This window comes from Miscanthus floridulus, chromosome 19 (assembly GCF_019320115.1).
Source record: "Miscanthus floridulus cultivar M001 chromosome 19, ASM1932011v1, whole genome shotgun sequence".
NCBI lineage: Eukaryota > Viridiplantae > Streptophyta > Magnoliopsida > Poales > Poaceae > Miscanthus > Miscanthus floridulus.
Genome location: NC_089598.1, coordinates 2,421,758 through 2,565,936, shown reverse-complemented (window position 1 = coordinate 2,565,936; position 144,179 = coordinate 2,421,758). Strand labels below are relative to the sequence as shown.

The 144,179-nt window shown below is 45.4% G+C and overlaps 5 protein-coding genes, 1 long non-coding RNA gene, 1 other non-coding gene and 4 pseudogenes across 8 annotated transcripts; 5 read left to right on the top strand and 6 right to left on the bottom strand.

Annotated features, from left to right (window-relative positions):
• Positions 1–37,198: 37,198 nt before the first annotated feature.
• LOC136528805 (carboxypeptidase SOL1-like) lies at positions 37,199–49,644 on the bottom strand (annotated as a pseudogene).
• Positions 49,645–57,288: 7,644 nt separating this feature from the next.
• LOC136528800 (uncharacterized) lies at positions 57,289–58,500 on the top strand (annotated as a pseudogene).
• An 8,125-nt stretch (positions 58,501–66,625) lies between these two features.
• Positions 66,626–66,696, top strand: TRNAG-GCC (transfer RNA glycine (anticodon GCC)). Its single transcript has one exon. It is a non-coding gene; the product is annotated as a tRNA-Gly (tRNA).
• A 171-nt stretch (positions 66,697–66,867) lies between these two features.
• Positions 66,868–73,550, bottom strand: LOC136527603 (translation factor GUF1 homolog, mitochondrial-like). Of its 2 annotated transcripts, none has more exons than XM_066520385.1 (12): positions 73,155–73,550; positions 71,371–72,109; positions 71,038–71,194; positions 70,869–70,923; positions 70,358–70,425; positions 70,179–70,283; positions 70,006–70,077; positions 69,805–69,918; positions 69,211–69,351; positions 68,876–68,935; positions 67,386–67,646; positions 66,868–67,298 (listed from the first exon to the last, which is right to left on the bottom strand). In XM_066520385.1, exons 1-11 carry the CDS (start codon positions 73,464–73,466, stop codon positions 67,472–67,474), a joined length of 1,998 nt encoding a protein of 665 aa, XP_066376482.1. In that variant the 5' UTR covers positions 73,467–73,550; the 3' UTR covers positions 66,868–67,298; positions 67,386–67,471. The 2 variants fall into 2 exon arrangements, with proteins under 2 accessions (XP_066376482.1, XP_066376481.1); XM_066520384.1 differs by having other exon boundaries at positions 66,868–67,235.
• A 27,822-nt stretch (positions 73,551–101,372) lies between these two features.
• Positions 101,373–102,757, top strand: LOC136529059 (pectate lyase-like; annotated as a pseudogene).
• Positions 102,758–103,524: 767 nt separating this feature from the next.
• On the bottom strand, positions 103,525–108,766 carry LOC136528939 (nucleolar complex protein 2 homolog). Its single transcript, XM_066521948.1, has 12 exons — positions 108,630–108,766; positions 108,363–108,511; positions 107,049–107,120; positions 106,461–106,973; positions 106,039–106,353; positions 105,891–105,947; positions 105,305–105,634; positions 105,011–105,217; positions 104,849–104,935; positions 104,585–104,679; positions 104,239–104,373; positions 103,525–104,160 (listed from the first exon to the last, which is right to left on the bottom strand). Exons 1-12 carry the CDS (start codon positions 108,643–108,645, stop codon positions 103,863–103,865), a joined length of 2,274 nt encoding a protein of 757 aa, XP_066378045.1. The 5' UTR covers positions 108,646–108,766; the 3' UTR covers positions 103,525–103,862.
• A 4,637-nt stretch (positions 108,767–113,403) lies between these two features.
• LOC136528758 (pectate lyase-like) lies at positions 113,404–115,107 on the bottom strand. Its single transcript, XM_066521740.1, has one exon. It carries the CDS (start codon positions 114,828–114,830, stop codon positions 113,511–113,513), a length of 1,320 nt encoding a protein of 439 aa, XP_066377837.1. The 5' UTR covers positions 114,831–115,107; the 3' UTR covers positions 113,404–113,510.
• Positions 115,108–115,360: 253 nt separating this feature from the next.
• On the top strand, positions 115,361–117,983 carry LOC136529239 (BTB/POZ and MATH domain-containing protein 2-like). The gene is made up of 2 exons (XM_066522328.1): positions 115,361–116,723; positions 117,091–117,983. The coding sequence occupies exons 1-2, from the start codon at positions 116,549–116,551 to the stop codon at positions 117,981–117,983; spliced, it is 1,068 nt and encodes a 355-aa protein (XP_066378425.1). The 5' UTR covers positions 115,361–116,548.
• A 7,840-nt stretch (positions 117,984–125,823) lies between these two features.
• LOC136529238 (BTB/POZ and MATH domain-containing protein 2-like) lies at positions 125,824–127,896 on the top strand (annotated as a pseudogene).
• A 1,236-nt stretch (positions 127,897–129,132) lies between these two features.
• Positions 129,133–132,481, bottom strand: LOC136528894 (uncharacterized). The gene is made up of 3 exons (XR_010777158.1): positions 132,206–132,481; positions 130,030–132,050; positions 129,133–129,925 (listed from the first exon to the last, which is right to left on the bottom strand). It is a non-coding gene; the product is annotated as an uncharacterized lncRNA (long non-coding RNA).
• A 2,143-nt stretch (positions 132,482–134,624) lies between these two features.
• On the bottom strand, positions 134,625–135,303 carry LOC136528893 (eukaryotic translation initiation factor 1A). The gene has a single exon (XM_066521889.1). The coding sequence runs from the start codon at positions 135,194–135,196 to the stop codon at positions 134,762–134,764; it is 435 nt and encodes a 144-aa protein (XP_066377986.1). The 5' UTR covers positions 135,197–135,303; the 3' UTR covers positions 134,625–134,761.
• Positions 135,304–144,179: the final 8,876 nt, after the last annotated feature.

Genomic DNA, 144,179 nt, shown 5'->3' with positions numbered 1-144,179 from the left:
TGATTCGTCAAAAAAAACCATGATTAACTTTTTTTCTGTGACTGTGACCATGAGTAGCTATGAGCGCAGCTTTTTGTTTAGTGAGAAAGCATGCAGTAGGGGAATGATAGATTCTAGGGCGGCGTGTCCGTGTGCCACGTGTGGATTGGTGGGCCCACATTTGTGGCGACTGGCGAGGCAAGTAACATGTGTAGGCTTTAGGAGTTAGGAATAGGAATGATGTTTGGAGCACACCCATGCTTGACCCATACATGATTACTTTGGGAAAGGGTTGTGCTATTTTAACTAAAAAGAAGCAAATGAAGGCATTCATTCCTTATCTCCAAATATGATGCTAAAATATTGGCAGATGGATTATATTTACTCAAGATAGCTTGATATCTACTCGTTGTGCTGATTAATCAGGAGATCATTTGTTTAGTAATCTATTATCAATCGATCCATTTAACTTATTTGGCAGTGGAAAAAAATCCTCAAACCTGGATATGACATTGATGTGTCCATGACATGAGTGAAATTGCAGTGACGACGTGTTAAGGATTATGGTTGCTAGCATTATTATTGGAGTCGAAGGTATATATGGCACAAATGTTTTTATATACCGTAACGAGTAAGATTATCTTAAGTAGAATCTATGGCAGCGGAATGCAAAGCTATCACTATAAACTTAAGCTGAACATGCCACACCACACCAGTGGAGAGTCGTAATTGTTTGTTACTTTGTTCGGTGCAATGCTACTTACTACACTTTCACATTTTTGGAGAAATGTTGAGCTAGCTAGTACCTTCTGAACCGTCAGTTGTGACATGAGCACCAAGAGCCATGATACCAACTGCTAACATTTCAATGACAAGGCACATCTATAGCACTTCCACTTACCGCATGGAGTGGAACTTCCAATTATCCATCCTTGGAGTCAATAGCCTATATACCTTCAATTCCTTTCAAAGGTGACCCCCTATGTACCTACTGTCCTACATTTTCTTGCAAACGTTTGAGGAACATTTTGAATGAAGGTAAGGAAAGATGCATGACCACCTTAGTGGATGACCATGTGAAATGCATACACATATATAGCGCCTATCGTTGGGTTGGCAGCCCTAATCGTGGTGATCGAGGATGTGAGATTAGAGGCCAATTTGGCAACATGAAACTGTCGGCCAGCAAATGTATTGACCCGGGTTGTAGACTTGCTGCATCCGGACACGGGGAGATGGGATGAAGACCTGGTGCGTGATGTATTCTGGGAGGAGGACGTGCGATATATATTAGCAACACCAACCAATCCAGACCATGAGGATGTTTTAGCTTGGCATTTTGACAATAAAGGGCAGTTTTCGGTGAAGTCTGCCTATCATGTCTTGGATGATGAGAAGAACCGGGAGAAAACTCGACAACGAGGAGACACTACAGGAAACCGGGACTTTGCCCAGTGCTCAAATCTTTGCCGAGTGCCAAATATCGGGCACTCGGCAAAGGCCACCTTTGCCGAGTGCCGCACTCGACGAAACTTGGCACTCGGCAAATAGGGCTTTGCCGAGTGTCTGGCACTCGGCAAAGCCAAACTTTGCCCAGTGCCAGACACTCGGCAAAGTTGGGCACTCGGCAAAGAGACGCCCGGGGATAACGGTACTCAACGCCGTCCTCTTTGCCAAGTGCCTTCTGTTTGGCACTCGGCAAAATATTGGCTTTGCCGAGTGCCTAGGGTTAGCACTCGGCAAAATATTTTTTTTGCCGAGTGCGGGCTTGGCACTCGGCAAAGACTTTGCCGAGTGTCGATTTTTGACACTCGGCAAAGAAATTTTTGCCGATAAAATCTTTGCCAAGAGACCTTTGCCGAGTGCTTGGCTGGCTTTGCCGAGTGCTCCCAGCACTCGGCAAAGAGGGCGTCTGCAGTGGTGAGAGGGGAGTAGCAGCGGCAATTCTAGGAACCAGAGAAATGCCATTTGGCACAAAATTTGGAAACTTCCATGCCAGCCCAAAGTGCGACATTTCCTTTGGAGACTAGCGCGGAATAGCCTTGCACTAAAGATGAATATCCAAAGAAGGGGTGTGAAACTCGACACAAGATGTCCAGTGTGCCATCGATTGGATGAAGATGGAGGGCACTGTTTTCTAACATGCAAGCTGGTGAGACGATGTTGGTCTTGCCTTTCACTTGAGCCGGCTCGTCAATAGCTTCTACTCAAGCAATCGGCATGGGAGGTGGTGACTGAAATATTGGCTCTGAATGAAGAAGTACGAATCAAAACTGTGCTACTTCTCTGGAAGTGGTGGAGTGTGAGAAATAAAATTAACAAAGGAGAGAAGGGCCAGACTGGGGAGGAAGTTGCTGCTGATGTGCTAAACCTGATGTGCGATCAGAGGAAGTCGGAGATGAAGAAGCCGGCCCAGGAGGTGACAGGGAGTGCTGGTTGGAAAGCTCCACCGCCTGGACAGCTCAAGATCAATTCGGATGGATCATTTATCCAGGAGACGATGCAAGGGAGCTGGGGCTTCATTGTCCGTGACCATGAGGGCGACGGGGTGCTTGCAGGAGCTGGTCGCCTAGGATCAATCCCGGACGCGATGACAACTGAGGCAGCAGCATGTGCTCAGGCATTGCAAGCGGCTGTAGATTATGGTATATCGCACGTACAAGTGGAGGTGGACTCAGTAGCTCTTCAACAAGCTCTCCAATCATCCTCCATGGATCTTGCCACTTGTGGAATGTTGCTCAGTGACACTCGTTCTTTGCTTTGTGAGCATTTTGTATGCAGTAAAATTCTCTCTATTCCTAGAGCTTGTAATGGATTAGCGCATAACCTAGCCAAGCTTGCTATGAGTTGGGACCCGGGCAATTGCCATGTTTGGGCAAGCCCCCTCCCAGAATTTGTAAAGACTTTGATTGCTCGCGATGGTGTCGAACTTATGTTTTCAATGACAGGGCCATAGAGCCAAGTTATGAATAAAAAAAAAGATACAAGCTAAGAGTGGAGCACCAAAACTAGCAAATTAATGCTAATAGACTGGTAGGCATTCTCCATGCATGATGTGTTCTTTGCTTGCTCAAATTCATCTTGTGCATTATATCACCGATCATGTTCTAGACAGCTTGTGGTTGCCTTCTCAATTTGGGCCGGGGTTCTAGCTAGATAGGTGTATGAGAAATAAGGTGTAGGAAAAAGGAGCTGTCGAGTCACCCACAATGAGGTTGATAGCCACGTACATGTTCCGGCCAATAATTAACCAAAACAAACTAGATAGGTACATACAAGGTGAAACGCATACATGTATCTTTGCTATGTACGGTTGATGTCGTCCGTGGATGTGTGTGATTGCGTCTCGACTTAATTGATAGCATGTGCTGATGTAGCTAAACATCCCTCGCCAAACTAAATAGCACTAACCTGCTCGGCTTTGCCATGACTCACGTGCATCCTTGAGGCCCCTAGTACGTACCTCGACATCGGTGTGTGTCACCATCATCATCTCTCAATCTATCCCTTGATGATGAAGAAGCGCCATATATTCCCTTTATTATGTTGGAGTCATATATTTGAAAGTTATGAATTCCTATCCAAATCAGGGCTATTTGTTTCTCTTTATTTGTTCTTTCAATGCTAAAAACTCAGGTTGGATGCCTGGAGCTGTCAAACCGAAATTTCAAGTTCCAACTCGGTATTTCGTTCTCAAGATGAAATAAAATAAACTCTAAAGGTGGTACATAGGAACCAAAGAGGGGTAGAAGCAGCCCCTAGATTTTGGGATTCAATCTAAATTTAAGCCTAGCTTCTAGATTGAATTTAGGACTACGAATAGGGTTTTAAATAGACTTGAGCAAATTGAGTCTGGTCCCGCATGGCCCGTGGGCCTGGCTTGATCCTATCGGGTTTTGGCCCATCCACGGAACTTAGTGGATAGGGCTTGGGCATATATTTTGCTGGCGAGAAATTTTTTTTCTCAGGATGAGCCTGGCCCAAAATATTTATTTTTAGCTATTTTACACTGTAAATTGTGCGGACAGCCCGCCCAAATCTGGTCCCGGCCAAACTGGCCTAGTGGGATGGTCTTGGGTGGTGGTTTTTGGCCCAAAATAACTAGGATTTTTTTCAGTCCGGCCACAAAATGCTCAGGTCTAATTTTAGATTAACTAACCATTGGGATTTTGTGATGTTATATACCATAAATGACTGATGTAGATAGGAAGATTCTTTTTAACATGTTTGTTTTCTGAGCTCTAATGAAACATCTTTGTTTCTTTTTTGCTACACAGCACAAATGCAAATACTCATGTAGACATAACACTAGTAAAAAAATGGCTTCTATTCCCGGCTGCCAACCTCCTTTATTCCCGGTTATGCAGCCGGGAATAGGAGTTCGGAAATAAAGGGTTAGTAGACGGGAATAGAAGTGGACCTTTAGTCCCGGTTGGTGATACCAACCGGGACTAAAAAGATAGCCACGCCAGCACCTGGGCTGGCCCCTTTATTCCCGGTTGGTATTACCAACCGGGACTAAAGGGTCTTTTTTTTCTTTTCCTGCTTATTTCAATTGATGATTCTTTTTTGTTTTAATTTGATTTTCGAATACGCATTATTCGCTGCAAAGTAATATACGTATACACGCGCGTACTGTAAAGTTTTCGCTCGATCAATGCACGCAAGCAACACAAGTAAAAGTAAACTAAAACATAATATTACATTTCATCGTCACATGTAAAGTTTGCATTAATTGTACATTTCATCATCACATGTTCTTTGGATCAATATGAAATTTGGCTTTCATCATCACATATTTGGGTCATAGTAAAACTCGCCGCCGGGAGTTAAGACCTGATCATTTAGAAATCCACCTATTGTCTCTTGGATTGCTTTGAGATAGTGTGTGTCCAAGGTTTTTTTCTTCAACCAACGAGTCTTCAATTTGAGATATGAGATAAAGAAAAAGTATATTAGTATGTATATATATATATATGTGTGTATCAAGAATAATGATAAATAAATTGTATCTATCACGAATATATATATATATATATAAATATATGTATAAAGAATATATATATATATATATATATATATGTGTGTGTGTGTGTGTGTGTGTGTGTGTGTGTGTACACTTACCCTTTTTTCCTCTAGACTAGTTCTTTTTAGCACACTCTCATGAACTCGTAAACATAGTATCCACAGAGATTGGTCCCCTGGGGCTGCAGTAGAACCCACTTTATGAAAAAAAGATTCGTCATCATCCGAGCATAGGGAAATTGAACTAAGGTAGGTATATAGTACTTACTTTGTATAGCACTACTTTCAGTGGCACTTTGCGTTTCATATGGTGTTCCTGACAGACCTTTTCCCAACAGCTACCAAATAACATAAAAAATATTTGGACCATTAATTTGCATTCAGAGAGACTAGAATAGTTTTGCTAGTGAGACTGCAATTACCTCTGAATAATATCTATCATCTCTTGGAACTCTTTTTGCTCTTTTCTCATCGAGTCCCAGATGCCTAGATGACCTTTCTCCAGATCGAGTTCCATCAATATCCAGTGTTCACTGCCATGTCCATTAACACTCATTAATTAGCTAACAGGTACAGTGAACATATATATATGGATACACGATCGTCGACATTATGAACACTTACCTGAAGTTGTAGGGGAAGAGTATACATTTCTTGTCATGTTGCTTCTCTAAGAACATCTTGATATTGGCCTCCGTTTCTGCTTTCCATGTTGGATGGGGTTTAGGGTTTTTGAATACGATATGTGGATCAATGAAACCAATATTAGTACACCCTCTCTTTTTGCACTCTCCCATCTCAAACCTGCATCATATATATAGAGTGAGGATAATAAACACAGACATGTACGTACGTAGCGACTTATTATTAATTAGTAGAAAGAATCACTTACAGACAATAGCAGCTGATGAGAGTCTTATCGAGAGAGTTCCAGTGAACTAGTTGGTGTAATTCAGCAAACTCAATGTACATAACGTCATCGCCACGGAACCAATGGTTGTCTTTGATTCTGACAGAAATATAGAACTCTTTCCGGTGACACGCGTCGAGGTACAAGGTGTTTAGCTTGAACAATTGTGTACCCAGTTCATTGATGGTCTTAGGATTCCATAGACTCCTGCCATGCTCATATTTCTGCCATTCATCCGCTACCGGCGCACTTTCGAAGAGGAAATCGCCAAGATCGATACCTCTCATAGCATAAAAGTTAGCAAGTTCCGTCATATCCACTTCTTTATCAGCAGGTATTTCCATCATATCTAGCATATCTATGTTTGAACCATATTCATTAGCAATAACTAGAGGAGGGACTGATTGCAATTCTTGTTCTCCGAGTTGTGCAACAGTTTTCCCTGCTTTAGCAGCTTTCTTGATTATCTTGCTAAGAGTGCGGTCAAAGTCTGATGGTGGTGAGGGCTTACGAGCTTGCCGCCTCTTTTTCTGCTCAGCTTCCACCATCCGCCTTAGTTTAGCTAGAGGTAGGTGGAAGTGCTTCTGCTCCTGCTGCTTCCTCTTCCCTGTGCCTGAGAAGAATGCTTCGACGGTTTTTTTAACCTCATCATCTAACTCCTCTTTACTCATTTCACCAGGCAATTTCTGTGGAATTGGCCTTGGTTTCACGGGGGCCTTCTTGGTCGTCTTCGCCGGCGGGGCAGATGGCTTATTTGTTTGCAGCCATCTTCCCTGGTTCATGGAAGGAGGTGGGGGAACAGGCGTTGGAGACCTTCGAGGCGGCGTTGGGGAATGCCTTGGAGGTGGGGGAACAGGCGTTGGAGACCTTCGAGGTGGCGTTGGGGAACGCCTTGTAGGTGGTGGCGGCGGCGGTGGAGACCATCTTGGAGATGGTGGGGATGCAGCCATGTCTTCTACCCCATCGTAACCGCCGCTCGGAGCACTATGCTTGTTTGGTGATTGTACTATTGGACTTAGGTTAGGGGAGGCCCTGCTGTGTGCGTACAGAAGACAATGAGTCAATTGTTATTTAAGAGGCAATATAAAATTAATAAAAAAATTGTTTCGTTCACTTTCATCCGTACCTATTGTGCAGCAATGGCTTCTCGGGAATATTGATGTAGCGCTTGCGCCATGCAACGAATGACTTCTCTGCTTCTCCCACGGTCTTCTCCCCGTCACCTCCATGAATGTCAAGAAGCACATCGCTAAAACCTTCAATAGCTTTATCCACCGAGATGGTAGCATATCTAGCTAGTACTACTGCCTCATGGATTCTTGGTGTCTTGGTACGGTCGATAGGGTTTACAACACCAATAGCCACCTTCACTGTGCCATTATCTTTTGGAATGTGCAGCTCACATGATGTAAAAGGTTCAGTGACGTCATCCACGGGGAAGCGCAGCTCTGTATCTTTTATGGCATCAGGCAGCTTCGTAGAAGCACAACTGCTTCTCAACTGATCGGGGGGGCTAATGTTGGTTCCTAGAGCTGTTGTAATCCTGTGGGCACTCAATTGTATTTGCACTTGCCTTGCGACTTCCTCTTGCATTTTTGCTTGCATTTCTTTTTCTCGTCTTTGTGATTCAAGCACCGCTTCCCGTGACTCAATAACATATTGCTGCAAGATGCGGATCCTCTCTACCTCCTCATCCTTTCGTCTTTGGCGGCTTCTGTATGAATCGATCCATTCAGGGAAACCTTGCACCCACGGAATGGCCCCTTTGCCTCTAGTTCATCCAGAATGCTCAGCGGTCCCGATGGAATATGTCAGTTCATCTTTCTCTCTGTTGGGCCAGAATAGTCCACTATCTCTAGCTTTTAGAATTTGAATCAACCTTTCTGTTGCTCTTTCAAGTTTTGTGCCATGGACGAGCTTCCCGGTGACTGGGTCCAATCCTCCCCCATGACCTAAAAACCAACACTTTGTGCGTTCAGGCCATGGTGCTGATTCAGGTATGACCCCCTTAGCAATAAGGTCTGCTTCTATTTTTTGCCACTTGGGAACGGAAGTCGCGTAGCCACCTGATCCCATATTATGGTGGTATTGCTTTTGTCTGGAATTCTCTTGGTTCCTTCTCGTCCGTTCCGCACTCTCTTCTGATGTCTTGTACTATACAAATTCCTCCCAGTAGGGCCTTGCCTTCGCGATTGGGCCCTTATCGTTCCAATTTGGAGTCTTGTTCTTCTTGACGTATGATTTGTACAGCTGCTTCTTCCAAGATTGGAATTGGGTGGCCATCTTCTTCATTGTCCAGTGCCTAACTCGCTTTGTCAACCTTTCATGGGTGATGTCTTCATGATAATCATCTGTTTGGAGCGTGAAATGTGCAAGAACATCTTGCCAAATCAGCTCCTTGTCCTTATCAGAGACATAACTAATATGATGATCATTGTTATTTTTTTCCATTCACGGGCATTGATCGGGAGCTTGTCCTTTACAAGGTACCCACAGTGGTACACGAATTTCTGTGCATATCGTCCTTGTGGTTCGCCTGTAGCCACGTTGAATTCTGAGATGATGTAGCGTCCTTCCAATGGCTTTTTGGCCCCTCGAACATTCTTTGTGTTCCCCATCGTCGTCATCGATCCAGACGGCTATGTAAGCATAGAAACACAAAAAGTATTATAAAATGAAGGTTGATCCAGTGGGCTACATGTATGCATAATAAATAAATGAGAGCTAGATATTGAGAAATATATACCTCGCCGGAATTATCTTCATGATCGAGATTCAAGTATTGACTCCCGTCGTCTTCCTGCTGGTCATTATCAACATCGGCACAATGTTTAGTGCCGGCGTTGATAATATCCATCATTTCCGCCTCCAGGTCATCGTCTCTCGGGTCGGCCATAGAGAGCCTAAACAATTATAAAACAATAATTATGCAATTAGGGTTTCATAGACATTTCATACACATTTCGGGGCGGTAGTGCCTGCGTGGGGCGGTCGGCCAACGTCGGTGGCCGGGGAGGGTTTAGGGTGGTTTAGGGTTTAGGGTGGTTTAGGGTTTAGGGTGGTTTAGGGTTTAGGGTATAGGCCACATGGTATCAGAATATAACACAATTGATTTTATCTTCTTTCTTTCTTTGGCCAGTATGCCATCTTTGATTGTATCGAAACTTTTACTTTGAAAGCCTACCATAAAGCATACTAAGCAATTCTACGTCTTCGTAAATGAAATCATCTTCAAGGATGGTAAACAATTAACAAGATAGGCAATGCATCAAGTAGGTAACATTTGAATTAATCAACTTAATGCAATAGGTAACATAGGTGATAAATTTTTTAAAGTAAATAAGGTAATGGTTTAATGCATAAACCGGAGCTTGCCTTCGTTGATGATCTCGGGTTCTGGATCAGTCCCACAATTATCGAATCCCGAGACAACCGGGGATTCTTCCACAACTTGCTCAACTAGAATCGGTTCACTCTCGGATTCTACATGAAATAATAACATATGCTTCAATATGATGATAATATAAACATGATGCTTTCATGGTGCATGAAATATGACCAAAACAAGATCAAACCCTAAACCTAACACTTAGGGTTTGCTTTTATCCATTTTTTAATTAATTTGGAAATAAGCTCAAAATGAACTTATTCCAAATGACCTCAAACTTTTATGTAAGCTTCCTCATGACAAATTAGTATACCAAAACAAATTTCATAATTTTTGGAGTTATACAGTGGCCTACAAAAATCATGGAAATTACATTTATCAATTAATTGGTAGAATTTTTGAACATTAAAAAATTATTCAAATTTCAAGTTTCATATTTTTAAACCATAATACAACATGTACAAAAGCTACACACAAATTTTTAGAATTTTTGGAGCTGTAATTATTTTCCTATGAATTTCCAAAGTTGCTGCACTATTCAAAATCCAGAAAATAAGAAATCTCCCTGTTCTCTCTCCCTCTCTCTCACTGACGACCCGGCCCCGCATGTCAGCAACCCAAACAGAGCGCACGACGGTGCTGCCGACTCTGGCTGACCAAACTCGTCAGCGGCGAGGCGGACCGCACCAGCATGACCAACACCACTCCGCGAACTTACCCCGACACCCAGAACAGCAGTAGACGCACCGGAGGAAGCTCTACGTCAGCCATGGCGGCCACGGTGGCGAGACACACTCCGACATGACTGGGCTACGACTGGGAAAACGATCGAGCTTACGAGCAATAGGATGTCACGGGGAAGGCGCGGCGTCGGGGGCGTCGGGACGATGCCCTCCGGTGAGGAAGAAGGCACAGCGTCGGGGGCGGCGTGGCGCGCGCGCGGCGTCTGGGGCGGCCGGGGGCTCCTCGGTGACAGGTGCGGCGTCGGGGCTACTCCGGCGAGGTGGGCGAGCCTCGGGGTGCCCTTCGGTGAGGAAGGCGGCGTCGGGGGTGGCTGGGGAGGCGAATCGGCGGCGGCGGAGCTCTAGGGACGCGCTGAAGACGAAGACGATCGATGAGGAGGAAGAGAGAAGGGAGACGGCGGTTTATATGAGAGGGGCCTTTAGTCCCGGCTCCATCCACCGCCCGGGACTAAAGCACCTTTAGTCCCAGCTCTTGCCACCAGCCAGGACTAAAGGGGGGACATTTAGTCCCGGCTCCATCCACCGCCCGGGACTAAAGCACCTTTAGTCCCGGCTCCATCCACCGCCCGGGACTAAAGGGGGACCTTTAGTTTCGGCTGTTGGAAGGAGCCGGGACTAAAGGATTTTTTGGTGGACCGCCAAATGCAGCCCACCTTTAGTCCCAGCTGGTGGCAGGAGCCAGGACTAAAGGTGGGCTACATTTTTATTTCCCGCCAATTTTAAGCAGATCAGTTTATTTTATATATGTTTTGTATTTAAATATTTAAGTCTTATTATTTGCGCAGTAAATTCAATACTAGGCATAATTTTTTTTAGAAAAAGTAATAAACTTTATTTTCATTTACTGCATGCAAAAAAAATATGTGACCTAAACTATTGTGTTTTTTATTATAAATGTTGAACATAATGCAACTAATACTCACTATTTTCGTTAATGCAAAAATATAGACTTTAATTGAAATTATTAAATTTATTGGTTTTCGACAGGAAATTAGTTTTCATGTAATTGTAACGTAAATCTTTAGGTTCTTCATTAATCATTGTATAATTAATCGGTGAGTTCGGGCGCAAATTCAATGAAAGTTAAAAAAGTACCAAACCACCTCAGAAAAATCTCAAACTTGGTGGTGGCTACACACAGGGCATTTGTAGTCTTGAGAAAAAGTTTGAGACCAATCCGGCACTAGAAAGCAAATGGACTTCAGAGTCCCAGAGAACCTAGATGTATAGATAGGGTTCGACGAAAGGTTCTATATACCTCTGTGAAGCACGTCGACTCTGCCTATGTCGAAATGGCTTGAAATTTTTTTGGCAGTCATTTACACCCAAAATATGGCCCCACACAAGATCTTAGATTTTTCTGATAATTATTTTTATTATTACATTTTTCTTTGTGTCGCGTGAGACGAAATACGGTGAATTACATATTGAAAACAATATAATTTTGCATCACCCTCTACAAATATTTGTCTCCTAGGGCACAATAGACCATTTGGCAAAGTTTGGCACCATTTCGGATCATTTAGGGGTGGACTCAATTCAACGTATAATTAATCGGTGAATTCGCGCGGAAATTCAATTAAAGTGCAAAAAGCACCAAACCAGCTCAGAAAAATCTCGAACTTGGTGGTGGCTATACATAAGGCATTTGAAGTCTTGAGAAAAAGTTTCAGCCCAATCCGACACTAGAAAGCATATGGACCTCAGAATCCCAGAGAACCTAGGTGTATAGATAGGGTTCGACGAAAGGTTCTATATACCTCTATGAAGCACGTCGACTCCGCCTATGTCAAAATGGCTTGAAATTTTTTTGGCAGTCATTTACACCCAAAATATGGCCCCACATAAGATCTTAGGTTTTTCTGATAATTATTTTTTTTATTACATTTTTCTTTGTGCCGCGTTAGACGAAATACGGCGAATTACATATTCAAAACAATATAATTTTGCATCAACCTCCATAAATATTTGTCTCCTAGGGCACAAGAAACCATTTGGCAAAGTTTGGCACTATTCTGGATCTTTTCGGGGGTGGACTCAGTTCAACGTATAATTAATCGGTGAATTCGCACGGAAATTCAATTAAAGTGCAAAAAGCACCAAACCAGCTCAGAAAAATCTCGAACTTGGTGGTGGCTTCACACAGGGCATTTGTAGTCTCGAGAAAAAGTTTGAGAGCAATCCGGCACTAGAAAGCACATGGACCTCAGAATCCCAGAGAACTTAGGTGTATAGATAGGGTTCGACGAAAGGTTCTATATATCTCTGTGAAGCACGTCGACTCCGCCTATGTCGAAATGGCTTGAAATTTTTTTTGGCAGTCATTTACCCCCAAAATATGGGCCCACACAAGATGTTAGGTTTTTCTGATAATTATTTTTATTATTACATTTTTCTTTGTGCCGCGTGAGACGAAATACGGTGAATTATAGATTGAAAACACTAGAATTTTGCGTCGAAATACAGTAAAATAAAACTTAAAAACTTATGTGTGAAAATTATATTTTTCCCCTAAAATCTAAAACTATTTTTTCAACAAAAGACTCTAAAAATCAAAGTATACTTAAGAAAAGAATATAAATGAAACTAATAAACTAAAACTATTTGTTTTTTTTAATGACTACTAGCGGAAGCTTTATTCCCGGTTAGAGGTTATAACCAGGAACAAAGAGCAATATTTATTCCCGTCTAAAGCCTCCAGCCGGGACTAAATATTTAGTCCTGGTTAGTGGCTCTAGCCGGGACTAAATGTCGATCTTTAGTCCCGGTTATAACCTCTAACCGAGACTAAAGGTTTGCCTGCCTAGCCAGCAGCGTTCGGCAGCGACCTTTACTCCTGGCTCAAGGGTATAGCTGGGATTAAATCTCCTTCACTCCCGGGTTCAAAAAATGCCGGGAGTAACTCCGAAAATGGTGCCGAGACAAAAGGTATGTTTTCTACTAGTGTAACTCACCCTAATGAACACATTTGCACACATTTGTGTGAATACATTTAAGAGGCTGAGTCAGCACCATGTCAGATTAGGACATGGAATTGGGTGCACCACAAGAAACATAACCAACTTAGCTAAATTTCGTATGTAGCATGGAATAATATTTTTATCATATGCTTCTTATGAAAACTAAAGTACTATACATCTTTTTAGGTAGCCAATAGTAGTGTTGCAGTTGGCGAATGCAAATGAAGCAATTACCTTTAAAATTTTCTTGATGCGATTATGGAGAACAAAGACCTCTGGTCCTCTCCATATCTTATTGTTACTAATTTGATAGTCATTTTGGAGCTGCCATATTAATCCCAACAAGACAAGCCAAAAAAAGAAAGATAAATCCTATAAATTTCGATAAAAGAACATCTAATCTTCGATTTTGTAGACTTGATTATTTTTTTGGAACAATAGTCATTTGATGTATTTCCTTAACCCCAAAATATAAGAACTTAGAAATTTGAACACAAACTAAGCAGTGAGGGAAAAGTCCATCATGCCCCTCATAAAGATCTGATTTGCCCTTTGATTGTATTATAATTCCGACCATCTCTTCGGCTAAACCATGCCATAAACGGCTGGTTTTAATGTGATTGCACAATTTATAACCAAATACTCCTATATATATTGGTGCCAACTGATCCTTGCTTATAAAGGTTAGTCTTAATATGATTGCACAATTTATGACAAATACTTCTTAATTAGCAATCATGAAAAGCGTATAAAATAGTTCTAAACCAGAGTTTATCACAACTAGATAAACTTACATAGTATCTTATGGGTATTTATCCAGAAAATAAGAACAAAAGTAGGCAAACATAACCTTGAGTAGATGTAGGCTCTAAATTTATCCACAAGCTTATAATACCTTTTTTAAGATGTGGGCTCTAAATTTATCCACAAACTAAAAATACTTTTTTTTGTTAAAATTTCTAGACCGTGCAGGAGAGCATGCATGGGTTTCGTTGGACTAGTATGGAATACTAGTTAGAAACTTCTGTGGTGGAAGTCAACGTGTTATCAAAGTAACACGTCCGTTCAAGGGCGCCTAACTAGCTATCTTAATGGTTCATCCACTTATCAAGTCTAAACTCATCTAACAGTGATATTATGTGTACTTAATTTGTTTCCTTTCTGCTCAACTCATCTCCTTGAGCAGAAAAACGCGCTATCTCACTTTGTTGAAGGTAATTACAAGTTAACACGGTGCTTACGTTAACCTTTTAGGATGATCCAACCTTTTGCTTTCTCAGGGCCAACTAAAATGTATGGTATGGTACAGTTGGAGCAAGTGGATTGTTTGTTTGGCATCAGCTGTAGTGCTTTACTAGGCGTGCCAACAGGAACAATTGTTAACTAGGTGTGCACAGCAGAAATGCGAGACTGAAAATTAACGCGCGTGCCAAGACAAAGACCTGCAGCCTCAAAGGGTTTGGATTAGATGCGATAAAGTGCACGGATTTGCGGCGCGAAATGCATGCAAATAGGGGGTCAAAAGCCCAGATTGAAAATAATATAAATGTAAAGGCAGAGAATAACCACTATAGCACCTTAAGTTTTCCATAAATTTTTGTGTGTGTTTCGATGGAACCTCTGAGAAAAAAGTGCCTCGCTTGTAACCTCTGAGAAAAAAGTGCCTTGCCTGTAGCCTGCCTGGGAGTTGACTGCACCTTGTTTGGTTGCAGCCCTGGTGGGTGGTGGGTTGTCGCCTGGCTGCTACTTCTTTGCCTGAACTAATACTATTCCAATCACAGGTTTGATTGCCTTAGCTATTTAACTACATGTGCATTAGCTAATTAATTAAGGTAAACACGCATTGGCTATTTAATTAAGGCAAACATGTACCATTATTGATTTAATTTAATATTAGTTAATATTTTATTTCTGTTTTTATTAACTTACTCATCTAAAATAAATCTAATTATTTATTAAATATAGTTAAATATGTTTGATTAGAAACAATTCTCTATTTTATTTAACTGGAAAAATCCATTGATATTATGAATCTTTCTCGCATTAACATTCTTAGGCACATGCCTCCAACCAAATACATCATCTTCATACTTGCCTAGCTAGACAAAAACCATCAACTTCTCAGGCATTTCTCAGGCATCACTTTCTATTAGGCAAGTTCTTCAGGCTTTCAACCAAACAGGCCCTAGTCCCTCAAGTTTAGTTGATGTCGTTAATCACTAAAACAACAGTGTCATTTCAGTTGACTATTGGCAATACTATCACCTATATCACTATTATCGTATCGTCCGATGACACTGTTCACCAAGATTAACTTCACTATCACCCTTACTAATGTGCATGAGATGATCCCTTGTTGCTTCTTCTCTGCTTAGCTTATAGTCATGTTACCCTATTCATGGTGGCCTTCTTTATTGCAACCCTTATTGATGTCTGGTCTTTGTTACCTTTGCTTTCTTTACTGTTCCATGTTGGATGACATGAAACCTTTAGATATGAAAATGCAAATTGAAATAAGGTGAGCTTTAGTGAAATAAGTAAGGACATGTCACTGCCTAATATTGGTCAGACAATTATGCTTAGGAAATAATTTGAGGATGTGATAAACACTAAAGAGACACCTTCCATGGCCTCTACAACCAATGGGATGTGGATGCACCATGTGCAAGACCCATCTTAGAGTGCAAGCCCATCGAAGACACACATTCAATTCTTCAGCAGCCCAATAGTACTATATTATGGAGATTACAACTCTTTCATTCGGAGTCCGACGGAGAGCCATGAGTACTTGATGAAAACCCTACTTGATAAGCTTTCAAAAGGATCTAGTCACACCTAAATATCATGTCTGCATGACCTCCAAATCATCACAACATTATTATTGATGTTCTTGTCGTGTCTTGTTACTTTTTATTAGGCCTAAGGAGAAACTCTAGCGGGGCTCTCAAATAGTCCCCTATACCAAAATTTGAGGTGTGACTGTGTGAGGTAAAAAAAACCGTAGGTCCAACAATGCCCCTACTTAGCCCCCCCCCCCCCCCCCCCAAAAAAAAAGTAGGAGACCCTCACATTCCCCCCTCGAGCCCTTCTTCCTAGGGACCCTAGAAGAGGCACCTACTTTTAAGTTCCACCCATTTATCTCCTCGCACTCGTCCAGAACTATGCACGCTCGAGCGCTAGCGACGCCACCTGATGCTCTGTCCACCCGACACTCAGCATGGCTCCCATCTCGGCACACCACCATCGAGAAACCTCCTTTGGCAGCTACCTCTTTCTCTAACGAGCCCTAGGGCAGATCCACCTCTCCTGATGTCCTCCTCCCCTGGTGGATCCACTAACAGCATGCCTCCATCCGGCCTCCTCCCCTGGTGTCCTCCTCTCTCGGCGCGGCTTCTCAGCTACCTCACGCAACGTAGAGATCCCCGATGGATCCACCTCCCCTGCCCCCATAGAGACCTCTGGCGGATCCACCTCCCCGCCATCCTCCTCCCTAGGCATGGCTCATCATCTACCTCGGCGTCCTCAACCACTGTTCTCCTCCCCCAAGGCAGTTCCTCTGCCTCGGTACCCAGCATGCATGCGTAGCTCAGTTGAGCGAGGAAGAAGGAAGAATAACGAATGATGAGTGGGTCCCATATGCAAGTGGATATGAGAGTCCTCAACCCCCGGTTGAGTGTGCCCTCAGCAGGTGGAGAATGCCCCAAGGGTTCGCTAGGTCGTCCTTCCCCTTGGAAATCTCCTCCTCCTCCTCCTTGGCCACCAGATGTTGCAGCGCCGGTCCTAACCGGTTTGTTTTAGATGAATCATTTAATAGCTAGTCTAAAACACCGGTGTTTTCACTCATCATCACTTAAATTTTGCTTAGCAATAGCTTCTCCTCGAAGTCATTTCTGGCTCGGCCCCTGATTACATTTCACCAAAATATGCAAATCAACTAAGGGGCCATTCGGTTAGCCTGTTCCGGGCGTGGAACGGCCAGGAATCATTCCGACGCTATTGTAAATTAACGAAGGAACGGTGTGGCTGGGAATCATTCCCACGTAACCGAACGAAGCCTAAAGTGATAACCTGGAACTGCCCATCGTGTACCCATTCGTATCTACCGGCCAGGTGCAACTTGAGTTGTCACACTCTCCAGGCTCCAGCTGTGTAAATCACACAGACAGACCGAATGCAGGACCATGCATGGTGCACCACTCCACTCGTGGTGAATGCAACAGGCCTTGCTTTTTTCACCATCTGCCTACCTAGCTAGCTCTGCACCACCCCTTTTACCCTGCTCCTGGACCACTGTACCGGCCCGCATCTATCATTCTATCTTGGTCCATTCCTGAACTCACGGGCGGCACGTCAACCACGAGACGTGACATGCGTGCCCACACCTCCCGTTGCTCCAGGATGAAATGACTGAAACGACTGAAGTTTTCTGCTGGCCTGGTACGGTGCGCTAGCTAGCTAATTAATCTTCCCGGCCAGGCCACTACGGACGGATGAGGTCAACGACGGCGCTCACTTAGCTTGTTGTGTGATGATGGATGGACGTTGGACGCAACGGCAACGCAGCAGCTAATAAAGCCTGAACCGGCTGGTGCCTGTGGTCGTGTGCTTTTTGGTAGTAGGTTAGGATTTGGCCACTGTACAGCTCGCAGGCATGATTGGAGCCACTTCAGACGCATGCACATCACCATCACCATCACCACCAATATAATGGTGAGTGATCGATGCGTACGTTTCTCAGCTATGACGATCATATCATCATCATATATTCAGGCTCGCCAGCTGTTGTATTCATCGACCGTGCATGATGGCACGCGTTGGAGATATTTGGAGACAGACTGCTCGTGCTGCATTGCATTGCATGCATGTGCTAGCTGCTCGTCCGGATCGGATCCATCTCTATCTCTCAACAACAACAAATATGCTGCCAAAAAGAATGTGATCGATGTGTGTGCGAGAGCTAGTCGTCGTACGCTTCGATCGATGCTTGAGCTTGACCGCGAAGTGTCACGGGTGTTGCATCGTTTTCCTTCGTTCAGAGAATACGGTTCGATCTCGTGTGCCAGCCTAGGTTAACTGACCAAGCAAGGACGTATAGCGCACAAGCAACTCTCCCCCACAGAACAAATGCATGCGTACGACGCAAACGGCCCGCGTCGTCGTCGTAGCTGTCATGATCTGTGCGATCGAGATTGCACGCATTTCTGGCGCTTTGTTTTTCCTGATTCCCTGGATCACGCCCACGCACCACCACCACTCAATCAACATAAGTAAGTATACGATTCCTTTCGTTGAGAACATGTATGTATGTACTTGTACTACCAATCATCACCGGAAAAAAAAGTCTTGATTGCTTTGTACCAAAAAGAATCCATCAACTGAGGTGTAACGGAATTGATGACTGTGTTTGCCGTCAAAAAAACGGAATTGATGACTGTGTTAGGCACCTAGGCATGAGCATTAACTCTGATCTGCAACTGCAAGCATCGATCAACATCCATCTCCTGCCTTGACTTGTTCGATTTATTATATATACGTACTCCCTCTGTTCCAGAAAGAATAGCCCTGTTCGTTTGGGCTGGTTTGACTTATAAGCTATGGCTAAAAGTATTGTTGGCCGATTTGGTGTGAGAGAAAAATACTGTTCGTTGGCTGATAAGCTATGTCTTATAAGCCAAATACAACCAAACGAACATGCTGAATAATGGAAGTATCTTTGTATAGTTATATTTGAGATTGTTTGACCTTGGGAAGCCAGATTTCTGTTCTTTTTGGAAGGTAGAGAGTACTCCTATGCATGTATGGCAGAGAAAAGATGGATGGTACGGTGGAGCTAGTAGCTGCTGCTAGGAGAAAAGGAGCTCTACTGCCCGAGGCCAAACGCGTTGACACATGGGCGACCAAAGCAGACCGGCCACTGAGAAGAGAGATGGCCGGAGAGCTCCATTCTCCATTGGATGTGACAGTGCATGCGTCCCTGTTCGTTTGGCTGTGGCTTGTCGTAAACGATCGTAAATTTTTAACCGGAACAGTATTTTTCTCTCACACAGACCAGCCAGTGATACTTCTTCACGAACCAGCAACGATACGAACCAGCCAACCACACAGGCGATACCAATGGCCGCCGAATGGAGAATCTCCTTTACTATTGCAGTGCAAAATCATATCGATCGGCTTCTTTTTCGGGGGAAGCGGCGAGTGGTAGGCGTAGGAGACGCGAGCGGCCGGCCTTTGACGTGCCTTCGCAAATTTTATTCCCTCGGTCTCCCTCGCCGGCTGGCCTCCCTTTCTTTCTCATCTCAGATCATGTTGTTCCTTGGTCCTCGATCGCGACACCTCATTGGAGGCATCTATAACCTAGCTAGCTAAGCATATCGTAAAGCTAGCTACCTCCCTCGTTTTGAAAGAAGGGGACAACTCTTATACTACTATCATTGCCGATCGGTATGCTGAATTTGTTCCCTCTGCTGCAGTGCGTACGTACGTGCGCGATTCCTTTGCGAATTTCTCGTTGCCCATCGTTTTGAAAAATCTATATATTTATCCTTGCTTTTGGAGAGAGAGTACGTCTCAATTGGTTCTGTGCTACAGGAAAGGAGTAGCTAACTACTACACCACCTTGTCTATCTAGATTGAAAATTCCTTATCCCGAATGGTTAGCGCCCGGACGTCCGGATGCCCGCGCCTACCTCGCCTTATGCACAAGCTACTGCACCTGCTGTGTCTGCCCGCCCGCCCCACGCTTGTTGTTGCGCCTACTGGACGTCCGCAACTCCGCACGCTCGTCGACCGAGCCTGCCCCCGCACCTGCTGCTGCGCCTACCCGACGTCCGCGACTCCGCGCGCTCGTCGACCGAGCTCGAACTTGCAACCGGAGATGGAGGGAAGGGAAGGGAAGGGAGAGGAGAGGACAGGATGAGGCGCACTGTGCGAGGAACGCGCAAGTTAGGAGGCGAAGCCCTGTGACAGACCGTTGTCCGCCAGCCACCAGCGCCATTGTAGTATGTGCAACACCCGATCCACTTTTGAAACATTCACATAAAACATCTGCAACATACATATGAAGACAGATGAAATACTTGAAACATGCGATTGAAATATGCGTGTATAGATATTTGTAACATGTGCAACACAAGATCTACTTTTAAAACATCCAGATAAAACATTTGCAACATACGTCTCAAACACCTAAAACACTTGAAACACAGGCTTGCAACATGCATATTTTATCATTGCAACATCTAGATCTACTTTTGCAACATCCTGATGAAACACTTAAAATAAAAGTCTGAAAACGTCTAAAACACTTGAAAACATACGCATGAAACAGACATAAATTGTCATTGCAACATATGCAATATCACAAATGTACTTTTGCAACATCCAGACCAGACCATAGTTATTAGGACCGGACCGGAGATTGAACCGGCAAGGCTATCGGTTCACTGGTTCACTGATCCAACCGTTAAGAACCGGTTGAACCGCTGATTCGATAGTTTTGGACCAGATGAATTGAACCGCCCACAAATATTTTAAACCGGTGTAATATAATAATATACAATAAATAATCAATAACATATAATTGAATAATTGATTACATATGCAAATTAGATGATAAAGAAACATAAAATGCGCATGAAAAGATAATATATGAAGTATTTATAAATTGGTAAAAAAAACTAAATAGTAATTTAAATATTCATCATTGTAAAACAATCTCAAATACTGAAATGGAGTGCACTATTGTGAAGAGGTCATTCAGATAATCAAAATGGATATATTATTTCTCTAATTTGAAGCTCCCACGAAAAAGTTTTGAATTTTTAAAATTTAAAAGACACGTGAAGGTCCGGTACTCCGAAAGTCCAATCAACGAACCACCAGCGTCAGCGCGTGCACAACAGGTGGGGCCCTGTGGGGACCATCGCAGCAGGTGCACAGCGGATGCACGCCACCAGCCAGAGCATACTGCACGCACAGCAGTACAGCACCATTCCAGACCGGCCGGTTCAATGCACAGTTTTTCACGGGTTCAAAAAAAACGGCCGGTTCAACGGCTTTTACCAGTCCGATTGTATAGATGGTTTTTAAGTGAACCGACCCATTATCGGCGGCCGCAGCCTACCTGATGCGCGGTGGCAGCAAGCTTGGGTCAGCGAGACATCGGCGTAGCGTACGTCTCAGGATGTCAACAATAATCGTTTAGGCTAAACCAATACCGCAAGTAACCGAATCAATTTTTATATAAAAGACTACAAGTAACCGAATCCCTTTTTATATAAAAGAAGCAGTTCATCATCATTTAACTATTTAATAAAGACAAATCTAATGAACATATTAGATCTCATCTATCGTTATGACCAGTGGGGCATGCGGCAAAATCATGCAGGCCGTAGAAACAACGATAAATTCGACGACCCTAACTTATTACTAATATCAGTGGAGCATAGGTAGAATCATGCAGGCCGTAATACAATAATAAGATCATGAAGCTAACGCATCTTTCAACATATCTTTACTTCAACGGTCTCGTGACGCGATCTGCATATGTGAAAGCACTCGATATCGGCTAAAACAACCGATTCAGGCATAGCGCACAGTTAAGGTCACATCCTATCAAGAACAGATCTACCAAATAACGCTCCCCACTCCACGGTGCTAACAGTGGGGTGTGAGGCAGAATCACACAGGCTGTGATAACGGGCCATGGAACGATTTTCGTTAGTCGATAGATCTATTTGAGACCAAACATGCCTTAACCGCACACTATGCACAATCAAGATTGATATAAAACAGCCAATAAAACATAACTCATCGTTCAAGAGGCAGATTAGATCAGTTTACATTAACAAACGATAGGTTAAACAGGATATAAGGACGATCTAGATCAATCCCAATCGAGCGAAGTGATATTGATGTAATTAAATAAATAATAAAAGCAATAAGCAATAGCAATAACTTGATAAATCTATCCGAAGGACGTCACCCTTAGATAGAGCCGATAACTTGACCTTAATCTAGTTCGAGCAGTGGAGGTCGACCGGATCGATGCAGCCGTACTTGAAATAAACAAGAGTCGATATCTAGCTTATACCAGAGTCGTAGTGGAGGTCGACCGGATCGATGCAGCCGTACGAACAGAAGTATAAGCCATGACGGTACTTACAGACAAGCCGGAGGTCGGCCGCACCGATGCAGCCCTGCTCGCTGAAGAACTCGCTGAGATCTACTCTACTCTTACTTCTAAGGGGTGGCCGGAGCCGAAAAAAGTAAGGAACTTGTATTTGATTGATTGTGTGTCATTTACAATAGCCGGGGTCCAATATTTATATCCGGAACCTATGCATGAATCATACTTAAGCACAACTCATCACAATTTTGACCTAAGAGAAAACATTCCTAATTTAAGATAACTTGGACCCTAATCTTTTTTTTGTAGAGTCCAACATGTTTTTTCCGGCGCCGATCGTAGCTTTTGTCATTATCTGCTGGCGCTATCTGAAGAAAGCCGATTCCAGTGTTGCATTCGAATCAGCTGATACCGATCTTCATGCAATCGATTCCTTGACGGCATGATCTTGGGGGTTTTCGAGTCCCTGCAATTCTTCTTCCAAATTTTGGTGTAAACAGAGAGTTAATTGGTCTAATTCTAAATTTCTTTAAATAATTGAGCCTACACTTAGCCCATTTCACCCCATTGTACCTAGAAGTGTTTCTATTGTTCTACCGCACAAAAGTTTTGCACCATAGGTTTCAATCATACTCTAGCATGACAATTCTAAGAATGTAAAGACATGAATTGAATTGATCAAATGTAAATGTTCAAAGTAAAGAGAATGAGAGAAACGCGGTGATATTTTTTTGAGGTATCGAAGAGTCGCTACTCTCCACTAGTCCTCGTTGAAGCACCCTCTCTCTCCGCGTAAGGATAAGTGCTTTCTACGAGCTGATTCCGTCACGATGAATCACCTACAACCGCTCACACCATGCCTCGATGCCCCCTCCATGATTCATCTTCACCAGGACCGTGGGAGCCGCCACGGTGGTCGCGTAGGATCTTGCCGACGAGCCTCTCCAAATATGACCAACTAATTTTCTCAAAGTAGGTTTCACCGTGTGAGGATTAGGGTTGGGGATAGAGGACGAAGTGGATCTGAAGCTGGCTGTTGAGACCATGGGGAAAGGTGGGGAAGAGGGTTTGCGGTGATCCGACTTAAGTCATTTTGGGTCGAATATGGGTAAATCTCCTGCTACCCGATGGATTAAGGGTAGGGTACGGATATCCCCGTTACCCATAATCCCATCTCCTTCCTTGCGCCCTTCGCCCCTTCCGTCCGCCAACACTGCGGCGACTGCTTGCTCCGTCCGCCAACACTGCGGCGACTGCTTGCGCCGTCCGCCAACACTGCGGCGACTGCTTGCGCCCTTCCGTCCGCGGACACCGCGGCAGCTTCTGGCACCAGCAGTAGGTGGAAGGTGGCCCGGCCGTGGAGCAGGCTGGAGGTTCGTCGGCGGCGCCGCGGCGAATACCGCGTCAGCTAGCAGCATGCGCTCCTCGTCTCCTGGCCGGCGTTGTCGCCGCTTCCCCCACACTGCTCCGTCCGTCCTCTGCTGCTGCAAGGAAGACTCCTCCCGGCACGCCGGCATGGGCCTCACTCTGCGTATTGATTTTGGTTTCCATCGCTTATTCAGTTGATTCAAGCACGAGAATGTAAACAGTCGAAGCGCATGTTCCTGGTTTAGATGTATCAGGTTATTACCCAATGGGTATGGGGAATTACAGGGAGGATAAGAATGGATAATTTCACAAATTAATTTGGGGATGGGTAAGCCCGGGTATGTCCATACCCTCCCCCAACGACAGGTTTACTTTTTCCCCCATCCAATAGCCTGTTCGATTGGCTGGTTCGTTTCGTTGCTGATTTGTGAAAAAATACTGCTGGCTGATTTGTGTGAGAAAAAAATACTATTTTGACTGGAAATTTACGATCGTTTATGACATGCCACAGCCAAATCGATGGTGCGGTGCAGACTGCAGGGACGGTGCGGTGCGGCAGCAGTGCAGTGCAGGTTGCAGAAGCGAGCAGCGGTGGTGGCCCGCGCGCGATGCCGTCCATCCGTCCGCCATGCACAGCGCCAGCACGGAGTACGTAGCGACGGCCGAGGGGGCCGGCCGGCAGCGCGGCCTAATTCCACGTGATCGAGGAGGATCTCGATCATCTCGCATCGATCGGAACCTGGCGGCCGGCCACAGGCCACTCTCCCACGCGCTGGCCGGCCGGCCGGCCGGCCTGCCGCGTCGATGTACGTACGTGCAGGCACTAGTGCAGGCAGGTCAAAAGGTTGCTACGGCCGCCAGCGAGTGACACGGCCGAACCCGGCTGCGCGCCATCCGGCCCATGCAACCGGCCTGTCAGAACAGCGAGAGAGATGGAGGAGCGCGTGGCACCGGCCATGAGAGCGCACTTGCACAGCACCATGCGTCCATGCCGATTGCCGTCGTTGCCGCATCGTCAGTGTCTGTGCTCGCCTTCCACTAGCTACTAGGCCATTTCGGCGGCCGGACGGACGGGCCGGGCGCTTCTGGATATGCGGCGGATAACAAGAGTCAAAGGCAGGCAGGTTCAGTTCCCGGGCGATATGTAGCGCGTATGACACCAGCAAGGAAGGCAGGCAGGAACCCGTGGGTTAATGCTAATTACATGCGGAAATAGTATAATAATGATGCTACGATTAGTGGGAGGATGAGCGGGTTATATAGCGCGTACGTGAGCACATGCACCGAGCGAATGGAGGCGTGTGGCAGCGTCGCCGCGGGACTGTGGACTGGACTGGGACATGCCATCTCGGTGGTGGTCGTTCCGGCCGGCCGGCCCCGTCTGCGCCGCGTGCAAATTAAGGTGGCATGTTCCGCTCACCTGGTTGGCTCGCCGAGACGCCGCCGCCGTCGCCGTCGCCGACGTAGGAGAGCCTCATGCGCGTTGCTCCCTGAGCGCTTTCCCTGGGCACAAAGATCACTAGTATAGACTGACAGGCAGGCTAATACACAAAATTGATTAAAACCGGCCGTCCTTTACAATTATTCCTCGTTGATATACGTACAATTACCATCAGGCCGGCGTACGCGCCAGCTATTAGCTGCACGTGCACACCTAAAATGCATGGTCGTTTGGAGCTAGCGTTTTGCAACAAGTTAACAAATTCAGGATCCTTGATGTTTTGGACGACGTACTCCTGACTGATGTCGACTTATCAGAACCTGACGTTGCTGATGACGTCATCGATCACCTGTGTGGTGCTCACGTGGCCCCTCATCGTGCATGGAGTTCACAGTTCTGTGTCATCATCCAACAGCATGCAAGTTCTTCACCAACGGTTTTAGATGAGTTCTGTGAGACGCTCCAACAGTGTCCTACTCATCATCGTACCTTCTGTTGCTCAGCAGCTGCTGTAATGTCGTTTAGGCGATCGATCTTACGTACGTACCCTGAGTTTTATATGTACTCTGGTTTCACTGATGGGATAGATGTGAACGAGTAATATATATACTGTAATAACGAGTTACAAAAAGAAAATAAAAAGAAAACAAAACACCCCTAGTAGTCTGAAGAAATGCTCCCCCCGGCCCATTTCAGTACAACATGTAGATTTCTACCGCGATTCCCCACGATCATGCATGGCCAAAGTAGCTAGTAGAGCATCAGGTAGCAGCCATGTGGTCCAGGCCGCAGCTACACTCTGTGGGTTTGGCTACAAACGCCGGAACACAGCTTAGCATATCTCCAATTGCCCCGACACTGCACACCGAGAGAGATCTGAATTCTGATGGAGTGTGCATGGACCAAATTAAGCAGCTGGCCAGACTGGACAATGCCCGTCGTCATCAGATACCTGGCATTGTTACATCACACATATGTACCAAGTCTCTTTATGTTACGTATATAGCAGGCAGGCAGCAGGAAGCAGCTGCGCTCCGCATATGCTGAAGCGGCGTGTCGACAAAGGCGTCGTGCGCGGGAGGTGGATGCAAACGGCGCGGTCGGTCGGTGAACAACCACGGGTCGGTGCCTCGCTCAATCGGTGGGTGTGCATCATCAATGGCGTTGGCAATTGGCTTGCATTGCATGCATATCATATCGCCGTCGGCGCCGGGGATCTCTAGCTTCCTCCTGTGCCCTTCCTTTCCTTCCCCGGCCGGCCAGCCAGCATGCTGATCCGTCAAGTCCAAGTGTGCAACGCAAGCCGGCCGCCGATCGAGGCGAGCGGATATTCGCGGCATAATCCCCGGCGCACTTCCTCCGACATTGCATCATGCACCATCGTCGTCCCTCCGACGATTGCCCCTCCTCCTCTTTCTTTCCCGTCCGTTTCGTCCCCGCTGCCTTTGCCTTTTCTTTTGCCGCTTGGTCTCGCCGTTCAGTCAGTCACTCTGGCCGATCCACCACGAGCCATCCACTCCATGACGATGGCCTGCTAGGCTGCTACGTACATTAATAAATAAATAAACTAGCATTATTTAGCAACGCTAAACTAGCTTCTCCTTCGTCTCGCCTCTATATATGCTTTGACTGCCATTATATATACTATGGCCCAGTTTAGATTCCAAAAATTTTTACCCCAAAGTGTCACATCGAATCTTGCGGCACATGTGTGGAGTACTAAATGTAGACGAAAAACAAAACTAATTGCACAGTTGAGTGACAAATCACGAGACGAAACTTTTGAACCTAATTAGTCCATAATTAGACACTAATTGTCAAATACAAACGAAAGTGCTACAATAGCCAAAACCAAAAAATTTTGCCAACTAAACGCGCCCTATATGTTGCAACAAGAAGAAGAATCCAGTTTGCCTTTTGACGACCTCTGTTACACAGCAATATATATAACTAGCAGGCAACCCCGCGCTTTGCGCGGGCAACAGTGGGGGAAAAAAAGGCCGTAAAAAAAAGTCTGGTACTGTTCCTTAACGGGTCGAATACTGTTCATCGTAACCGGTTACTGTTCATGAAAACCCGGTACTGTACACCTCGCGTTTACTGTGCCCGGAACAGTGTTTTGTGAGAGAGGTCGGAGATTTCCGATCGCACGCCTTTTATACTATTGTATAGATGAAGTGGTGGTAAAAGATGGTGATTAATTAACTCTGCTAATGGCCGTTGGTTTATTTCTACTGCGAGTAGTCGTAGTATGAACGCATGCGCGTGACAACATCACTCTCGATGGATGGGATCAACTGGTGGTACTGCTCTGTTGCGATTACCACCTGGTTGACTGATCATCTAGTTATTAATAAGCGTGTTCTAGACGATCGGCCTGTTCGCTGGTTTGTTGTGAGAGAAAAATACTGTTGACTGGCTGAAACCAATAAGCGAACAAGGTGGATGGCCTTGTTTAGATTGTTTTCACTCTCTCTTCATCACATCAAATCTTTAGACACATGCATGGAGTATTAAATGTAGATAAAAAAAATAACTAGTTACACAGTTTGATTGTAAATTACGAGACGGATCTTTTGAGCCTAGTTAGGCCATGATTAGATAATAATTATCAAATACAAATGAAAATGCTACAGTATCAAATACTGATTTCTAACCCCAATCTAAACAAGGCCGATAACAACAAAGTGCATGTGGCTACCTAGGCCCAGCAGGGGCTGCACACTTTTGTGACGTGTCGCTGCCTCCTCAGTGGGTAAAGCACTCCCTAGCTAGCACATATAGCTGCACAACTCTCTCGTGCTTCTCTCACTGCGAAAGAGATCGGTCGATATGATCCGCCCTGCCCTGATAATGCAGGTCGTTTTTGGATGTCCTGTTGCTAATGGCTGCAGGCTCTGCAGTCGATCTGCATGCCCTGGATGGTGGACGACCCATACAGCTAGCCGTTCTACCTATTTTGGAGGCACTTCATTGGGACACGGTTATGAGTCGCGGAGGACAGGGACCGCAGCAGCAATAAAAGCTAACGATTAACAAATTTTATGAGTGATGTGCAGCAAGAGAAGATGAAAGCCTCCGCTCGATCGGCCGATCAGGGAGAAGGACCAGAGGATGCGGCGAAGGCACCCGAACGCGGTCCAAGGCAGAGGCTCCAGCGACTAGAGCGAAGGCGCCCGGATGCAGCCAACGGCGAAGGCTCGGGCGGCACCTGCGAAGGCTACAGAGAGTCGGCGCGCAAGTATGGGTGAAGGTCGCTCCGGACGAAGGCCCCGAGAGTCGAGGGACTTTTTGAAGGACGGCGGTGCCGAGCCGCGAGCCGCAGACGGACTCACAGTTGCAGCCCATCAAGCAAAGGTGGTTGAAGAAGAAGGCACCCAAATTACCCTTAACAGTTTGTATTAGCAAAGGAATATTCCAAGGATGTACTGTAGCCGTCAAAGGGTAAAATTATAAAAGAGTAGCCTTAGCAAGCAACGCCCTATAAAAGAGGAACATAGACTCTGTACAAGGGGGAGGTAGTTGAATGCATTTATGAAACCCTAGTTTGGTCTCCACCCACTTTCCACCTGACACGCCTTCGCCGAGGCACCTGTCCGGGCGAAGGCTTCGGCTGCCTCCTTCTAGTCCCACCAGCTGGAAACCACCGTTTTTCAACATTGGGGCCCACCGCATGGTTGCCAAGCAAGACCCACGATGGCAAGAAAGAGAGCAGCCTCCACTAGGATTCCCACAGAGCCCTCGACGAGAGGACGACCCAGGCGTAGTGCCCGCAGCTCTTCTGCTACAGCCCCAGAAGATCAAGTTGGAGAAGAACCCACGGTCGAAGACCAGCCTCCGGCATCCGAGGAGCAGCAAGCCCCAAGTCCCACTCCAGAACAAGAGCTTCAACAGCTACATGCCCAGTTGCAGAGCATGCAACAAGAAAGGGATAAGGTCGCAGCAGCCTTTGCCGACAATCAACGGGCAGCCCAAGCATCAGCTCAGGCAGCGGAGATCAGGCAGCAGCTAGTCATCTTACAGGCCGAAATACAAAGTATGCAGCCTTCACAATCCAACTTCAACACGTCCAACCAACTCCACTCAGCAAACCAAAGCCAACCCAATCCTCGGCCACGTTCCATAGCACAACCAACCTTCGGCACATCCTACACTTCACCACAAACCCACAGAACCATCGATTCTAAATCACCACTATCCAAAGGCATCCAGAGCTCACCCTGGCCCCCTCCTACAAACCTATCACGTTGCCCAAATTCAATGGAAGATCAGACCCATGACAATTCATCATGAGCTTTGATGCAGCAGTAGCTTCCGCTGGTGGAAATGAAGCGGTGCTAGCCAAGTCCTTCATCATCGCAGCTGAAGACGATGCGCTAGCCTAGTATTCAATGCTAAGGCCAAGTTCTGTCTATTCAGGGAAGACCTTCGCGATAAGATCTGAGCAAATTTCAAGGGGTTCACAAGTGAATCCATGACTTCCATGGATTTGTTTCAATGCAAGCAGAATCAAGGAGAAGCCCTAAAGGACCACTTCTAGAAATTCGTGCAAATGAAAGCAAAAGCACCCAATGTCCCAGAGGACGTCCCTATCGAAGCAGCAATCAAAGGCCTTCGCATAGGTCCATTCGTAGCTCACCTAGCGAGGGAAAAGCCTCGGACTATCAAAGACCTTTACAATGAATTTGAGAAGTATTACAGATCTGACAATGACCTCCGCAGAAGACTAGAAAAACAAAACCAAAGCAAGCAGTTCTAGGGCAATAGCAGAAACGCCCAGAAGGGCAACAGAAGCTAAGGTCATCTGCAGCCACAGCATGAGCAAAACTGGCAAATCTTCAACATAGAACAGCGAGGAAATAGCCAACAGGGGCAGCAACTGGCGAAGGCAGGCCCAAATGACATGTCCAAAAACAACCTGAAGGCAAGGGAAATAGACAAGGTAGGAACTAGAACATAAACCAAAATCAAAGGCAGTATTGTTTCTTTCATAGAGAAAACAAATGGCACACAACCAAGGACTGCCCAGACGCCAGGGAGACCCAAGCAAGGATCAAAAGTAGAGCAAATCCGCCACCTCCGCCACAACAACTCGCGAGAGAGGTGAACAATACTTTCACAGCATCTCAGCAGCAATACTGCCCAATTTACCCAAGCCTAAACTCCACTCAAATTCAACCGTCCACTTTAGCTGCTGCCTACTACCCAAACTTCCTACCCACATGGAGACCAAGTACTCAGCAGTAGGGGCTGTCTAACAACTAACAGGCGGAGGCCAACCTCACTTACATAAACCCGAGGCCTCCGCACATAACATTCATTGAGACCAACCAGCCATCCCAAATACATAATGACAACTAGCGGCATTACCTCCACCTCCAACAACATAGCTTGCAACACCTAAAAACGAACTTAACCCAGAGAACCAACTCAACCCTCACGCACAGCTTTCAACCATCGGCATGATACTGCCTATAGCCGGGGGCTCCTCGATGGAATTCTAGACTAAAAAGCAGAAGAAGGATCACCTTAGGTTGGTCAACAACATAGCAGTTCAAGGCCCAGTGCATTACACAGATTGGTTGAAGACACCAATCACCTTTTTAGAATAAGATAGGAAATCAATAGGGTTCTCATAGATTCTGGAAGCTATGCAGATGTTATCTCTGTAAATGTCTCCGACCAGATGAAGCTAAGCAGGAGTCAGTTGCGGCCTTCGGACTCACCACTAATTGGTTTTGGAGGGAAAAGGATAGATGCATTAGGAAAATATCCCTCCTAGTCTCCTTCGGAGGTCAAAAAAACGCAAGAACAGAATATGTAACCTTCGACGTAGTAGATCTCTACTACCCCTACAATGCCATCTTCAGAAGAGGGTTCGCAAATAAATTCAATGCAGCCATTCATATGGGTTATCTATGTATGAAAATGATGGCCTTGCACAGAATCATCACAGTTCATGGCTGTCAGAAGGAAGCAAGAAATATAGAAAGAGACATCTACAAGTCGCAGCGCAACATCAACTCTGTCGAAGCAGCTAAAACTAATTCAACGGAGCCTCCGGACATGCCGAAGGAAAAAACAGATCTTAAGGATCAGGAAGAAACAAAGACAGTCCTATTGGAAGAAACAGTCCCAAATAGGAAGGTCACGATCGGAGGCAACCTATCAAAAGAAGAGGAAGCAGAGCTCATAAAAACCTTAGCCAAAAACAAAGAAGTCTTTGCCTGGTCAGCCTCTGACCTGAAAGGGGTCAGCAGGGACATTATACAACACTCCCTTGAGATCAACCCCAGAATAAAACCAAAAAAGCAGCGACAAAGAAAAATATCGGAGGAGAGAATTTTAGCAGCAAAAGCCAAAGTTCAAAGGTTGTTAAATCCAAACATCATCAGAGAGGTCAAGTACTCAGATTGGCTGGCGAATATAGTACTGGTGCCAAAGAAAAATGGAAAGACGAGAATGTGCATAGACTTCATAGATCTAAACAAAGCATGCAAGAAAGATCCATTTTCACTACCAAGAATAGACACCTCCGTTGATAAGGCAGCAGGATGCAAGTGTTTCTCTCTCCTAGATTGCTTCTCAGGATATCACCAGATCTAGCTCAAAAAAGAAGATGAGGAGAAGACAAGTTTCACTACCCCTTCGGAACTTATTGTTACACAAGAATTCCCAAAGGATTGAAAAACATTGGATCAACCTTCGCTAGAATGACGAAGGTAGTCCTCGACCCCCAGCTGCAGAAAAATATCATAGCTTATGTTGATGATATTGTGGTGATGAGTAAGGATGAGGGAGACCACATAGCATATTTAAAGGAAACCTTCACTGATCTAAGATAGGATGGGCTAAAACTCAACCCAGAAAAGTGTGTCTTCGACGTAAGCAGAGATAAAATGTTCGGGTATATCATAGGACCCGAAGGCATAAGAGCCAACCCAGACAAAACAAAGGCCATAATTTCAATGGTGGAACCATAAACCAAAAATGAAGTCCAAAAACTCACTGAAGAATAGCAACGCTGAATAGATTCATCTCAAAGTCAGCAGAACATAGCCTCCCATTCTTCAAAGCTTTAAGAGGCAGAGATAAAGTGGAATAGGGGCTAGAACAATCAAAGGCCTTCCGGCAACTCAAAAATTATTTGGCTATCAAACTCATGGTAACAGTGCCGGATCCAAAGGCACCATTGCTATTATGTGTTGCAGCCTCCGACCATGCGGTCAGTGGGGTGCTTGTCCAAGAGAAAGAAGAAGAGTTAAAGGTCATTCAGTAGCCGGTCTACTACATCTTAGAAGCCCTATCATGAGCAAAGTTGAACTATACAGAGATAGAAAAAATAGCGTATGCGGTGTTGATCTCCTCAAGGAAATTGAAGCACTATTTCCAAGCACATGAAATCACAGTACCATCTTCGCAACCGTTAGGGGACATACTCTACAACAAAGAAGCATCCGGAAGAATAGGGAAATGGGCAACAGTTGTACGTTTTAATAACTCTTGGTGGTTGGCCGGTGTTTATTGCTTGGATATGTTTTCAAGTTGGGATTTCCCTATACCTGGCATATCTTTTGGCCTTTACTACTATTGTACTTTAGCTATTAATTTTGGCAGTTAACTGAAACTTGTTAACGATAAGCCTCTCCCTGATGCCTACGCCAAAGGTAGGTCTTTGTCAGGTTAGCTTTGGCCTTTTGGCCGTTTTGATAAATCCTTGAAGCCTGAATATGGACAGGTCTTTCTCAAGGTTGCAGGCTACTTTAGCCGAGGGGGTCATTCCATGCTTTAGAGCCTTCATCAAAAGCATTGGAGGCTCCTCTATTGTAATGCTATCGTCGAATATTGTGGCTGCATTGCTAGTCACTTTCGACCTTCGCCTTTTATGGTATTTTTGGGGGATTCCTCTTTATATTTTTAGAGGTTTTTACATGGAACTTGCCTCATTAAAAACCTCACCTCCGTTAGGAGCCCCCTTTGTGAGGAAAAGAGTGCAAGCCCTTTTGCATGAAATGTAAAAATGTGACAACTAGAAACTTGGTGACCTTCGCTTATAGTTCTGCGGAGGCCACCTTTTTACATTTAGATGTAAAACCTACACAAACTGTCGATGTTCCAATTATGCGTTGTTGTTCCGCCTTCGCCGTCGGTCAGGTAGAATGACCCGGGTCTTCCGGCGGCCTTCGCCAAATAAGGGCCTTCCCATTTTGGTTGGAGCTTTCCAACATTTTCAGCATTAGGTCTCCTTCTGAGGACTAGGTCTCCATCTTGTATGTTTTCTTGATCACTTTGTTGTCTCTCCATTTTTTGGTTTGGTCTTGGTATTTTGTAATGTTTTCAACTGCTTCTAGTCTTGTGCCCTCAATTGTTTCTTTAGAGTATTCTTCATCTTTTGCCAATGCCTGTTTTATGACATGGAGGCTCTGATGCTTGGCTTCTTCGGGCAGCATTGCTTCTTCGTCGTACAAGAGTTTGAACTGTGTAAAGCCTGTTGTTCTAGAGGCTATAGTGTTATGGGACCATACTACCTTCGGTAGTTCCTCTACCCATTTGCCTTTGCGAAGGTTGAATAGAGTCTTTGCTATTGCTGAGAATATCACTCTGTTAGCTCTTTCAACTGCTCCGTTTGATTCTAGGTGGTAGACTGAGGCGAAGGCAACCTTGGTACCTATACTCTTGCAGAATTCTTTGAAGTTGTCTGAGTCAAATTGTTTTCCATTGTCAACTGTTAGGGTTCTTGGTACTCCGAATCTGCAAATTACGTTCTGCCAAAAGAACTTTTTACTGTCTCTGATGTGATTTTGGCGAGTGGTTTGGCCTTAATCCACCTTTTAAAATATTCTATGGCTACTACTGCAAACTTGCTCCCCCCTTGCGATAGTGGTAGCGGTTGAACCAGGTCCATCCCCCATCTTTGGAGGGGCCAAGTGGGTGGGATGAGTGGTACAGTGCCCGAAGGTTTTGACTGGTGTGGGGAGGTGCTCTGGCATGCTTGACATGTCTTGATAATCTCTTATGCGTCATTAATGTGGGTAGGCCAATAGAACCCTTGCCTGATAGCCTTCGTAGATAGTGTCCTTGGACCGATGTGTGAGCCGCATGAACCTGAATGAATTTCTTGTAGAAGGTTTTTGCCTTCGCTTTGAGATATGCACTTGAGTAGCGGTTGGACAACCCCTTTTTTGTACAGTATTCCCTCTATCAGTGTATAGTTTCTTGCTCTCACTGCCATTCTAGCTGTACTCGCCTCATCCTCTGTGTGATGCACGCTGTTGAGGCAATCTATGATCAGTTGCCTCTAGTCTTTAGACTCAGTGACTAGGATTGTTTTGAATGCCTTCATTGTGGCCTACGTTGCGGGTGCTTGCAATACTTGATAAAAGACTCCATTTGGTATGGGCAAGTTGTTTGCTGCTGCCTTCACCAATTTGTCCGCTTCTGCATTTACTACTCTTGGTATGTACTGCAGGGTGAATCCCTAGAACCTCCGCTCAAGATCCCTTACTGTGGCCAGGTATTTGGCCAGTTCTGGTTTCTGTGCCATGTATTCTTTTTCAACTTGTCTAGCTATGACTTGGGAGTCTGTTTTTACCAGTAGTGTTCTTGCTCCAAGTGCCTTTGCCTTGTTGAGGCCTAGTATAAGGCTTTCGTATTCTGCTATATTGTTTGTTGCTTTGAATTCCAACCTTGCTGCATACTTTGTGCGGAGGCCAGATGGTGTTACCAAAATGGTAGAGGCCCTAGGGCCTAGATGCCCCAAGCCCTGTCTGTGTAAAGTGTCTAGATTTGGGGCTAAGGCAACGGGCTTGTTGTGACGAAGGTGTCTAATCTGCCATAAAATGGCGGCGTAGAGCCTTTGAACTGCTCAAGCGCCACCACGTAAAGCTCAGCCGCCGCTAGCCTGATGGACTTGGCATCCTCAAGGCGCTTAGATAACATATCTACTTGTGCCTTTAAGGCAGCGCCAGACTCCCTCTTGGCATCCACCTTCTTTCGAAGGCTGACGGCTACCTCAATGGCCTTCAGGGCACGCTCAGCAACCAGTTGCTCGACAACCTTCTTGCCATCAACCTCCTTATTTAGCAAGTCAACCTTCTTCTGGAACTCCTCCAGTTCAGCACAGACAGTGCAAAGGCCACCAACCTCCCCTACAAGCCGAGTATTTTCAGCCTCTAGAGTCTCTATCTCCTTCTTTAAGGCCTCGATGGCCAAATTGCGGTCGACCACCTCCCGCGTGCCACGCTCTTCAATGGCCTCCGAAAGATAGTGACTCTACCAAAATGAGCGTCAGCCATAAGCAAAGTAGAGTAACAGCCGAGAAAACAAAAAAAGAAACATACCATACATTGCTGCTCCAAGTTCATCCGCAGCAACTTGAAGTAGTCTATGTTTTTTAGGTGGTGGCGAAGGTGGCCTAGCAGCAAATTAAGCGTAAGAAATGTAAGACAAAAAGTAAGAAAATAAAAGATATAGGAATAACAACCTCCTATATAATTATAAACAGCTTCAAGCAAATCTACCCACCCACTTATTGTGTTGTCAGAGCCACCTGGAATAGCAAACAAAATCAGCAAGACAGAAAACAAAAAATAATGTAGAAACGAAAAACAAGAAATAAAAAGTAACCTTCACCACCATCCAAGCCAGCGCCGGATGGACGAGGAGTCGGACCCCCAAGCGAAGGCCTTGGAGGGGCTCCCAAGCCAATCCGAGTGAGTTCCACACCCAAAGGGTCATTAGGGTTTTCATCAGTCCTCCCAAGGGCCTCCATCAAGACCCCTACAGAAATAAAATACAAGTCCGGATAAAATAAGAAAGCTTAAGAACTAAAGGAAAAGCAAAGCTAAAAAGCAACTCACCAAGATGCAAAGGACTCAGGACACTGCCTGGGCCTCCGACATCCTTGATGTGGTGACCGGTGGCCTGAAACCCTACGCCCCGAGACGGAGCAACTGGAGAGCTTGCCTTCGCCACGTCCTCGAACACCTCATCGAGACCTACCGTAGGTCGATGAAGGCCAATACCAGCGGCCTCCCCCTCTCTAGGTGGAGAAGCATCACCACCACCAGCACCATCGCCCTCGGAGCCAGAAGTTTCGTCATCCAAAACGCCGGGCATAGGCACCACGGCGAAGGGTTCAGCAGCAAGGCCATCGCCCGCACCTTGGAGGGTTGTATCCACCAAATCATCGTAGCCAAGATCCCAAGAGGTAGCAAAGTGCTTGCCTCCTGTTCCGGCAGCAGCGGAGCCAGAGCCTTCGCCAACGTTCTCGGCAACCTCATCATCATCATTAGCAGAGGCAGCGCGGACACATCGGTGGAGGCAGCAACAGAAGCAGCCCTAGTCTTTCGCCTCTTGGTAATGACCTTGGGCGCAGTAGCCCCCTTCCTCTTCCTCGCCTCTGCCATAGTAGTTACATTCTTGGAAGTGGTCTTCCGTGCCTTGTCCTCTATGGAATTGTGCACCTTCGCAGGAACATCATGTTCCTCATGGTAAATCCCCAATTCCTCAAAAACTCTATTAAGCTGGGGCATCGTACCAGCGATGCCCCGACATGCTATATACTCCCTGTCGGACATCTCACCAAGTATCTCATGTGCCCCCGCCTCAATGGACTTCACCAACTTCTCCACAGCCCGGCCCTCCTTCTTCGCAAATCCAAAGCGCGGGAAAGGAACCCCGACACTTTCACCAAACATAGGCAGACTAACCATCTCAATGGTCATGGCGGGCCTATTCCTACCGAGGGGCTAGCAGTTAGCCGCCACCATCTCCTCGACCAAGTCGCGACCTCTGGAGTACTATCAGGCCAGAGCGAAGGCCCTGTCGCATGCTTCGTGACCCTCCTTAGTCCCCAGACCTAGGGTTCCCTGAGTCAAAGGCCTCATTGGAGTCATCACTGAGGCTAGCGGATAGCGGGTATTCTTCTTCCCGTCTGAGCCGATAGATGTCATGCCTCCGGTCCTCACGTAGAACCAATACTACATCCAATCCTTCGACAACTTGTTCTTCTGGGCGAAGGAGATCTCCAACTTCTCGCCCTTTTGGGCCCTCCGTGGCATAAAAGCGCAGCTCACATACTGTGCCACCAGTTGATCTTCGCCAACTCGCTTAGGCTTGCGCTAGAGCTCGTAGTACTCACAGAAAGTACCAGCGTTGGGCTCCGCGCCATAAGACAAGTAGGGCCAACAAAACTTACTCAGGGTAACTATTCCATTGGGAATTAGATGAAGTTGTACCTCAAACACCTCCAACACCTAGCGAAGGAAGCGTGCCACCGGGATGCGAAGGCCGCAGAGAAAGAAATCCCTAAAAACAACGGCATCAACGGCCTTCGGCTTAGGAATTGTCTCCCCCTCCGGAGGCTTCACCTTAGCATCCCCAAAGCAGCCCAGCTGTCGTAACTCCTCAATCATGTCCTTAGTCATGAGCGAAGGCCCAAAATCCCATGTCTTGGATGTGCCAGCCATGTCTCCTGCCTCTTCAGCGGTGATTAAGTCTGCGACAGAGGCCTCAACTCCAGAAAGATCCTCTTCAAGCCCCAATGCCTCCACGCTAACAACCATGCACTCCTCAAACTGCGCGGACCACCCACTAGACCTAACACAAAGAAGGCGACGGTATGGCCCAAAGAAGGAAGTCTGGCGCGGAGGAGGACTGACAGGACTAGCCACTTCTAAAACTCATAAACAACCCAAGAGGGGAGCGAAGGCAAAAGCCAACTAGGCGAAAAGGGACAGCGCAGGAAGCGGTAGTAGCGAAAGCGATGGCTAGGTAGGGACGGGGGGCCTTCACCTACCATCCCTTATATAGCCCCGCTGCAACGCTTCAATTTCTGGGGCCAACGGTCACATCAGCTCAAAAACACGTCGGTTCCGCAGCCACCGCGGCGAATCAAATAACGACATGTCACCAACGTAGCGGTCTGATCTAGGTGTCCCAAGGGGGAAAGGGGGGAAAGCCTCCGCGTGCGCAAGAGCCTCCGCACCTTAGAGCCTGAGGGCTAGGTTTCAAGGGCAAGGCTCGCATGGGGGGAAGCCTCCACGCCTTAGAGCCTGAGGACAGTGTTTTGAGGACAATGCCCGCCAGCATCGGACCAAGCCCTCAAGGGGGGAACTGTTGGGACACGGTTATGAGTCGCGGAGGCCAGGGACCGCAACAGCAATGAAAGCTAACGATTAATGAATTTTATGAGTGATGTTCAGGAAGAGAAGATCAAAGCCTCCGCCCGATCGGCTGATCAGGGTGAAGGACCAGAGGATGCGGTGAAGACACCCGAACGCGGTCCGAGGCGGAGGCTCCGACGCCCTGAGCGGAGGCTCCGGTGACCGGAGCGAAGGTACTCGGATGCAACGAACGGCGAAGGCTCAGGCGGCACCTGCGGAGGCTACGGAGAGTCGGTGCGTAGGTACGGGCGAAGGTCGCCCCGGACGAAGGCCTCGAGAGTCGAGGGACTTTCTGAAGGACAGCGGTGCCGGGCCATGGGCCGCAGACAGACTCATGGGTGCGGCCCATCAAGCAAAGGTGGTTGAAGAAGAAGGCACCCAAATTACCCTTAGCAGATTGTATTAGCATAGGAATATTCCGAGGATATGCTGTAACCGTCAAGGGGTAAAATTATAAAAGAGTAACCTTAGCCAGCAGTGCCCTATAAAAGAGGAACACAGACTCTGTAAAGGGAGGAGGTAGTTGAATGCATTTATGAAACCCTGGTTTGATCTGGACCCACTTTCCACCTGACACGTCTTCGCACGAGGCACCTATCCGGACGAAGGCTTCAGCTACCTCCGTCTAGTCCCACCTGCTGGAAACCACCGTTTTCCAACATTCTATCCACGTACATATATACCCACTGTTGCAGGGTGCAGGCTAGCCAATGCATGACCGTGGTGCGTGCATATACGTGCCTACATCGACAGTAACAGTGCATGCCATGCATGCACGGCCAGCTCAGAGAGTCAGGGATCAGCTGTTGCTCTACTTCATCATCTAGAACTGCAGATATTTTTTTCCCTCTCTGCAGGGTCGATATCGTCGTTGCAAACTTTTATTTATCTGTGCTGCTTTTTTCCTTGTTATCGATGATCAGGGAGAACAAATTGATGCTGTGGGGCTGACTTGTAGTTGTAGTGGTAGTAGTAGTGTCGTGACCATTGAAGGCCCGGTCTAGTTCTTCTATTGCCGAGGAGAACTGGGCTCGTTCGTGCCCGGCTAGAGCTACCTGGGGAATATGAGAAAAGGAGGCTGCGATAAGGACATGGCGTTGCTTCGCGTGGTAGTGGTACCACCCAATCAAATTAGATTCCAAGCAAAATCTCTCTTCAAGCAATGAAGATTTCAGATTTCAGGTATTGGCATATTGTAGACAAATTTCTCTTTGTATATTCCAAGCAAAATATCTCTTCAAACTTCAAAGCCATGAAGATTTTAGACTTGAGGCATTGACATAGTGTAGATAGATTTCTCTTTTTATATTGTCTGTCGAGTATTTATGCAACCGATAAATATCTATCTCTTCAGGACATGAAAATTTGATGCCTCCAGTTTCACTTGTAGATAGATTGATCTTTGTGTATTGTTATTTGTAGAGGCTGCATTTTCTTCTTGGGTTAAAAAATGAATGCGGCTCCATCCATGCTATGCTACAAGCTTTGCAGATCCTACTAAGGACCAAACGCGATGTTAATTTTCAATAGGAGAAAAGAAGAAAAGGTCAAATACTAGGCTAGTAACATGGTCACTCGACCCCCGAGCAGAAAAGCTATGCAGATCCTCGAGGACCAAATCGGAGACCAGCATGTTTTTTGTTCATGTTAGCAGCCCAATAAAGTCAGTAGTATGTGGTACAATAATGTAAGGCAGAGACTGCTTACACCAACCCAATCACATATACCTTCTGTAGTTGGCATCATGTTACGCATAAGCATGTTTGACTTGGTAACTCCTATAGGTGCGTGGCAAAGTGGGTATTGACGTGTATTTCTTGTTGCTCATGATACCTCATTGTTGCCAACATAAGGAAACTACCTGCTAGAGTGCTAGCTGTACTTTCACTGAAGATCAACAATGGCCAATGAAATAGCAGCTTCCTAGAAGGTAGAGCATCGTCACACAACAACGCCCCGTCCCCACCCCGATCCTCACCCCAAAAGAAAAACTACAGCATCCTCCCTCATCTGTACCACACAATATACCTTGAGATTGTGATATTTTCCATTGATGCAAACCTTCCATTTCCATGGTACATTGCTCATCCTTCAACTTATACAACAACTGGGCTGTTTTAGTAAGAGCCTATGTGAGTTACAAAACTGTCCTACCTGCTCTGAGTGATGAGTATCTATATGTCAGAAACCTTGATGCCAACCTAGATGCCATTTTTCTCTTGAAGACTAAATAGAGGGTCAGGATAACGGATACGATAAGAAGATACAACCAGAGGTGAGCTTCTTGAACATGGAACAGCTTGGCATTGTCGCAGTGGCAGCCCTGGTCGTTACGGGGTAGCTTCATCTGCACATCAGTTCCGTCCGGGTCCAAGATGAAATCCAGGTTGACAGCTTCCTGCTCCAGCATGATGCGTGTAGATTTTTGCCGGAAGCCTTCCATTGATGCCACGACTGCCACGAATGATGGCAGAAATGTCACTGATTTTATAGAGGGACAGTACAGTAGCAATGGTATGCATTTCAGGCTATTGATTTCCTTTGTTTATCAAATGGGTGGTCAACTTGGTCTTACTACCAAAAAAAAAAAGGATTTACCTTCACTCTGTTGCATATGGGATGGTAAACTAATGAATAGAATTTACATAAATGCTGTGTTGCATATGGGATGATAAACTAATGAAAAAAATTTACCTTCATATGTCTCACCAGGTGCAACAATTCGATGGTAATCTCCGAAAGTACTGCTCGCGCTTACCTATAGAAAAAAAGAAGTTATGTAAGTCTGCAAACTCATATCAACAATCTATATTCATTTTTCAGTTCATCCATTCTAACATAACATAATTAATGCAGCCAAAATGAACTAACCTTGGAATCAATGCCCTTTATCATCACTGAGCCAGTTATAGGCCTGCCAGTATCTGCTGCAAATATCCTTCCATGAACTCCTGACTAAAACTAGAGTCAATATGATGGGACAGCCAGATACACTCTGGTAACTCTTGCAAATAGAACAAAAAAAGGGTAACTCCCAGAAGCAGATAGAGGAACCACATGGTTTCTCCGATTAATACAGGGCACAAAGTAAATTTGTGGGACTAAGAATGGATGGTGGCATCAGGGATTCAGGGGGCACACTTAAGAATGATCACACATATCACAATATGAGATGCCAGTGGGCTAGCACCTTGGTGATGAGCGATTGACAACACGGTGTGCGTGTGACGTGTCTCTTGGCAGGTTGTGGTTGCAGGTGACAGGTGGAGACAAGGTACATGCGGCGACGAGTGAAGAACGAAGATAGGATGCCGCGTCGAAAAACCGCGGGGGCGGAGAAGGGCGGATCGAGGCTTGCGTTCGAGGGACAGGCGATCGTGCGGTGTACGTCTACTGTACCTGGCTACATGGCGGGAGGACGTCGAGGGAGGTTTCCGGATTATGCCACAAAATCCGGGGTTCGCTGGTTGAGCCACAAAGCCATGCATCGTACCGGGACGCCCGTGCGGCAGGCGTTGGCCGAAGATGGAAAATTCTGGCGATCGTGATACGATTTCGGATGGTCGTGCGGCGACATCGTGAGGATCACATCGCGGAGATGGAGGGATCGCGGACATCGCGGAATTTGCCATGGAGGACGTAATTGGAATTTACGCCCCTACGTTGGATTTATTTAGCGTAGAGGTTATGTGAAAATAGGTTGTGCCACCCTTTGGAGATATAAATATGTGGCACCTAGGGTTGAGAAGGGAGGAGACGTTTTGGACTCCCGGCGAGTACTATTCACGCGTGAACAGTACCCATGAACAGTACTCATGCCCCGGGGTTCCACGGTTCAGTTTTCCTCTCTCCGGTCTAGTCTAGGGTTTGAATTCTAGTGAGAGGTTTTTGTTGATCTCTCAGATTAAGAGAGGGAGGATGTTCGGGCGGAGGCTAGATGCACTTTTGTAAGTTCAATTACTCAATTTAATCTTTCATCTATAATGATTGATCTTGTAAATCTCGATTTGTTCTTTACAATTCTCGTTAGCATCTGACATAGTCTGCTTGTTTTATTTTTATCTCAAGATCCGTAAGTCAGATTGACGTGATTCCAGTTAGGTTAGTTTCGTAATTTCATCTAGTTTAATCTGACAAATTTTTAGGTCGATCGGAGTTATGGATTTTCGTCCACATCAGGTTTACTAGGTACATAGAGTTCTGTCCAGATTTAAAAACGTGATTTAATCAGGTCTTATGTTTAGGGTAAGGGTTATAAATTTTTGGCTTCCGCGACCATTCACCCCCCCTCTGGTCGCCCGTTTCGATCCTTCAATTGGTACCAGAGCCGGTTTAAGTTTTCTATACCTTAATCGGTGCTGAAAGCTATGGCGACCAATGAAAAGTTTGATGTTCGCGCTCCGTTTTTTGATGGGACTGATTATGATTACTGGAAGGCACGTATGACCAACTATCTCAAAGGCAAGTCGCTGAAGCTATGGAAAATCACACAAAATGCCACATATGTGATTCCAGCTGAGGAACCGACTGACGCCGCTGAGATCGGGCTTCTTGAAACAAATCATCGCGCTGTTGCTATTTTACAGGCTTCTATTTGTAAAACTGAATATGATCGGGTTTCTAGTGAAGATCTCGCTTATTAGATCTGGGAGAAACTTAGAAAATATCATGAAGGCTCAAACACTGTGAAAAACCGAAAATTTGAGATTCACCGAAAAGAGTTTGATGCTTTTTGCCAATTGCCTAGTGAGTCTATTGATGACATGTTTGCACGTTTTCAAGTGATTGTTAATAAGATGAAGGCCATGAATAGCAATATGCCTTATGATGATCATGCTAGGGCTCTCAGATTATTACATTCACTTAATGATGAATGGGATATGAAAGTTGAGGCGATCGTTGAATCTGTAGGTTATGAGACTCTCACCATTGATGAGCTTTACAGTAAGCTCAAATCAAAAGAGATCGAAATTGTTTCTAAGCGTAAATTGAAAAATCCCACAGCTGCTTCTTCTTCTGACGTTCCAATGGCTTTGGTTTCTGGAAATAAGATTAACACTAATGCTAATCCAAATGTTTCCAGTTTTGCTTTGTCTTCTTTGTGTCATGTTGCAGATGAGGAGTTGGAGGTGCTAGATGATGATCAACTTGTACTGCTCTCCAACAAGTTTAAGCGTGTGTATGACAACAGGCGTAATAGAAGACGTTCAGATGGCTGCTTCAACTGTGGTGAGCGAGGACACTTTGCTGCTGATTGCCCAAACAAGCAGAGATCTTTTGAGCAGGGCAATAACTCCTTCAGGCGCCAGGAGAAGTTCAGAGAGAGGAAGAAGAAGGATAAGCAATGTAAGAAAGGCGGACAAAAATACTCTGACAAGCAAGTCGCTAAGGCTGCAAATGTTTTGTTATCTTCTCTTGGACAGTATGTTTCAGGTGGCTCGTCAGACTCCAGCGATTCAGATTCCGAGGATGAGACACCCAAGAAGAAGACAGACGGGCTTTGCTTCATCACTGACGCCGGCATCAATGGTGGGATATGTACTATGGCCTTGGAGGGTGATGCATCAACCGACAGCGACGATGAAACTTCTGATGATGAGGTAGATACTTCTGCAGAACAAAGAATAGCTGATTTAACTAAAATTGTTCATAAGCAAAATAAAGTATTGGCTAAACTTAAAACTGATTATGATAAAACTTGTGCTGAACTAGCTACTCTCAAAAATGCTGCATCTAATCCTGCTGAACCTGATGAATGTGAAGAATGCTCAATTCATATTATTTCGCTTTCTAAATTGCAAACCAAGTATTCTTCCATTGTTGATGATCGAGATAAACTTTATGCTGAACTAAATGAACTTCGTTCTCGGTCGAATTTGCTTGGTACTTGTGTTTCTTGCCCGCTTCTGAAAGTTGACTTGGATAATGCTTTATGTCGGATAAAAAATTTTGAAGAACACACTTGTCCTGATTTGCCGGATTGTTTGATTTGTCCAACTTTACGATCTGAATTAAATGTTGCTAAATCACATATTGTTGAGTTGGAAAAACACACTTGTCCGGTTCTTCCTTCATGCCTAACTTGTCCTAATTTTGTTGTTGAAAATAATGATTTAAGGGCCAAACTTGCTGATTTGGAAGAAGAAAATAAGTATTTGAGAACTATTCTTGGTTGGTGTTCTATTCGTGAGCCTCAAATTGGTATGGCTATTGCTCAAATTAAACGGGGTGAGCGTTTTGGTCCCTGTTATGACTTGAAACATGTTTTTGGTGAAAAAAGTGGACCGCCTGTTGATGAGAAGAATCCACCGTTGGCTAAATATACTGGACCACCTCCTAGGAAGGGTTCAGGTGTCACCTCTGATGGGTTGCTGGTTGAGACATCTAGATCTGCTCCTAAAAAGCAGGTTTGGGTGCCTAAGGCAAAACACTTCAAGGGTGTACAAAATACTAAGCCAAATGGTTCTTCTTGTGATCATTTTGCTAAGCCTGTTTTTGTTGCTTCTAGTTCTAATGCTTAGGCTTCTTTCGCTCCTGCACGCAAGCTTTATCATTGTGATTTTTGCAGTCATGATGGTTATCTTTATGAGTTCTGTTATCGGAGGATGCGTGCTGAACGACGTGAGCAGTACCCCACACGTTTTTGAGAAAAAGGGAATTCTTTTTTCGTTTAAAGACAATGATAAGGATATCTTGTACTGCAATTGAAATAACTGCAATATTACTTGATAAACTCTGTTCTTACCAAATAAGAAGAAACACATCCCACAAAATCCTGGCTTAACAGACAAACATACTGATCAGAACTAGAGACAGTAGTGGCAAAAACATCATCCCAATGACCCAATTAGAAGAACAGTTATCCATCACGAACAGTGAAAGGTTTGTTGAAAAAGGAAAGCAGGATAAGCTTCCTAGTGCTCATGACATTGCAGTGACAGTTAATGCAATGAGAAATTCTAAGAAAAATTGGTTGGGCTTGTTCAGAACTCAGAGCAACTTAGCCAAAATGGGGTACCCTGAACCAGCTGCTTTCTAAAAATTTGGTTGCCCTGCATTTTTAGTTATAGAAAATAAATGGATAGCTACAAACATTACTATGAACCAGTTACCAGTACATGATCCAAACCCTGGTCTAAACATGAGCAACCATGTGCCTCAATTCACTAACCAACACCATTTCATTTCAATTAGTGCAAAAATCACCCTTTGCAGTGCATAAAGAGACTACTGTGGAAACATATTACCTTTATTAGGGTTGCAAGAAGATTGAGCATACTCATCCTATTGTGTTCCCAGATGACAGGAAGCTGTAGCAAAATGATAGAATAAACAACAGAACAGAAAAATAATTATCAAATGCTCTGGGTCTGCAACAGTAGAAGTGCAAAGGTACCTCATCTGCTTTTGGCCACTTTGTGTCACTAATCTCCAGAGTTAACTCAAAGCAGCCTCCATGTATATAGTTCCAGTCCTGCATACCACCATATATTGGATACCTGAACCACCAGCAACGATGTTGTTTGATTCAAAGCCCATACATACACAACCTAGATAAAGAAAATCTCATATGCAGTATGAACTTGCTATTGTTTGTTTACCACAATGCTCCATTTGTTATCCCTCCTTCAAATTATTTGCTCAAAGACATGTTGTAGTGGGACCAACTATACACATATGCCATGTGCCGGAACGTCTTATCATCAGGACATCCGTAGTAGTGTTTGCTGTAAGAAGTCAAATCTTTGTTGAGAATGTTACAATATGAAACCAAGGAAGTCACATTGGGCCCTAAAAACCATTGGTGACAATCAGCAAATTAAAGAAAGCTATAGAATTCAGAAAATAGGCTTATCATCACATCGTTGGATATTTTGAGAGAGGGAGACTTGATAGAGGAGTAGGCGAGATACCCTGTGTGTGTGTGTAAATCCGGTTGTTTGTGGCAACACAGAATCACTCATAAACTCTGCATTAATGGTTCACTTCACAGTACTTTATTAATCAGCTGCTACAGACGGTCAGGCGTGAAGTTGATGGCAATATGTCCCGACACTTGACAGCCCTTGCCTTGAAACACCCCACCCCCGGCCGCAAAATTTCGACTGCTCAACCAAACTCTTTAAATAAGTCAAACAGCCCCCACCTAATGAAACTTGAACGTTGTAATTTCGTTGCTGTCGTAATGAAATTCAGTGCTACCATGGTGGCAAAAAAATCACCACCTAATGATTTTTCTTCGCCATGTACACATTGTGTTGCTGGTGTAAATTTGCAAATTGATAGATGCCAACATACCTTATGATACAAAAGTATATAAGTATTTGAACAGGGAGAAACAAATAGAATATTTTCCTTAGTGGGTGAACTGGCCCAGTTTAAATAGTTTGGCAGAGCAAAATGAGTCAAAAATTTGTTTAGGTGTCAAGAGGACAAAGTGATAGTAAAACAGACCATTTTCATACAAAGAATGAAAATGCAACCAACAGCAGCAACATCTTATTAGAATAGATTAAGGCACCTACTTGCAATCCAAACCTCAAATAACCATTAGCACCATGGGAAGATAGTTAGAGAATTAAAAGAAGGCAAACACAACAATCTATTGTGCATAAGCTACCACAATTTTTGGGCAATATTTCATGAAAAGCTTGTCATACTTTCTAAGGGCGTACCCAGTGCAGAGAGCTCCCGCTCTGTGCGGGGTTTGGGGAAGGGTGTCAATGGCAAGCCTTACCCTTGCCTGTGCAATGCGAGGAGACCGCGACTCGAACCCGGGACCTTCCGGTCACATGCGGTAAGACTCTACCGCTTGCACCAGGCCCGCCCTTCTCATACTTTCTACATATTTAAAAGTTTTAGAGAGAACACTATTAATTGAGATACTTGAAAAAATGAATGTAAGTAATTAAGTAGAAGAAGAAAACACCTTGCGTCTCTAGTTCCATCCCATGGATAGTTGGCAAAAAGAGCCCCCTGAAAAACTCAAATAAGAGAAAACCATAGTTTCAGGCTAGCAGTAGGTGAGAAAACCTCATTTCAACAAGTGATATTATAACCACAGTAGGTGAGAATAGTTACCCCATGCAAGCTAGCAGAAGCCGTGAAGTGCTCTTGCTTTACCCAATTCATAATGGCTCTAGTTTCAAGCTGTCTGTAGTCAATATAGTTGTTAACGGAGAAAAACTGTCAATTTCGGCTAGTGTCAATTGAATGGCTACAAGGAAAAAGGAAGTACAAAAAGGGAAGTATATGCTTCCATAAGGAAAAGAGGTGCAACATAAAGTACTCACTTGGTCAGGAAAATCCCTGTTGAGATCAATATTGTTTGCATTACCGCGCCATCTAAGAGCAAATCCATCAGGGTTCATTGTCGGAAGTATATGAAGGTGCATGTTCTCAACAATGAGAGTTGCCTATAGAAATTAGTTCAACTGCTGACATTTCCATATACAGTTAACCATTTTCACAGATTAGTGAAAATATGTTCTGCTATACATCATAGTTACATGGAACACCAGATCTTAATGTTGAACAATATATTGTAAACTAAGTAAAAACAGCATCCTTTAGAATTTCATCTCATACTTCATATTTTGAATAACTTTCATGTGTTATTGTATTTGTACCAAAATTATGATATCATCAGAACACCAACTCCAAAAATACTGGAAGTAGTTATCACAAAGCTAAAAATTGCAAGAGGTTCTCTATTGGTAAACTGCAGGGTGACCAAAGAGCAAGTAACAACAGAGGAACGTTGCTTTTACCAGTGAATCCTTCAGATAGTTATCACACAGCCAATTTGCAAGATGCATAAGAACCTCTCTTCCAACAGGCTCGTCACCATGAACATTTCCAATGATCTGCATGTGTAGCACAAATTAAATCACATATAAATTCTTGCTATCTTCAATACTGAGATTAGGATAAACAACCTAGAGCATTCATCATCGATTTAATTTGAATAAGAACATAAGAGGTTATTAACTCCAGCAACAGAGCAAGTCAGCAGAATAATTGTCAATGCACTTTGTTGCAGGAAAACCATGTGTTTAAGCATGGATCTAGTATAGGAATTCAGGTTAGTAATTGTCAATATGGCATTACTTGATTGCATGTTTGCCACTCAGAAAAATGTGTTAAGTGTGATCCTACATAGGTAACATTTCTGTGCTCAAGATGTGGGGAAAAGAGTTAGTCCCCAATGAATTAACAAGAGTGAAAAAAGAAAGAAAGGGTATGGCATCATGGAAGTCGAATTCAAGAAATTGATGTAATGAGATGATCATCTCAGGAAATCTCCAACCAGGAGTTTATTTCCATTCTCCAAATTACGTAAAAGGAAAGCCCCACTCAATAGCGTTAAATAAAATGGTACCACAAACCTTGAATGCTGGTTCAGCTTCTCTTTGCATGGGCTTGTTCGATATTTCAATCACCCACTACAAGAACAATCGGAAGTGTTCCCCAGTATGTAAATTTGACACTAAGAGAAACATACAAAATGTACATCCATTTAAGTTACATACCAATGGAAAATGATTCACACTCTTTCCAATGCTGATAACAGGTTTGTGTTATCCCTCAAAGAGAGAAGAAACAAAAGGTAAGTGAAGTGTGAACATATGAGAATACTGGAGGGCAGGAAATAAAGGAAGAAATAAGTAATACACTTAAAAACTGTGATAATCAAGGAAAATATCGAAGTTGCATAGCAAACAAACAGAATAAAGAGATTGAAACCACATTATTCTGTTATTTATGAAATTGCTTAAAAAGGGCTAATCATGGACAATGAACATGGAACAATTCAACAATCTGAAGTAAAACAGAACTATACATGTATCTATGGATATAATTATGTTTATAAGTTGGCATTTCATGATTGATTTTCTTTTGAAAGCGACATTTTTTATTTTAGCCTTTTGCTTTTACCTATCAAGATTGATAATGATTTTGAATTCTACAATATACCATATATGACTACCCACCAATGATGCAGGCATTTAGATGTCTTTAAAAACTGATGGTCTTAAAAGTTTGTTTAGAAGCTCCAAATGTAATGATCACAAAGAAGTAAAACATTATACATCATGTACCTGTACACCCTGGAGATATAAGAACAACGACTTCCAAAGGCATGTACAGCAGCCTCAAGCTCAGCATTGCTCATGTATCCATGGACCATCTCTTCTCTAAATGTATTTCAAAATCATACACAGCAGAGTCCACCAATAATGTCATGAGACTGAGACACACATTGTTTTGTTTTTCACTTTTCCTATTGTTCCGTCGACTGAAATGTGGCTGATGTTTCAGTCGACTCGTTGTCCATTGGATTGTCATCAAGATGTGTGCGACCTTGGTTGTTCTTTCTTATTCGGTTCGGGCACCGGTGACGCCACCCGCTAACAAGGAACGGACGGGTGGGAGCCGCACGCACAGACACGAAATGAATCGGCGTTCCTAGAGCTGGTCGGGAGGGAGCGGCTATTCTTCTGGCCATTTCCTCTCTCCGCTGCGTTGAGGCGCATCGGAGGCTCTCCCTCGCCGATTTGGAGGCTTGCTCGCATCGGCCATTGGTAGAGCTCACGAGGTACGTTCGTACGCGGTGTGGTTTGTGACTTCAGTGTGATTTGTTCTAGGTTTTGGTTTTGGCCGCTTGTATGAACCGGAGCCCATGGAGCTGGACCTGGATGCGCCCTTCCCGACGCCGCGGCGGTGGTCCACCCCGCTGGCAGCGATAGAGTTAGCTGGTGGCCTAGATCTGTGGCTGGGCACGGATCTGCGGTGATGGTCGTAGCTGGGCGCCGCCAGATCCACTCCCTCTGCAAGCACTGTCGCTAATGGTGTTTTTTTTTCTTCATTTCGTGCTTGCTGCAGAAGAAGATGGGGAGGGTGCAGACATTGTCAGGCTGTGGGTGCAGACTCCTTTTTAGGTGCCTAAGCGTTGTTGCAACACGTACTAAATTGATTTTGACATGTACTAAATTTGTGCGGTGATTTCAAGCAGTAGCCAAGGATTTGTAATAGCAAGGGATACAGTGATTTTTTGCCTGTTACTTGCATTACTACGGGCCTAATGTTACACATTGATGTATTGCTAGGTTGTAATTTGGTACTGGTGGCTTCTTGAATCTAACTACTTTGGTTATTCAGCATTATTTGGTTAGAAAGCTTGTGGGATTATACTACTACTTGCTTCTGTTCTTCTAAATCGCATTAATTCACCCCATTTGATTACCGGTATTGTTATAACTTGGGCTCTGTTGTAGTATTGCCTCTTGTCTTGAATCTAGTTAATTTAATTTTTCCAACATTGTTTGGCTATAAAGCTTTTAGGACCACACAAATACTTGTTTCTATTCTTTTAAATGACCCCATTTGTTGTAAGTTGTTAGATCTTTACTAGCAGTTAAACCAGTGACTGTAACTTTAGGATAGTTACTATTCCCAATTTTATAAAATTGGTCCATTACTGCTGGATTTAGTTCTAGAACTCCAATGTGATAAGCTAACTACTGTCTAGGAACCTGTGTCCTCTTTTATTCTGTTTTTTAATAACTCATTTTGATATCTCGAGGCACTAGGCAAATGTTCCAAAACTTCATCTATGATCACTTTTCACTTCTCTAGAAGGGAATGATGGGCATAACAGTTCCTTAGTTGTTCTTTATGAAAGTTAGGATATTATTTGCATATAATCGAATAGTATTGTTTCTGATTAATGGGAGGGCACCAGATTGGAGCATTCTACAGTATGGACTACATGTACTTTGTAGATTGTTTTAATAATACATACATTTTAAAATTGGTTTTTGGTGATTTCACTTGTAGAGTCATTGCCGAGGAGCTACAAGTATCATCTTGAGTTGTTTGCCAATTGATGGCAGGCAACTCTCTTTCCATTTCAGTATCCAGTACTAGTAGTCACTGGACAAACTTTTCAAGTGGCTTTCCATTGTGTTTTCTGTGTAGATGGTGATTTATTGCATAGTAAATTTGGTTTATGCTCTTTCTTTCTTTCTTTCTTTCTTTCTTTTAAACAAGAAGTTTAATAGTTCTAGTTGTCTGAAATCTTGCTCTTAGTCAGCGTCTTCCCTTTATTAGATTGATATAGGCTTGTGTATGCTGCCAAATGCACTTATTTATCCTGATCTAGTGATCTGCTAGAAATACTACCCCTTTGTCAGATGGTTGCATGTGTTGTGAGCCTCATAACTTACTGCTTGGGCCACATTATCATAGTTACTGCATATGTTATCATGTTTATACGTGTTGCCTAACCATTTTTGTGTGATATATACAGGGCTTATGGCAGTAGCAAAGAAGATAGCCCTCTCTGACATGCCAGGTTTTGAAAGCTGTAGGATGAAACTCTTTATACATGCATGTTTCATTTTTTGATTGCCTCGTATGATGAAACCATAGCGTTATTAATGGTTGCACTGTTGTGTTTCTTTCCAGTATAGGATCTCTTACTTGGAGATTGTCAAATAAAATCCCAGCTACATTAGTTTATAGGCTTCGCAACCCAACCTGAGTAGTAGAATGCTTTCTTTAGCACATGACATGTCTATTGCCTTGTGTCATGGTGCAATAGTGAATTTGTTTACTAAACACTGGAAGTCTGGGATACCATAAGTTTTTTTTTAATTTCCAGTAAAATTTGTTTCCTAGATATCTGATTTGTTTTAGAAAAAAATATTGTATGTGCAACAATAACGAAGACCTCAAAGAAGGATCGTAGTATTATCAATTGTGTAGGCTCTGCCATGGTCATTTCTTGAGAAATTATTCTTAAGTATGTGTTGTACTAGTGGCGCATTGTCAACTATAGGACATCAGATTGGTTTTTACAGAACTGAACATCATGTCTGAAAAAATATTCTGTGTTATTGCACTTACAATAAACTGTTGTATCATGAACACTTTTTGAGTTGCAGGCTTGTAACTGTGCATTCATATGCCTTTTGATTAGCAAGTCATATATGTATATATTTTGGATTCAGAGTTCTAGGGTTTCTCTGTTTATCTCCTTTTGTCTTCCTAAGCAGTTTCAGCGTTTCTTTAACAAAACGACATGCAATTGAGTGGTGCATTTTACAGATCATATAGGAAATTCAACTTCACATATTTTGTTCTTCTACTAGTAGCGTTCGTAGGATCTTAGATCTAGAAACAACATGTTGCGCAATCAATTATCAATATGTAGTGACTTTTTTAATTTGAAAAGAGATAAGCTTATTGTTATACGTGTTCTTGTTTTGTTCTTGACAGTTGAGCTGATTGAATTCTTTAGGACGAATTCACTAGAGTATAGACCTACGTCCTCTGACTTCTGGATTCACGGATGCGATGGCCTACACTGCTACATGCATCTCTTGCATTTAGTTTGTGAATTGAGATCAGTAAGCATGACTGAAAAGTTTTTCTTGCATCAGGTTTGTTGATTGGTCCTGTGGTCCTGCAATCTTCGACGTCGTCTCTGTCCTGTCCTGTCTGTAAGACAAGAAGAGATGGCAAGATGTACCTGGTGAAGGATATTAGCAGTGCATTAGGCTGATGGCAGTGACGATTGTGCTCCTAGGCACCTGGCCGGTTGTCCTAGCGGTGCTGGAGCGACGGGGCCGGCTGTCGCAGCACAGGTCCCTTGACTTCTCCATCACTAACTTCCTGGCTGCCGTGCTCATTGCCCTCACCTTCGGCCAGATCGGCCTCGACACGCTGGAGACGCCCAATTTCCTCACCCAGCTTACTCAGGTAGCTCACTTTCCATTTCAATTAATACTCGTTCACATTCAGTTTTCTTTCAGTACGTACATCGTTCAGACCTGAAGAAGTGGAAACGTGCATGTCTTAATATTTGAAACTCTAGTTGTTCTGTGATTGTGTCTGTCAGTAAGAACATCGTCATCTTGTGCTAACTAAGCAACTCCACTCTGCAGTTAACATTTTGTGACTTTCAATTCAAATACTAATGATGCAGCTCCTGACACACCATGCCTTGCCACCACTTGAATTGTCTTTGTGCCAACACAGTTAGGATTTTTATCTTTGTGTGACTATAGAAAAAATTGGAACTTGTTAATTGTCTTTGTGCCAACACGGTTCAGATTTGTTAATTGTTTTAGTGTCGTTAGAGATCATGTCTTTTTGTTACTCTGTACTTGTTTCTGCGACTACTATTGTTGACTAAGTGATCATGCCTAGGTTCTACAAGCATGCATACTAGAAGTTGTTCTTGTCAAATGATGGCAAGTCTTCTGTCAATTCTTTAGAACAAACAACCAAGAAGCTTATGATTATTATTGCTTTGGATGGTTGCTAATTCAGTCCTAAGAATCCAAAGTGTCTGTAGATTTCTATGTTGGTAAGGACATCTGCTATGATCCTCATAAGTCTTTTCTCTTCTCTTGCGGCAGGACAATTCATGTATATTGTTAGTTAACTTGAAAGTAATGGATACTGCTTATTTTGCACGCCTGCAGGCTGTATTTATCATTCACATTCGTGTGTGGCTAAGGAACTTCAATATAGAAGATTCATCTTGGTAATGGCAAGCAAATCTTATTTTTGATAAATGAGGTATGAATTTTGAATGTCACATTCCTTCCATCTGTTTGTTGTTGTTCTCCATAGTTCTCTGTTCCCGTTAAACTCTCATGTTCATGAAAAACAAACAAATAAAACACTAAGTTCATTAGTTGCAATTAGGAATAGTGTAGATTGCAAGTATTTAAAGCTGCAACTGTAGGTGTCATAATATGCAATATGTGGAATTTTGATTTACCTCATGAGTATAATTGACATTTACATTGTAGATTTTTTTTCAATAATCAAATTGGGTTGTGGGCCAACAAAAAGTAATATTTACTAGAATCATATAAGCTCTATATTATCATCACATAATACTGAAGCTCCTCTCACCAAGCATGTAGCAACACCCATGTATGTTAATTGTACTAAGATGAGGCAAACCTGTTGTGCTATCACTTAATATCCAGGCACCATGCCACTTGAAATAATTATTCATAAACTCGTGATTTCCCTCTCGCGGTTTTTGAATTTTGAGGAGGGTTTGACCAGATTGAGATGCATGGAACCGGGTCGTAACTCTGGTCTAGTGGGCATAATTGTTTTGGGGCGTAGGAACCATTCCAGTTTGCCAGTTGTGAACTGTGAAGTTTAGGGGCCTATCAATGTCAGAACTAGGAATGTTGATCATGCTTTATTAATCATTAGAGTCTGGCAAGTGCCGAATAATGGCGCACTTGTTAAATAGCCGAGTTTTGGTCCTCAATTTAACCATGTCAGCAACATGTTTCATCTTCTAGACTTCTTTAGTCTTCCGATCATTCAATCTAATGATTACCTTAGCTATGACAACAAACTATTGTTTCTTGTGATTTGTGATTGTGCTTCCATGGATAAAATTTGTAATCTGTCCTTGTATAGGAAAAAAATTGTTTATTGTGTTTTGTGATTGTGTTAGCATAGAAAAATTTTGTAATCTATCCTTCTATAGAAAATAATTGTTTCTTTGTGATTTGTGATTGTGTTTGCATAGAAAGAATTTGTAATCTGTCCTTGTATAGGAAATTTTTTTTCTCTTTTGATTTTTTATTGTGATTGCATAGAAAAAAATTGTTGTATTTTGTGTTAAAACTAGTTGGAATCTGTCATTTGTGATTTGTTCATACACAAACCTCTCATTAGTACAGATCCTGCTATTGCATCTCCAATAGCAGGATGTGCTTGTGGCAACTCACACATGTTGATATAGACAGGATCATGCAAGAATGGTTGTTGTAGTGTGCCAGCAGGTGCTTGTATCTTTGTTATTCAATCTTTGTTAAGAATGCAGAAATGAATAACATATTCTATAGCAGATGCAGTAGTGGGGGGAGAGGGTGACCTTTGATGGGCACTCCGGTGAATCTCCTGTGTGCTCCAAATTAAGCTATTCTATAAATTTAGAACTACCCGATGGATACAACACTCTGACCAAATCACATAGAATTGGGTTTGTGTTACTGTGTTCCAAAGGGCTAGTTTGCGGCTGCCGACCGACACTTTAGAACATAGTAGTTCTAAAGTGATTGTTGAAGTGCTCAGTTTCTTCAGGCAACAATTAGTTTAGATCATCTAATACATGTGATTGTTTGCGCTTGATTTTTAATCTCACATTCATTCCATCTATTTGTTGTTCTTTTCCTAGTAGTTGAAGTGCTCTGTTCCTGCTAATCTCTCCTCTTCATAAAAAATACAAATAAAATACTAAATTAATTAATTGCTATCTGTAATAATGTAAATTGCACAAGTCGGGAAACACAATTTTAGTTGTTAGCATACACAATTTACAACATAGTAGTTTCTCTATTGATTGCCACAAGTTTGTTCACGGAGGGTGACTAAGGGCCTAAGGTTAGGCTGAATGGCACAGTCAATGGACCCGTATTTCATTACATACCTGTTCATTGTCAAAACGTTGTTGTAGCCTTGCAAACTAATTTGTTAATAGGCTTTTTGTGCTAATAGAATATTAGATGTAGGTGAAGTAGGGGATCCAACAGATTTGAAGGAGCATTGCTAGATGGCATAGGACAACATAGTGTTAGTTGTGGCTCCAAATTAAACTTGCCTACGGATGGCATGAATGATACTATATTTGCATTGTTTTGCTAGGCGCAATCATTCTACCATGCTCGGTAAGAACTTTACAGACTGGTGCAGCATTCGAAAAAATGTTAGCGCGTATGACACTGCTTCTGGTACCGAGTTTACCAGTATCTGCCTCATACTGGTCGTAGGTATTGATGGGTTTCAGCACCTGTAGATTAGATGAGAGTGTATGTTTGCTCAATCTAGTCTGAACATGTATTTGCCATTGCTACGGTTTTCATGCTTTTAGCCACTGCCTGTTGTCTGAACATGTTAGGATTTGAGTGAACTGATTACTGACCAAATAGAGAAGTGTGTTTCTGTTATTTCTGACGGTTATTGCACACATTTTGTACTAAACTTGCAAATTTCCTTATTTGCAATTTGTATAGGTGCAATGCGCAATTTTCGATACCAAGAATAAAAACCCATTTGTCTCTGTCCTTCTATAGAAAAAAATATAATTTGTTAATTGTGATTTGTGCCAATATAGACCACATTTTTGTCCTTGTATCTCTGTTGTTTGTGAATTTTGCCATTGCCTGGACCTAGATCACTGTCTGGTTCTCTTATTCCCCACCCACCCTCTCAACCATTCTCTGTCTCTCTCTTCCCGCCCTAGAAGCAGCTAACAACTATAGATAAACCTTCTGTCTGTATGAGTTCTTGTTGCACAGTGCTTGTTTCTTGTGATTTGTGCCAACGCAATTTTTTGTGACAGTACTTGTCCCTTCAATGGTTATATTCAAAGACTAGCTGAACTGTAGGAGTAAATTTAGCTAATATTTGTTCTTGATCTGCGCTTGTGTTGGGCCATGTGCTCACTACTTTGGATTTTTAGTTTTCTGACCTCTATTAATTGGTGTCCTTTGCATTTATCTTCAGCAATCTGAATTCAAATAGGCTATCCGGATATATCACTAATGAGATTGGCGCTTGTTCATCACTCAGGATGTAAGTTGAACTTCGAGTATCATGTTTATTTGTGGTTGTGGCCTGTAGGTTTTAGCATACAGTGCTTTTATTCAAACTTGCCTTTTGTGTTTAGGGACTTCTCCTTCCAACAACTTGGATGGTGACATATCATTTTCAATATCAAAGTTGCGATTTTGTTGGTGTTTGTGATTTCTAGGATATTGAAGAAAACCAGGTGATGATTGGTGTGATCCCATCTGTTAGGCAATAGAATATGCCGCAGCCCCTTACCATATGCTGCGGCATTTGTAGCCATAATTAGTAGATGTAAATCAAGGATTAGTTGCTATAATTAGCAGATGTAAATCAGGGATTAGTTACTATATTTAGTAGATGTAAATCAAGGGAATTACCCTTGCCTTGTAAAGCAAGGCCAACCGGCCCTATATAACAGAAGGCACCCCCTCCTATTGAGGTGTGGCAAATTGCCTCCCAATTCTATCTTTCTACATGGTGTCAGAGATCCGGGTCTCGATCTGATCTCCCGGCCCCTCTCCACCTTCTGCCCAAACCTCCTGCGCCCCCCCACCCCCCCTGCCATGGACACCACCGCAGCCATCTCCTCTGCCACCAGCGGCGTCCTAGGGGCCGACTCTGCCCCCGCCATCTACCCCTTCTCCACCATCAACATCAAGCTCCACGTCCCCATGACCCTTGAGTTGAAGCCCTCCAACTTCACCAAGTGGTCGACGGCGTTCCAGGCCACGTGTGGGAAATTCGGGCTGCTGCATCATCTCGCCACCGCCTCCACCTCGCGCCCCACCGACGAGGCCTGGACACAGGCTGACTTCTGCGTCCGCGGATGGATGTACAGCACCGTCTCCGACGCCGTCCTCAACCTCGCCATGACCGACAACACGCAGACGGCGAGCGCCCTTTGGACGGCCATCAGCACCGTGTTCCAGGCGAACAAAGCTCCTCGCGCCATCTTCTTGAATCACGAATTCCACTCAATGACTCAGGGGGACCTGTCCATTAACGCCTACTACGTTCGCATGAAGGAGAAGGCCGACGAACTACGCGACGTCGGGCAGCCCGTATCTGAGCCCAACCTCGTCCTCAATCTGCTGCGCGGGCTCAACGAGGTCTACTCCACCGTCGCCGACACCATCGCCGAAAAGCAGCCCCTCACCTTCGCCGACGCCCGGCACTAGCTCCTTCTCAAAGAACTACGTCTGCACAACGAGGAGAAAGTGCGCGCCACCACCGCCCTCCTGGCTGCTGCCTCCTCTCCTGGTGGTAACCAACGGCAGCAGCAGGGCGGTAACCAGCAGCAGCAGCAGGGCGGCAGGCGGCCTAACACCAAGACGGGCGGCCAGCAGCCCTTCCCAAACTCCTACGGCGGCTTCTCCAACACCTCCGGCAGCACCAATACCAACAAACGCGTTCCCTAGGGCTTCAATCCCTGGACCGGCGAACGTGTGGCCCCTGGAGAGCACGTCACCCCTCCTGGACAGCGCCGCCAAGGAGGTCTTGGCGCCCCTGGAGGTCCTGGCGCCTAGGCTGGGCGCAACCAGAGCATCCTCGGGCCTTCCCCGTAGGCCCACACCGCCTTCGCTCCGCTCCAGGCGTCCTCCGGCGGCTCCAACACCTCCACCAGCACCTGGGATGTAGCCAGCCTCATTGCTGCTCTGCAGAACATGTAACTGCAGGGCAACTCGCCCTGGGTCGTTGACTCTGGCGCCTCCACGCACATGACATCCTCGGATGGTATGCTTACCCAACGCCTCCCCCCTCCATCTCCTCAATAACAGTAGGTAATGGCACTAGCATTCCTGTTACGTCTAGAGGCCATTCCGTCCTTCCTACACCTACAACAAATTTCGCTCTTAACAATATTCTTGTCGCACCATCCATAGTCCGCAACCTGTTATCTGTCCGTCAGTTCACTCGCGACAATAGTTGTTCCTTTGAATTTGACGCACATGGTTTTTCTGTTAAGGATCTCAGGACAGGACACATGATTCTCCGCTGTAACAGCGACGGGGACCTATACACCATGCCTGCCGGCACACCTGTTGCCCCATCTCATGCTCTCTTGGCTGCTTCGTCCACACTGTGGCATCAACGTCTCGGCCATCCAGCCCCTGCTGCATTAGAACGTCTTAATAAAATTAATGCTGTTTCCTGTAATAAAGTGGACCGCTCCCTATGTCACTCATGTCAGTTAGGCAAGCATACGCGTCTACCCTTCAGTTCCTCGCATTCCATAACTCATGCACCCTTTGAACTTGTTCACTGTGATGTATGGACTTCCCCCATCAACAGTCTGTCTGGTTTTTCATATTACTTGGTATGTTTGGATGATTATAGTCACTACTGTTGGGTTTTTCCGCTCCGGAAAAAATCTGAGGTCCACCAACACGTAGTCGAGCTTGCTGCGCTTGCCAAAACACAATTCAGTCTTCCCCTAAAATGTGTTCAGGCCGATAACGGCACTGAATTCATCAACACCGCCACCACCAAATTCCTCGCTGCTCAAGGCACTCACCTCCGCCTCTCCTGCCCCTACACATCACCCCAAAATGGCAAAGCCGAACACATCATCCGCACACTCAACAATTCCATTCGTACTATGCTCCTTCATGCCTCCCTGCCGCCCACATATTGGGCTGAGGGGCTCCTAACAGCCTGCTACCTCCATAATAGGCGCCCATCCTCCTCCATTCAGCATGAAATTCCCTACACTCGACTGCATAACCAGCCACCAACCTATAGTCATCTGCGTGTTTTTGGGTGCCTCTGTTACCCCAACATGCAAGCAACCTCCAAACATAAGCTCGCCCCTCGCTCCACAGCATGCGTCTTCCTCGGATATCCCCCCTCGCACAAAGGTTACCGCTGCCTCGACCTATCGACCCGTCGCATCATCATCTCTCACCATGTCATATTTGACGAAACCACTTTTCCCTTTGCAGCCACCTTAGACACCTCCTCCCCCGCTTCCCTTGACTTCCTCCTCAACGACGATATGGTTTCGGTGCCTTGCCCTACTGTTGTTGCAGGTGGGACTCTCTCCTCGACGCCTGTGGAGTAGCCTCCCTCAGACGTTGCGGCATCGCCTTCTTCGCCACCGGGCGGGCATGGTCACGTGCCCCCGCCTGGACCCAGCGTGGTTCCCTTCCCACGGGTCTACGTCCGCCGCTCCTGTACGACGACTACGTCTGAGCCGGCCGCTGCCCCAGCAGCCCCTGCGGCTCCTGACGCCCCGGCACCACCTACGGCGCCCTTACCAGCACCGGCGGCATCTCCTGCTCCGCCACCGCCACCGCCGCCGCGTGTCACCCGCACCATGACGGGTGCCATCCCTCACGTCAACTATGAAGGGCTGGCGGCCACAATGTCATCCTCCCCATCATCGATTCCGACGAACTACCGCAGCGCACTGGCCGACGCCAACTGGCGTGCCGCGATGATGGATGAGTACCAGGCCCTCATCGACAACAACACCTGGCAGCTCGTTCCGCGGCCCCCCGGCACCAACGTCGTGACGGGGAAGTGGATCTTCCGGCACAAGTTCCATGCCGATGGGTCCCTCGCCCGCCACAAGGCTCGCTGGGTTGTCCGAGGCTTCTCCCAGCGTGAGGGCGTCGACTACGACGAGACCTTCAGCCCGGTTGTCAAACCGGCCACCATTCGGTCTGTACTTAGCATCGCCGCGTCCCACGCCTAGCCGATTCATCAGCTGGACGTGAAGAACGCTTTTCTTCATGGCCACCTCGAGGAGACCGTCTACTGCCAGCAGCCGCCAGGATTTGTTGACCCTAGCGCCCTAGACTACGTCTGCCATCTGTAGAAGTCCTTGTATGGACTGAAGCAGGCTCCGCGGGCCTGGTACCAGCGCTTCGCCACCTTCATCCGACAGCTCGGCTTCGTCACCTCCGCCTCTGACACGTCCCTTTTCATTCTACGAGAGGGGACAAGCCTCTCCTACCTACTACTGTACGTCGACGACATCGTTCTCACCGCCTCTTCCTTGGCTCTTCTTCAGCGCATTATGGCTCGACTGAGCTTCGAGTTCACCATGACGGATCTTGGCGCCCTCCACCACTTCCTCGGCATCACTGTCACACGCTCCTCAGATGGCCTCTTCCTCTCCCAGTGATAGTACGCTGTCGAGCTTCTTCAGCGCGTGGGCATGGCTGAGTGTCATCCGACCACGACACCTATTGACACTCATGCCAAGCTATCCGCGGCCGACGAGGATCTATTGTCAGAGAAGGACGCATCTGAGTACAGGAGCTTGGCGGGGGCTCTCCAGTACCTAACCCTGACTCATCCTGATCTGGCATATACTGTTCAACAGGTGTGCCTCTTCATGCACACCCCACGCGAGCCTCACCATGCGCTCATCAAGCGCATCCTACGCTTCGTACAGGGGACTCTCTCCTCGGGTCTTCACATTGGCACCGGGTCTGTCGACAAACTGACTGCCTACTCTGACGCTGACTGGGCAGGCTGTCCAGACTCTTGACGATCCACCTCCGGCTTCTGCGTCTATCTCGGTGACAATCTGGTTTCTTGGTCCTCCAAGCGCCAGACCACGGTGTCCCGCTCCAGCGCCGAGGCAGAGTATCGGGCCGTGGCTCACGTTGTGGCTGAGTGCTGCTGGCTTCGACAGTTACTCCAGGAGCTCCACATCCGGCTGCCCTCCGCCACCGTTGTCTTCTGCGACAACGTCAGCGCCGTCTACATGACAGCCAACCCCGTCCACCACAAGCGAACGAAGCACATTGAGATCGACATTCACTTCGTCCGCGAAAAGGTGGCCCTCGGTGAGATTCGGGTTCTCCATGTGCCCTCCTCTCACCAGTTCGCCGACATCATGACTAAAGGGCTTCCGACAGCACTCTTTCGAGAATTTCGATCCAGTCTTTGCGTCCGGGAGCCTCCCGCTGCAACTGCGGGCGGGTGTTAGGCAATAGAATATGCCGCAGCCCCTTACCATATGCTGCGGCATTTGTAGCCATAATTAGTAGATGTAAATCAAGGATTAGTTGCTATAATTAGCAGATGTAAATCAGGGATTAGTTACTATATTTAGTAGATGTAAATCAAGGGAATTACCCTTGCCTTGTAAAGCAAGGCCAGCCGGCCCTATATAACAGAAGGCGCCCCCTCCTATTGAGGTGTGGCCAATTGCCTCCCAATTCTATCTTTCTACACCATCAACATTGTCATAGCTCTCAAATTTGAAGATCTAAGTTAGTTTTTATCTGAATAAAGAAAATAAAAAAAATAAAAGGCACCAGCAACAAATATTGTCCTAGCTCGTGTTTTGGCGAAAGATTTTTGGGCTTGCAGGGCAATTAGATGGAAGCGCTTTCTCCTTATATGTACCAGATGACTGGCCTTTGGTTCTTGTAACTTGCCTAGTCTACTACAAGTTAGTTATGCAGTAGTCTACTTGCCTAGTCTACTGCAAGTTAGTTCATTCTTTACTCAGTAGAAATTATTATGCCTTTGTTGTTATGCAGTTCATAATTTCTTCTCCGTAGACTTGAGTGTGTGTATCCAACAAATCATAATGAAATACTAATGTCTTTATTTATAATTGCATTTTTCAATACTAGAAATTGCATTTGTTGGAATGCGCAATTTTCGCAGTTAGATTTGTGATTTTTTGTGTTTGTGCCAACACTGATTAGTTTGTTTTTTGTTTAGATATAGATCAGGCATTAAATCTACTTACAACATGCTTCACATGCATGCAGCTTATATTGTTCACTATCATCAGAGAAAGAAGAGGTCTGTAATTCACTGTGTTCGCTCTATTCAGTTCTTGCACGATTTGAATTCTTCTTAGGTTGGCCACTTGATTAGGTTGTGCAATTGTGATCTATAAGGCCTAGAAGTCATTCAGCACTTGGAGCAAGTAGTAGGGGAACTGACCAGCTAAACTGGTGTCTCCATACAGCTGATCTAACATTAGGCAAATGTGTCTCCCTTAGCAGATCAAGTAGTTTTTGGTTTTTGGTGCATTTTTGTGCGGTCTTAGCTAAGGCAGTAATAGTACAATCTGATTTGAGCACATACACAATGGTAGTGCTACAGTCTATAAGGCCTACAAGGCATTGAACACTAATACAATTACGGAATTTGTACACAACAGAGGGGAGTTTACATGCCTGATTTTCTTGCAAAGTGGTGTGTGATTCAATCGGCCATGTTTTTTTCTTCCTGGAGGGTGCAATGAGAGTTGTAATTGTCTGGTGTGCTTCTATGTCTGTTTATTGGACCGATAGGGTCATTTTGGGTCAAACAAGCACCAACTTCAGTTAACGGGTATCAGATCATGCGCCCGTTAAGGTTTGGCAGGCCCGGTAGCCACATGTGTTGGGTTTGTGGGTTTATTCGCGGACCCGTTAGCCTTGGCAGAAGAAGAAAAACAACACAGACCATTTGAACCCTTGGATGCAGATCCAAGGGTTGTGCTCGTCGACTGAAAAAAGCTCTATATTTCAGTCGACTGGGATATAGCAAGTCCCTTTGTTTTTATATATAAAAAAATCCTTAAAAGTTCTAATTCTAAACATACATGATCTTTTACGTGAAAATGACTCATGAGCTACATCATCTGCACACGGTGGACAAACAAAATAATAGATACGTCAGTAACTGCATAATGAAAATAACAGATAGATGATGAGGTTAGTCAAGATAAGAATAACTTGATCTCAGAGAAGGGCATGGGTATGAATCTGTTTTGGATGGAGCGTGGACAAAATAAGCCACTACAAAACTCCAGATTAATGATTAATCAAGCCATTACAAAAATGTATACCATTGTTTTAATAAGCTAAATAAATACGTGATAGGCCGTAGTCTTCATTCTTCAACAGTCAACACACACATCACGTATTGAAGAGCATGATATTTTTATAATTCTAGCTCATCCCCGGCATCACTGAGCGTGCGCCGACTCTGTTCATCCCCAATCAACGACGGTTGTACCAAGATGACTTAGGGGTGTTTAGTTCACCCTAATTCCAAACTTTGACACTATGCAAAAAGAAGATTCCCCGTCACATCAAACTTGCGGTACATGCATGGAGTACTAAATATTGACGAAATTAAAAACTAATTGCACAGTTTGGTTGTACTTTGCGAGACGAACGTTTTGAGTCTAATTAGTCAACAATTGACCAATTATTAACAAATAAAAACAGTGTAGCTACAGTAGCTTTGCCGTCGCCGAATCGGGCAAACTAAACGTGGCCTAAGGCACCGGACAACTCCCTAAAAAATCCTATAAGCACCCACCAAAACGAAACGAGCTGCCGGATCCACAGTGCCCGAGGGTCCCAAGTGGGACACGGAACCCCACCGCTTCACACGGATGGGGAACGGTTATAAGTTCCAACCCGCATCATCGCCCCCATTGCAATGCATATCCAACCTCGACATCTCAAGGTCAGGGGAAGAGAAGGGAGAGAGAGACCTGACGGATCGCGGCCGCCTCTCGCAGCGGCCTGCGTGGGAAGCGAAGCGAAGGCGCGGAGCACGAGGAGGATGACGACGGGCTGGAGGCGCGAGATCGCCATGGGCGCGGGAGAACGCCGCCCACGGGAACAGGAGAGAGGGACTGAGGGAGGTGGGGGCTGGCCGGGTGAGGAGCGACCGAGCGAGGCCGCAAGCGCACCAGTGGGGCGGCGACCCGGACACGGCCAGTAACTGGTGGCCGAGAGCCCAAGGGGAAGCAGGATCCGCTTCCGACGGAGATTTGGATTTCAAAATCGTCACGCCATCCGTTAGCAAAACAGCACCATTGGTCTAGTGGAAGAAGAACAGTACCCTGCCACGGCCCAGAACAGACCCAGGTTGGATTCCTGGCTGGTGCATTTTTTTTGTTTTTTATTATTTTCATATGTTCCTCAACTTTCTTTAATTTTTTTTGTTTAGAAGAAACTTCCTTTCATGTTATACATTTCCATCCATTTTCATTGCGGTGTTTGTTTACCTTATTATTATGTTTTGTGTTCCTCAACTTCCTCTCATGTTATACATTTATATCCATTTCATTTCGTGAACACATTTTCTTGTGTATTCAATTCATGATGAAAAAGGCCAACCAGGCTCGATCGCACGTCATTCTGCAAAAAAAAAAAGGGGGAATATTTTTATTCAACTCGCTGCATTTTACATGTACCACATTGTTTCAGTGACCAGTTGAGGTGCATGAATATGATCCATTGTTTTTGCTCAAATAAACCCAAAAAAACAAAAATGAGGTGTAACCGTGGCACGACAGATGCTCCAAGTCATAACTCGGAACAAAGGTAGCAACTAAGAATGGGTTCAGGCGTTCAGCAAGGTACTCCAAACTCCAGGATGGTTTACCATCAATCACCAAATGCAAAGATGGCAGCTCTGGGTTGCTACAGGAATTCGTCTGTACCAGATGAGAAGCCTTGTGCATGTCACCATAGGAATAACTTCAAGCACAGGGCTCAACAGCACTGCTCAGGCTGCAGTGCTTCGGTCTCTGGAAATCTTTTTAGCAGGTGCAATCATTATGTACTCAATGGAATAGTTCAGTCCGTTCGCTTGTCGTATTTGCTTTATAAGTCATGGCTTATCAGCCAACGAACAATATTTTCTTTCACACAAAACCAGTCAATAGTACTTTCAGCCATGGCTTATCAGCCAAATAAGCCCAAACGAATGGGGTGGTTGTGTTTGGACTTTTGAGTCGGTAGCTTCTCTCGCTAATAAAATTTATTTCCAGGGCATGGAATGGATGGGAGAGAGAGATGTGATGATTTGGATTGTCAAGACTCTGAGAAGATGGAGCCCAACGTTCAATCAAGAGTTGGAAGTGAAGATAGAGATGATTATACCAAAGCTGGACGAGTGGGCGAATCAACCACCAAGAATCGGCCGAGTTCCGAAGGCGTAATCAAGATTGGAGTTGTTGGACGTTCAGTCTTCGGAGTGGGTCTACACAGATGTGAATCGGCATGAAAGTGAACTAGAGTCAAGTTGAGTGCCTTAGAGCATCTCCAGCACACTATCTAAATAGACTACCTGTCCCAATTTAGACAGTGAAGGTGAAAAAACCAACTCTCACAGACTACCTACTAAACCTAACAAATTTGTTGGCTACCCAGATCCCCCTCCCAACACGGCCCCCAGAGACTACCTATTTCTCGTTCGCTTGTTTCTTCCCCGCGCGCCTGAGCCCAACGCAAGGAGCCCGCCGCCGCCGCTGCAGGAAGCCGCCGCCGCGCCGCAGGAGAGCCCGACGCCGGCGCAGGAAGTCCAACGCGCCACAAGGTAGCCTGCCGCCGCCATCGGCCCTTCTCCGTCGGATCTGCGGTCGAGCCACCTCTCCAACCCGCTGTCCGAGCCACCGCACTGTCCGCTGTCAGGAGCCTACGCCGAGCCTCGACGCCAACACCGACCCGAAGCGCCCCACCGCAGACGGCTCATGGAGCAGCCACAAATGTGCCATCCACCGAGCGCATCTCCACCTTGGCGAGCCAACTAGATCCGCTTCGCCGGGCCGGAATCTCCCCGTACATCGCCGGCGGCCTGTGCGACCCCGTCCGACGCGCCCCTCCATGCCCCTCCTCCGCCATGCCCGAGTTCATCTACGAAGGGGAGATAGGGAAGAGGATGACATGTGGGACCCACACGTCATTCTCTAGAGGACGAAAATGGGTAGTCAGTTTTAGGTAGTAGTACCGGAGTTGAGACCAAAATTTAATTAGTATGAAAATGGATGGCTATCAAATAGAGTTTTAGGTAGTCTATTTTAGTTAATGTTGCTGGAGATGCTCTTATAAATTGTAGTCGCTAGTTATGATGGCCTCTGGCCTGTTTTGCACTTTTGATATAACACACAGATGCGTCACGTCAAAACAAAACACAATAGCACCAGTGGTCTAGTGGTAGAATAGTACCCTGCCACGGTACAGACCCGGGTTCGATTCCCGGCTGGTGCAAATTTTTATTTTTTATTTTTTTTCTCAACTTGTGTGTTTGGAGCTAAACGATGCTCTCAGCCACAAGGGGCGCGTTCATTTCAGGATGAAAAGGACAACCAGCCTACAAGGGGTTCATTTCAGGATGAAAAGGACAACCAAGGCGGGCACGATCGCCCGAAACTCCAAAAACATGAGATATCTTTATTCAATTCAACTCCTTTTATTACATGTACCACACTGTTTCGGTGACCAATTGAGGTGTATGATCTATTGTTTTTGCTCCAAAACATTATCTAAGACAAAATGGGGTGTAACGTGACACGGCAGATTATCAAGTCAGCAGCGAAAACTGGGTTCAGCAAGGTGCTCAAGGATGGTTCTCCATCAATCAATAAACAAATACAATGATGGCAGCTCTACTGTGTTGCTATGGGAAATTCGTTGGCACCAGCTGAGAAGCCTTATGTATATCACCACAGTCCACAGGAGGAACAACTTCCAGCACAAGGCTCATAGGTCAGCAGGACAAGGCTGCAGTGTTTCGGCCTTTTCGGTCCCTGGAAAAAAAATTAGCAGGCGCAGGTGCCATTATGTACTCAATGGAATAATTCTGTCACGACCTGTGACAGGAGATAACTCATGAGATTCAACTCTAGAAACTACTGACGGTTTAACATAATGATTTGCAGAACAGATAAATAACTCACCTGTCAGAAGATGACTAGAAGAGGCTCCACACAGCTACTTTTAAAATTAGGTCAGCTACAAAAACTACCATTGCAGTGGATCCCATCTATTTTGAATTGGAGACCTTCAGTAGCTCATGAAATGCTTCCTGAGGAATGTCGACAGATCCCACACGTTTCATGCGCTTTTTGCCTTCCTTTTGCTTCTCTAGCAACTTCTTCTTCCGAGTAATATCACCACCATAGCACTTGGCCAGAACATTCTTCCTCATTGCTGACAGGCTGAAAATGGTTAAAGAGAGCATATAAGCAAAACCTGTGTGACAGCAACATATTATTCAACTTTTTACCTCCCATCTACATGGCTTTTCAGATACAGTTAGTTACTTAGTTAACCTGATAATGAACAATGTATTTACATATTATTCAACTCTTTACCTCCCATCTACATGGCTTCTCAGATACAGTTAGTTAACCTGATAATGAACAATGTATTTATTTATTCATACTGTGCCGAAGGACAATGCCGCTAAAACTAGGACAGCTTCCAACTTCCTGCAGGTTGAAAGCTAAACCTTTCAGATATGCTGCAACCAGATAGGGTAAGACTGGAGATGATTTCCCAAGGCTTTCTTTTTCTCAAATGCGCAATTTCCCAAGGCTGATTGGTAGTAATTTTAATATTTTATATTAACTGAACAGGTACATCTTTTAGGCCAACAGAAAGGTTTAGTTGGAAAGTTTTGAAACCCTTTCCACCTGGCCCTGTTTGGATCCATACGACTAACAACTAGTTAACTAATTTTTAGTCTCTAAGGATCCAAACAAGCAGACTAATTGTCAGTACACTAGTCATAGACTTAGTTGTTAATCCATTAGTCCATAGATAGGAGCTAATAGGACTATTGTTAGTCCTAGTCCATCCAAACAGGGCCTTTTGACAAGTTTATAGTCCATAAGGATCCAAACAGGTGAGCCAATGGGTGGACTAAACTTTAGCTCAGGCCGCAACTAGTTGTTAGTCCACTAGTTGGCAAAACCAAGCTAATTGGGACTAATAGGTGGAACCAACCTCAAAAAAGTCAAAAATACCCCTCCTTAGTTTTTGCTTGGGAATAACAGCAGGTAGGCAAGGGGCACAAAGGTCTTTGCGTAGTAATAGTACCATACATTAGTCCTAGGATCCAAACAGCACACGACTAATTTTTAGCCAGCTAACTATTAGCCAACTAATAACTAGGTCTAGTCCCAGTCCAGACTAACAACTAGTCCTAGTCCATCCAAACAGGCCCTTAGTTGCTAGAAATTTAGTTAGTTTATTACAGAAAATGCTCAAGAGTCAAGACTACTGTCTTAAATGTTCTGGATGAATGGATAGCAGGGCTGTCGTAGATTCTAAATGTACATAACAATTTCAAAGCAGTTTGATATAAAGAATAATCTTCAACCAAATAACAATGCCAAAAGTAGAATATACTTCAGAAAACTAATAGCAGCTTCGAAGATCTTACGTTTCCCTTGCAATAACCTTTGAACCAATTGCTGCTTGTATTGTGATCTCAAACATTTGCCTGCATGAAAAGAATGAAATAAATTATGTTAGGCGGCACCAAATGTAAATCATGTCGCAATTCAACATGAGCCTATAGCAAAATTCTGCTCTAAGCCTTGCAAAAGTCACCAAAAAAACTGCTCTAATGTTTATTCTTGTTTGCAAGTCCATTCCCTTTGCAGCTAATTGCACTTTTGTAGTGTAACTAATATTGACCCAAAAGTAATGTACTTAAACAGATGCTCATATCTCAAGCACAGTACACATGTTCAAGAAAAGGAGGTTGATGAATACCTTTCTATAAATTTCTTGAGCTTCTCCACTAATTCCTTTCCAACCCGCTGAGCCTTCTGGTTATGCACTATAGTTGCCATAGCATCAACAGGTTGACCATTAAGAAGGATGTCCATCTTAACTAGCTCAGATTGTTGGTATCTGTCAAAGAGAAAAGGGGAACAAACTAATGATAAGCTACATAAATTTATGGTATATTTTTCTCTTCATATCATCGATTATACTTTGGAACAGATTTTTGCAAGCCACTTAAAGAGTAATTTTCACAAAATTGATGATGGATGCATTACTTAATAAGTCAAACAATCCCAGGTCTGATCAAAAGAATGTTTCGAAAACCTTGTATACACAAGACAAGTGCTCTCTGTGTATGTAATTACTAGTCATAGGCTAGATTCGAAAAAGATACCCCATTCAGGAAGGTGTACTAACACCTTCAGAATATAAAGGACTGGAAATAAATAATAATAATGATGACGAAAGCATATGACGAAGTGAAATAAAAACATGATATTTTTCTCATGTGTAAATTCCAGAAATAAAAAAAGGTGTAGCCTGACCATGCCTTGTTATTGCATTCACAATAGGACTTACTCAGAATCTTCATAGTCAAAAGTAGCATAGCCAGACGTAATGCCCTTCAACTCATTGTAGAAGTCCACAATTATCTCCTTCAATGGTAACCGGTACTTCAACAGAGCCCTTTGGCTGCATCAAAATAGCCATATGAATAAAAAGCCAAGAATAGATGAGCACTTAACAAAACTGAGAGATTTGAAAGCAAAAAAGGTTTACGCATCGATAAATGTATATTCTAGCTGTTCGCCCCTTCTTTCTGAACAAAGCATAATGACAGGGCCAACATACCTGAAAAGGTGATTGAGCATGATAACAAATTTCTACTTGTAATGCTCAAATATTGAAATTTTTTTTTGTAGAAAACAGGTGAGAAAGGAAGCGGGTCTTACTCACTAGGGATAATGATTGTTGCAATAACTGTGGGCTCCCAACAGGCTGCTACACGCTTTCCAGGATTCGAAGCCAAAGCAGCAGGGTTCTCAACTTGCACCTTGCTGATAAAATAACCTAAAAAGTTTTAGTATCCTACCAGAAAACGGAGGTAGCAAATACAATTGTGAGTGCACACCTTCCATCACCATATTCAAAAATATAAGGTACTGTTGGTATGGTCGATATGACTTGAGCTCCATATTCCTAAATAAACGCAGTGACAATCAGAACCTCAAGGCAATTTAAAGGTCACACAAATTTTGTACGCTATATCACATCTTATGACTTCCTCTTTTTTGCCATCATATTCCAATCCCTCCCCCCCCCCCCCCCCCCCCCCCCCTATGTTCAAATGAATGGAAGAGTTTCTAGGCTGACACAGGTAACCAACGTACTTAAAAATAGTAAAATATATAGGACCGTTAACCTTATGAAAAAAGATATTCTCTAGTTTTTTCTGCAAAAAAAATTCATCCTTCTAAAGGCAGCACCTCAAAGTTACAAATTTCCTTGAGATACTAGCATAATAATTAGGAATGAAGCTCTTTAATTAATTTTTCAACATCAATTGATGTATTGTGTGTCCTGAGTACAAATTATGCAACAGTAAAAAATCAACACATCAAAATTATGCGAAAAAACTATACTTGTTCAAGCCGTTGATGGAATACATCCATGTGTAGCAATCCTAGGAAGCCACATCTGTAAAGTAGTCATAAAAAAATAAAAAACAGATTACAGCAAGTCCCAGACTCAGTGTAATGAAAACAACAGAAACTAACTAGTTCACATGTAGAAAATCTGGTACGGTGGTACCTGAATCCCATGCCAAGTGCATTGCTTGTCTCCTTTGTAACAGAGACACTGGCATCATTACATGTTAGTTTCTCAATCGCATGGCTAAGAGCTTCAAAGTCAGAACCATCAGCAGGATAGAGACCAGAGAAGACCATGTGTTTCGCAGGCTTGAAACCTGAAAGACTATTCTGTATGATGTCGCATGCAACCAAAAACTAAAAAAAGGGGATATGGAACAATGCTATGGGACTGCAATAGATCATGACTGTTCTTTTCAGGCTAAATCAGACAAAATAAAGAAGTGAAAAATACAGACGAGACTATAAAAATGTTTAGAGTGGGATTCCATACCAGGAAGTGGCTCGACAGTACTCTTTGCCTGGTGAAGGGTATCACCAATGCGTGCTTCTTTAGTTGAACGCATTCCACTAATAACATATCCAACTTGTCCAGTGTAGAGAACTCCAGTAGGTGTAAGCTCAGGGTGCATAATGCCGAGGTCAAGAACTTCATATACACGGCCAGTTGCAGCCGAAGCAATCTTATGACCTTTACGCAGAGCACCATCAACAACAGCAACATGGCAAATCACTCCTTTGTATTCATCATAGTAGGAATCCAAAAGCAACATCCGTACAGGTGCATCACATTTCCCGGGTGGGGAAGGTATGCGTTCAATAACAGCAGGCAATACCTGTTCAAGGCCTTTACCAGTCTTGGCAGAAGTAAGCAGAGCTTCACTTGGATCAATGTCAAATAACCTCTTCAATTGATCCTTTACATTATCTGGATCAGCAGTCGGCTGATCAATCTTGTTAATCACAGGAATGATGCTCAAATTTGATTCGAATGCAAGGTAAAAGTTTGCTATTGTTTGAGCTTGTACTCCTTGTGCTGCGTCAACTACTAAAAGAGCGCCCTGGCAAGCTGCAAGGGACCTGGATACCTCATAGCTGAAATCCACATGGCCTGGCGTATCAATCAGATTAAGCAAATATCTTGGCGTATCTTTGTCCTGAGATGCAGTAATGTGCCTGTAGAACATGGTTGCTGTTTGTGCTTTGACTGTAATCCCCCTTTCTCTCTCAACCTGGTCCCCACGTCAATAAATGTTACAACAGAAGACACAATATCAAACTAGACATCAAGGACTGATCCATTATCAAAGCAGTTTTCTGAAAGTAATGCCCAAATCAGAGTATAAGGAAAAGGAAGTTGAGGTTGTGAAAATAAACACTCCTCATTAAATGTAGTTGAAATCACATAATATTACAACCTAAAAAGTTGTACTATCTCAAATTCTGAGAGTTAAAAAGATGAATACAGCCACTCTATTTGCATTCTTTGGAATAAAAAAAATGGAACTATTCATTTTTGGGATCTGATAACCCTCAGATGAGCTAGCATGCTAAAAATGGCTTCTCATATTAATAACTGTTATACTCACTCAGGTCACAAATACTTAACACATTTGACTTTGCATGGTCTTCAATGTGTATCTTTGACCGCTAATTTCTTCTAGAATATATTCTTAAATTCTTTCAATATAAGAGATTTCGCCAAGTATTTTGAAAACAAGCTGACCAAATCTTGTCAAATGTATAAGACATTTGGCATTTAACTTGCACGCTTCCAAAATAAATAATGTAATTCTAATTGATGTTTGTAGTTTTAAAGATTTGACCAATCTTCAATCTTGTCCTAAACATCAAGTTTTTGTGACTGGAGGTAATAAGAGTTTATACTGTAGGTAAGATAAATACAGTAACTACAAGATACAAAGTCACAGAATGTGGACAGAAATTGTTAGAAGTTTCAGTCATGAAGCAACTAGCAGTATAGGCATCAACTGATATGGAATTAGCGTAACATTGTGCCCACAAATAGACTTTGACACTTACTGGCAGTGCAATGGTAAAATCTCAAAAGGCCAAAACGTAACAACTATTTATAAAACTAATTCAGACATCAATGCAGTTCCAGAATCTGATCACGAAAACAGTATGGAAATGGTGGCCTAACTGACTGATCACCTCTCACCATCTGATAGTTGAGCGGTAAAGGGCCAACATTTTACTTATTTCTCTAACTTATCGAACAAGAAGAAGAGTGAGCGGGAAGAATTAGCGTCGCACTTGCAGCTTGTCGAGGTACTGGGGCTGCCCATGTCCCTTCTGGATGGTGCCGGTGAGCTCCAGCAGCCGGTCGGCCAGCGTCGACTTGCCGTGGTCGACGTGCGCGATGATCGAGAAGTTCCGGACCCGCTCCGGCGGGTACAGCGCCAGCTCCGACCCGGACACCGCGCCGCGCGCGCCGTGCTCTGGCGACGCCTGCGACGACAGGAGGCGCTCGGGCTGCTGGAGCGCACTGCGGCAGAACGCGGGGGCAGCGGCGAGGTGCCGGGAAATTCGGCGAGCGGATCGCCGGAGCGCGGCGGCGACGGCCATTCCGAGCCGCGGGAGGGACCGGCCGGCGGCGGGAGCTAGGGTTCTCGGAGGGATTAGGCGGAAAAGGCAGATTGGTGGCGTGGAACCGGTCTATGGGTGTGTGGCTGACGTGGCAATTTGGTTCCATAATTAATTGCAAGAGTCAGTTTGTGACAGTTTGATGTTGTTTTCCGGCCTCTGCGTGCGCGCGACCAAACAGAATTAGAAGTTTCAGTTTTTGGCTGAAAAACAAAAACTAGTAAAAAGCTCACATTTGGATCCTCGGAATTAAATTCATTCTAAGAATTATTTTCTCCGTCTCAAATTATAAGACGTTTGACTTTTCTGACATCAAGTTTGACCACTCATCTTATTTAAAAATTTATGTTAAATATCACTTCTTTTGTTGTATCTTTCTTTATTAATAAAAGTTTTTCAAGAATGACTTAAAATTGACTATGTTTGCACAATTTTTTTAAATAAGACGAGTGGTCAAACTTAGAGTCAAAAAGGTCAAACGTCTTATAATTTGGGATAGAGATAATACAAATTAGACATAGATTAACTAAGCTAATATAGTTATATATAAAATATATTGTATATTTATTGTTAGGCATACAAGGGATATACCTATATATTGTATTTCTATTGTAGTGAAGTGAATTGAAGAGTATGTTATAAGTTGGAGAGTAGAATTATAGCATAGTGATATATAAAATCAATTTACATCTCTCACCCTATGAATTTAAGATAAGCTTATTTATGAGTTTAGAAAAGTTATGGAACGTCAAATTCCAAACCAAATAGTCTAATCCATTAAATAGATTTTAATTTCTCCAAAGCAAAGGGATCCAAACGGAACAATTTTCTGAGCACAAGGCACAAATTCAAATATCAAAAGCTAAACATTGAGCCTTTTAAAAGACAATTCATCAACATTTGTATCTTTAAATAGGTTTATTATCAAAATATATTTTATAATTAATCTAGTGATATTAGTTACATGTCATAAATATTTAGTCAAACTTAAGATTGTTTGACTTTTCATAAAAAGATATTTCTATTTTTTATGGAGGGAGTATTTTTTTCCTTTTTTTTAAATTACACAGTACAACATAGACGCTCACAACACGCACGCACACTCACTCCTATGAACACACGTACGCAAACCCTACCTCTATGAGCACCTCCAAAGGACTGAGCTGACAGATCTTGAAATTCACAAAGTCACTATAGACGTCTTGCTGTCGACGGGAACGTCGCCTACCACTGAATGCATAGCGCCGTTAAATCCTAAAATAAATCTAGAAAAATATGAGTACCCGTGTCAAGTCGAGGACTTGAACCCGGATGAACAGGTTCCACCACAAGGAACACGACCAACTAATCTATAATTAGGCCATGTTCACTTCGCTGAAAAAATAAGCCAAAATAATGTTCCGACTGATTTGTTATGAGAGAAAAACATTGTTCCGGCTGAAAAATAAGCTGAAAAGTACGGATTATAAGAGAAGTGAACAGGACGCATGGAGGGAGTATTTGCTAGCATCATGTAGAAAGTAAAAACTTTTAGAGTATTGGCACTGCAGAGCTTGAGCGAAATCTCTTTTATAGGCCGGTAAATTGGAGGGACCACTATAGATGCACAAATGATATTAGCCATGGTATACGATATGTCACCCCGTTCGGCTTGCTGAATCTTTGATGAAATTTGTGGCAGAACCTCCTAAGGAATCGGGCCCACATGCACCTATCGTTGTCTTAACAGACCTCGGATAGCGTACACGAGTTCCCAACAACTCAACAGGTCTATCGGGTGTCCTCGGGAAACCCGAATCATCCACGATTCTCTTTTCAAACAGGATCCCAATCATAGTCATTACAGATTACAACAGTTTATTCAAATATATACCAGAGTAAAAGATAGCGGAAGTCTTAAGATAACATTATTACAAACCAGTTGTTTTCAAAGTTACAATACCATAAGTGTTATACAACCATAGTAGCGGGATAATATTACATTAACTTTATTTATCATATAAACTAGTGCCTTGTCCAAAGGCCATTCATCACTCCTCATCGTCATTGACTTCAAACACAGACATGCAGCAGGGACCAAAACAAGCCTGCGCATGCGACTCACCTGCAACAAGGGTTAACAAACTCTGAGTACAAAGGTACTCAACAAGACTAACCCGATGTAACGGGGTGTAAGACTTTAGAGATGCAGGGATTTGGGGCAAGATAAGGATGTAGCAAGATTCAAAAGTTCTTTGCCAAAAGCTTACTATCCTTCATTCTATTTTCAAGTTTACCACTGAGTTCTTTTAGTTCATTATCTCAACTAAATATACATTTCCCATATTCCATTCCTTCTCATTCCATTCTTTTTCTCATATTTTAGTAATTCACCAGTACTACATTGCTTCTGTAATGAATCGAGTCTCCATATCCGCGGAGCACCAGCAATTCGAATTGATTCAAGTCCCAGCTGGGGATTCCTTATCACACGACATATGTAGAACTAAATCTTGCATATATCAACCTCGCTACCGGATCCTCCTATACTAAGCCGTCTCCACGCCACCCGAGAGCACAGCACACCTCAAATCCGGCCACATTCCAGCCACGAGGGTACACGCTACTCCCGCCATCTCTCCACTCCCAGTGCGCGGGCATTCGTCTTAGTATCGGATTAGCCGAAGTAGGCTTACCGGAGTATGTGACCAGTACTACAAAGTGTCTCGTTCAGAAGATCCACAATGAGTGGCCTTTAAGCGACATAGCCGGCAACATTACCCAACATTCAAGATAAGTTATCCGACTAGTCTCTAGTTCATTCTACCTTCTTTCTTTCTTTGGCCAGTATGCCATCTTTGATTGTATCAAAACTTTTGCTTTGAAAGCCTATCATAAAGCATACTAAGCATTCTACGCCTTTGTAAATAAAAACATCTTCAAGGATGGTAAACAATTAACAAGGTAGCCAATGCATCAAGTAGGTAACATTTGAAGTAATCAACTTAATGCAGTAAGTAACATAGGTGATAAACTTTTCAAAGTAACAAGGTGATGGCTTAATGCATAAACCGGGGCTTGCCTTCGTTGACGATTTCCGGTTCCGGATTAGTACCACAATTATCAAATCCCATGACAACTGGGGATTCTTCCAGAACTTGCTCAACTAGAATCGTTTCGTTCTCGGGTTCTACATGAAATAATAACATATGCTTTAACATGATGATAATGTAAACATGATGCTTTCACGGCACATGAAATGTAAAAACACCCGCAACCGATTTGATTTCGCGGTACAGTTACAAGCCAACAAAACCAACCTGTAACCCTATCATTAAGAACCACACATGTGACTTGACCTAATGGATCTTGAAACCCTACTAGTCACAAAACATGACCAAAACAAGATCCAACACTAATCAAACGCTTAGGGTTTGCTTTTATCTATTTTTGAATTAATTTGGAATTAAGCCCAAAAATAAACTTGTTCCAAATGACCTGAAAATTTTATATAAGCTTTCTTATGACAAATTAGTGTACCAAAATATATTTCATAATTTTTGGAATTATACAGTGACCTACAAAAATCATGGAAATTGCATTTTTCAATTAATGGACTGAATATTTGAACATTCAAAATTTATCCAAATTTCAAATTTCAAATTTTTAAATCATACTAGAACATGTACAGAAGCTACACAAAAATTTTCAGAATTTTTGGATGTGTAAATAAATTCCTACAAAATTGCAAAATTGCTGCACTATTCAAAATCAGAAAATAACCAAAGCTTACTATTCTTCTTCCTCAGCATCACTGACAGCCTGACCCCACGCGTCAGCGACAGCGGGCAAGACGCGGCGGCGCGGCCAGCTCCGGCCAGCAAAACGCGCCGGTGGTGACTCTCCGGCGACACAGACTGCTCCTACATGATCTACACCAAGTCGCGCATCTATCCCAAGCCTCATAACAGAAAAGGACACACCGGATGGAACTCGACGCCGGCCATGGCGGCTCGGACCCGACGGCGGTCGATGTAACTAGGGCTACGGCGCGATAGAGTCAAAGGAAGAGTGAGCAACACGCTCAGGAGCTCACAGTGATCACGATGATGTGCTTGGAGTAGTCGGAGATGGTCTGGAGCAGCCTAGCCACGGTGAGGGCAGTCGCGGCGGAGCTCTGACCGGTCACGGGGAAGACGGGTTGCGCCGGGCGATTCCGGCCAACACCAGCGACGAGAGCAAGTCGAGGAGGAGCGCAAGACCAATGCGATCACGTTGACGTAGCTGGGAACGGCTGACGCGGCTCGACGAGGCCTACGGCGAGCGGCGGAGCTATACGGTGGCGGAGCAGAGCAGAGGGGAAAACGATGACGACGGCGGCGACGGTGGCTATTTATAGCCGGGATGAGCTCGCCCGGCTGCGACAGCACACGACGGAGACGCCACGGCGACGGTGACGTGCCTGCACGCGGGAAAGCGGCGAAATTTGATCGGCGGTGACCCCCCCGCGTGGCGCCGGCGGCAAGCAGTGAGGTGGAGATGATTTTTGAAATAATTACAGAACTGCCACTGCATTCATTTCTCAAATTACTCAGAAATTTTCTAAAGAAGTTGAAAATCTCCAAAAATGAAAGTTGTTCAATTTTTCAAGTACTACAACTTTGGTTTAAGAAACATTTTCAAATTCTGCCTCCATTTTGAAATTCAAATTTGGGGTACATTTAAAGATTTGAATCATTTCAAAATTACTCCAAATTTTAAATGTAAACTTGAAAAACTTTGAATACCAAAGTTGATCTCCATAAAATAATCTCCAACTTTGCTTTTTGCCTCAACCCCAAATTCCTCATGGATTTTGAATTAATTAAAAGGGGCAAAAAGGACTTTTATGATTTGAATGTGAATTCAAATTTGATTTGTCTTCCTTTTACTTAAATTTTGATTTTTGACCAGTAACATGGCCCATTAGGGTTATTTGAGTCAAATGACACATGGTCTCACATGATCACATGAAATTTGACCCTTGTGGTCATGATCTTTGTTTAAGGTTTTTGAAACACATCACATGAAATAACAACATTATGAAATAAACCTTATTTAGTGAATGCATTCAAAACTTTATACTATATGAATGCTTTGCAATGCACATGATGACATGTCAAATTTTAGTATTAGGTCAAAACACCAGAGGTGTTACAACCCTTCCCCCTTAAAGAAATCTCGTCCCGAGATTTAAAACTTAAGGCTAAGTAATGGAAAAGGAAATGTGTCAAGCTAACACATCATAACTTTATTCAAAAAGCTAGTGAGGGGGTTTTCCATTCTGTTAACAACAAGATAAGTTACAATATAGACAAGGTATTGCAACTAGATAGAAGCGAAGAAGTCAGGAAAATTCTCTTCTAAGTAATCCTCGGACTCCCAAGTAGCTTCATCTTCAGTGTGTTGATTCCATTGTACTTTGTAGAACTTGATCGTACGTCTCCGAGTGACTCGATCTTTCTGATCTAAGACTCTAATGGGGTACTCGGCATAAGTCAAATCAGGTTCTAGTTCTACACCACCAAAGTCAATTTCCTGGTCAGGTACTTAAAGACACTTCTTTAACTGAGATACATGAAAGATATCATGCATCGCTGACATGTGATCTGGTAGTTTGACGCGATAGGCGACTGGTCCACATCGTTGTTGGATCTGAAAAGGACCGACATAACGGGGCGCCAACTTTCCCCGAATCCCAAAACAATGAACTCCTTTCATCGGTGATACCTTGAGGTAGACATAATCTCCCACTTTGAATTCTAGCGGTCGTCTCCTCTTATCAGCATAGCTTTTCTGTCTGGATTGAGCTACCTTCATATTGGCTTGTATGAGTTTAACTTTCTCTTCAGCTTCCTTGACCACATCCGGTCCAAAGAACCAACGTTCTCCAGCTTCTGACCAATTTAAAGGTGTTTGGCACCTACGGCCATACAGTGCTTCGAACGGTGCCATTTTAATGCTCTCTTGATGGCTGTTGTTATATGAAAATTCAGCTAAGGAAAGGCATTCATCCCATTTAGTACCAAAGGAAAGAACACATGCTCTTAACATATCTTCAAGAATTTGATTTACCCTTTCAGTCTGTCCGTCTGTTTGCGGATGATAAGCAGAACTACGGATAAGTTTAGTTCCTAAAGACTCATGTAAACTTTTCCAAAACTTGGATATGAACAATGATCCTCTGTCAGAGACAATGGTCTTGGGTGCCCCATGCAGACTGAAAATTCTATCAAGATAAAGCTTTGCATACTGCTCCGCTCGATATTTATCTCTGACTGGTAAGAAATGAGCTATCTTGGTTAGACGATCAACAATAACCCATATTGAATTGTAGCCTGCAGATGTCCTAGGCAATCCCACGATAAAGTCCATACAAATATCTTCCCACTTCCAAGATGGAACTGGCAACGAATATAATGGACCTGCAGTCTTCATATGAACTGCTTTGACTCTCTGGCAAACATCACACTTGGCCACATATTGAGCTATTTCTATTTTCATTTTGGTCCACCAATATCTCTTTCTCAGATCATGATACATTTTGTTGCTACCCGGATGAATGGAGTATCTTGTAGAATGAGCTTCATCGAGAATCTGCTTTCGCAGCTCCGGATTTTTGGGTATTACCAACCTATCCTTGAACCATACGACATCTGATTCATCAATCTTGAAACATGTTGGTTTTCCAGATCTGACTTTATGCTTAATATGGGCTATGCCCTTACTTTTCTGTTGAGCAGCAATGATCTGATCTTTGATAGTGGACTCAACTACAATACTGGACAGGTAACCTTGTTCTATGATTTGTAAATTCAGATGCTCCATCTCTTAACACAATGTTCGCTGCATAGGTTCTACAATTAGGCAATGACAATGACTCTTGCGACTCAGGGCATCGGCAACCACATTAGCCTTGCCCGGATGATAATGCACTTCTAAGTCATAATCTTTGATAAGTTCTAACCATCTCCTTTGCCTCATATTCAGTTCTGACTGAGTGAAGATGTATTTCAGACTCTTGTGATCCGTATAGATATGACATATATTGCCCAATAAATAATGTCGCCAAATCTTGAGTGAATGGACAACCGCAGCTAATTCAAGATCATGGGTGGGATAATGTTCTTTGTGCTTCTTGAGTTGTCTGGAAGCATATGCTATGACTCTGCCTTCTTGCATAAGAACACAGCCAATACCAATTCCAGATGCATCACAATAGATATCAAATGGCCTCTCGATATCAGGTTGTGCTAATACTGGTGCAGTTGTCAGCAACTTCTTCAATGTCTGAAAGGCCTCTTCACATTCTTTCGACCATACAAACTTCGTTTGATTTTTCAACAGTCCAGTAATTGACTTCGCAATTCTGGAGAAGTCAGGGATAAACCGACGGTAATACCCTACCAACCCCAGGAAACTACGAACTTGATGAACAGTTGTAGGTGCTTTCCAATTAAGGACTTCTTCTACCTTGCTCGGATCAATAGCTATACCTTCAGCAGATAGCACATGACCCAGAAATTGTACTTCCTCCAACCAAAATGCACATTTGCTGAATTTGGCATATAGTTGGTGATCTCTTAATCTTTGTAGAACAATACGGAGATGTTCCGCATGTTCCTCTTTGCTCTTAGAGTAGATAAGAATGTCATCAATAAACACCACGACAAACTTATCCAACTTAGGCATGAAAACTGAGTTCATCAGGTACATGAAATGAGCCGGGGCATTGGTCAGCCCAAAAGACATGACTAAATACTCATATAGTCCATATCGGGTAGTAAACGCTGTCTTTGGCACATCTTCATGTCTGATCTTAATCTGGTGGTAGCCTGATCTTAAGTCTATCTTTGAGAATACCTTAGCTCCCGCAAGTTGATCAAAAAGTAAATCGATTCGGGGTAAGGGATATTTGTTCTTGATGGTGACTTCATTTAATGGCCTATAGTCAACACATAACCTTAAGGTTTGGTCCTTCTTCTTCACAAAAATAGCAGGACATCCCCAAGGTGATGAACTGGGTTGAATGAAACCCTTGTCTAACAACTCTTGTAGTTGCATTTTTAATTCTGCTAATTCTTTCGGTGGCATCCTATATGCTCTTTTGGACACTGGTGCTGTCCCTGGTTTCAGATCAATTCTGAACTCTACGTCTCGGTCTGGTGGCAGACCAGGCAAGTCATCGGGAAAGACATCCGTAAACTCACATACCACTGAAATTTCCTCGGCTCCTTCAACAATAGTTGCACAAACTGTCTCCACTGTACTCTTAGGAAAAGGAAGTTGGATAAGAAGTTGGGTTTTGCTATCAGGTGCATTTACCCTTATTGTTCTATGTAGGACATCTATGATAGCCCCATGTTGAGTTAGCCAGTTCATACCAAGGATCACATCTATATCTTGATCCTTTAATATCAGCATATTGGTAGGGAACTCATAACCTCCCAAATCAATAGGTACATGCTGAACTACCTCCCTTGTACAGATTTGTCCCCCAGGCGACTGTATATGATAGGGTTCTTTTGTTTCCCCAATAGCTATCCCATGCTTCACAACAAATGTACGGTTGATGAATGTATGGGATGCACCAGAATCAAATAAGGTAATTGCAGGATGCTTAGCAATGGGAAACATACCCATCATAACTGGTTCTCCTTCTGGAATAGATTCCACTTGCGTATAGAATACCCTTCCAGTTTTCTTCTCAGCCGGACCCTTTTGATGGTTCTGAGCATTGCCCTTGTACTGATTTTGAGCTTGATTAACAGGGGCTTTGGGTGCATCAGGATTGTTCTTCCTAGGATACGGACATTCTCGGGAAAAATGCCTAGGTTTACCACAATTATAGCATGGAAAATTATGATTCTGGGAAGTAACATTGCGGTTTGCATTATTTGTATTGTTCTGCTGCTGCGGTGCTCGATATGTATAAGGTGTATTAGTTGCAGGGCGAATGAAGATTTGTTGCCTGCTTTGGCCTTGTTGTGGGCGGAATGGCGTACGGCCATGATTCTGAGGATGGTATACTATCTTCTGACGCTTGCCACTTGATGATTCGGAAGCAAATATTTTCTTCTTCTTCGCCTCCTTGTGTCGGCGGTAATTTTCTTCCGAAGCGATAGCAATGTTGATTGTTTCATGGTAAGTTGCATTACCACAGGCTGTCATCATTGTCTGAAGTTTAGTGTTCAAGCCTCGAAGAAAATGATTCTTTTTCTTCCTGTCCGTATTGACATACTCAATAGCATACTGAGACAGGTGGTTGAAACGCCCAACATAATGCATCACCGGGTGCTCCCCTTGCTTAAGAGCCAAGAACTCTTCCAGCTTCATGGTCATCACACCGTCCGGAATATAATGTGCCCTGAAGGCATCCTTAAACTCCCTCCAGTTGATTTGGTGACCAACGGGCTGTACTGCTACCAAATTTACCCACCAAGCACCAGCAGCTCCTCGGAGTTGCTGTGCTGCAAACCTTGGTTTTTGAACCTCAGTACAGTGGATTAGCTCGAACTTTTGCTCTATTGTCCTAAGCCAATCATCAGCTTCTAAAGGTTCATCTGCCTTAGAGAACACAGGCGGACGTGTGTCAGTAAAATCCACATAAGTTGACTCGTCGTTTCCATTATTACGACAGCCACGATTAGGGTATGGTGCCTGCTGGTTCTGCGCCAACTCCCTTAATAGCCTGGCATTCTCTGCCGTTGCGTTGACAAGTGCGGCTATGGCATCTGCCATAGTCGAGGGCATTGGTGGAGGATTTGGGCACTCATCATCGTCATGCGAGCCACTAGCACCAGTTCGGGTGATAGGACGAGGCATCTGTTAGAGAAACACATTTACTTACATTATTCTTTATTGAAAGCTTTTAAAAGGTTGCATGCTACAAAGGGTTCTTATTTAAATTACATGTCTTGTATCCACAAGACAACCCTGGTTCTCTAGGAAAGTAGTAAAGGAACTACTACTACTCCAAGTTTTCAGTCTTCGGCATCCGTGCCCGTATCAGATGAAACCTCATCTTCATCTGAGAAGTACACTAACTCCTCAGGGTCCTCCTCCTCCTCTTCATTCTCGACTTCTCCTGGAACTACAATCATTTCTTCATCGGTAACTTCACCATCCCCATGAGGAGGATGAAGTTGAGCATACAGCATATGGACATTTTCATGAAGGATGGCATTGTCCATCTCCAGGTCCTCTACGTAGAACTCCAACTCATTGACGCGTTCATTGGCCGCATCCTCTCGTGTCCAGGCTTCATTCCGCAGCTCCATGGTCATGGTGATACCCCTTTGCATTTCCGCCAGTTCTTCTTGATCTTTAGCATGAGCTCGACGAAGAGTGTTGAGCTCCTTGTTAAGGTTCTCGACGTTGACGGGGTTGCTTGAAGATCCTTCATCTCCTAGGGTCTTGGCACTTCCTTCACCAAGCTCATGGTTTCGTGGTGCCAACTGGTGACGAGGGACTCCGTGAGGTCCCGTGGACTTGCGTGCGGTTTTCTTGGTCTTTGCCATAGCCTGAAGAATTTAGGGTAGGACTATAAGAATAGCTTGAGGATAACGGAGGTTAGCAAGAATGGGATTGACATTACTTACCCAACCACTATTAAGGGGAATTATTATGCAAAGTGCTCAAGCATGATGCATGAATAGATCTTACGAATCTAATTACAAAAGATTGATATAATCATAAGCACTAGATTTTCATAATACATAGGACAAACCTAATCATATTATCCGCCACAAACTTTCAAATAAGACAGGATTGAGGCTAGATCATAGGTAAGAAGAAAGAAATTGAACTTTCAAAATATCATGTTTACTTTCATTGATCCAAATCATTTTGAAGGTTTTCCAAAGTAACCTACAATGATCTTAGATGGGAACTGCTCTGATACCAGCTGTGGCAGAACCTCCTAAGGAATCGGGCCCACATGCACCTATCGTTGTCTTAACAGACCTCGGATAGCGTACACGAGTTCCCAACAACTCAACAGGTCTGTCGGGTGTCCTCGGGAAACCCGAATCATCCACGATTCTCTTTTCAAATAGGATCCCAATCATAGTCATTGCAGATTACAACAGTTTATTCAAATATATACCAGAGTAAAAGATAGCGGAAGTCTTAAGATAACATTATTACAAACCAGTTGTTTTCAAAGTTACAATACCATAAGTGTTATACAACCATAGTAGCGGGATAATATTACATTAACTTTATTTATCATACAAACTAGTGCCTTGTCCAAAGGCCATTCATCACTCCTCATCGTCATTGACTTCAAACACAGACATGCAGCAGGGACCAAAACAAGCCTGCGCATGCGACTCACCTGCAACAAGGGTTAACAAACCCTGAGTACAAAGGTACTCAACAAGACTAACCCGATGTAACAGGGTGTAAGACTTTAGAGATGCAGGGATTTGGGGCAAGATAAGGATGTAGCAAGATTCAAAAGTTCTTTGCCAAAAGCTTACTATCCTTCATTCTATTTTCAAGTTTACCACTGAGTTCTTTTAGTTCATTATCTCAACTAAATATACATTTCCCATATTCCATTCCTTCTCATTCCATTCTTTTTCTCATATTTTAGTAATTCACCAGTACTACATTGCTTCTGTAATGAATCGAGTCTCCATATCCGCAGAGCACCAGCAATTCGAATTGATTCAAGTCCCAGCTGGGGATTCCTTATCACACGACATATGTAGAACTAAATCTTGCATATATCAACCTCGCTACCGGATCCTCCTATACTAAGCCGTCTCCACGCCACCCGAGAGCACAGCACACCTCAAATCCGGCCACATTCTAGCCACGAGGGTACACGCTACTCCCGCCATCTCTCCACTCCCAGTGCGCGGGCATTCGTCTTAGTATCGGATTAGCCGAAGTAGGCTTACCGGAGTATGTGACCAGTACTACAAAGTGTCTCGTTCAGAAGATCCACAATGAGTGGCCTTTAAGCGACATAGCCGGCAACATTACCCAACATTCAAGATAAGTTATCCGACTAGTCTCTAGTTCATTCTACCTTCTTTCTTTCTTTGGCCAGTATGCCATCTTTGATTGTATCAAAACTTTTGCTTTGAAAGCCTATCATAAAGCATACTAAGCATTCTACGCCTTTGTAAATAAAAACATCTTCAAGGATGGTAAACAATTAACAAGGTAGCCAATGCATCAAGTAGGTAACATTTGAAGTAATCAACTTAATGCAGTAAGTAACATAGGTGATAAACTTTTCAAAGTAACAAGGTGATGGCTTAATGCATAAACCGGGGCTTGCCTTCGTTGACGATTTCCGGTTCTGGATTAGTACCACAATTATCAAATCCCGTGACAACCGGGGATTCTTCCAGAACTTGCTCAACTAGAATCGTTTCGTTCTCGGGTTCTACACGAAATAATAACATATGCTTTAACATGATGATAATGTAAACATGATGCTTTCATGGCACATGAAATGTAAAAACACCCGCAACCGATTTGATTTCGCGGTACAGTTACAAGCCAACAAAACCAACCTGTAACCCTATCATTAAGAACCACACATGTGACTTGACCTAATGGATCTTGGAACCCTACTAGTCACAAAACATGACCAAAACAAGATCCAACACTAATCAAACGCTTAGGGTTTGCTTTTATCTATTTTTGAATTAATTTGGAATTAAGCCCAAAAATAAACTTGTTCCAAATGACCTGAAAATTTTATGTAAGCTTCCTTATGACAAATTAGTGAACCAAAACAAATTTCATAATTTTTGGAATTATACAGTGACCTACAAAAATCATGGAAATTGCATTTTTCAATTAATGGACTGAATATTTGAACATTCAAAATTTATCCAAATTTCAAATTTCAAATTTTTAAATCATACTAGAACATGTACAGAAGCTACACAAAAATTTTTAGAATTTTTGGATGTGTAAATAAATTCCTACAAAATTGCAAAATTGCTGCACTATTCAAAATCAGAAAATAACCAAAGCTTACTATTCTTCTTCCTCAGCATCACTGACAGCCTGACCCCACGCGTCAGCGACAGCGGGCAAGACGCGGCGGCGCGGCCAACTCCGGCCAGCAAAACGCGCCGGTGGTGACTCTCCGGCGACACAGACTGCTCCTACATGATCTACACTAAGTCGCGCATCTATCCCAAGCCTCAGAACAGAAAAGGACACACCGGATGGAACTCGACGCCGGCCATGGCGGCTCGGACCCGACGGCGGTCGATGTAACTAGGGCTACGGCGCGGTAGAGTCAAAGGAAGAGTGAGCAACACGCTCAGGAGCTCACAGTGATCACGATGATGTGCTTGGAGCAGTCGGAGATGGTCTGGAGCAGCCTGGCCACGGTGAGGGCAGTCGCGGCGGAGCTCTGACCGGTCACGGGGAAGACGGGTTGCGCCGGGCGATTCCGGCCAACACCAGCGACGAGAGCAAGTCGAGGAGGAGCGCAAGACCAATGCGATCACATTGACGTAGCTGGGAACGGCTGACGTGGCTCGACGAGGCCTACGGCGAGCGGCGGAGCTATACGGTGGCGGAGCAGAGCAGAGGGGAAAACGATGACGACGGCGGCGACGGTGGCTATTTATAGCCGGGATGAGCTCGCCCGGCTGCGACAGCACACGACGGAGACGCCACGGCGATGGTGACGTGCCTGCACGCGGGAAAGCGGCGAAATTTGATCGGCGGTGACCCCCCGCGTGGCGCCGGCGGCAAGCAGTGAGGTGGAGATGATTTTTGAAATAATTACAGAACTGCCACTGCATTCATTTCTCAAATTACTCAGAAATTTTCTAAAGAAGTTGAAAATCTCCAAAAATGAAAGTTGTTCAATTTTTCAAGTACTACAACTTTGGTTTAAGAAACATTTTCAAATTCTGCCTCCATTTTGAAATTCAAATTTAGGGTACATTTAAAGATTTGAATCATTTCAAAATTACTCCAAATTTTAAATGTAAACTTGAAAAACTTTGAATACCAAAGTTGATCTCCATAAAATAATCTCCAACTTTGCTTTTTGCCTCAACCCCAAATTCCTCATGGATTTTGAATTAATTAAAAGGGGCAAAAAGGACTTTTATGATTTGAATGTGAATTCAAATTTGATTTGTCTTCCTTTTACTTAAATTTTGATTTTTGACCAGTAACATGGCCCATTAGGGTTATTTGAGTCAAATGACACATGGTCTCACATGATCACATGAAATTTGACCCTTGTGGTCATGATCTTTGTTTAAGGTTTTTGAAACACATCACATGAAATAACAACATTATGAAATAAACCTTATTTAGTGAATGCATTCAAAACTTTATACTATATGAATGCTTTGCAATGCACATGATGACATGTCAAATTTTAGTATTAGGTCAAAACACCAGAGGTGTTACAAAATTGGCTGAAAACACTGTTTCTGACATAAATGTTGAGAGAGAAAAACACTGTTCCGGTTGAAAAAAGAAGTCGAACAAGCCGGATATGGGATAAGCCGAACGGGGCCCATTGATTAAGAACTTTTTAGAAGCTAGGGGGCTGTGGCCCAGTCTAGTCTATTGGGCATAGCTGCTTGTTGCTGCTGCAATTTTGTAACTACCGACCATTGTCGCATCAACAGCTAATAGTGTAGCTACCAAGAAAGTATCCCCCATTTCAAATTATAAGATCTAGATATACACAATGGGCGCGTTCGGCTGGTCTGAAAGTTTCAGACCAGCCGACTGGTTCGGCTTGTTTCCCTCACGTGCTACAGTGTATCTTTCAGCCGCTACAGTATTTCTCTCTCACAAAACCAGTCGCTACAGTGTTTTTGCTTCTTTTTTCAGACAAGCGAACGGGGCCAATGTAGATACATAGTAAAAGTATTGAATATGGAAAAGACAAAATATCTTACAATTTGGAGCGGATGACAAAGCCTTTGTCATGTGAGGATTGATGGTAGCCATCTTAGTGTCTCGTTGTCAGTCAGTTTGGTGTAGTTCCAACTACTAACACATTAGAAATACATATAAACCCTTTTGTATGTTTATGTGATGTCAACTGCTAGCACAACTAGAAAAACATATAAACCCTTTTGTATGTTCATGTCATGCCAAACTCTCACCCTTTTAGGCCCAAGGTTCTCTCCAAAACTATCACCCTGTTTACGTGTGCTTATTTGGCTTATAAGTCGTACTTTTTCAGTCAATGAACAGTACTTTTCTCTCACACTAAATCAGCCAACATTACTTTCAGCCATGGCTTATCAGCCAAACAAGCCCAAGTGAACAGGGCGATATATGATATGGAGTCTTGACCAACTAGAGCATGGTAGTGGCTTGTTTGAAAATTAGTTCTTTCAATTTCAATTGCAAAAGAAAGATGCCTTTGCAGGCCGTAACATGGACATAATTGCAAAAAGGACACAAGATCCACACGGTTAATACTTAATAGAGTGTTTGGATTTCTTCTGAACCAAGGACATTGAACATGGTAATACATTCACACTATACTAAGGCTCTTTTTGGTATATCTTTGCATGTCGTCGATCGTGTCATCCTCGCGCCATGTCGTCACTTGCCTCGTCGCATGCCGCGGCCGAGGTCGCAGAGTGCAACCTCCACGTGCTCTCCTACCGTGTAGGGAAGTCGTGTTCAGGTTTAGCCCCTAGCGGTTGGCACACGGCTGTCGCGATGTTTTAGTTTTCCCGTTCACAGAGGTGGGCCTGCTGGAGGTCGCCTCCTATAGTGATGATTATGTGAGGTCCGAGCATCTTGAGCTTCAGGTAGGTATAGTTGGGGACGGTCATGAACTTGGTGTAGCATGGTCGGCCTAGGATGGCGTGATAGGTGCCGGGGAAATCCGCTATTTCGAAGGTGAGCGTTTCTGTGTGGAAGTTGGCTCGACCTCCGAACGTCACGGGTAAGTCGACTTGTTCAACAGGGACGGCCTAAAGCCCAGGTATAACTCCGTGGAACGAAGCACCGGATGGTCGTATCGCCACCCGTGAAAGCCCCATAGCGTCGTAAGTCTCAGCATAGAGGAGGTTGATGCCGCTCCTGTCGTCCATGAGGACTCGAGATAGGCGGGTCTTGCCGATGATCAGGTCGATGACAAGGGGAAAGCACACCGGTTGCGGAATGTGGTCGGGGTGATCCTTTCTGTTGAAAGTGATCACGATTTCCGACCATTTTAGGAAAGCCAGGACAGCTTCACCCAGGGCGGCTGCATTGACCTCCCTAGTCATGAGGCACCCTTTTAGGATGAGATACACATCCCCCTTCTCCTCATTGCCTGTGGGCTCGGACGGCGCATCCCTATCGGTTTCCTTGTAGTCGCCATTGAAGTAGTGTTTGATGAGGTCGCAATCCTCGAGGGTATGCTTGACTGGATAGCCATGATTGCGACATGGCATCTTGACTATCTTGTCGAAGCTGACATGGTTGAGCTTGCTAGTCTTCTGCTTGTGGAGCCTATTGACCGCCACGACAAACTCGCTATCATGGTGCCTCTAGCTGTCCTTCTTGCCCTTTACCCGTCGACTATGGTCTTTTAGCCTCGTCCGTGGGTTCAGCTTGAGCCTTACCCTTGTATTTGCAGAAGATTGCACGGACGGCCTCCTCATCGGAGGCGTGGCTTGTCGCAAGGTCGACCAACTCCCACATTGTTTGCAGTTTGTAGCGTCCAAGCTCGTGAACGAGTGCTTCGTTGGTCACGCCGGAGATGAATGCTTCGATCATGTCCGCATCCACAATATCGGGAAGCTCATTGCACTGCTTGGAAAAGTGATGGATGTACTAGCGTAGAGTCTCTCCCGCTTTCTACTGATAGGCCTTGAGATCCTAGGAATTTCCAGGGCGCACGTACGTGCCCTGAAAGTTCCCTACGAAGATACGCTTGAAGTCTGCCCATGAGTGCATACTGTTCGTGGGGACATGCTCGAGCCATGCTCGGGCGCTTTCCGCAAGGTAAAGCGGCAAGTATTGCATGATGAAGAGATCGTCGTCCGCCCTGCCTGCTCGATAGGTGAGGCAGAAGTCTTCTAACCACATAGCAGGGTTGGTGTCCCTAAAGTACTTGACGATGTTCGGTGGTGCGCAAAAGCGTGCCGAGAATGGCGTCTGCTAGATCCTTTTCATGAACGCCTGCGGGCCACAGGCGTTCGGGCTTGGGCTGCATCAAGCGTCTCAAACCCTACGATGTCAGCCATAGTTGTCCGGGTCACTGTCATCATAGTGTAGTTGATCTTTGCCAACCCTATCCGGCCCATGGCGCTTGGCGCCTTGAGTTGGATGAGCATTGTGGTTTCCGATGTAGCGACTGCGCGCTGTGGAGGGTTCCCACCCACGCGTCGTGCTATCGTCATCTAGTCAGAGCATGCTTGGTGCGTGGCGCTCCTCGAGGGCACCACGTGCCGAGGAGATGTGTACGAAGCTAGCCTTAGGATGTCGCCTCTCTACGGAGCTTTGAGCCTGTTGTACCGCCATAGTTTCTAGCAGGTCTCACAGCTCCTAATGGATGCGCTTTCCCTCATCGGTTGATGGTTCAAGGGTTGTCCACATGATCATGGTGGCCGCTGCAATGTTTTGGCTGGCTCGAGGAAAGAAGAGCGTCTCCCTCTTGCCCTGCTGGATTTGATCGTACACACTGTGTGCCCTCGCCTGCACACCCTCAGCATTGAGGTGTGGTGGACTAGGGCATCCGCCGTCACTGTGTTCGTTGACTTAATCAGCTTCATGGGCCCTGGCTCATTCTAGGTGCTCCTAGTCATACTCGGCCTACTCTCTAGGGGTGTGGGGAATCAGATAGGCGTCGTCCGCTGCGTCCTCCGCTGGTGCCACCCCATCCTCCAAGAGGTGCAACATGTTGCATTCTCTTAGCGGATGGCAGCTCCCCTCGGAATCAGACTTGAAGTCCATGTTCTCAGGGGTTGCCAGCAAGAGGTCGTAGATGGATTCTGAATCCCTCTCCATCATCCCCACAAACCCAGGAGGAACCTAGCGTCGTCGCACGGCCATCGCGCCTAGCTAGCTCTCGCTTGAAGAGTGCGATCGCGTCCCTCATTTTGAAGGGCAGTGCGGTGTTGGGGTTCCAGAATTCGTCCTCTGGCAGTAGGGGGCCGCTTCTAGAGAGTTGGGCAAAAGCATTCGCCAACATGTAGAAAATGTGTTGGCTTAGCTCTAGCTTGGGATTCACCCCGAGATAGGCGTCAATTCTACATGCTAGCGCATTAGAGTCGATGATCGCGGGACCGGCTTGGGCCAGTCTATGATCAGGCATCCAGATGTGCGGTGGAGCCACATTCTCTTCGCTCAGTCATAGTTGACCCAGGTGGTCGGCCATGAAGTCTAGGTCCCTGAAGCGCAAGGCTTGGCCGGGGAGAAGACTATTGACGGGAGTTGGCCCATCGATGTCGGTGAACTCGAGGCTTCCAAAGCAGATGCAGCTGCCGAGGGCCGCGCCAAGAGCAAGTCCAACATAAGTGTAGGGAGCCATCGCTTCCTTCTCAACAATGAGAGTGCACGATTGTCCCCTACCTGGTGCGCCAACTATCGGTGTTTTATAAACCAGACTAGTAAACTTATACGATTGTCACGCTACTCTAGAAAGATGATGGTAGCATCCAATAGACACGAGGATTTATACTGGTTCAGGCTGGATCCCTACATTCAGTCTCAGAGATGATCAAGTGCGTGTTCCTCGCTTGAATGCTCTGAAGTTCTTACAATGAGGGTGCAAGAATGGTGGAAGAGGTTGGAGAGCTAGAGCTATGAGATGGACTGCCTGAAGAGAAGCTTCAGGAGCCCTACTACGATGGAGAAAGAGTAAAAATGGTAGAGGATTAGAATTCTGGAGATGGTGCCCTGGCTGCCCTTATATAAAGTTTGGGGCCAAGACATTTACAAAGTAGTAGGTTCTCCCAGCCGAAGGGTAGTGAGTCTGAGGGAGGGCCTAGCTAACTTGGCTTGAAAGCTACGCCATCTTGAGGTACACGTCCGGGCATGGTTGTCGTCATGGTCTTGTGGCCACATCATGGTATGGTGTGGCATGGTTCTACTATGTCGGTAGTGGCAGCACTGTAGGCACACAGGTGGTTCGCCAGCTGTCCTGTGCGACGTGGTCTCCACCATGGTCTTTGTCATCATCTCCAGGTTTCCTAGGGTGTCGTATAGGAGTTGGTAGCTGCCCCTAGGTTGTTGATACCTAGTTAGCTTGAGGAGCCGAGGGCCACGATCCTAATCATTGGGTGTTGACGGTAGTTAACATTCATCACAAACTATCAATATAACTTGTATAAATGGCTAAAATGGATCACCAATATAGACTTATGGGTTTAAACTGACAAATTCCATGAGTTTTAGTGAATCTGTGTTTTCAGCAGGATTTAATCAGAGAACCACCAAGGAGGACCTATTTGTCAAAGGAAATTACAGAATTCCACCGCGTAATCGACGTGGAAAGACTCTAGAAGGCTCCAGAAGGTGAATCACCAAAGCGGGACATGTGTCTCTGACATATGGGGCCGCTTGGCCCCAACTAGTGGCCGCCCGGCCCCTGTGGGCCCCACCTATCAGCCTCGTTGTTATGTCGGTTCTCCACTGTTCTTTAAGTCAGTTTGATCCGAGGGCTAAGGATTAACGCTCTGGCCTATATATATCAACCTGCACCCCCCGTCAGGGAATGTCTCATTTGATCCTGAGAGCTGAGAAGCCATAAACCCTAATCCATATGTCCACCAGGATCAAGGCTAGCAATCAAGAGAAGATTAGTCCTCAATAGGATCTAGTCTTGTATTAGAGATAGTGAGATAGAGTGAGAGAGAAGAGTTTGGAGGAGCCCCGGTCTGTCGGAACTCTCTCTACGGCTTGTACCTTGGTGGAATCAAGTTCTTCTTGAGCTTGCTTCTGAGATTTCTCTGTTAATTGACTTCTAATTTAAGTAAGCATCTTGTTCATATTGCTCTTCAGGTTTGCGACTCTCTTTTGAGTACTTTACTCCTCGTAGCTTCTGGGTTAAAGTAGTATTCGTAGTGTAAGCGTGGTGCTTAGACTCGGTTACTCGTGGATGTACCCTATTTTCCGGATCGGTGGTAGCTCGCGAGGGAGACTCTTATAGCCTCCTTGAATCTTTTGTAGTCCACCTTCCGATAGTAGGCATAGCAGGACATTGTTGCTATAGGAAACATATTTTGCCTATGTTTTCTCTAGTAATATCCTCAGAATTGAACAATAGAAGACAAAACTTACCGAAGTTCGAACTAGAAGACCTTAGCAGTCTCCTCTATGCTCCTATTATCTAGCCTTGATTATGAAGTTGGGATAAGTTAGATTTGGTTATTCTCACACATGTTTCCTCGAGTTTGATATAAAACTGGATACTCCCGGTGAAGTGCTACATCGGTATAATATCCATGCGCTTGTGGATTATTCTGTGTGCATTAATTTATATCAACATTGGGGTCGTGGCTTCCCCGATCTGGATGGCCTCTAAGTCAAGGCTCTCATCATGGATCTCATCTCGTAGTGGGTGGAGTTGTACCTTCATCTTGTCGGACCGTATTTGGACCGTGGGCTCCATACCAGTTGTCACTGTTGTACGGTGTTGTCTTGTCTGTGCAAGTGGCACAGGGATGTCATCTGACAGGACCGAGGTGACCACTATCCCCTTGGTCTTTGCGGGGTCAGTGCGGCATGCTTGTTTTTGTCAGAGCAAGCACGCTTGGCTGGGCCCGACCTCTCCCTATTCCCTTCAGGGATCATGACAGGGGAGAGGTTGTACGCCTTTCGAGCGCCGTGCAGCTAAGGCAGGAGGAAGGGGTCGCGACGGACCCCAGCCTCAGCGTCCGACCTGGTTTGCTTGGCTTAGCTGGGCCTCGGTCGTTCGGGCCTTTGCTAGCTGAGATATTGCGGGCCGCGTGACCTGCTAACTAATCGATGTCTTGAGGCACCCCGGGGTCATGACCCCGACAAGTTCTTTCTTTATATAAATGTTTTTTAAACACTGCTCCTGTATCTCAATGTCTGATTTATTATTGTTTTTCATGCAACATACAATTTTTTCCGTTGACTGGCTATAGAAAAAATATGAATTGTTTCTTTTCAATGTACAAGTTGATTATGTAAGGTTGTTGTCTAAAAATTCCTAATATAGCTACTCCTTTTTCTAATGGATAAAATTATACAATCATTTCACTAGTTTGTTGTATTTGGTCTAGTGGAAGAGCCTAATTAGAGAGGAGAGATAACTCTTATACAGTTAAGAAGCCAAACTGAAGTTATCATGTACACATGGTATTAGCAAAAAAGAAAAAGATATATGTTCACCTACTGATTTCTTGCACGGATTAGAAGTCAAACTACTCCCTCACATAAAAAACATACTCTCTCCGTTTCAAAAAGTATGCAACTATAGGATTTAAACAAGTCAAAGTAACATAACTTAACTTTATATTAAATAGTATTAACATTTATGTCTCTAACTAGGTTTGTTACAAATATATATTTCATGATTAATTCAATAATATTTATTTTGAATCATGATTATTAATATTTTTTTATTATTTTGGTCAAACTTTAAATCGTTACATTTTTTATGGACGGAGGAAGTGTTATATTTCTGGCTCTATGATCATGTACAACTTGGGCTATAATTGTTTATAAGAAGATGAGTTATGATGTCTAATGAATGTATATATACGGTTGCGCAAATGTTACTCCAGACAAACAAATTATTTTCAAAGTTTTAATTTTTCTATCCTTGTACCAAAAAAGTTTTAAAGTTTCTACCATGTTTCTGCAAAAGGGTTAGCGCCACATACCCTTTCTCTGTGTCATGTGAAGGATCCAATCACCAATCAAACATTCACGCTGTCAACACCATCGTTCATCGCCAACCATTTACCATCTCAAGCCATTCCAAATGCTCGGCATGTGTGTCAACTGCCAGAAGCCACGCATGCGTCCATGTCCATCCATGCACACACAAAGGGCAACTCTCATGTCCCACCAAGCCCATACGTCCAGCAGCTCTCGCCTGCCAGGGTGCCAGGGACGCGGACGCTCGCCGTCAAACCCGGCGAGCGGCCGCGCGTGGATCACGGCGAGACGCACGTCCGCCTCCCGACCCACAGCGCTGGCTCCCTCCCTCCTCCAATCCACCTCGCCTATGTCCGCTCACCCGAGAGGGCTCAGCATCCTTTGGAAGAAGAAGTAACTCTTCTCCCTAAGGCCTGAGCACCTTACCGCGGTGAGTCGAGCCGGCGCACGTCACCCTCGAGGCTCATGCTCACTATTAGATAATCTACTGCTACCTTGTGTGAACACAGCAAGGGAAGACGGCACCGAAAGGCCCCCTGCTGTGATACTATAGCCGTTGCAGGTGCAGGCGCCACACGGCTCACCTGCAGCACTGTAGGCACATGCAAAGGCCGACGTAGAGTCAACCATATATGTTGTCTAGTCACTGTTGTAGCAGGGCAGCTGTACTGGGACTAGATGGATAGAGTTGTATAAATAGACTACCACAGCAACTCAGTAAAGAGAGTTCAGATTTGCCATCTCACGGACAGGGCTTCGGGCAACGCTGGTGTCTTATACTGTGTTTGTATGCTCTGTTCTCCCTTCTTCTTGTAGCTCTAGCCATAGTGTGTGGGGATGGACAACGCTTGTTCATGGTCAGCGCGGCTAGTGAGTGCTCGGCAACACTAGCGGGTGCTTGGCAAGACTGGTGAGTGGTTCACTCACATGAGCCGGTGATCCTGTGGGCCAACAAGTGGTATCGGAGTCGTAGAAGTGCCGTCTCCAGACTAACCGCTGGCGATGATGGGTGGTTCGGAGATGGGCGACAGCAGTGGCACTGCTGTGGCTGCCCAGCCACGACTAGAGGTCGTTGTTCACACGGTACGGGAGATCAGCGGCACAAGTTGGCCGACGCTGACTTGCACCAACTATGGAGAGTGGTCGGTGACCATGAAGGTCAAGCTCAGAGCCCGACGACTCTAGAATGCTATTGACAATGGCACTGATAATGAAGAAGATGACATGTCAGCGTTGGAGGCTATCCTCGCTGCTATACCGGCAGAGTATAAGGAGCCGTTGAGGGCGAAGAGCTCGGCTAAGGAGGCGTGGGAGGCTATTGTGGCGATGCACATCGGTTCCGACCGCGCAAAGAAGGCAACGGCCTAGCTTCTGAAGCAGGAATACGCCAACCTCAAGTTCAAGGATGGTAAAATGGTGGAGGACTTCTCCCTTTGCCTACAGACGCTCATCAACAAGCTAAAGAGTCATGGCATCACCATCGATGAAGAGGAGGCGGTCTCCAAGTACCTCTACTCCGTGCCGGCAAAGTACATCCAGATCACTCTCTCCATAGAGACGATGCTGAACTTGTCCACCCTCACCATTGTGGATGTGACAGGTCGTCTGCGGGCGGTGGATGAGCACCTAGAGTAGGCGACAGCAATGAAGGACAGCGGGAAACTCCTGCTAACAGAAGAGGAGTTGGCTGTTTGGAGGAACTCCGGGAAGGCAGCCTCCTCCAGCCACGGTGGCGATGGCAAGCGTCGTGGCAAGGCTTCTTCGGAGAAGAAGCAGGTCGACCCCAACGCCTACCGGCGTTGCGGGAAGATGGGCCATTGGGCACGGGAGTGCCCAAATCACAAGCAGGAGAAGAAGGCCCAGGCTCATCTGGCACAAGCTAATGATGAGGATGAGGCCACTATCCTGATGATGACAATCTATGCACTACACGACGTCGAGGCCGAGGAGAGAGAAGAGGTGACAATGGTGGAAGGACCTAGCAAGGCTCTGAAGACTGTCAACCTCGACAAACCATGCACCCAAGTCCACCTCGGATGTGTGGGCGCCAACCAGGAGCAACGATGGTATCTGGACTCTGGTGCCAGCAACCACATGACGGGCTCCAAGAAATCCTTCTCTGAGCTCGACAACGATGTTACTGGTACGGTGAAGTTTGGTGATGGCTCAAGGGTGGCTATCCAAGGGCGCGGCACCATCATCTTCAGGTGCTAGAACTGGGAGCATCATACGCTAACGGATGTATATTACATCCCCTAGCTGTGTTTCAGCATCATCAGCATTGGTCAGCTGGATGAGCGTGGTAGCGAGGTACTGATCAAGGATGGAGTCCTTAGGATCAGGGATCGGGAGCAGTGACTTCTCGCCAAGGTGAAGAGGTCCCTGAACTGGTTGTACCTACTCAACCTGAAGGTAGAGCAGCCAGTGTGCCTGGCGACAAGGCACTCCGAGGAATCGTGGATGTGGCATGCCCAGTTCGGACATCTCAGATTCGATGCGCTTGGTCGGCTAGAGAAGATGGTCTGAGGGCTACCCCACATCAAGCATGGAGACAAACTGTGTGACAGCTGCCTGGTTAGGAAGCAGAGGAGGCTACCATTCCCAAAGGCGGCCAAGTATCGCGTGAAGGACGCTCTCGAGCTCATCCACGGCGACCTCTGTGGGCCAATCACGCCAGCTACAAACGATGGTCGGTGGTACTTCCTCCTGCTTGTGGATGATTACAGTCGCTACATGTGGCTGCAACTCCTGGCGAGCAAGGATGAAGCGGCGGCGGCGATCAAGAAGTTCAAGATGCGCGTGGAGGCTGAGAGCGGCAAGAAGCTCCGCGTGCTAAGGACTGATCGCGGTGGCGAATTCACTTCGATGGAGTTCGCTGCATACTACGTGGATTAGGGTGTGGGGCAACACCACACCGCGCTGTACTTGCCACAACGGAATGGCATGGTGGAGCGACGAAACCAGACGGTGGTCGACATGGCCCAATCCATGATGAAGGCCAAAGGCATGCCGGCAAGGTTCTGGGGGGAGGCGGTGACCACGGCGGTGTTCATCCTCAACCGCGCTCCTACTAAGGCCCAGATGGGCAAGACACCATTTGAAGCTTGGTATGGGTGCAAGCCGAGCGTGTCCTTCCTCCGGACATTCGGCTACATCGGCCACGTCAGGAAGATGAAGCCGAACCTCACCAAGCTGAAGGACAGGAGCACACCCATGGTGTTCCTGGGCTACGCAGAGGGTACCAAGGCGTACCGGCTCTATGACCCACGTGAAGACAAGGTGCTTGTCTCACGTGACGTCGTGTTCGACGAGGAGGCAGCTTGGGACTGGAGCAGTCCGAGCACGGGGAAGCTGGTGGCTTCACCAGCACCTTCATCGTCGAGCACTTGGTCATCCATAGTGGTAGAGACGCTGGGGAAGAGGTGCCGAGCACTCTAGGAGGAGTGCCGAGCACTCCGGCGATAGAGCCGAGCACTCCTGGGGTAGTGCCAAGCACTCCTAGAGGGATGCTGAGCACACCAGGAGTGGTGTCGAGAGGTTCTGTAGTGGTGGCGACTACTCCAAGACGGGTGCCGAGCACTTCTGTGGTGGAGCCAAAACGTCTTGTAGTAGTGCCGACCACTCCAAGACTGAGGCTAGGCACTCCTACAGTGTGGCCGAACACTGCAGGAGTTATGACGAGCTATCCAGAAGTAGTACCGAGCACTGCAACCAGGGTGCCGAGCACTCCAGTGGAACAGGGAACTCCATCGACGCCGATCGAGTTTACCTCACCTCCAAGTGACATCACTGAGTTTATGGATGCCTTCCACGAAGGTGAGGAGGTGCAGTTCCACAGGCTATACGACATCGTCGGTGGTATGGACCCTCAGGACTGGCTGGTCGGCTGCTCAATGACGCAGAGCTGCTGCTCGTTAGTGCAAAGGAACCACCCACGTTCGCGCTAGCCGAGCGCAATGGAAACTGGCGACGGGCGATGCTAGAGGAGATGAAGGCGATCGAGGAAAACGAGACTTGGCAGCTCATCGATCCACCTCCAGGATGCCGTCCGATCAGCCTGAAGTGGGTGTACAAGGTCAAGCGGGACGAGCTCGGCGCCATTGTCAAGCACAAGGTGCGTCTCGTCGCTCGAGGCTTTGTTCAGCGCGAGGGCATAGACTTCGAGGAAGTCTTTGCGCCAGTAGCTTGCATGGAGTCGGTTTGTTTGCTACTAGCTTTGGCAGCAGCAAAGGACTGGCGCGTCCATCATTTGGACGTTAAATCGGCCTTCCTCAATGGTGAGCTAGCGGAAACGGTCTTCATTAGGCAACCTCTAGGTTTCGCCATCAAGGGAGAGGAGCACAGGGTGCTCCGACTGCGTAAGGCGCTCTACGGGCTGTGGTAGGACCCACGAGCATGGAACGCCAAGCTTGACGCCACGCTGGGCGAGCTTGGGTTTCAGCAGTGCGCAACCGAGCACGTGCTCTACTCGTGGCGACGGGGGAAGGAGGAGCTCGTCGGCGACGTGTATGTGGACGACTTAATCGTCACCGGCGCGCGTACAGAGGACATCAACAGCTTCAAGCGCGAGATGGTGGCTCGTTTTCGAATGAGCGATCTCGGCACACTCTCCTACTACCTCAGCATCGAGGTGAGATAGGGGAAGGAGGAACTCACGCTCGATCAAAACGCGTATGCCTCCAAGCTGTTGGAGAGGAGCGGTATGGTTGAGTGCAAGCCATGCATGACTCCGATGGAGGAGCGGCTGAAGCTCACGAAGGCCAGCACCGCGGTGAAGGTGGATGCAACACTCTACCGGAGCATCGTCGACGGTCTACGCTACTTAGTCCATACAAGGTCGGACATTGTATTCGCCGTGGGCTACGTCAGTCGCTTCATGGAGGATCCCAGAGAGGATCACTGGGCTGCGGTGAAGCGGCTACTACGCTACGTTAAAGGGACGGTGGATCAGGAGATCATCTTTCCCAAAACCGACGGGAGTAGGCTACAGTCCACTATGTTCAGCGATGCAGACATGGTGGGGGACATCGATGGATGACGGAACACCTCTGACGTGCTTGTCTTCCTCGGGTCGGCCCCAATTTCATGGCTGTCGCTGAAACAGAACGTGGTGACGCTATCTACGTGCGAATCAGAGTACGTACCGGCGTGCCAAGTTGTGTGGCTACGCCGGCTGCTGGGCGAGCTGACCAGTGTGGAAGCTCATCCACCAGCATTGATGGTGGACAACCAGCCCGCCATCGCCCTCACGAAGAATCTGGTTCTGTACGACCGGAGTAAACACATCGACGTGAAGTTCCACTTCCTCAGGGATTGTGTCGATGGAGGGCAGATCGTTATCGAGTTCGTCGAAAATGGTCGACAACTCGCGGACGTCCTCACTAAGCCGCTCGGACGTCTTCGACTCACGGAGCTGAAGGAGATGATCGGCATGAAGGGGGTACAAGGGTTAGCAGTAGGATTAAGGAAAGATTGTTAGATAATCTACTGCTACCTTGTGTGAACACAGCAAGGGAAGGCGACGCCGAAAGGCCCCCTGCTGTGATATTGTAGCCGCTGCAGGTGCAGGTGCCGCACGGCTCACCTGCAGCACTGTAGGCATATACAGATGCCTGCGCAAAGTCAGTCATGTATGTTATCTAGTCACTGTTGCAGCAGGACAGCTGTACTATATGGATAGAATTATATAAATAGAATACCACGGCAACTCAGTAAAGAGAGTTCAGATTTGTCATCTCACAGACAGGGTTTCGGCCAACGCTGGTGTCTTGTACTGTGTGTGTATACTCTGTTCTCCCTTCTTCTTCTAGCTCTCGCTATAGTGTGTGTGGATGGACAATACTTGTTCGTGGTCGGCATGACTAGTGGATGCTCGGCAACACTAACGGGCGCTCAACAAGACTGGTGAGTGGTTTACTCACTGAGCCGGTGATCCTGTGGGCCCACACTCACCACCGAACCCCAACCCATTTAATAATAAATAATATAGAGCTAGGATCGATCAGTAGTAGCAGAACGCCAAAATGGCGGAGGATCGATCAGTAGTAGCAGAACGCCAAAATGGCGGGCTCCGTCATCGTGATGAGGAGCCCCCTGTCCATCCTCTTCTACATCCTCGCCGCCGTGGCTGTCACCGCCGCCACGGAGACGCCGACCGACGCCGCCATCGACAAGGCGTACGCGCAACTCGTCAACGTCACCGCCAACCAGGAGTACTGGGCGGAGCGCGCCGAGGTGGCGCACGCGTACAACCGCGCGGCGTACGTGAGCGACCCGGTCGCCGTCATGGAGCGCTTCAACGACGGCGTGCGCAGGGCGACGTCGACGTCGACGCGGTCCCGGTCCCTGGCGCACAAGGCGCGGGGCCCCTGCACTGCACGGCGACCAACCCGATCGACCAATGCTGGCGGTGCCGCGGCGACTGGGCGCGCAACCGCAAGCGCCTCGAGAAGTGCGCCATGGGCTTCGGCCACAGGGCCACCGGCGGGCTCGCCGGCAGGATCTACGTGGTGACCGACCCCCGCGACGACCCCGCCAACTTGGTCGTCCCCAGGAAGGGCACGCTCCGGTACGCCGTCATCCAGGACCGCCCGCTGTGGATCACGTTCGCGCGCGACATGGTGATCAACCTCTGCAAGGAGCTCATCGTCAGCAGCGACAAGACCATCGACGGTCGCGGCGCGCAGGTGCACGTCACGGGCGCGCAGATCACGCTGCAGAACGTGCACAACGTGATCCTCCACAACCTCCACATCCACGACGCCGTCCCGCGCGGCTGCGGCGTGATCAGGGACTCTAAGCAGCACTCGGGGGGTCCTCGGGGAGAGCGACGGCGGCGGCATCTCCGTGATGGGGTCCAGTGACATCTGGATCGACCACGTGTCCATGCGCAGCTGCGCCGACGTGCTGGTGGACGCGGTGGACGGCTCCACCGCCGTGACCATCTCCAACAGCCACTTCACCAAGCACGACCACGTGATGCTGTTCGGGGCCAGCGACAGCGCCGTCAAGGACAAGATGATGCAGGTGACCGTGGCGTTCAACCACTTCGGCAAGGGGCTGGTGCAGCGGATGCCGACGTGCCGCTACGGCTTCTTCCACGTGGTGAACAACGACTACAGGCAGTGGCTCATGTACGCCATCGGCGGCAGCCAGAACCCCACCATCATCAGCCAGGGGAACCGCTTCCGCGCCGTCGACGACAGGAACTTCAAGGAGGTGACCAAGCGGGAGTACACGCCGTACAACCAGTACAAGGACTGGGTGTGGAAGTCGCAGGACGACCTGTTCCTCAACGGGGCCTTCTTCAACCAGTCCGGCGGCCGGAACGAGCGCCGGTTCGACAGGCTCGACCTCATCCAGGCCAAGGGCGGCCAGTACGCCGAGTCGCTCACCAGGTACGCCGGCGCGCTCAACTGCCGCGTCGGCAAGAAGTGCTAGGGCGGCCCTGCGTGCAAGCTAGATTATTGCTTTGATTGGGGATCGATGCTTCGATGCAGGCGCAGGGAGGCGTAACTCGAATGCAAGGTTGTGTTGTGTTTAACTCTTGTACTTGGAAATGCCATCTGTAATGGTCAACGTACTACTGCTTGCCTGCTAGCGACAGCATGGTCCTGTGCATGCTAGTTTTTTTTTTTTATCAATGGATGTAGGATTGTCAGGGTGTGTGATAGTACTTTGCACGACCAGATTCATGCGACTGTAATACCAATAGCAAGGTCACTCACACACAGTCACACTAGCTCCAATCATGGGGATACCGCTCGTCGCCATGTACGGCGGCCAGTACTCGGGCGCACCGATCGTACGTGCTCCTGTGCATCATGTGGCACACTGCCACCGGACGTCAGGGTGCACCTCGTCCGGTTGGTTTCACCGCGGCCGTCCAGCCTGACGGGCGTGGAGGGGGATCCAGCAACTCGCACACGCCGATATCATCTGTGCCGCCGGCGTCGCCGCGCCACTGCAAATATAATAGAAGTACGTATATTTCATGACGAACCTAATGCTACTCATTTCGTATGATAATATTAGTACTTATAAATAAATTTGGTCAAACTTCTCATACTAAAACATAGCTCTATTCTAGAATTGCATCCTTTTTGAGATGGGGGCAGTATATCAATAAGTCCAAGGCACATTGCCAAAAAACAATCTCGGATACTCATTTGCAGGACCAATGCTTTGACAGGTAACACTAGCTTAGAGAAATATGGATAGAGAAAACTACAACGCTAGACTGCACTCTTCAATCGTAAAAAGTGCTACGTTTTCACTCGAGACAAAATGTTTTTTTATCGGCCGGAAGCATACATCACAACAGCAGCATCTTTGCCAAGTCCTACTAAGGCCAGTCTCAATGGAGATTTCATAAAGTTTCATGGGCATTAAATATGCTGACATGGCACTGTCTTGATGAAGAGAGAAGATAAAAGTTTCATGGGAGTAGAGAGAGTTTCATAGGGATGAAACTCTTCTGCACTGTTTCCAAAATATGAGTGTGTTGAAAACTGGGAGATGAAACCCCCACTGAGACTGGCCTAAGCATAACTAATGCCTGGTCGTCTTCTTGGGATGTGAATTCCTTTTTGTTCTCGAGGGCGCCTTGTGCGACAATGGCTGGCGCTTGTTCCTCTTCTTCAGCTTCGCCTTCTTTTGTTTCTTATATTCACTGTCAGGGTCTACAAAGTCTTCGTCACTATCACCTTCAACCGGAACAAAACCATCCTCTGGTTCCTGATTGTTGCCATCCTCTTCATCTGAGCTCAAGACAAAATCCTCAACCCGATCCTCCTCAGCAGCAACATCATCATCCTCTCGGGGTCGCTTTTTATTCTCCTTTGGGGTTCTGCACACCGTACAATGGTATGATAATGTCTTTTCCACGTCAAGTAAAAATGGGAAAAAGAGGGAAGGAAGAACATACTTGGGTTTCTTATTTTCAGCCAACCAGTTCTTACTGAAAGCAATAGTGCCTTCATCATTGTCCTGCTCATCCTGCTGCTTCTGCGCTTCTGATAACCTCCGTGAGAAGGTTGAGGACTCAGCCCCCACAATCACACTGGTTGGCAACAAGCAATTAGTGAACCCAATGCCATTAATCAGTATGCACTTCTGTACTTACAAGATAATCATGATACATATGTTCTTGTGGTTAGTACAGACTACAAACTGTAGAGCGCGCAGCTAGATAATATAACAGAAGTCACACCTAACTAAATCGCAGAGGATACTTGTTTGTGATATGAACTTAGCTGATAGATGGAACTAACCTGGTCTCGTCCAGAGCGTCCATCCTATCCTGCGCTCTCTGGTGTAGAGTAGCAACATATTTTGAGAGAGGGCTGCAACGTTCTTCCTTTTCGGTCTGTTGGGGAATGATTGCTAAAGTTCACAAAATGATACAGGAATGATAGTATAGAAATAAATAATGTGCAAAAAGCGGGAATGATTGCTAAAGTTCACAAAATGACAGGAATGATAGTATAGAAATAAATAATATGCAAAAAGCAAAGCCACAAGGTCAGGATTCATGCCTGCAGAAATGACTCTACAGCTGGGTCATTGGGTGAAAAAGCAATCCCCACACGTTTTGACTTAATGAACTCGACATTGGCCTCTATCTGAAATCAGACATGATGATAGAAATTAGCATATGTGCAATGGATCAAATACTGTAATTCAAACTATAGGCAAACCTGATTGATAAGATCCTTCATCTCTTTCCTAAATCTGTCAGCTTTAATGGTTTTGCAAAAGCTTCGGAGCCGAACAAGTGGAATAAAGGACATCTCAAAGAAGGCAATGGAGTAGCTCCATTGGGCCAAATGTTTAGCCAGCTCATCGACCACAGAATAAATGCAAGCTTCCTGAAAGGCACGTGTCTTTACTGTTTTCTTGTCCACCTGCCAAGAAAAGAGAACTGTTACAAGCTCCTTCAAAAGGTGTGTTCCATAGCGGAATGTTCTATTGCAAGTTGCAAGAAAACAAACCTGTTTAACACTGAACAAATTCACGGCTTTGCCTACACCTCCATCTGGACGTCCTCTAAGTTCTTTCATTTCAAGCATATTAAGCAGCAGGGAGGACACAGGAATGAAGGTACCAGTGGCTTCAGCAATACGATTAAGCATTCTGACACACCTAAGGCGCACAGGGAAGTAACGTGCGCTAGGTACAAGGCATGCTACACCATGTATTATTTGGGTCAACGGATAAGCTAGAGGTCGGAATTCTTCCTCAGAACTACAACCGCACACAACACTGGTCCAAAGCTCAAGGCAGAATATGTACTGCCAATCATAAATCTTTTGGTAAGATTTCTGCAAAATAAAAATGCCAACTCTTTAGCAGCCAGCAACAGAAAACTGCTGAAGTGTTGGACAGCAAAAGGTATACTATTAACACTGAGGGGAAAAAATAGCATGTTGTAAAGGTGAGATTTTCTAAATAAAAGAGGTGCAAGAATAAGGAGATTTACTGTATTGGAGAAGAATAAGGGAGTTACTTAAGGTATGAATGTATTTCAAAGCTTATACAGTACCAGCGTAGGTATTTGAGTGGCAGTATAAATAATACCTCCACTTGTTTTTTCGATGATTTGCTACTTTCTTTCTGCCTTTTGTCCTTCGCTGACTTTCAAAATAAACCAAGAGGCAAATATCTCTGTGTCAGGTCATAGGTAGACAACAAAGCTCCAGTACATGGCAATGAGTTCAATGGATACCTTTGGCCCCCTTTCAGTAAGAGCTCCTCTTAGGATAACCCCCAGTTGACGGATGAAAACAAAAGCATGCTGATACGCACTTTGTGGATCCAGACTATACAATTCTCTGACACAATTTCCAAGGAATTGAATGTGTTGCAGTTTTGATCCACTGATAGATTTGGACAGTTTGCAGTTCACCAAATAAGCCTTATAGATACCCTTGAGGCATGTATCAAGGCAATCTGAACCTACTTGAATGCACAAGTCTCGAAGGAACATAAAAGAAACAAGAGGCATTGCACCTCGTCCTCTAGCCCAGGTATGGAGCAGAGCCTACAATTGAAGCATGCAAACAAAAGTAAATAACAAACTTGGTAGATGAACAGCAGAGCAATGCCGAAATTAACTCAAAGGTAGAGCAGAAATTGTAACCTACGCACCTTAACATACTTCCTCAGGAGCGATGGGAAAGCTGCCAGAAAAACAGCTGATGCTCTGATACGGTGTATAGTAAATGCTATCATTTGCTCATCGGTCATCTCTGTTATCATATGAAGCGCATTGGCAAGATAGATCCTCATAAGATTACCATGCCTCTTCCATGGCTTACTCAGCATCAGCTCACTAACTGCCTCTTTCTTCCCTCCAAAGCTTGGGGCACCAAGTAATTGACGGAGGACTCTATCCATGTGTTTCAAAACAAAGTGCATAACTTTATCAAGTACGCTACCAGACATGACACTAAACTTTGGAGTTGAATTGTCCCCATGATCTTCACCATAACGGCAGGCTCTGCGAAAAGCTTGAAGAATAGAACGGATAGAACCTATCTTCTCATTCTCTACTCCATCGCACCAGGAATCAACCATTTCCATTGTAATAGGTTTCACATGCTTCAGTTCCTCTTTAGATACAGATTCCTCCTCACCATCAACCCCAGTTTCCTGGTCATCCTAAATGTAATATTGAACAATGACTCCACTCTCATCATTCTAGTATAGAAAACTCACAAAAAGGGACCAGCTTACCTCGATTTCATCATCATCAAACCCCAACAAATCTTTATCAAACTGTTCTAAATATTTATAGAACTCAGGATCCTACATCAAATCAAAGAAGTACATAAGCCTCAAAAACAACCAACATTGATATGGTGGCACGCAGCACAGCAGCAGACAGACAGAAACTAGGAAGGGGAGGAATACTTATTTCTAAGAACAAAGCATAGCACCTTGTGGGCCTTAGGCTAAACTGTGCAACCATAGTTCACATAGTTCAGGATTTAATTAAGCAACAAATATCATAAGCGGAACACCAATACTAGACAAAAAATAATCTACCAGAGAATATGTTTCAAACCAATGAATGTAAATTGAGCAAGTAAGAACCAGGAAAGTTATACCAGGGAATAAGAGTAACCAAATGTTATGAGCCTATGACAATGCCATTTCCACAATCTTTGAATGGGGCAGGCGAAAATTCAAGCCATAAGGGATCACTTATTGGAGGATGCATGAGGTTAAATCTAATGTAACAGCAGTATAGGTCAAAACAGTTATTATGTGGCATTCCTTACTCAAATTTGCAGCATAACTACCATTATAGTATGGTTAAATTGGGAATGAAACAAACATAGAAAAAACATCATTGCTCTGCACAATTGTCCACCTCCCAACTTATCTCTATAACACAGATCCTATGACTGGTGAGTTTGCTTTCAAATAATTATGTATGCCTAACACGCTGAGCAGAGATGAGAAATTTCTTTCATCACTTGAGACAAAAACATAAAACAGCTAAACCAAAACATAAAACAGCTAAACCTCTGAAGGAAGTTGGTCATACTAATACTAGTATTTTGCAACCAGTCACTTTACAGCCTACTCTGCAATACCTACTAGCAGCAGTTTCAAATACTACATTAACTCAGCAGATTGCAGCCAATTGCAGCCAATTTCTGAATCTGAATCAATTAAACTAGTTACTGTCCACAAGGGCAACCGCATAACTTACGCTCAATGCACACAACTGAGCAAATAGTAACGAGCTAGTATTAGGCAAAAACCATACCAGCTTGCAGAGTCAATTTAAAAGTATCGACAGGACAAACAGCACAAGGGCACAGTCGAGCCTAGAAGTCATAATATATATATCCAGGCGGGCAACCAGTAATAAAGCATAAGAAAATAATAGGCAGAGTCGGGAACCATAGTAAATCCACTTACACTGCTAAGCATCATTTTTAAGAAGTACGGAGTAGTAACAATAACAATGGATTATTACAAAACTTATATTCCACTCAATAATTGACAGTGAACAAACCGGAGGCGACAGGGACGAACCTTTTGCTGCAGCCGCTTAAGCTGCTCCACGTGCTGCTTGGCCTTCTTCTTCGAGCTTCCACCACCACCACCACCACCCTCCTCCTTCTCACTATCATCCATCTCATCTTCGAACTCCTCTTCATCCTCGTCCGAGACGGGCAAGTCCACTGATCCCCCGCCGAAACCACAGCGGAAGGAGAAGAGAACCAATCAAAATCCCGAGTAAAACAAGCGCAAGAGCAAAGAGTGGCAGCCCATAGAAATGCGTCTTGATGAGGAACCCACCGTATTCGTCGGACATGGCGACAACCGCCGGCGGCGCCCTAGTTCAAGGGGAGGCGGCGGCAGAGGGCGGTTCGGTGGCGTTTCGCGTTGGGGTTCGCCGGTTCGGGAGTCTCCAGGATGCGGCCCGCGGGCACTGACTGGGCTGGATGACGCTGGGCGTCGGGGAAGGCTACCTGGGCTCCTCCCAAGAAGGCAAGAATTCTGGGCCTGCAAGACCGGCTGCGGTGGACGGGCACCTTCCCTTTGACATGCATGTGAATCAAGGTTATATTTAGCTCTTTGGCCAATGCGAATCCTTTGCTAATAACTTGGCCAGCGCACGGACTCATTGTGATGTATCAAAAATGAAATCATGTGCATTAATTTCTTCCAAAAAATTCGTCTACTATATATATATATATATATATATATATATATATATATATATATATATATATATATATATATATATATATATATATATATATATATAAGGATTAAAGGAAAAAGCTACTAAGACCAGCAACAATGGCCAGGCAAAAGAACATCACTTCTTTGGCTTTCATGTCATTTCTCCTTACCTTATTGCTTGCAGGGTCACTACTACCGCTACAAGCAACAGCGGTGGCACATCCAAAGCGTGGAGGCTGGGAAAATCCCGTTCCTCCACCACCAGGGTATGCTCGTCCACCAAGGACACCTAAGCCTCCACCGAGCAAAGCATACACCTCTCTTGGCTCTCAAGCTGTTGGTTCCACCGTTGACCAAGCAACTTAATTAGCATTAGGACTAGGCATAGTGCCATAGTCCACTGGCATTAGAGTACCCTTGCAACCACACGACCTTTGGACCAAATGAAGATGTAAAATGGCATGGGTGTATACACATTTGTTGGAATAAGATTAGCAAATTCTACAGCTCCTGAGTTTGCAGTCGCATGTTTCATATGCACACATTGTATGTTGGTTATGCGTTCGAATAAGAATACATCAAAATCCTTTGGCATGTCTTCATATATTTTTATTTTTATTTAATTTGTCAAATTCAGGAGCTCCGTCATTCATCAAATTTGAAAATACGCCGTTGGGTTCGTAAAAACCATCACACCATTGAAAACTACAAAACATGGAAAAATTAAGGAGCTCGTATTATTTCTTGTTTGCTTCATGCCTGGCACAGGTACAAAGCTAGTCATTGTGCTAGACGTTACCTAGTTAATTATGTTTGCACTACAAGTTGCATCCATGTATTCCGCAAAAAAAAAAAAAGTTGCATCCATGTATTCATTCACGTGACATTACTTTATGCAAAAAAAACTTCATATTGTCTATGAGTAGATCTATTAGTTTTTATATGTTCGATTTATGTTCACGGAAACAGGATGAAATAGAAAAAAAAGGGAAAAACATGAATCAAAATATTGAGTATCTTGAATTTGCTTACATTAAGACATCGTATAATTTTCTAAACACATATTCAACGACAACTACAGTGTGGGCAAGACAATTGCACGCACTTCACACACTTCGTTCAAATATGTACTTGGTTAGATATCATGTGCTCATGTTATTGTAGCCGTAGTGAGGATGGTGTATTGCAGGTAGCACACGTTTGTCATAGGCACTTTAAAACCCATAGAGAGCAACTCTTACCTAATGTTAAACATGAGTTTTGTGAGTTGATACCTATTTGAACCATATAAATCACAAGTTTATAAAACCATTTTTAGCGTCTTTATATTATATATATGGGTGTAATCCATTTACTTTTGATATAACGTAATAACTTTTAATTTTTCCCAAAAAAGTTTACAAAAAATATATGTATGTTGTTTACGATTTCAAATTTCTTCTAATTATATCTTTGTGTATTTAACAACCACAAATACATATAGGCATGCTCCAAAATGGCTCAAAGGAATTGAGTTGTGGAGGGAAGGGCCTCAACACAAATAAGCTTGCAAGACCAAGATTATTTCTGTCACCCAATAGCATGATGCAGCCACACATCCATTGGGTTTGAAGCTAATAATGCCTTACACTGCCATTACCAAGAAGGAGCATAGCCAACGAAAGGTGGATTGAATTATTGAGATTAAGTAATGACTAATGAGATATATATCATCTTTGCAAAAAGCAGTTCCAAATATTTAGAGACGTGAAGGGGTCTTCTATTTTTAGTTGACAAAAACAAAATTTCCACAATTATCACTTCTACCTAGGGGCACTAGAAAAAGGGCATGGATAAAAAAGGTAAAAAAAAAACAAATTGGAGAGCCACCAAGGATTTTATCTACTTGTTTGGAAATTATCAAAGTTCCGCACGTTAACAAGGGAGTTCTAAGGTAATTTACGTCTATAGTAATGGAGACCAAGGTAGGTAATAGTATCTAGGATCAAGAATTTCAAAGAATGCAGACTTGCATGTAGCGCTAAGTTTTATTGTCAACATTACCAATGTAAGAATAAGTCTATGTATCCCCTCAAGTATTGAGGTTCGTCTTCTTCACCCGCAATAATAAAACCCGGTATTGAGCACCATGATGAACTGTCCCAAAGTTGTCTCAATAACTCCCTACTAGGCGTGGTTTTGCTGATGTGTGCCAAAATTAACCATGTGACATGCCATGTCACTGTATACTTGCAGGATGCAATCCCTTGAGTGCCCATCTCTATCTCTCTCCATCACCCATGATAATCGCAACAAAGTAAGTAGATATAGTCATACCGGGATGGCCTATATGTCATTCATTTATTTAAGTTATTGCTAGGGATGAAAACGGTACGGATATTTTCCGACCGTATTCGAAACCGAATCTATTTAGAGGGGTTGAGATCTGTCCATATCCGAGTCTGGATATCCAACATCCGATACCGTATCCATATCCGAATACTCAAATCGCATATTTATGATGTCGATATCCAATCGTATCATATCCGACATAGTTGACACTATCCGTATTCGAATCCGAATCCGGACAGAAATATGAAAACAAATGTAATATCGGTGATATCCGTCCGTATCCGATCCGTTTTCATCCCTAGTTATTGCCACTCATGGTCATCTATATAATGTGCCACATCAACGAAAGCACCCTCCAAAACTATTCAAGGGGATATGGTAATACTAGCGCACGAACATATATATGGATGCCCACGCCAGCGCTTGCTGCACGCATAGGTGGGGAGCGGCGCGGCGGGGACAGCCCGTGTCGCTCCCCGTGCTTCCCTGCTTCCCGCGCCACTCCCCTCCCCGCCGCTCCCCACGCTTGCCTTCTTCCCGCTCCCCCCCCCCATGCCTACTGCGCTGCTCCCCTACTTCCCGCGCGTAGGCGGGGACCACCTGTGGCCCTGGCGCCATCCCCCTCCGCTTCCGGCGCCTACCGCCGCGCAACGCTCCATCCCTCTGCTTTCCACACGCATGAACGACACCCAGCAGCTACAGCAGGCACGCATGAACGACACCCAGCAGCTACAGCAGGCGGCTGTGGCAGGTGGATCACATTGCAACATGTGCAACACCAGATCTACTTTTTTTGCAACATCCATATGAAACATTTGTAACATACGTCTGAAACAACTGAAACACTTGCAACATACATCCGAAACAGCTGAAACACCTGCAAAACACCTAAAAACTCTTGAAAGCCATAGCAAACATATGAAACATCCAGATAAAACAATTGCAGCATACATATGAAACATATACAACATCCATATAAAACACTCATACATCTAAAAAAACAGATGAAACATTTGGAACAGACACTTGCAACATACTTGTATAGCCATTGCAACATATGTAACATTTGGATCTACTTTTTACAACATCCTTATGAAACACTTGCAACATACCTCTAAAATTTCTAAAACAATTGAAACATACACTTGCAACATGCGCTTTTAGCGCAATATCTCCTTGTTGCTTGGGAGAATGGAGGCTCGTTGGTGTGTGGAGGTCATCGGAGGCAGCGGCCCAGTGGCGCTTGTAAGGGGTGGGCTGGCGGTGGTGAGTGCGCGGCGCAGTAGAGAGGCATCAGCCACGCGATGTGGTAGGGAGGCAGCGACCGCACAACTAAGAGAGGAAGCTGAGCGCCGCGACTTGGAGGCAGCCGCTCGCCACGCCTGGCAAGGCTGGCAGCCGAGCGCTGCGCCTCGGAGGCGGCAGACTACAGGATAGGAGCGACTGGACAAGCGGATAGGAGCGAGTGTACGAGCGGATTTTTTTTTTTTTGAGAAATGGACGAGCGGATAGGAGGGGGTTGTTGGGCTGGCGTCGTGGCCCACCAATGCTTCGTCCGCGCGGACGGATGCCCGCTTCCCAGCATTACCGAAGGGGATATGCAGGCCTACTTTTGTAGTTTAGGAGGGTTGTAAGTAGAAGAACCTCAATACTTAAGGTGGTTATGTAGACTTGTTATTTCAGTCAACGCAGGATGAAGTTCAGTTCAGTCTCATCGTCATATAAGATGTTGAAGAGTTTGCTATTTGGAGGCATATAGCTAGTTTGCGTTTTTCCCTGATGGACGAGCTGAAGCAGATCATCTGTACTCAGGGATGATTCAATCAATTGTAATTACACACACATGCACGAGATTAGCACCAAAATGTACCAATGGATGTACCAAAATGTACACACACATGGTCGTGCTGCACAACTTTGCATTGCCCCGTCTGAGTTGATATATAGCAGTAGTGGTATTAACTTGCACGCATTACATCCTTTGCATTAATAATTGCTTGCCAGAAACAGCAAATATACACACACACACATATGCCTGCCCATCCAATGCATATCCTATATAGGAAGGAGTATGGTTTGGTTTCTCTTCTGTGCCGCCCTCGATCCGACAGCACAAACAACAAACGTGTTCGAACAAGGCCGGACGCGTGCTTGCGCCGGCTAGCACGGTTGGCCGACGATGCACTTGAGTGGTCCGGCGAAGCGCGTGAGCTGGCCGACGTAGCGGCCGTGCTTGGCCGGGATGAAGTCGAACTTGTCGTACTTGCGCTCGTTCTGGCCGCCGGACTCGTTGAAGAAGGCGCCGTTCATCATGACGTCGCCCTGCGACTTCCACACCCACTCCTTGTAGTCCTTGTACGGCGTGTACTCCCGCTTGGTCACCTCCTTGGCGTTGGGGTCGTCGGGGGCGATGAAGCGGTTCCCCTGGCTGATGATGGTGGGGTTCTTGTTCCCGCCGATGGCGTACATGAGACAGTGCGTGTAGTCGTTGTTCACCACGTGAAAGAAGCCGTAGCGGCACCGCGGCATCCGCTGCACCAGCCCCCTGCCGAAGTGGTTGAACGCCACGGTGATCTGCATCACCTCGTCCTGCGGGTTGTCGTTGCTGGCGCCGAACAGCATCACGTGGTCGTGGCGCGTGAAGTGGCTGTTGGACACGGTGATGGCCGTCGACCCGTTCACGACGTCGATGAGCCCGTCGGCGCAGGACGACATGGACACGTGGTCGATCCACACGTTGCTGGACGAGAGCACGGAAATGCCGTCGCCGTCGCTCCGTGTGCGCAGGCCGTAGTGGCGCTTGGAGTCGCGGATCATGCCGCCCGAGTGCGCCTTGGCGTCGTGGATGTGGAGGTTGTGGAGGATCACGTCGTGCACGTTCTGCAGCGTGATCTGCGCGAACACGATGTGCACCTGCGCGCCGCGCCCGTCGATGGTCTTGTTGCTGGTCACGATCAGCTCCTGCCGCAGCCGGATCACCATGTCACGCGCGAACACGATCCACAGCGGCCGTTCCTGGATCACGGCGTGCCGCAGCGTGCCCTTCCGCGGGATGATCATCTCGTCGTCGCTCGGGTCCGTCACCACGTACAGCTTCCCGGCCGCACCGCCGACGGTCTTGTGCCCGAACCCACACGCGCACTGCACCAGGCGCTTCCGGTCCGCCGCCCAGTCAGCGCGGCAGCGCCAGCACCGGTCGACGGGGTTTGTCGCCATGCACGGGCCGTTGTACCTCGCCAGGGCACGCCGCGTCGTCGCCCTCAGCACGTCCACGTTGAAGCGGTTCGTGGCGGCCACGGGGTCGCTGACGTAGGCGGCGCGGTTGCGCAAGCGCGCCGCCTCGGCGCACTCCGCCCAGTACTCCTCGTCGGAGGTGACGTTATTATTATTGGATGCCTGCGCCGCGGCTACAACCGCGGCGAGGACGATGTAGAAGGGAACGGACAGGGGGCAGCTCCTTATTAGGGCCGCCATCAACATTGTGTGTGTGTGGATGCTGACCGGCCGGCTCGGTCATCCGGCGCCTCACCACGGGACAGGGCTCAGAGATGTATGTATGGGGTGGAAGGTTTCTGAGCCCTCCTCGGCCGGTGAGCGGACGGGCGGCGTGCGGCACCTGGACACAGGAGCGAGCGAGGTGCGCACGGTGCGGTGTGCGGTGGTGGCCCGGCGCAAGTATGGCCCCGTTTGGCATGACTCTAACTCTGGGTGGAGCTGCTCCACTCCAGAACTTCAGGTGGAGCCAGTTCTAGTTGGAGTTGGAGCTGTCTGATGGAGGTGTTTGGCTGGGAGGGTGTCCCCAGCTCCAGAAAAGAGGAGTTTGATGGTAGATTGCCATTCTTGCCCCTGGTTCAACTTGTACTACTTCTCACAAATGTGAAACGGAAGTACATGTAGTGAAGTTCAAAATAATAATAAATTACATGTCATTTCCCTAGAACCAAAATTACGAAATAAGTTCATAGTTCGAAAATAAGGTCGTTATAATAAGCATTGCACTAGTTCCATGCTAGGACGATGGATGTAGCCATACTATCACGAAAGGTGTCCATAGTCACAAAGCTTGATTCCGAAGTTGATCCATCAGAGGCATGTTGAGACACGGCATACTTGTTGTACCTTTCTGGAATAGTAGGCATGTAGGTAGGATCTCTATCAAAATTAGCAAAGTCCACATCAACACTAGCATGTTCACGTATGAAATTGTGTAGGACCAAGGTAGCAGCAACAATTCTTTTGTGTGACCATTGAATAACCGGGCATCTTGTAAAGGATTTACCATTTCATTTTTAATACTTCAAATGAGTGCGCAATAACATTACGAACAGATGAGTGTTTGAACTTATTTTGTCCTCTTCTATTTGACTCACAACCGCCACAAAATTTGGTTTGCAAAATATCTATTGTGAATCTAGGATTGCAGTATAGCACACAGTTCACTCCCACAAATCCAACCTCTAATCATACGGTGAATCAATTTTTGAATCAAAACTGAAAAAATACCTTGTTCTGCGGTCGGCGGAGGATGTCGGTGCTGGTGACGGGCGCTTCCTAGGGCAGCCTCCACTTGGAGTGGCGGATCCGCGCGTCCCCCGCACCGAGGAGGCCGCCGGGGTCCGCGGCCAGGGCGGGGGATGTCGGTGCTGGTGACGGGCGTGGCCGGATTCGTCGGCACGTACTGCTCGCTCGCGCTCGGATTGACGGCGGCGGGGCTCGGATTGACGGCGGCCGGGAGGGGCTAGGGCTGCTGGGAGGGGCTCCGGCGTCCGGCGGCGTGGGTGGACGGCGGCCGTCGGTGTGGGTGGCGGCAGCCGAAACCCTAGCGGCGCCCATGCTCGGGAGAAGAAGCGAGTAGTCGGCGTTGGAGGAAAATAGGCGCGGGACGGAGAAAAACAGGCGCGGAGGGAGTCTCGGAGGAAAAGAACGAATCGTTTTTTTTACCAACCAGAAAAGAAGGCCACCAAATATATAGGGAGGGAAAAAAAAGAGTCCAACAAACCGATCCCCTTCGTCGCCGTCTTTTTCGGCTCCGCCGCCGCTGCCGCCGCCCAATCCTTCGGCCACCACCGCTGCAAAAAGGTTCGATCCACTCCACCTCGTCAAGTTGTATTTTCCACAACCATGTGTTTCACGTCATATATCGCCGTCCTATCGCATCTGCCACCCATCAGGCGATCGTCGGCGCCGCCGCCGCAAAGATGCCGGCCTCGAAGACGGTGTCGACGAGCGCCGCGGAGACGGAGCTAGGCACGCACGTGTTTCACGTCGTCGGGTACAGCCAGCAAAAGGCCATCGGCGCTCACAAGGATAAATCCATAGTGTCCGGCCATTTCTCCGTCGGCGGCCATGACTGGGAAATGCTTCTTATGGCTGATTTCTTGTTAGCAGCAAGGGAATGGGAGCCGAGGAATTGGAATTGGGGTAGGCAGCAAGCAGAGGATAGCGTAGAACAGAGGATGAGTACTTGAATTTAGAACAATGTAATTGTTACAGGTTTCTTCGATACCCTCTCCAACTCTCAGAGCAGATACATATACGATCAACCCCCTTACACACGCCACGCTCCCAGCTAGCTGTTGGACCACGACGGGCCGAAGAAGCGTGTACTGGGCCGCCTGGGTCGGCGCACTCCTGGGCTCGACGACCCGGCCCGCTCCGGTTCAGTAATCACGAGTCAGCGCTCTCCTGGGCTCGACGACTCGGGCTGCTGCAGGCCTTCTGGGTTAGCCGATGGGCTAACATATCTACAACAAAAACCACCCTGATTGCATCGCAATTTCGCTCATGCTCTTGAACCCTGTTTCCGCGGGGGTACTGGCGTCCTTCGAGCTGAGGTTGGTCAACCAGAGCACTGGGTTGCCCTTCACGGTGCACAAGGAGGCACCGAAGGTGTTCGATGATGATGATAATAACATGGTAGCTATTTGCTGGATAAAAAGGAGCCTGTTAGAATCGCCAACATACCTCCAGAATGATCGCCTCACAGTCGAGTGCATTGTCACTGTTATCAAAGAACCACAGGTACCTAAAACCAAATCATTTCCCAGAATCGAAGTGCCACCGTCCAACATGGCTGAGCATTTTGGTAGTCTGCTGGAAACAGATTTGGGAGCGGATGTCACATTCAGTGTGGGAGCTGAGACTTTCAAGGCACACAAGATTGTCCTTGCCACACGGTCACCTGTGTTCAAAGCTGAGCTCTACGGGCCTATGAAAGAGGAAGGAATGGGACCTATAACCATCAAAGATGTGCAACCAGATGTTTTCAAGGCCTTGCTGCATTTCATCTATACCGACTCTTTGCGTCCCTTGGATGATCTTGAGGCAGATGATCATAGTGAAATGATCCGTCACTTGCTTGTGGCTGCGGATCGATATGCCATCGAGAGGTTAAAGCTCATTTGCCAAAGCTTTCTTTGGGAAAATCTTAATGTGCAGACCGTGGCAACCACTCTGGCTTTAGCTGACCAACATAATTGTGACATGCTGAAGGATGCTTGCATTGATTTTATCACCTGTTCAAATGAGATGGATGGTTTGCTGTCAAGTCAAGGCTACAAGAATCTGAAAAGAACCTGTCCTGCTGTTATAATAGATGTGCTTGAGAAGACAGGCAAGTTTCGTATGGCGTGAGCAGTTTATCTTAAGCTGAATCTATATGTGCAAAGTTAATTTGCTAAAAATGATTAGCTTGCTAGCTTTTAGCAGTGCAGCTCATCCTAACTTGAACTTATGGATGAACAGCTCACTGTTAAATGAGTCTAAGAATGGTTAGCGTAGTTTTTTATGATGTAGGAATAGCATGCTAGTGTTGTTGTATCCTCTCACCATTTGTTGGTGTAGTCTTAAGACTTTGCAAACAAAATGCTGATCGTATCTCTTGTTGCTTGAAGTATTATTGTGCACTTCTCTGCAAAGGTTGATGTTCCCAACATTTACTATTAGACTTCTACAGATTTTTCCTTGCTGCCTGCAACCTTTGTTGCATGTTTTAAATTTGGGTTTCCATGTGCTTTCAACATTTGATGCTATCACAATTCAAATTGTGTTTCCATGGTAATTAACTTTGGCCATTTATGTAACAATGGAACTACAACTTCGCCTATATTTTTGCATAAGTTTTTAGACTAAAATGCTTTGACTGTTTCCTCAAATAAAACATTATCATGTTGAGTTCTTGTTTTGTGTAAATGGAAATATGGAATTCACTTCTAATGGAGCCGAAGGTAATTCTGAAGAAGGGGCTCTTGTAGTTCGTCAACAGCTACAGCCATAGTGCCTAAGCCCTTTGTTATAGGTGTGTCTCTGGGGTGTTCTTGTTCAAAGGCCTTAGGTACTATATTTTTTTATGATTTGAGCCTCAGAAGTAAGTATTGACCTTCAGGAATTTGTTTGCAATACCGGCGCTTTATTTCAATAGACAACTACGCTTAGATTGACTGCAATTAGACTTTATTTGCTTCAATCCTAATTAATGAATATTAGGTTCTTTGTCAATTGTTCTACTGTTGTATCCGTGTTAAAATTAAGAATTTATTGCAATAGTCAAGCAGTCTCGATGAATGAAGAAACATTAAAATTAGGTAGTTCTAGAAGAAATATCTACACTGGCCTGCATACATTGGAGTTTATGAGGTTATTGGAAATGTAAAGTTTCATGGCATTTTGCATATTTGTCAAAGTCTAAGTTCATTCTGCCTTAACTCAATTAGTTGGCATTGTTCAGAGAACATCGAGTTGATTCTGCCTTAACTCTTTAGTTGGCATTGTTCCTATTATGTTTAAATAATTTACTAAAACCATATGTCAATGACGAGGACGAGTCGTCGAGTTTGATGGTGGCAGGTAACTTCAGTGTTGGGTTGCAGACTGCTCATAGCATCTTCGCTCTTCAGAGCTTGCTTTTGTTTGTTTGATTACCTTACATGCCTGCTCCATTGATTCCTGCGTACACTGATGAGGAAAGGGGAGATGACAAGGGAACCGAATGATGGTGCAGCTGTTGCCTATGCTTTAATTGAGCTAATCTTGCTGTTACAGCATCTCCCGAATTTTTGGCGACACAGGTAAATCCATTTTCTGATGCTTCAATTATGTTTCTATTTTGCTGTTTTCCAATGGCAGCAAAGTATAAATACTCACAAGTATTTATCTCTTGTTTCAAAAATCTGTCATACTTGTTAGGATCTGATTTTTCATAGCAAATTCGCGTGCAATATTTCGTTTTAGAGTTGCGTACTATGAGGAAAGCCCAATTTTCTGGTGGGAAGCTCAGTGTGAGAATGGATTGATGCTGAAGTTAGGGGGTTTATCCAGAAAGAGGCCGCCATGCACATTAGATTTGTTAATTGACAATGGGATTGATTGAGTTGGGGCGATCTGTTTAATTCATTGGAATTGGAATATATGAATGCTTAATTTTATATGCCAGATCTGTAATTATCATGATCCTTTTGTATGTACAAGGTCTGTAAGTAGTTGGAAACCAATAAGCCATTTCCATGTGAGAGCTCCTCAACATGCCCTTAATCTAACTACGAGATTGATTTGTAGCAAGGCTATTTACGTTCTTTTTTTTTCTCAAATAAACAGAAAAGATGCATATCATTGCATTAAAGAAGAGAGTCTAAATGACACACACCACACCACACAACACCCACACTTGATTACACTAAACATTTGCGCCCATGAGAAATAAAAAGAATTAGCCCACCCGCGACATCTCAACCATCAGATCTCATGCTTGAGATTAAGAACAAGCTCTTGACTGTGGCCATGCACCATAAGCAGACCTCATCACCAGCAAATTGCAAAACAATATGTCCATCTGAGTTCAAGTCCTTGAGTTGACACAAACATTGAGGATGTTATTCTTTCAGTGGTAGATGTTTATAGAGATGAGTGTGTACATGTATATGAATGTAAATATCTGTGTAGTGGTCCAGAAAGAAGTAAAGAACACATCTATTCTGTTGGCTATGAAGACAACAGCAAGGCCAAAATGACCTAGGAAAATAAACCAGAACTACTGCCGGCAAAAACACAAGAAGTGAACAGATGATCGATCTTCTCATCCTCTTGGTCACAAAGGTAGCAACGCTTGGAACGAGGTAGACCTCGCTGCATCAAACGAACTGCAATCCAACATCGGTTGTGCGCAACTGGCCACCTAAACGCATATGTGTTCAAAGGATTAAAATGGACACCCTGAAATAAGGTTTCATATGCCAATTTTGCGGAGTACTACTGGCCAGAGCTAGGGAGTCTCCAAATATGCAAATCAGGGTATCGAAAAGCTGAAAAAGGTGCAATGCAAGACTAGAGAAGAGGTGCTGGATTGAATAAAAATGAATTGCACTGATTTTGTGTGCCATGTTTTGCTGTTATAGATACAAGAAGTTCTAGATCGGTCCTGGCTCCACCCCTGCTTGGTTAGTTTCACTTCTGCATGAATGTCCAAAAAAAACGAAGATAATCCACGATAGTGCCCACTAAGGGTTTGTTTGGTTCCACACGAAGATAATCCACGATAGTGCCTACTAAGGGTTTGTTTGGAACAAATTCTAGTTGAAATGGTTCACTAATTTGTATAATTTTGAAGAGCTGGAATTGTTCCTAGATCCGATCCTAAGGAACCGAACGGACCCTAACACGGAAGACATCAAGGGTGTGATTAGCTTCAAGTTCCAATCAAGCCTGGCTGGAACAGTCAACTAGGTCGTTGTTGGCGGCGGCCTGCGGCTTCGAGGACGCCGGGCGGCGCTGCCCTGATGCGCTCCGACGGTGTCGCTGCAGCTGCAGCAGCAGCTCCTCGCCGTGCTGCACGAGCTTAGGGACGTGGCGGTGGCCGAGAGCAACCGCAACCGGAAGTTTGTCGCCGCCGTGGACATCCTGGCCGTGGTGTTGAAGGCATCGGCGACGATGGCCAACAAGTCGTCGGAGAGCAGCACCGCCGTCTCCGTCCGCAATGAGGCGCTCGAGGTCATCTCCTCGAGCGCGTCACGACCGCCGTGCCGCCTAGCAGGCTGGTGTCCCTCCTGGAACAGGTGCTCAGGGAGGCCTGTGCGGGTGCGCGAAGGGGCGCGCCGGGCTGGTATCGCACGGCGCGGGAGTGGTTTCGGAGATGGCCACGGGCAAAGCGGTGAGGGTGTTGCGGTCGGTGGCGAGGCACGCGGCGACGACGGTGATGGTGCATGAGATGGCGCAGCCAGAGCAGCATGCCGAGAGGACAAGGGAGGAGTCCGCGTCGTCTGACACATAGTCCGAGTCAGAGCGTCACGTAAGCAGAACCGGATGTCCAAATAAAGTAACTAGTTTAATAAAGTTTAATACGCTAAATATATGGTTTCGTAGGTGTCTAATTTTTTACTATTTCATCCTTTTTTTAATAAAATTTACGTTTGGTTCCTGTGAGACTTAAACCCATCTTTGGACTCTAGGGGTCGGCGTCATGACTCCTGGTGCAAGGTAACACGTCTCGGCGTCACAGATCTTGGCGTCGAGGTGTCTGATCGTGCATAGAAGAAAATCTTACGTGACCGATACCTCGATGCCAGAACTCATGACGCCGACCTCGACGTCACTGGTGCCGGCTCCAAAGCGTGCGGCCAAGTGAAGAGAGAGATGTGCCCCCCCCCCCACGTTCTCGGGCTGGAGACCAGGGCGCGCGCCAACACGCGCACAACCTACGTAGACGGCTAGACCCTTTCTTTTTTGTGCATAGACTAGATAGCCTAGACGGCGCGTAGCCTAGATTTTTAGTGCTTGTTTAGTTTCCAAAAAGTTTCTCAAAAAATGTTACAGTAGCCATCACATCGAATCTTGCGATACATGTATGGAGTATTAAATGTAGACAAAAAAAAACTAATTATACAGTTTGGTTGGAAAAATTGCGAGACGAACGTTTTGAGCCTAATTAGGGCATGTTTGGTTTTAATAAGTCACCTACTTATAAGTTAAAAAGTGAAATAAGTGACTTATTTTGTCAAACACCACCAACTTATAAATCACCACTGCTTATAAGTTTTAAGTTGGTTTACCCCGGCTTAAAACTTATAAGTCACCCTTTTCCGCGTGGGGCCCACACCTTTAATAAGCTTATAAGTCATCTACGACCAAACAGGCATGACTTACAAGTCACTGGTTTTTAGTCACCTGACTTAATAAGTCACCTGACTTATGGAAACCAAACATGCCCTTAGTCCATGAATGAACATTAATTGTCAAATAAAAACGAAAGTGCTACAGTAATTAAATTCTTAAAATTCGTGAACTAAACACAGTTTTATTATTGTTAATATGCGTGCCAAATGAGGGCCGCACAGCAGCTAAAGATCAAAAGGGTGCCGAAGACAGCAGGGAAGCAAGCTTAGGGCTGGCCAGGGCTACAAGCTGCTCACACTGGTAGCTGGCCTGTCGCAGCACCTACACATGTACAGTACAAGCTGTGTGGGCTATTAGCCAACAGATGGTAGCAGCCTGCAACGGCACCTTCAGGTTAGGGGCCGGGGTCTATGTATATGCAGCGTATCTACTGTAGACCAATAGAGAGAAAGTAGGCAGTCGTTGAGGAAAGCTGGCGACAAATAAATATATAAGTTCACATGTAATTAGTTGGGGGGTGTTGTGTGTCCGCCTTGTTCGTTTGGTTGAAAAAGTCAGATTAAAAAGTATTGTTCACTAATTTATTGTAAGAAAAAAATATTATATCATAGATAATAAGTTAGGCTGATAAATTCATGGATAGTTAGCCCGTGTTTAGTTGGTGAAAAGTTAAAAATTTGACTACCGTAGTACTTTCGTTTTTATTTGGCAATTAGTGTTTAATCATGGACTAATTAGGCTCAAAACGTTCGTCTCGCAATTTCCAACCAAACTGTATAATTAGTTTTTTTTCGTCTACATTTAATGTTCCATATACGTATCGCAAGATTCGATGTGATGAATATTATAGCACTTTTTGAAAAAAAAATTCACGAACTACTCCCTCCGTCCCGAAATAATCACACGTTTAGCATTCAAATTTTTTCCCGAAATAATCAAACACCTTCACATACGGCAACAGGCCCAGCTATGCCATCGGTGTGACAGACTGAGCAGCCACAGGTTACTGCATCTGCACCTCCATACACGTTGCCGCGCTGCAACGTTTGCCCCGCGTGTGGGCCCAATAAAATATGAAACAAAGGAAGAAAGCGTGGGAGGCTCCAGAAGGTCCTGTTCACTCGTTCACGCGATCCTTCGATCGTACTCGTGTGTCGTCGACGCACCCGACGCCTCCCTGCAAGGGCATTTTCGTAATTTGACATGCAGTGTTGGTTTCCGTGTCACGTCCCAGAAATGCAATTAGGCCTTGTTTAGATGTCATTCAAATTCCAAGTTTTTTCACTCTCTCTCCATCACATCAATTTTTAGCCGCTTGCATGGAGTATTAAATGTAGGTAAAAAAAATAACTAATTGCACAGTTTAGTTCGAAATCACGAGATGAATCTTTTGAGCCTAGTTGGTCCACGATTGGACAATATTTGTTAAATAAGACAAAAGTGTTACTATTCATCGGGTTAAAATTTTTTCGCAATCTAAACGAGGCCTTATTCTAGAACGGAGGGGGTAAACCAGAGCTTAGAAAGGAAATTTGGATTCTGCGCGTGGTACAGAGATAGATGGTTGCTTTTTCCTTCAAAAATAATTGAAATTATAGGATTGGTTGCTAATGTTTTTATAATATAAAATACGTACTTTGTCTGCGGCGTCTAGCAGCAGCAGCGCACGTGCTTTAATTCAAAAGCTTTGTCTGCGGCGTCTGCCATTTTATCTCGCCATCCGTGCGAAACACTGTGCTGTCATAAATGCTCGTTCTCCCTCCGGCAGACCCTCCGCTCGCTCCTTCGGCCTTGTTTAGATCCTAAAATTTTAATAAAATGGTACTGTAGCAGTTTTTGTTATTATTTGATAATTAGTATTTAATCATAGTCTAATTAGATTTTAAAGATTCGTCTCGTAGATTTCGTCTAAACTGTGTAATTAGTTTTATTTTTTATTTATATTTAATGTTTTATGTATGCGTCCAAAAATTTGATGTGACAAAAAAATCTTAAAAAATTTTGTAAAATTTTTTGCAACTAAATTGGACCTTCGCTACAAAGCAAAGCTGCTGCGGTGCAGAGCGCAGACTACAAAGCGATTGCAGTGGTGCCCCACCTCACCTGCCCCCAAGGCTCAGGCGCACAGCCCTTCGCTCTGCCCTGGGATAAGACGATACGCTGTGAGCGAGCGTGACGGACGGGCACGCGGGACCTGACCTGCGCCGGTTGTGGTGCAATGCTCCTGCTACAGTGCTACTGTGCAAACGCTGCAGCCGTGTGCACATACGCAGTGTGCAGTGGCCTTGGGAACGACGCTGCCTCGCGCCGCGATGCTACTACTGCCACCGCTTTGGTCAGGTGAGGGTGAGGACAGTGAAAGCCCACTCAAACGCTTTGAATGCATGCTCGGCGTAACGTGGCGCTGACCTTGACGTTAACATATGCCACGTCGAGTTCGGCGTCATGTATTCTAGTGTTGATGTACATGTCAACACCATCTAGGATTTCCTATTATGTATGGTTAAACATCTCGACCTCGGTGTTAAGATCTGTGGCGTCGAGACGTTTTACCTCAGCGCTATGACTCATGGCGTCGACTCCCAGAATCCAAGATAAATTTAAGTCTCCAGAGAGAGAAGGATTTTTTTTAAAAAATGGTTAAATGGTAAAAAATTAGGTCGTAGGTGGAGGTTAAGTAAGGGGGTGTTTGGTTCCTACAGGAAAATTTTAGTCCCTGTCCCATTGAATGTTTGGACACATGCATAAAGTATTAAATATAGACGAAAAAAATAACTAATTGCACAGATTGTGGCTAATTTGCGAGACGGATTTTTTAAGCCTAATTAGTCCATGATTTGACAATGTTGTGCTACAGTAAATATGTGCTAATGGCGGATTAATTAGGCTTAATAAATTCGTCTCGTAAATTAGTCTCCATCTATGTAATTAGTTTTATAATTAACTCATATTTAGTTCTCCTAAATAGCATCAAACGTACATGGACTAAAATTTAGTCCAGGAAACCAAACAACCCCAAGTCACACACAACACTCAGGGAGTTATTTAGACGTTTTGTTTTTTTTAAAAAAAGTGTCCAAGAAACCAATCCCCTTCGTCGCCGTCTGCTTTGGCGCCGCCGCCGCCCGATTCTTCGGCCACCTCCGCCCGATTCTTTGGCCACCTCTGCAAAAGGTTCGATCAACTCCTCTTCTATTCCATCGGCTTCCAATTTTGATATCTGCATTCCATCCCCCCCTCCCCCCCCCCCCCCCCCCCCCCCCCCCCCCTATCGGTTCCAAACTGCGGAGTTTAGGGTACTCACTCACATCGTCGCCGTCCTATCGCATCTGGCCCCCATAAGGCAATCCTCGTCGGCGGCGCCGGAAAAATGTCGGTCTCGAAGACGGTGTCGACGAGCGCTGCGGAAACGGAGCTAGGCACGCACGTGTTTCACGTCGTGGGTACAGCCAGCAAAGGGCCATCGGCGCTCACAAGGATAAGTCTATAGTGTCCGGCCATTTCTCCGTCGGCGGCCATGACTGGATTATGCTTCTTATGGCTGATATCTACAGCAAACCTGATTGCATCCCAATTTCGCTCATGCTCATGAAACCAGTTGCCGCGGGGGTACTGGCGTCCTTCGAGCTGAGGTTGGTCAACCAGAGCACTGGGTTGCCCTTCACGGTGCACAAGGAGGCACCGATGGTGTTCGATGACAATAATAACATGGCAGCTACTGGCTGGATAAAAAGGAGCCTGTTGGAATCGCCAACATACCTCCAGAATGATTGCCTCGCAGTTGAGTGCATTGTCACTGTTATCAAAGAACGACTGGTATCTAAAACCAAATCACTTCCCAGAATCAAAGTGCCACCGTCCAACATGGCTGAGCATTTTGGTAGTCTGCTGGAAACAGATTTGGGAGCGGATGTCACATTCAGTGTGGGAGCTGAGACTTTCAAGGCACACAAGATTGTCCTTGCCACACGGTCACCTGTGTTCAAAGCTGAGCTCTACGGGCCTATGAAAGAGGAAGGAATGGGGCCTATAACCATTAAAGATGTGTAACCAGATGTTTTCAGGGCCTTGCTGCATTTCATCTATACCGACTCTTTGCCTCCCTTGGATGATCTTGAGGCAGATGATCATAGTGAAATGATCCGTCACTTGCTTGTGGCTGCAGATCGATATGCCATCGAGAGGCTAAAGCTCATTTGCCAAAGCTTTCTTTGTGAAAATCTTAATGTGCAGACCGTGGCAACCACACTGGCTTTAGCTGACCAACATAATTGTGACGTACTTAAGGAGGCTTGCATTGAATTTATCACCTGTTCAAATGTGATGGACGATTTGCTGTCAACTCATGGTTACAAGAATCTGAAAAGAACCTGTCCTGCTGTTGTAATGGATGCACTTGAGAAGACAAGCAAGTTCCGTAAGGCATGAGCAGTTTATCTTAAGCTGAATCTATCTGTTCAAAGTTGTTTCGCTAAAAATGATTAGCTTGCTAGCTTTTAGCAGTGCAGCTCATCCTAACTTGAACCTATGGATGAACAGCTCACTGTTAAATGAGTCTAAGAATGGTTAGCGTAGTTTTTTATGATGTAGGAATAGCATGCTAGTGTCAATGTGTCCTCTCACCATTTGTTGGTGAAGTCTTAAGACTTCGCAAACAAAACGCTGATTGTATCTCCTGTTGCCTGAAGTATGATTGTGCGCTTCTCTGCAAGGCTGATGTTCCCAATATTACCATTAGACTTCTACAGATCTTTCCTTGCTGTCTGCGACCTTTGTTGCATATTTAAATTTCCATGTACTTTAAACTTTTGATGCTATCACAATTTTAGTTGTGCTTCCATGGAAATTAAGTTTAAGCATTTATGCAACAATGGAAGTACAATTTTGCATAAGTTTTTAGGCTAATGTGCTTTGACTGTTTCCTCAAATAAAACATTATCATGCTGAATTCTTGTTTTGTGTAAATGAAAGTGACTTATAATGGAGCCAAAGGTAATTCTGAAGACTGGGTTCTTGTAGTTGATAACAACTACAGTCGTAGTGTCTAAGCCCTTTGTTGTAGGTGTGTCTTTGGGGTGTTGTTGTTCAAAGGGCTTAGACCTCCAGGAATTTGTTTTTGATGCTTTGATTTCAATAGACAATTACACTTAGATTTACAGATTGGATTGACTGCAATTAGACTTTATTTGCTTCAATCCTAATTAATTTAGTTTCTTTGTCAATTGTTCTACTGTCATATCCATGTTAAAATTAAGAATATTGTTGCAATAGTCAAGCAGTCTCGATAAATGAAGAAACAATAAAATTAGGCAGTTCTAGAAGAATTATCTACACTGGCCTGCATATATTGGAGTTTATGAGGTTAATGGAAATGCAAAGTTTCATGGCATTTTGCACAAGTGTCAGAGTCAGACAGCACCAAGTTCATTCTATCGTAACACATTAATTAGTTGGCATTGTTCAGACAACACCAAGTTGATTCTGCCTTAACTCTTTAGTTGGCATTATTCCTATTATGTTTAAATAATTTACCGCAACCCTATGTCTACAACGAGGACGAGTCGTCGAGTGTTGGGTTGCAGACTATGCTCACTGCGTCTTCACTCTTCAGAGCTTGCTTTTGTTTGTTTGATTACCTTGCATGCATGCTCCATTGATTCCTGCGTACACTGATGAGGAAAGGGGATATGGCAAGGGAACCAAATGATGTTGCAGCTGTTGCCTATGCTTTGATTGAGATAATCTTGCCGTTACAGCATCTCCTGAATTTTAGCGACACCGGTAAATCCATTTTCTGATGCTTCAACTATGTTTCTATTTTGCTGTTTTTCAATGGCAGCTAGGTATAAATACTCATAAGTATTTATCTCTTCTTTCAAAAGTCATGTGCAACACTTGTTAGGATCTGATTTTTCATAAGTATTTGTAGCGACACTAGTTAGGATCTGATTTTTCATAGCAAATTCGTGTGCAATATTTCGTCTGAGTTGCGTAGTATGAGGAAAGCCTAAGTTTCTGGTGGTAAGCTCCGAGTGAGAATGGATTGATGCTGAAGTCAGGGGGTTTATCCAGAAAGAGGCCGCCATGCACATATTATTAATTGGCAATGGGATTGATTGAGTTGGGGCTACCTGTTTAATTAATTGGACTTGGAATTGGGATATAAATTTTTAATGCCAGATCTGTAACTATCATGACCATTTTTTTGTATGTACAAGGTCTGTGATTAGTTGGAAACCAACAAGCCATTTCCATGTGAGAGGTTGTTCTTTTTTTTTTTTGGGAAATCATGTAATTAGTTGGAAACCAACAAGTCATCATGCCTTGATCTAACTACGAGATAGATTTGTAGCAAGGCTATTTATGTCCTTTCATTCTTCTTTTCTCAAATAAACAGAAAAGATGCATACCATAGCAATAAAGAAGAGAGTCTAAATGACACGCCACACGACACCCACACTTGATTTACATTAAACATATGCGCCCATGAGAAATAAAAGAATTACCCCACCTACGACATCTCAACCATCAGATTTCAAGCTTGAGATATTAAGTATAACCCTTGGCTCTGGCCATGCAGCGTAAGCACACTGCACAGCCCATCACCAACAAATTGCAAAACAACACATCCTCCTAACTTAATCCTTAACTTGACACGGGTGTTCAAGGTGTTACGGCATTATTCTTTCAGTGATATATGTTCATAGAGATGAAGTTTAAGTACATGTATACGATTGTAAAATGTACGGTGGTCTAAGGACACATCTATATGCTGGTTATGAGGACAGACGACAGAGCAGCACGACAAAAATGACACGGGACAATAAAGTAGAACTACTGCCGAGCAAAAAAGAAGTCTTCCCATCCTCTTGGTCACACAGGTAACGCTTGGAATGAGGTAGGCCTTGCTGCATCAAACGAACTGCAATCCACCAACGGTTGCGCGCAACTGGCCACATAATAAACATATAAAATGGACACCTGAAATAATGGCCACAAAATTTTGATTGGTTGCCTTATTTAGTACCACACCGTCATTCTCCCGCTCCACGCAAGTGTGCCTCATTTAGCACCCAAGTGTGGCGTCGATCCATGCCATATATGGATTCAGTACGTACAAGGTTTTTGGTCGACGAATTCAAATTTCCGAGTCTCTATCTTCACACTGTGGACCAAGGACTTGGATCGTTAATGAACGACCGATTAACAAACACAAACTCGTCCGTGAGGTTCGAATGGCACAAAAATGCACGGCAACGTTTCAACGATCCGAGCATCTCTGCAGAGATCTTTTATTAGGTGCAGACCAGCAGTTTGGTGAACAAACCCCTGCAAGGTCACCAGATCGTGGTGAACCCGCTCCCCTGCAAGGTCACCAGATGGTCCTGTTTATCCTTTCCAACGTAGCCTCCCTTTTACTCAGCTGGTGATGCAATATAGTTTACCTTGCCAGTTACGTCTTCCAGCATTTTCTAAATCCAAGGTGACAAAAAAAAAGCATTAGTAACAATACAAAAAAAAAGCCCCTAATTCTGAAAAAAAGGAACTGTTCTTAGATTACAAATCCATTGCTCACCAAGTAATTTGGTAGGTTCCTTTTATCTTCCAACTGCTTTTTCAAAATTGCACTCTGCATGCTCGGGCCTGGTGCAAGCGGTAGAGTCTTACCGCCTGTGACCGGAAGGTCCCGGGTTCGAATCGCGGTCTCCTCGCATTGCACAGACGAGGGTAAGGCTTGTCACTGACACCCTTCCCCAGATCCCGCACAGAGCAGGAGCTCTCTGCACTGGGTAGGCCCTTTTTATGCTCTGCAAATTTCAATCCTAATTGTGGAAGAAAAACATATCACACTTTAATTTTTAGCAGAAAGAAGAAACAAAACACAAAACCAACGGGAGGTTTTATTCATTTGACCATTTCAATTAGAAGAGGGAATGTGAAAAAAGATAGAAATATGATAGGAAATCAAAGCTCATAAAATAGAAGACATGAATGTTGATAGACAAATTCACAATTCCATATGATTCATCCTGAAAAGTGGCAAGGAAACAGGTTCCATATGATAGCAACCTTATTGATGCCCACTGCCCACAAAGTGCAAGAATGAAGAAGGTGAATGTAATTGTTCAATATGCTTCAAGGAAGTAATATGTCTGTCATGGATGACAACCTAGCATGTCTTGGAAGGGGAAAAGATAATCATCCACAAGCAAGATTTCTTGTGACATTATTATGAAATATGTATAAATGGTTTGAAAACTTACCCATACAACTCATCATGGTAGTCTGTCTCTTCTCATTCACAGATTTGCTGCCTTCAGTATTTACCAGAATCTACAGATATGCCACCAGCAGAAGAATCTTCTATTTCAGATGAAGGAATTGTATCTGCATCTATATTCAAAACATATCTACAAAACCAGATCTTCGGCTATCCTCAGTATCCAGCACCCTTGATGTTGACGACAATTCACCAGTTTTATGAAAACATGCAACTTGTAGCTCAAAAAAGACCCATTACGATGTTCAAGTCATCACATAAGAAAACCTAAACCAATAGCTCCGACCTTCTTGCCATCTTAAAATAAGTGATGAGTATGGCTCTGTAAGGAGTTGCCGGAGTAGAAGGTCAGCAAAGAATTGATACAGAGCAAAAGCTGCAGCTCGACTTTGTGCTTCCTGTTCATAAATCCAGTTTAATAATGGCATTTTAGATAAGAAGAGATAAGATAATATTCTATTTTGATTTGCTATGTACTGATATCTCAGTGTATCATGATAATTATTATCATGGAGAGAAGTGCCATAACAGAATAATAATTAGCTGAATCAAATTATTTGTAAGAAGAATTATCATACAAAGTAACAGAAAAGTTATAACCTGAACAAATCCATATTCTTCATCTAGTTCAGGTAACTGGATTTTCATCAAGCCTCCAGACTTCTGACTCTTACCATGGCCAGTAGCTCCCCACAACACATTAACAGAATATACAAATTTGCCATCTCTCTAAGATATTTTATTATACTTTGGTGCTTCCCAACCAAGTTTAGGACAACTTTGGTAGAACAGCTTTCGGCATTTTACCAGTCTCCCTGTAGTTGAGCAAAAAAAAAAAGAAAGAAAAGAACGGCTAGAAAGTAGTGCATAGTAAAAGCACAAATCAAACATGAAACATGTCCCACCAATATGAAGAAAAAAGGGAAAAAGCACTTGGACCTTCTTCCATATATATCATCTATGTTTCCAAGAAGATGGCTACAACCATCATGTGATAATTTCTCTATTTGTTGCTGTTTCATGATTTCTGGAGCCACTGCCTCCCAAGCAGATGAGTCTTCAAAGAACATGTTATCAAGCTCTACCACCTCTTCATCTACCTCCTTTGTATAAGTTCTATCGACATCCTTAGGAATTGCCTTTTTCAAATCAGATCCTTCATCAACATTGCCTACACTCAGCACATTTTTTCTCAGTTGCCTCTAAATCATTCTGAACACCCTGGACATTTGCAGTTTCAGAATTTGAAGATACAGAATTGGCAGGATTGCTTATATGTCCGTTCAGGCTTCCATGCTTGGAATTCATTTTTGCAGCTGTAAAGTGTGGGAGGGAATCATAAGATAGATCAGTGTAAACTATCAACTATGTAAAACTTCCAAAAACTTGTCAGGGCCATGTATAAAAAACTAGTAGACAACATGTGTCATAGTTACAACATAAATGCCAGTAATACAATGAGCAAAGTTACCTTGCTCTAACGCCTATTTGGCTTTGCTTTAACAACTTCAAAACTTTGTGAGGAGTAATCTTCCCATGTAGAGGAATCATTGGAATTTACATCCTCCTCCTAACATCAGTGACATCCAAAAGAAAAATTATATGATTATATATCAATATAAACATGGTATTAAAAGAAAGGAAAAGGAATAACAGCTAACAAAAAGACTTTATAAAGGAAGAAAGAAAGTGGTAGAGGAATCATTCAATTCATTGTGAAATTGTGTGCATAGGACATTCTGATGTTGGGTACATGCAATGAGAGTATCAGCCGTATATTTATAATTTATTGCAATAATCCCTCTGATACATTGATACCATTTTAAGTGAACGGTGTCATGTTTTCATAATTTCTCATTCATGTGGGTTGTCCCCAGCTTGGAACTTGGAAAAGCTCGTATCCTTTCTTTATAAGCAGGGTATTACCTCGCTCTACAAAAAAAGTTTATCTTTTGTTTCAATCTGTTAACTATCCTCACCACAGGGTATTACCTCGCTCTACAAAAAACTACAGAGACCATGTCAACATCTGAAACTGCGGTGAGGATAGTTAACAGATTGAAACAGAAGACAAACCATGAGCGAAAGAGATAAGAAAAGACTTGAATTGTTGTGAAACAGATTTCTCAGTGAATAATAGTTACGATCTTGCATAACCATTTTGAGTTTTTTTTTTCAAACAATAAAAACATTGGGCTACTTAGACTAGCACAACAAATCAATTATTTGTCTTCTAAACTGCAAGTCGCACAAGTTCATGATGTAGAGGCTCTTAGTATCCATGGGAAGTTCAGTACAACCTCAGGGAAGTATGAAACAGAACGATACAATTACAGAATAAGCAAACAGACAAAAAAAAAACATAAGATTAACAAAATCCAATGTTTGTTCAGAGAGTACTAAGAGATGACTCAATTCAAGTGATAAATTTACTTGTTCATTCATCTATACCTCCTCTTGCTGGTCCATGTATTGACGAATCCATGCAGCTTGCAACAACCGCCCATCATCCAGTGACACATTCTCTTCTCTCTGCCCACCGATTCTAACTTCCAACCCCTCAGTGCATCACCTTCACCTCCTCAGGTTCACGACTCTGGCACCCAATTGTCCTTGGCTGTGAACAGTACTTTAACAGAACCTTCAGCTCCTACATCACATACCAACAATGTGATCATCACATGATTCTAGCATGAAAGAGCAACACCTAATTAATCAACCAATCAGCGCCCTATATAAGTGGAAAAGAAGAGACAAACTCAACACTTCAACATTTATACGATATTGGAAAAAAAGAGAGAAACCAGCGAGTTCATGGACTGTCAAGAGTATTGGCCCAAACATCTGAAGAGGAAGCCTAAGGTCTAGACTACATGATGGATCCAAATCAGGGAAAGAAGCATCAAGCAGAACAGAAATATATAAGACAAACAGAGGAAAGGAAGCAAATCTTCCTGCCCCCTATCGAGAACCTCTTCCCAATTATCCCTGTGATTGCTCATGTAGTCAGTTTGATTTTTTTTTTTGACAAGTCACGTAGTCAGGTTGTTCTCACCGGTGACCACGGGTGTGACAGCCACTTCACAGATAAACAAGTAAATCACAGAATGCAGGCAAATGATCAATGATGTAAAATCCGTAAAACTGTAGGAGAAAAGACAGACATCGCAAATGAGCACCCTAGTAGACTGATGAGAACACAGCACACACAGAGAGGAATGTGTGTAAACATGTTGAACCATTCATCACCTAATAAACCTTAAACCCTTGAAATTTCATACCTGTGAGAGGTGATGGTGCTGGTGCCAGCACTGTAGAACTTGAGAGGGTGCTCATCGTCAGGCAGATTAAAGCATAGCCAGTCCAACGCCGAGTCAAACGTCGCCGAATCCTACCTCATAAAAAACAAGACACAAAAGGACACGAGAACAAGCTGGACCAAACAAAAACAGATTTCTACACAAACAAGGACGATGATTCCTGATCCAGTGCACCCCAAACATTTAGAGTTCTTGTTCACATGAACAAGTGACACAAGCAGGCCTCACAAAACAAACAGCAGCCCCTCGTTTAGCCAACAACTAATTTTGATGCACCCCTGCAATCTGTGTATCATAAAAAGGAAGGCAGATAAACCCTCCTTTTGTATGAATTCATGAATCAAATAGTATGATTGACTGGATTTTAGATTTTTGAATGCGTCAGTAGTTCACTACATTTCGAAAATATTAGACTCGATGAAAACTGGGTCTAATTGGCAAATCAATCAATATATAAGAGAACACAATCCAGAACAATAATAACTTAGCATAGAACATCCTGTGACAGCATGTACCAGATTAAAAACGAAATTATCCGCGATTATTTAACCACCTCAATCCTATTACAAGATCACGCAGGCAGGATTGTGATCCACGCAGGCAGGATTACGAATCCACAACAGCCAGCCCAGCCTAAACCATACCACCACATACTAGAACACAAAGTCACACAATAATAAAGTAGCCCGCAAGGAGAGACAGAATTCTTAGATCTTGTCGATGTCCTCGTCCTCGAACTGGATGTAGTCGCTGCCCTCCTCGCCGTCCTCGGGCCCATCGACGTCGACGCCCTCGTTGAGCCTGAGCGTCTCGGGAAGCTCCCCGTAGGCCTTGAGCAGGCGCGCCTCGTCGTTCATGTACTTGAGGATGACGTCGGCCTTGTCGTCCTGGTAGTCGCGGAGGCCGACGAGGACGATGTCCCCGGCCGCGATCCAGACCTTCTTGTGCATCTTGCCCCGGATGTGGCAGAGGCGGCGCGTGCCATCGACGCAGATGGCCTCGCACCGCCCGTTGCCGAGCATCCGGGTCACCTGCGCGTACTCCTGCCCGTCTTCCTTGAAGACGAGCTCGCGCTTGTCGTCGTCGGCCTCGTTCTTTCCCCTCTTCCGGTTCTTGCCTCCCTTACCCTTGTTCTTCGGCATCTTCGCGGAGGACGAGAGCGGCGAGACGAAACCCTAGGCGCGAGATCAAGGTGGGGAAAGGGAGCGGTGCGGGTTGCGGTTCATGGGTGTGCTGTGTTAGGAGGGAGGGTGTGGCGGGCGGCGGCGAGTTTATAGGGTGAACGCGTGGGGAGGAGGGGTGGAGGCGTATGGTCCGTTGGATCTAGGGTTGGGCGGCGTGGACCGCTGGGATAGGGAGCGCGGGGTCTCTGTTTCTGGATAAGGTCTCGTTTGGTTAGCATGTAACTCCGCTCCGCGTGCCTTTTCAACAACGGTTCCGTCTCCCTCTCTCTCACTGGGGGAAAAAAAACGAGTCCATCTCAAAATAAATACACATTAAGCTTTCTCATGAGGAGCTGATCGCTGCGTCCCTAAATAACTGTCACCGTTGGTGTGTGTGCCGTAAGTTTAACTCGATTTGTAGAAAATACATATAACATTTATATCTCCAAATAAATTTATTAAAAAACTAGATTCAATGATTTTTCCAATAATATTAATTATGTACCATAAATATTAATATTTTTTAATATATATTATGTCAAACTTATTTCTCGGGAAGCAAAAACAACAAATATTTAGGGACAGAGGGAGTAAATTTTTAAAATTTTAACTAAGTATATACAAAATACACATATTTATGGTGTGTAATAAATATCGTTAGATTGATAATTATATATATATATATATCTATATATATTCATAATAAATTTATTTAGAAATGTAAATATGGATACTATTTTCTATATTTGACTCTTCAAGAAGGTGCAACTTATTTTAAAATGAGAAAGTATACAAAGCGGTAAAGTGTATCAAGTCCAAAAACACGCTACGCGTGCAATGTGGTTCACTTCCGAGTGAGCTTCCACGTTAGGTCTAAATTCACATTTGTCATACCGTGCGTGGGAGTGCATCGTGGCCTGATCCCAATCAACCTACGGGGAAGAGAAAAATCTCCACTTGTGGCGTGGAATGGTCGGTCACTCGTGATGAGTCACGACCTCGCGTCGGATGCTCCTCCTTGTGTGCCACCGCCTTCGAGCCGTCGGTCGTCTTTCCGCTGTCCGTCCTCTAACAGCTCCTCGGTGTATTCAAGTGCTAGGTCCCCTCGCCCATCTCCACTCATCTTGTCTCCTTTCCCCTCCCGGCCTTCCCCTTCTCCTCGTTGATGGATGGATGCAGGTAAGGAATAAAAGAGATCTGGTTTTTTTTTTTTAAAGTTTGGACTGGAGCCTGAGTGTTAAAAACTCCTTGCGACAAAATCTCTATGCTAATGAGAGCAACATTGACAATTGAAGCATTTCCGGAAATGTGTGCTGCCTTTTGGTAATTAAATTGGGTATAACCGTATAACCAACCGTACATGGAAATTAGTATGTTCTGTGAGATGGAGTACTTCAGATTTATTAATTGGCAGTGTGGATTGATTGAGTTGAGTCGACCTGTTCAATAATCTATTAAATAAATAAAATACATAAATGTTTGAGGCTAGGAGTACCTACTGCATATGGGCCGGTTCCGATCCTATTTCCTATTCCTATCCCTATCCCGACACGGACACCTCCAGGCCCCATGACCATAAATCCCCCCACGAACGGATCCGGATGGGCCAACCCAAAATAACACCAGAATCAATCGCCCTGACCGGCCTTTTCGTTCGCCGGCCGCACGCACTCCCGCTCGCTCGCACCTCGATCAATGCAGACGTTTTAGGCGCGGCGGTGGACGGCGAGGACGATTTCCTCGACCAGCAACCAGACCATGGTGACGACTTCATGTCCGACGATGACGACGAAGACTAGTTTATGTCCGACGACGATGACGATTACTGGTCGACGCAAGGTGACGACGACGACTTCATGTCCGACGACGACAACGACAACGAGGACGAGGAGTACCCCTTCCCCGTGCACGCACCGCCAGCAGCGGCGTCCGAGGCGCCGGCCGACGACTGCTGCCCGGTCTGCCTGCAGGACGGCGGGGAGGCGCCGGTGCCGGAGCCGGCAGCGCGGCCGTGGAGCCGGGTCGCGCCGTGCGGGCACCGGTTCCACGCCACGTGCGTGGAGAAGTGGCTGAGGGTGAAGCTGAGCTGCCCCGTGTACCGGTGCCCGGCTGCGGTCCCTCCTGCACCCACCGCCGCGCGCCGCCGTGACGCTGCCCCGGAGCCCCCGCGCCCGATCCCGGCATCGTGGAGGAGTTCTTGGCGATGGGTTGCGAGGAGTCTCTCGTGTTCGACAAGAGCCCGCGGTGGATGGGGTACATGGCCGACCTTCACCAGGAATTCTTCCCTTTGGCCGGCCGGTGCAGCATGAGACTGGATTAGGGATCTTTCTTGCTTGAACAAAGTGCTGCTGCAAAACTCTGCAAACTAATCATGGCGGAAGATCTCTAACGACCACCCCGGCCCCTTCCTTTTTCTCTTGACTGAAATTGTTGGAGCGTAGTAGCGTTAGGTGGTCACGTGGGCTGGTTTTGACTCTTTTGCTGTGCAACCCGTGTCCATACATAATTTTGCTAATTGCTGTTCTAGGTAGAGTGGTAGACTATCAGCGTGTTTGGTTTGGAGATCCAGCTCATCTGGAATGGAGTGGTGTGGTGCAGCATGGAAAGGAATCAGGTCGTCCGATGCTTTCTAGTGGAACGAACTCGTCCGAGATATTTGCCTTTCTGTTGGACTACACAGAATGGCCTGGTGACGGACGACTTCATTCCGAGACGCAAATCAAACGTTTTGATTAGGATCGGATGATTCCGGATGCCTTCACGACACAAACCAAACGCTTTGTATGTCTGCATTGACTATTTTGTTCATCTGCAGCCTAATAAGTAGTAATAATCTATTATTTGCCACATGCATGGCCCACAAGTGTTTTTTTTAACCAGGCAAGTTTGATTTCGGCCCAGGCTATATGTTTGGCTATAAATATTCTACTTCCCCACCCACTTTCTTTTTTGTTACATCTGTGTCCTCTTATTTGCTTGTTTTATTTAAAATACGGTATTATCTTGTCTGACTTTATTTGATTTTATCATGATGTTTTCATTTTTAGTATATTCTTACCAACAATCCTTACAATCGTTCAAATATACTATTATTTATTTCAAATTCTATAACCACAAGTTTTTTGGTTCTAATAACATTATTTCACTGTTTTCATAGAATTTTCAATATGGTTAATGGTGCAACTTTGCATATATTTTTATTATACCGAAACATGTTTTATTTATTGATACATTGGGTCTCACTGCCGCTGTGAAGCTAGTACATATTCTCATATAAAGCTGGAACATTTTTATTCCTACTAATATTTTTCTCATGAAGCTAGCACAAATTCCTCTTTGGAGCTAGAACATTTTTCCTTGAAGCCGAAACAATTTACATGTGACGATGGAATATTTTTTTATTGCTAATCTAGGATATTTTAAACCCAAATATAGTTACACAAAACATTATTCTTCATGAGAAGAAAAATATGTGATGTTGGAACAGTAATCTTCATGAAAAAATGTTTTTCAACAAAATGTAATCCAAATATACTCGGTGGTCGGTGGGTGTTGTTTTAAAGCTTTTAATAAGGGAAACACACAATACTATAGTTATAATTTAATCTGAATGCGTAGCATGAAAAGTATAGTTTTTTTTTCTAAGTTTCAAAATTGGTAATATTGCTTGTTTCTTAGCGCTATTACTGCATGGCCATTTAGTTGCACGTGCTGTAGACACCCTGGGCCACGTTCTATATAGAGACCAAAATCAAGACATCCTGGTGATATTGAAGTAGCAAAGTAATAATGCACATGTTAATTTTCTAGCATCTGAAAAGCTGCATCACATCAGAAAAAGCCTACTCAAATGTCAACTCTGAAGTTTTGTTACATGGACCCGTTTTACTTGATGTAAAACTCAAAGCATACAATATTTTACGTGAAAGTTCTAAGGCCTGTTTAGTTGAACTATGACTTTTGCAAAAGCCGTTGTGGGCTGTGACTTTTACAATGCTGTGGAATAGTTGAAAGCATGTTTGGTTGAACAGCTCTGACTTTTAGAAAAGCTTCTCTCACTTACGAGCTGGCCCCACATGTCATGCACAGAATGGATCTTCTTCCTCCTCTCGCCAATGCTCGCTGAGGCAGGTCGCGCCTCGCCGGGACTGGGCAGAGCTGCTCACCGGGGCCAGGGAAATCGAGGAGATCGAGAAATCGAGCACCGAAGTAAGGGAAACCGAGTAGATCGGGACTGAGCAGATCAGGAAATTGAGCTCGAGCTCGCGGCCGGCCTTGGCTCGCTACTCGGAGGTGCTCGACGGCGCTACTCGGCTCGCCGCCTCGCCACGCTGCTCGGCAGCAGGGCCTTCCTGCATAATTGGGCACCTCATCGCTGCTCGGAGGTGCTCGACGGCGGCCGGAACGAAGCTGAGGAGGAAGGGGCCGCGCGCGCTGCTCGGATGTCCTCGACGACACGGGGAGGCGGCTCGCCGGATGCCGTCGCACATGGGAAGGGGGCTCGCCGGACACCACCGCGCATGGGAGGGGGCCCGCTAGGGAGGGGACTCGCCGGCCGCCTCCGCGCAGGGGAGCCGGGTCGGATGCGAGGACGAAGACGCTCGAGAGGAAAAAACGCTCGAGAGAAACATAAGGTCGAAACGGTATGTATCATAATCAGGCGCAGGTCGGTAATTTTTTACCCAAAAGCAACTGAAAGCAGGGGTGAATGTGCTTTTGAATTTGTACTACAGTGAAAATTGCTTTTGAACAAAAGCAGTTGTGGCTTTTGGGCCTTTTGGTTGGCTTTTGGCTTTTGCAAAAGCAAAAGCAGGTTCAAAAGCCCAACCAAAAGGGCATCAATGTTGTTAGGGAGGGTCTAGCTCCCGGACGTCCGAGCAAAAGCGTGCGTCCGGACGCCCGTGCTGCGCCCACCGCTCATGAGAATATTATTGTTGCCTAGCGCGTGCTTAGAGTAAAACACGTGCTTGCTCATGCCTGCCGCACCCGCGTAATAGGAGGACCGTTATCCCGCTGGACCGTAACAGACAGGAGTGCATCCCCCGCACCTGCCTCACCCCGCCTGCGGATGCACGCCGGAAGGCGTCTGCCAGCCTCAGGTGCCCGTACTATGACCCACGGGCGGCGCCCCAACAATAGTAGCAGGCGGTTATGGTAGGCCGCTATCCGCCAGCCTCCGGGCCATTGCTACATGTGCTTCCCTAGATCTACTTTTGAAACATCTAGTAGAAACACTTGTAACATGCGACTAAAAATAGATGAAACACTTGAAACATACGCTTGAAACATGTGTATATAGCTATAGCAACATATGCAACATCCAGATCTAGTTTTGCAACATCCAGATAAACACTTGCAACATACGTATGAAACACCTGAAACACTTGGAATATGTGTTTGAAACATGCATGTTATGAAACATCGAGATATACTTCTGCAATATCATGATGAAACATTGGAAACACCTGAAAACACTCGAAAACATATGCTTGCAACATGCGTATATCGTAATTGCACCATATGCAACATCCCAAATTGACTTTTGCAACATTTAGATGAAATGCTTGAAACATAAGTCTGAAACACCTGAAACACTTGAAACACGACGTCGCCGGTGGCCATGGCCTATCTGGTGAGGAATTGCGGTGGGGGATGGGGCGCGGCCTCGGCCGGTGCACAACGCGATGCAGGGCTGCGAGCTGATTTTGTCGAGCTCTACTTGCTCCGGCGCTGTCGCCTGCCTGTTCGGCCGCGGCGCCGGCCTGTTGCTCCGCCACTTCGACGCCCTCTTTGCCATGCTCGTCAAGCACAGGCTACGCTACGCCGTCCAAGATGGACTGGAAGGCGCGCAAGATGCAGCATTTGGTGGCTGCCAAGGCACACGTGCCACGAGCTCGACGCGCTCGTTGAGCTAGAGCAGCCCGCGCCGGCGCCGGCGCCAGTGGCGCTGTGTCAGGGAGCTGTCGGGCCGAGTGCGTGCGTCGTGTGGCTAGGCAGAAAGTGGAGCGCCTCCGTGTGTCTGTCATGTGGATGAGAAGGAGCCACGTCGCTAATTAAGAACGGTGCGGACAAACTGAAGGTGGGAGCAGGCTAGTGGGCCGGTCAGCAGGCCCAGCTTGGAGCGTCCGAAAGCCCGCGGAGGAGTATTAGCGATGTTGTTAATTATAAATTCAGTGAACAAACTGTACAATTAACACAAATACATGATTTAGTTTCAAAAAAAGCACAAATACATGATTTTACTTATTTTTAATACAACTCTAATGTACAAGGATTTATTTCTTCCCGTTGCAACACACTGAATTGGCAGAACACCTGCCGAATTTGCTAAAAAAAAGCTCTCCATATTAATACTGGCCGGCTCTTTTGCTGGAACTTTAAACAAAAAAACAGTTCAACCCTCCTCGAGGTCTCCAACAGCATGTTCATCCACCTGCCATCTCTAGTCCTCTAGTACTGAAAACCACAAGCACACGGACGCACTGCTTCTAGGCTTCTCGCGGCACCACCAGCATGTGCTCCCGCAGTCCCGCGTCCGAGTTCTCAACGTCATCGGCGTCACCCATGTCCGACCCCCTGAAACCTCCAATCCTCTGCCGGACAACGACGACCACGCCATCAAGCTCTCGCTCTTCGACACCATGTTCCTCCCCTAGCAGCCGATGCAGCGCCTCTTCTTCTACGAGGGCGACGACCTGCCGCCCTTCCCTGCCCTCTGCTCGGCACGCTGCAGTCCTCCCTGGCCGCCACGCTCGCCGTCTTCACCTCGCTCACCGTCCACCTCGCGGTCTCCAAGTCGTGGGACGTCGTCATCGACTGCTCCCCCGGCGCCGTCTCCCAGGGCGCCAGGTTCGTCGAAGCCGAGTATGCCGGCAGCACCGATGACTGATGACATGTGCCGCCTTGCCAGAGCGACACCGAGCACGACGTCGAGGCGTACGCACAGCTCGCGCCCGCCCTCGTGGTGAGCCCGCTGCCAGTCCCCGCACTGGCCGTGCAAGTAACGAGGCTCGCGAACACAGACGGAGGCCGGATAGGAGCCGTGGCGGTCGCCGTGTCCATGATCGGAGACGCGGGGCTGCTCGGCGCCGGCCTTGCCGAATCTTCGCGCCAGCGTTGCCGACGTTGAGTTGCTTCGTTATCTCAATGGCCATGGAAAACGTGGACACTGGACAAGCATTTCTTCACTATGAATCAGTTGGCGCAGACGCACAGTGAACTCCTCTGAAATCTCAATCGTTGTTCCCGATCTTTCTCTCTGCCACGGCAGAAAACGAGGATCAAGTTTACCCAAAAAGGATCTGGGATGATATTCCAACATGAACTAGTGGAGTCCTCCAAGCATAGGGCAGGGGCATAATTTTACTTCAGTGTCTCAGTGGTGGCACATGGTTGGTTCCAAAGTAAGCATGCCAGTAAAGACGGTGAGATTGCTATTTGCTACTACTATTTTTTTTTTCGCAAACAGGTCGGAACCTGTGTTTCATTAAGACGACGGAAAAGTTTCAAAGTTATACGACATCGACGAGTTCTGGCCCTTCCACACCCGCTGGCAAGACGCTAGCGTTTAGGACCAGCCAAGAACGTCGACATGCTCTGAACTTGCTCTTAGCTGCTAAACAGGCGCTGCGCTTGGGGACGAGATCGCCATCATCAGCAGCCTTGGGGTCCGGGGTGATGCGCAGCCTGGGCGGTGACACCATAAGCAGCTGCTTTGAGTGGTAGCTTGATGGCATCGATGAAGGACACCAAGGCGCCATCCCCAGAGGAATCCGAAACCAGCCTATCCGTGTGCGGAGACCCACAACCACGCACAGGCGAAGCTGGCGTTCTGGGGGCTTCGTGCTCAGACGGTGCTCCAGCTATCTGGATAATAGGGAGCGCGGCAACAACCTCCACCATCATCGGATCCTCCGCCACATCTCGACCGGCCTGCCCCGTGTCAAGGCCTAGTGACCCACAGGAACACCCAGGCGAAGATGGCATTTCGGGGGCTTCGTCCTCCGCGGGAGCAGCAAGCACAGGAGGCGGTGTTCCAGCTGTCTGAATAATGGAGAGCGAGGCGACGAGCTCCACCATCATTGGATCATCCGCCACGTCCCGACCGGCGTGCTCTGCGTCCAGGCACAACGACAGCGTCAACGGGTCGAATGCGGAGCAGGCAGGAGGCGAAACGGTAGTGTTGGCCGGGGACACCGCACGCCTGCCTCTGGCAGCCGGTGAACCCTTGTGCAGGTCCGGCTTTCGCTTCTGCTGCCGCCGCCGACGTTTGTGGGGATCGCCACATACTGAGGTGTCCAACGCAACACCATCAGCAACATCCACTGCGACGCCTGAGGAGGAGGTGCGTGGGGGGGCCATCAGAGGACCGGCGAAGAGGTCGTCCACGGGCCGCTCCCCATTTACGCCAGCATCGACGTGCATGGTGACCCTCATCCCCACACCAGAGGCACTTGGACTGATTGCGGCATGCTACAGCAACATAGTCGGGACCAAGATAGTTGAAGCAGCGCCCAACGAGTTCCGGCGGAATAGGACGAGCCTCAGGCCTTGACCAGCGGGGCATGCCTACAAATCCATGCCGCGTGGTAGAATCTCCCTCCAGCCATCAACGTCGGGGGCCGAGATACGGCACCGCGGGCCGAGACGCTGGAACACTGGCACCCTCGGACGACCGCTTTTGACGTCCTGCGCACCCTGGCGCTCCGGGTCGCGTAGGGGTAGGTCGTGGACGAGCACAGGGCAGCCCCGACGCCTCCTACTACGGCGGTGCCCCCTGCACCATGACTGAGAGCACGCCGGGGGGTGGCGGAGCCGCGACCGAAGGAGCCAACCTGGGGACGCCTGAGGTCGGGCAAGGAAGGGCCCGGAGGTGAGCGCTCAAGGTCGGAGTCGGAGACGAGAGAGATGGAGTCCCCTTCCCAGTGACGTAGCTTGGACCTCCCCGCGAAGCTACGGGCAG

Bases quoted from the DNA above. Each gene is read 5' to 3' on its own strand.
- LOC136527603 (XM_066520385.1), bottom strand. From the start codon at position 73,466: ATGGCCGTCGCCGCCGCGCTCCGGCGATCCGCTCGCCGAATTTCCCGG. The intron at 70,924-71,037 runs GTACCACCGTAC...ACTACTTTACAG, and splicing joins GCACTTGGCATGGGATTCAG to ATGTGGCTTCCTAGGATTGC. The intron at 69,352-69,804 runs GTAAGTCCTATT...TCTCTTTGACAG, and splicing joins TTTGACTATGAAGATTCTGA to ATACCAACAATCTGAGCTAG.
- LOC136528939 (XM_066521948.1), bottom strand. The intron at 105,218-105,304 runs GTTTGTTTTCTT...TTTTCTTGGCAG, and splicing joins ATTTGTTCAGTGTTAAACAG to GTGGACAAGAAAACAGTAAA. The intron at 104,161-104,238 runs GTATGTTCTTCC...TACGGTGTGCAG, and splicing joins GCTGAAAATAAGAAACCCAA to AACCCCAAAGGAGAATAAAA.
- LOC136528758 (XM_066521740.1), bottom strand. From the start codon at position 114,830: ATGTTGATGGCGGCCCTAATAAGGAGCTGCCCCCTGTCCGTTCCCTTC.
- LOC136529239 (XM_066522328.1), top strand. From the start codon at position 116,549: ATGCCGGCCTCGAAGACGGTGTCGACGAGCGCCGCGGAGACGGAGCTA. The intron at 116,724-117,090 runs ATTTCTTGTTAG...CGATGGGCTAAC, and splicing joins GGAAATGCTTCTTATGGCTG to ATATCTACAACAAAAACCAC.
- LOC136528893 (XM_066521889.1), bottom strand. From the start codon at position 135,196: ATGCCGAAGAACAAGGGTAAGGGAGGCAAGAACCGGAAGAGGGGAAAG.